The sequence below is a fragment of the Apostichopus japonicus genome, chromosome 22 (genome assembly GCF_037975245.1).
Source record: "Apostichopus japonicus isolate 1M-3 chromosome 22, ASM3797524v1, whole genome shotgun sequence".
Taxonomy (NCBI): domain Eukaryota; kingdom Metazoa; phylum Echinodermata; class Holothuroidea; order Aspidochirotida; family Stichopodidae; genus Apostichopus; species Apostichopus japonicus.
In genome coordinates, this window is record NC_092582.1 from 12,415,998 (window position 1) to 12,560,176 (window position 144,179).

At 37.7% G+C, this 144,179-nt stretch overlaps 7 protein-coding genes across 10 annotated transcripts; 4 read left to right on the top strand and 3 right to left on the bottom strand.

Moving 5' to 3' along the window:
- Positions 1–1,234: 1,234 nt before the first annotated feature.
- LOC139963519 (N(G),N(G)-dimethylarginine dimethylaminohydrolase 1-like) lies at positions 1,235–90,406 on the top strand. 2 transcript variants are annotated; one of them, XM_071964356.1, is made up of 5 exons: positions 1,235–1,850; positions 69,679–69,781; positions 75,096–75,289; positions 81,425–81,553; positions 85,088–90,406. In XM_071964356.1, the coding sequence occupies exons 1-5, from the start codon at positions 1,548–1,550 to the stop codon at positions 85,205–85,207; spliced, it is 849 nt and encodes a 282-aa protein (XP_071820457.1). In that variant the 5' UTR covers positions 1,235–1,547; the 3' UTR covers positions 85,208–90,406. The 2 variants fall into 2 exon arrangements, with proteins under 2 accessions (XP_071820457.1, XP_071820456.1); XM_071964355.1 differs by lacking the exon at positions 1,235–1,850 and adding an exon at positions 20,929–21,858.
- On the top strand, positions 39,808–42,815 carry LOC139963518 (uncharacterized). Its single transcript, XM_071964354.1, has 2 exons — positions 39,808–40,085; positions 40,538–42,815. Exon 2 carries the CDS (start codon positions 40,539–40,541, stop codon positions 42,663–42,665), a length of 2,127 nt encoding a protein of 708 aa, XP_071820455.1. The 5' UTR covers positions 39,808–40,085; position 40,538; the 3' UTR covers positions 42,666–42,815.
- A 2,063-nt stretch (positions 90,407–92,469) lies between the features above and the next one.
- Positions 92,470–111,258, bottom strand: LOC139963567 (suppressor of SWI4 1 homolog). The gene is made up of 13 exons (XM_071964432.1): positions 111,082–111,258; positions 106,531–106,698; positions 106,119–106,220; positions 104,746–104,796; positions 104,029–104,199; positions 103,372–103,448; positions 102,749–102,856; positions 102,092–102,215; positions 101,358–101,436; positions 100,452–100,506; positions 99,818–99,892; positions 98,557–98,690; positions 92,470–93,704 (listed from the first exon to the last, which is right to left on the bottom strand). Exons 1-13 carry the CDS (start codon positions 111,094–111,096, stop codon positions 93,304–93,306), a joined length of 1,560 nt encoding a protein of 519 aa, XP_071820533.1. The 5' UTR covers positions 111,097–111,258; the 3' UTR covers positions 92,470–93,303.
- Positions 111,259–111,391: 133 nt separating this feature from the next.
- Positions 111,392–116,330, top strand: LOC139963569 (proteasome subunit beta type-1-B-like). The gene is made up of 6 exons (XM_071964435.1): positions 111,392–111,591; positions 112,603–112,710; positions 113,267–113,348; positions 113,839–113,968; positions 114,634–114,740; positions 115,411–116,330. The coding sequence occupies exons 1-6, from the start codon at positions 111,491–111,493 to the stop codon at positions 115,594–115,596; spliced, it is 714 nt and encodes a 237-aa protein (XP_071820536.1). The 5' UTR covers positions 111,392–111,490; the 3' UTR covers positions 115,597–116,330.
- Positions 116,331–116,929: 599 nt separating this feature from the next.
- Positions 116,930–123,275, bottom strand: LOC139963568 (ubiquinone biosynthesis protein COQ4 homolog, mitochondrial-like). The gene is made up of 6 exons (XM_071964433.1): positions 122,963–123,275; positions 121,580–121,735; positions 120,487–120,583; positions 119,735–119,837; positions 118,798–119,021; positions 116,930–118,108 (listed from the first exon to the last, which is right to left on the bottom strand). The coding sequence occupies exons 1-6, from the start codon at positions 123,111–123,113 to the stop codon at positions 117,940–117,942; spliced, it is 900 nt and encodes a 299-aa protein (XP_071820534.1). The 5' UTR covers positions 123,114–123,275; the 3' UTR covers positions 116,930–117,939.
- Positions 123,276–123,328: 53 nt separating this feature from the next.
- On the top strand, positions 123,329–128,627 carry LOC139963570 (tRNA-splicing endonuclease subunit Sen15-like). Of its 3 annotated transcripts, XM_071964437.1 has the most exons (5): positions 123,416–123,535; positions 124,105–124,196; positions 125,317–125,398; positions 126,461–126,596; positions 127,272–128,627. In XM_071964437.1, exons 3-5 carry the CDS (start codon positions 125,326–125,328, stop codon positions 127,537–127,539), a joined length of 477 nt encoding a protein of 158 aa, XP_071820538.1. In that variant the 5' UTR covers positions 123,416–123,535; positions 124,105–124,196; positions 125,317–125,325; the 3' UTR covers positions 127,540–128,627. The 3 variants fall into 3 exon arrangements, with proteins under 3 accessions (XP_071820537.1, XP_071820539.1, XP_071820538.1); XM_071964436.1 differs by lacking the exon at positions 124,105–124,196 and having other exon boundaries at positions 123,329–123,535; positions 127,272–128,622; XM_071964438.1 differs by lacking the exon at positions 124,105–124,196 and having other exon boundaries at positions 123,394–123,516.
- Positions 128,628–130,560: 1,933 nt separating this feature from the next.
- On the bottom strand, positions 130,561–142,481 carry LOC139963871 (maltase A3-like). Its single transcript, XM_071965075.1, has 10 exons — positions 142,208–142,481; positions 139,925–140,104; positions 139,518–139,693; positions 138,283–138,408; positions 137,822–137,956; positions 136,664–136,785; positions 135,888–136,089; positions 134,053–134,235; positions 132,880–133,020; positions 130,561–131,211 (listed from the first exon to the last, which is right to left on the bottom strand). Exons 1-10 carry the CDS (start codon positions 142,362–142,364, stop codon positions 130,720–130,722), a joined length of 1,914 nt encoding a protein of 637 aa, XP_071821176.1. The 5' UTR covers positions 142,365–142,481; the 3' UTR covers positions 130,561–130,719.
- Positions 142,482–144,179: the final 1,698 nt, after the last annotated feature.

Here is a 144,179-nt window from a genome sequence, read left to right on the forward strand (position 1 = left end):
GCTTCTACTGTACTAACGACGGAATGTTGATCAGGATGAGAACATAAAGGTTGTATCATCGGCGTAGCAGAGTACGTAACTTAGTGCTAGCATAACTGAGGTCATTAATATAATTATAAATAATAGTGGTGGCACGGATGGAACCTTGTGGGCCGACACAAGATATGGGAGAAAGTTCAGAGTTTGTATTTATTGAGTAAGACAAATTGAGTACGTTCAGATAAATAACTTGTGAACCATTTCAATGGAATACCACGCATGTCGTAATGAAATAATTTGAGAATTAGAATGCTATGATCCAAGGTATCAAATGCCTTAGACAGGAGTAAAAACGGTGAAACATTTTTAACCATTCAAAAGTCAACTGATAAACTGTCTACCATTGAAATAACTACACAAGCCTTTTGAGGAATAGTCGCATCGGCTTATACATTAACCTTGGACCGAGAATGTCAATATGGTGACGCGCTAAAAAAAAGTAAGAAAAAACGTATCAACCATGGAAGGCCATGCGACATACTCCCTTGTAGCACTCAATTCTTATGGTACTCCTTGAATGTGTGTATTCTACAACAACTAATGTCCTGATATCCAAGCTATCACATTCCTTGTGAAGATACCCGAACAGTGGAATGTAGCTAATTAGTACATTTTCCCACAAATGTGTACCGCAACTTTCAATTGCAAAATTGGCATTTTGAGTATGTTTTTTAGACAATCGAACTGCTGTTGGAACACTGCTTATCATGACTCTACATGAGAAGCAGACGACAGGATTCGTTGTTCCTTAGCAACACAAGATTCCTTACCGTTTTTACATGTAAACAAGCACGTAACGCACGTAAGTGACCGCCGTAAGCAACCTATAAGTCTGACAGTAGATGTTCGAATAGTAGCCAGGGTCCATGCTGATCAAGTTTTGAATAACAAATCTTAACAACGTTATCATCCAAACCTAAGTAAGCCCTAAGCAATTATTCTCAAATTTAACGTAATTAGACGTGAAGATGGCGTTCTATAGTTTACGGAACGCTTATCTCTTCAAATTGACAAAGGGTTAAATAATATGTTAGTAGCACCTAAGAGCACGTCACATGACCTCCATGGTTGGTACGTTTCTTACTGTGGAGTGAGCCTTCCATGTTATTTTAAGTTCGATGTAAAACCTTGCGTTGTACGAAAAAGGACAAATACGTGAATGTGTGTGGTTGGTATATTAATCACAATTATCACACGCACACTGCAGGACTACACGTTTACTGCTACAGTCATCAAATAGGAACTAATTTTAACTTTAACAGTATCAGTGGGTTCAAGGGTTTCATAAACATACGGCTCTTAACAATTTCACAATCAACGAAATTTCACTCATACATCAAGATATCTTTATAGAAGATATTTCACGTCCGTTATATAACCGTAGTTCAAAGTACAAAGTTCTGTGTTGTGTGTGAACAATATATACCAACAGTGCAATCGGGCAGGTAAAACATCACTTTCCTTGTACACATACACTAGTTCGCTTAACCGGTCTCAACAGTAACATCATGGCTGATGCTACAGAAGTGGAAAGGTTGTTCACTTTCGATGCAGTTGTAATGCGTGGAATACCGGACAGTTTGAAAGCAGAAGCTCTTCGAACTGAGGATTTGGGAGAGGTCGATCTCGAGGAAGCCAGGAAACACCATGAAGCGTACCAGAGTGTTATGAGGGATCAACTGAAACTTCACGTAGAAGTACTAGAAGCAGACGAAAGCTTGCCAGATTGTTGCTTCGTGGAGGATTGTGCCGTGGTGGTGGATGGGGTAGCTTTGATCACTTGTCCGGGCAGCCCTTCTCGTCGTCCTGAAGTAAGATTAAGATTATGTACCTTCATCATCAGTTAGGCCTATCGTTCAAATATTGGAAGATTGATAGGATGGGGTGGGAACCCGGGGAGGGGCTGGCAAGGGCGGCGGAAGCACTTTTAATCTGGAGGGGCACCAACGTCGAAGGGCACTTTGCAGAAATTCGATTGGACTGATGCAGCCTGATATGTAGTACCCTTTATAACTCTTATTGTATTATCTTATTTGCGTATACACATCACTCCATCAACGCCCCTCCCCCCTCAAGTAAACAATGCATACTAGCACTGCAATATCTAATGTGCAATTGGGAAATTGGAAAATCATTATAAAGTCCAAGTCCCTGCACACGCGATCGATACATGCATGAAAGCAAATGAAATATGTCAAAATACTGAAAGAAAAACAATTTTCTATGTGTTTTTCAATGGTTAAACTGATATTATTATGATCATTATTATTGTAACGACTTTGCCAATAATTATAACCAATTTGGGAGGGTTATAACACGGCAAATGATTGTATGTTATTGGCATGCGATGTAATAACCAACGCATGCCTATATGATATGCACATTAACATGTTGAACGCGCGCGCGCGCAGCGCGCGAAAAATTTTGGTAATGTTTTTCGGGCAAGTCGTTACAGCCCCCCCCCCCCCCAAAATCAAATTGGGCTCCTACGCCTGTGGTATAGTAAACATTTAAAACTTCCCGAAATATTTCATTCGACGTGGGTTTCGCTTTGTAAACTCTTTATTTATTTAGAAATTTTTATGTAGAAAAAGGGCACATTTTTAACCTCAGGAAAAGTGGGGGGGCACGTGCCCCCCGGTTCCGCCGCCCTTGGGGGCTGGGTTGGTGCCGACCATCTACCCACCCATGTGGGTCGCCTGACCAAAAGAAATGGACGTGAAATGGCTCAAGATTGCGCATTTATATACTCTAAAATTTGAGGGGGTTGAAGAAGGGTAAAACACGGAGCCGGGTCCGCAGGGAGTTGTTCCATAACAACTCCCTGGTATCAGTCATTAAAAGGATAGTCAAGAGGAAACATTATTTTGATCTGATGAAAGAGAAAGACATTCTGAGAATGATGGTGAAATTTGCGTCCAGTTTTCTGCATGGCCGCTTCTCGAGATATAAATTGTTACAGTTTTTTACCATAAGTGAACTTGAATCAAACACGTTTCATTTCATAGTTGCCCACTGATAAGAAAATGTTTTATTTTAGTTCATGTTTCACTTTATTGTTTTTACCTTTGATATGATAGGTTTCCAACTTTAACTAAGGGATGTAAAGTTAACCACGCTATAATGGCGGTTATATTTCGATGCACCCCAGTTTGAAGTAGAAATTGTAATTCAGCTTTGAAGAAAAAATCATTGTTACAAATTTGTTCTGCTGCACAACGTGCCAACTTCAATGTGTCGAATACACTACATAGAAATGGAATGCAAATTCCACAATGATGCATAATACGTTTCTTTTCAAATGTAAACTTCTGGACTATCCTCGAAGGCGATTGTTTGATACAATTCCTCGCACTTCGGCGGTACCGATCGCGTAATTTTTTTTCCTAGGAGGGTTAGGGGTAATTATCATATATAGGCGTATCCAAACCCTAGCGCATGCGTGTTACCCATAGACACTCGTTACTCATCGCTCGCTGCAATACACATGTGTGGGCCGGGTGTACGTGGGCAGTATGTACGCTGTACAACGCAATAGATCTCCGCTGTACAGTTTTACAATGCAGTTTGCCTTTTTGGCCAAGGATTACCAAGTGAGAATTGAAGAAAATAAGTGAAAGAAATACAAATTAAAGCGCGATCAAATCGTCACCCTCAATATCATCACATAATTATTTTTCATTTGTACAATTAAACAATGATGCAAAGCAGATAAAGTACCGAATGACTGATAGTTCATAAAAGCAGGCTTAAGTTTGTATGTAGGCCTACTATATTAGTACCATGTACATGTTACACTTTACCGTAACATTAAAGTTTACCGTGAAGCTAGAAATACATGTAATGTAGGCTAGCAGATTAATATTAACCAAATCATTAAATTAATGTCAGTCGCGCACAATGATGACGACAGATGAAATCCGTACATTGTGTCTAAAATCTGGGTGAGAGAATTACTTTAGTAAATGCAATTGTATCGAGTAACTTTACATCTAGGGCGAGATTCCAGCTGAAGATTGGCGCAAGGATTGTCAGTCGAACAGGTCTCCATTGTTGCACGAACGCATATACGTATATATGTGTGCAAAACGTGAATCGCGTCGTACTCACTGTATGTACGACTACTACTACTAGCTATAAACTTTATACGAGTAACACGCATGCGCTAGGGTTTGGATACGCCTATATATGATAATTACCCCTAACCCTCCTAGGAAAAAAAATTACGCGTACCGATCGAGCTATGTATATTTTTTATCGCGCGCCATTTGAGTAAATATGTTATGTCTCCAACTTGGTATCAGTTTGTCCCCTGTATAGAGTAGTGTGACTTTCAATAGTATGGATCATTATTTGTGGCCCAATGCATCGTTGATCACCCCCAGTATCCAAATAAGGACAGTGTTTCTCACTTTCGACGGAGGAGGGGTGGTCTTTTATGGTGTGTGTGGTAAGTCTGACCCTGAATATATTGTAGATGTCCTAAGAATTGCTAGAATTATGCAAAATTTTATTTGAGAGAACAGTGAAAAATAATGGGATAGTCGGGCAGTCTACGTGTGTTTTAAACTAAGATTGATCAAGATTTTACCAGTTTAAAGTCGGGTCGGCTTCTGTCGCGAAAAAATTGTTTTTTCGTGCATGACTAGAATTGCACAGTTTTAACAAATGTAACCAATAACGGGGTAAGAATTAAGTTTGCATGTGACCTGAACGAGCTCCGGTCGATAACAGCACACAGTCGCTGTGTGCGCTGATCAGTCGGCCAGTGTGCGGCGGGCTTCAAATATTTTGCCAAACTGCTGATCATTCGTACTCGTAAAGTATACGTGCACTACCCGACTATCCACGATTATCCACGAAACGACCGTCGAGTTGAGTGGTCATATTCAGTCGGTTAGTGTGCGGCGGGCTTTAAGAACACACTGTCCTACCACCCACTCAAAACTTGATTAATCTACTACTAGTTGCAGTACCTGTATTGTCACCAGAGAATATTCAACGCAGGTTAAAAACTAGTAAAGGCCATGTGGGTTTTAAAAGAAACATATAACTATATATGTATAAGCCTACTCATACGCTGTTCAACATTTTCATTGTAAATCTACAGATTTTGTAAACCCATTTTTCTACGATCATGTTATTGTTGTCATTAACATGTAAGGCTTGTTATCAGCTAATTTTATTTTACTTTTTTTTTCTAGGGGCGGGGGGAATGCGACGAATATAAATATAATATAATAATAAATATAATATAAATATATTACAGAATATGGCAAGTGTATAACCAGGAGGCTGCCATATCAATACTGCCTCCTGGTATAACTTGAATGATTGTTACACGGCCAGAAAGTGGCAAGGTTTGCCAAGGTGGGCAAAGTACCGCCCGCGAGCACCTTTTCAACGACCCGCGAAAAATGTTCAAAACCGTGAAAAGGGGAAAAGATGAAAGACGTATAACTTAAGACTTTGTATGCCCTACAGTTATAAATACTGTATATAGGGCGTACTTGTGTTAATATGTTCATTATCAGGCGCGTATCCAGGATTTTCTAACCCGGGGGGGGGGGCGCGAATTACTATCTAAGCGGAGCGCCACCATCGGTTGGCGCGCAGCGTACAAGAAAATTTCTGGTTGATACCCCCCAGATCACCGGAAATAGCACATCTCGGGCTTGAAAATGACCAACCAGATGTACACTTTTGCCTGAGAACCAAGTATTTCCCAAAAGTTTTTTCCATCCATAATCTTTTTGAAGATCGTCACACATCATGTTCGACCTCATTGCATGTCCTATGGATCATTGCTTTTGTAGGTGATTCTACGTCACGGCCCACAATATCCGAAAGCCCCACTTTTCAAGGTTTTAAGCCCAATATTTGTTGAGAATTTGAAAATTCACATTTCTCGTGAATAAAATCACTTCAAAACATACCCATAATGTGGCACAAAATTCAATCTATGGACAAGCAATATAGAAAAACCTCCTTGAACCCCTAACAGACAGGTCAAAGTTGCACGAGTAGAGGAAAGTATGATGAAGAATGTTGGTCAGGAAATTTTCGAAAATTCAGACACAGTTAATTTATTGGTGTAGAAATATTGCAACCTCTTATAATGGCTATTATAAAACTTCGTTGAAGGAAATGAAAAATAGCAGATATTTCCGATATCAGGTATATCGAAACCGAACACTACACACATAGGCGTAGGTCCCGTAGGAGGCGGTGGCTGCAGCCGCCCCCCCCCCCCCCGCAACCAAATTTTTCCCCATCTTTTTCGGGCACCTACTGAAAGAAAAATAAATAGCAATGAATAGCTTAAAAATTATCTCCTTGGTAATTAAAATAAAGTTCTAAGCTTGGCCGACATTACTACTGTAAAAGAGAGTTTTGACATAAATGGATCTGTATGATTTTTCTCCATCTACATAAGACATTTCGTTGTTTACATAGCATCCAGCGGTATACTGTGCAACTTTCACGGACCGTAAGGTACACGATGCCATGCACTGTAATGACCGATGCTTGCTTATATGATATTGGCATTGATATGCTGAACATGCGCGAAGCGCGCGAAAAAATTTGGCTTTTTTTTTCGGGCAAGTCATTACAGCCCCCAAATCCAATTGGGCTCCTACGCCTTTAACTACACACATAGACAGTTTTTTGAGGTTGTTCATCGTGGAACATGCATTTCAATGCTCACTGATATGATGTTATATCTGCTCTTTGCTTTACAAATTCGAACAGGCGTGTAGCGAGTAATTGCCAAGGGAGGGCGAAGCCTGTAGGCAAACTATCTAAGCGAAGCGCCACCATGGGTTGGCGCGAAGCGTACAAGAAAAGTTTTGGCCGAAAATGCCTCCCAGATCGCTGGAAATGACACTTCCCAGGCCTTGTAAGTTGCATCTAAGCATTGTCTATTTTGAAATAACTAGCGATGTCATAAAGAAAATTTGCTCGGGGGGGGGGGCGGTCGCCTCCTTCCCGAAATGCGTCATGTACCCCGACGACTCGGTCGAGTTCAAGACCAGCCACAGTTGGTTCCATATAGCACAATTGTACAATTGTTTAAGGCGTCCATACACACACACGCGTTATGATAGACCATATATAGTATTTATATAGATACATTAGTGAGAGAGGAAAAATAGAAACGTCAAAAATGGAGTTGTCGGTGTAAGGGTAGGGTGAGGCGCACACCCCCTCCGTAATCCTTGATCTGTCACTGGCTACCCTGTGTATGTTATAGGGATCAGCGCTTTAACTATGACTGTTCCTCTTTCTTTTCCCGAGGTCTTGGCTATCTTCTACTCCCTCCTTTTTTCCTTTTTCTCTCTTTTTTCTTTTTCTTTTCCCTTCCTTCCTCTCCTCCTTTTCTTTTTTTCCCCCTCCTTTTCCCTTTTCTTCTCTTTTTTTTCTCTCCTCTTCTCCTTACCCTGGGGGCGCGCGCCCCCAACGCCCCCTGGATACGCACCTGATTATTCAACGTAACAGATGGAGAATGCGCATGTAGAACTATTTGATCTGTTTTGATTTCCTATGTAATATAAAGTATCCAATTTTCTAGCGGGAGTAGGTATGTTGTGTTACTGCACGTGGATTAGGTACAGCTTTTCACAATGGCCCCTTTATCATGCTACTTGCACATTCCAAGATACCTTTACACTTCTTTTGTCTGTAAAATTGTCGACAATATGTCCGGAGAAGGAGAAAATACATCTGCATCTCCCTGACCTGACAGTAAAGGCTACCAGTAAAATTCATTTTGTATTTCGTTAATCTGAACTAGCGCCACTAAATACTATATGGAACCCGGCTGAGCTGCGAACAAAACGTACCCCATCATTTTTGGTTTTCAGAATATTATCATATAAGGGATCTTGCATGATGCGGTCTTTCAGTGAGCGAATTGTTTTGGTCTACTTTTGTTTTGTCGTACGGGTCAAGGAAGAATGGAGGACCGCGACTTTGAGAAGTATGGCGTGGTCCACAAATGTTTAGCGCCTATTGAAGATTAGCAAAAAATATATATATAATGTTCATATTGATCGGTTGTTTATGAATGCAGTAATAACTAGGTCGAAAACCAGCAAACAACTATAGCTATTTGGCTCCTTGTCTCACTATGTATTCCAAAAGAAGTGTATATATATATATATATATATATATATATATATATATATATATATATATATATATATATATATATATATATATATATATGTGTGTGTGTGTGTGTGTGACATAATGATGATATGCACTTAAAAAGAAACATTAAAACAAATCTTACGATCACAGTAAACTGGTAAACAAATTCCATTCAACGCAACAATGAAAACTTCCCTTCCTCCCCTGCCCCCTCCAAAAAAGAGACGTTTGTGGAGAACAACTTTACGTCGCTCTATATTTGACCTCATCCAGACTTTTCTGGTATCCGTGGAAATTGTCCTTTTTTTAAGTGCATGTATTAGAGAATATTGTGACCTTTGTGTATAAAGTTTGCTGTCATTACCAACTCGAAACTTTCGGAAAAGACTTACGGTTTGGGAACGACGACTTGTAATACTAAATCTGAATGTGGGGCAAACTTCCATGTGCGAACCGGCTTACATAGATTCTCCACGAGAGATTTGCCACTAGCGGAATTCGTAATTGTTTGGAGTATTGGGAGATATAGTATAATGGATAAGTTCCGGTGTGAGAAGAAACCCGTGATTGAGTTCGATTCCAATCTCGACGATTATTGGGAGCCATATATATGCCGTGAATATGTAGCGTACCGTGCCGTACAACAATGTTGTACCGTACAACATTTCGCATAATTTGAATGACTTTGACGGACGACAGTTTCTTGATCACTGATTGGACGAGAGAAATTGGAAGTAAAGAGAGTGAGCTATGTGCGCATTCTTAAAGGTCTGCGTGACTTCAAGTTCATTTTGTCGATATTGTTGAATACTAAAATTGCAATGCAAAGCAACATATCAGCACCAGACCCATTTCAAGTAATAAATAAGAAGAAAAAACACCCGAAAGTTTTGAACAGGTGTTTTCTAGCTTGTATGATCAATACTAATATCAGACCATGGAAAGTATCTGGGTGATTGAGACGACGACGATGGTGGTTGTGAGGATGATGATGATGGTGGTGGTGGTGGTGAGGATGGTGGTGCTGATAATGATGGTGTTGGTGATGTTGATGAAAACGCTGCTTCGAAGTGAAATATGTTACAGCTTCAATGAACGAAGTACTTTCTTAAGCAGTAGTAGTATATACACGCGTTACGTAATCTCGTTACCTGATTTCGCTGTGATCTGTTTAACAAGTGACGTCAGCTTTCCAATTGATGAAATGTACCTTTTCTGGTTTACACCTGACGACACATGTCGATGGGAAAGTGTAATTGGAAAACTTCGATATTAGTATTTTGGACGGTTGTCATGGTAACTGAGATTTTAAATTTGTATGTCGTCGGTATATCTGTTCAGTTTAAGCCTCTTTATTAAAAAAAATAAAAGAAGGAAAATATAGAAAGAAAAAAAAAGAGAAGAAGCCGGTCTCAAGACTTAGTTTTAGGATTATTAATTTTATTTTCTGGCAAAACATACAAAACTGTGTACATTTATACTTAGAATATAACAGGATAAGACTTATGCCAGCCAAGCTGGTTGATTCCAACGAAATATGGTCTTACACGACTTTTTATGATTCTGTTTTTCCTTTCAATTTCATAGTTTGGAAGGAATTTTGCAGGGTGCAATAACTTTAACCACAATAAATAATTGTTTCAGAAAATTAATAACGGAAAACCGAGTGGATGAGTATGATACACAGTATATAAATAATTTATAAGAAGAAAAAGGTTAAACAACAACCAAGTATCGTAACAAGCTGCATCGGCAATGGAAGACTTTCAGAGAAATAATTCACACGTTAAAAAGAGCAAGACAAATTTCTTCAGTCCTTATATTGTCCACTTTTTTCGCAATTAACGCACTCATTGGCCACGCTTATAAAGTTATATCATTTTCCTTTTTTCTTTGCCCAGCAGAATGGCGCCATCAGTATGTAATTAGCCCCATCAACGTTTATGAATATAAAAATGCTGGGTATATAATATGTCAATTAGGCAAAAATTATGAGTATCTCAAACTGTCATCATGGTGTCGCGTACAGAAGGCTACAAGAACTGAATTTTGTTTTTCTGAAGTAGTAAACATGACAAGCGTGCGGCTGAATTCAACGTAGGCTATACTATGAAGCGATATTGCAATGGTAGATAAAGTATTTCGGAGAGGGAGGGGGTGGGGGCGGGGGGAGGGTGGAAATCCAAATCCCCATCTGGGTTTGTTTGGTGCATGAACCGTTATGGATAACAAATCCCACTACTGAAGCCTGATGTGCGGGCTATTGTTTTGTTGAATGCGACTCCCATGTAGGGAATGGAGGTCGGGGGCATGACACCCCCCCCCCCCAAAAAAAAAAATTGGGCACTTCATTGTATACCAGTCAGCCTTGCTTGACTTGAAAAACGTAGTTGCCAATTTCTTGGAGAGCACAGTTTTGATTTTTCCTCGAATAAAAACAATCGTACTGTGCAGGGCATCACACTTTATCTCAGCGAGTCGCAAGGAATTAAAAAAAGAAAAAAAAAAGGAGAGAAAAAGAGAAAAGAAAGTAGGCCAGTCGACTTGCCGCCGGGCTCGACTGCCAAAATTAAATTACTCGCCAAAATCCTGTTCCGTCAGAGTGAGTGAGAAGTGCGCGACGAAATTTGGCCGTTTTGACATACTTGTGAGTTTACAATGCGATAAGTGAATTAGTTTCCTTAGCGTAACGGGATCACGCGTGTTAATCTCCAACGGCGTAGATTGTTCACACATGTTCACGTATGATGGAGTTAGGGCGAGACGAAACAGACTGTTATTCGTCTAAAGATAAGCTGATTAAGTATCTATATATCTGTCTATATATATATCTATATATTTGGAAATCCAGAACAGTAACAAAAACTTCCAGCTTCCACCGGGATTCGAAATCGGCCTCAAGCTTTATCTGCGGACATCATAACCCGAACTTGGCCATGGATACTGATTGATATATGTCCAGAGGTTCGAAAATAGTAAAGAATTTCGTCATTCCACATCTGTAGACTTTTGCCACCTGAAACGAACAATGCTAGGTCTGTTTTGGTGACATATTTTGCCCTATGAACTCTATAGATCAATCATGATGCTAACCAAATCCCCACCCCCCCCCCTCCTCACACCCCACCTCTCCCCAGTCCTACTACTATTCTTTGTAAAATTTTGAACTGATGGCAGAAGAAAGTCAATATAAGAGATTGAGTCCACGATTTCACCGCTTTTTGAGCATACTTTCACAGGAAACAAGGTCACTGTAAATGTAATTTTCTTGTATTGTTATACTTCGTTTTATTCATTCGGAGAAAAGTCCAGTCCATGAGATCCGTGTAAGAGTTGGACAAATCCGGTTCAGGCCCTAATGCATTCATGAGGGATAACTGGTGTCAGCCTTGAAGTCAAACCATCAAGTTCTAGGTCGGGCCTGGGGACAAAAACATTATCGGGTCATCATATTAACCCCGAGCCCTGGGGATGTATCCCCTGGCCCCTCTGGCAATGTCTGATTAAAGTGCCAAATTTGTAAACGCAATCAGACGTGGATCATATAGTTCGTCCATTTCGCATGGCCAGACAATTTATATTCACAGTTAGCTGTGTTTCTGTCATTGTAGGTCTTTCACCCTTCTCAACATATATGTTCGTGGTTCATATGTAATTATATGGAATGAAAAGTGTCATCTTATGAAACAACTGTTTGATCAAACGGCGTGAAATGATGTGACCCGGACCTATATCTCGGTCTCACGGGTAGACCGAAGGGAATGAGCAATATGCATAATGCTCAATTACATAATATGTGAACCGTAACCTTACAACCCACATTGAGTGTTTAAGCCTGAGATCCTATATATATGTAAATATTTAGTGTTATGATACAGAAGGGTATCATGAACGGGGTGGGGTGAGGTGGGGGAGAGGGGTTGGAGGGGGGTGGTGGTGCTGGTAATAAACCCATTATACCGATTGAATATATATATATATATATATATATATATATATATATATATATATATATATATATATATATATATATATATATATATATATATATATGGTGATGCAAATTGTTGAAGGTCCTTTTTGTTAAGCTGTACGGATGGAACTTCCGCTCAAGTCTATTGTAAACAAACCAACTAAATTGTAAGCAGGGAATGAATCGATTGCTGACTTTCTTATTATTATATCGCAAGCCATGCAATAATGTGAATATCTCTTCGAATTAAGCATGTTTTGAAGGTCCTTCTCATTCGTTCAGTTTAATAGGCAGCATAAAATGTAGCAGATCGTTATATAGAATGATGTGATATCATAGTGATATTGACAAATGTGTGTCGGATATACCGTATAGTGCATATAAAGATATATAAGATCACGTTTGATATATAATTTTGAATTATCTTTCATGTTATGATATGATAGGACCTGTATTTGGAAATGCAGTTGGTAGAATTTAATATCGTCACGCCCTGAAGGCCATATTATGTAGATGATTCAAAAGTTTTAGTCGTTGCTATTTTGTAACAACCTTAATTTGAAACTTATCCGTTCAATCGCTTCAGCTGTAAGTTGTGGGTTGGCAGTTTTCGAACAGAGCACTATTTCCAAATGGTGCGAGCGCCCTCGATTCGTACATCACCATACGACACTGTTTGAAGACTTGCACAAGATTTAATCAGGGAGTTGCCATAACAACTCCCTGATGTAAACAACGAATACAGCGCATGTACACGAGGACCGCTAAAGAGGAGATTGTCAGCAAACCTGCGGATCTAACCTTCAGTTTATTGATTACATACGTGGTCAGAGCCAAGTAATAACTTGAAACTAGATGCCATTTGTGCTTTAGATTTGACGAGATGTAGTATCACATGATGCATTGCCCACACGAAATTAAAACATGAAAGCAATGATAATGTTACACTAACAATGGCACGAATGCAATTTTGTTTTGCTCGGCGCCTTTTCAACTATTGAACCCTCTTTACATCAACACCGTCAAAGGTGAAGATTGTTATATATGTCGTGTCGGGTGTTACCAGGGAAGACCAGTTTCAAAAGGTTCCCAAGTGCCAGGGAATGTACTTTCAACAGAGTAAGTGCCACTTGTACAGCGAACCCCATTGACGTCAAATACACAGGCTTCTTTTATGCTCAGCTGAAAGTTGGAAATTTGACTATATTTAATGTCATCTCAGAAATATACAAATGTTCCATGGTATCTTGATAAACTATAGTATTAAACACTTAAACACGCCTGCATTATATTCGATGTGATGGGTAGTGGAGTTTATGCCGGGTATGGAGAAGGGGTTGGGGGTCTTCTTGCATGCCGAGCTGTAAATTAACAAAAGGAAGGATGCACGAGCCTTTATTGTCTCATTCCCGTTTGCAAGGCCATTGGTAGGTTGCATATTGGGACCATGCTCCCTATACCAGCGAAAAGTGACAAAGCAACGGAGGCAGTCATAAGAGAGAGTATAGGGGGCACATCTACATTATTTCTTAATTTTGCTCATAACGCAACTCATAACAGAAAGTTCGGAGAGAGATAATATAGCTTATATGCCATATGAATTAGACGTACTACATATATGAAAACGCGAACATTACTTTAGATGTAATATTAATCCCTATAACTGTCACCATATAGTCTTTGTCACTTATACTTTTCACATTTAATGTAACAACTCTTCAATTTTTTATTCGACTTTTTTTTTCATTTCGATTATGCGATCGGAATCTAAACATATTGCTTCACTGGTATTCTTAGTAAAATCGGCTCGTTACTTTTCAATTTAGTCCGCCGTTTTGTCAAGCTCCCTAAATGACTGATTTTCGTGTTGATTGTTTCTGTCAGTATCATTTCCTGGACTGGTAGAGTAATATTCATGGATTCGCGACAAAGGTGACCAAAAACAAACAGAAAAAGCAATGAAACAAATTAGAAGAAGAAGAAGAAGAAAAGAAAAAAAAAACCCGAAGAAAACGAAGACATACACATCGCATAGATGATCGAAATGCAAATCAAAATTGACCTGTAGACTTTTGTTCGTACATTTTTTAGCATTGCAACTAAAAATTAAATAAATAAATATTGATTTTATGTAGTATTTTTTGTTAATTTTACATGGGAATTGTCTTGTGTCTATATATTTCTTATAGGCATATATGTATCATTCAATCGTTCAATTTGATCGGTAGCTCGGCAATGACGTCAGCATGACGTAAGACACAGTGATTTGGGCTATCGATTCTATTCCCAAATGAGCAATATATTATTTCCGTCAAGGGGGAATGGAGGCGTTGTTTTATATATCTATATATATATATATATATATATATATATATATATATATATATATATATCTATATATATGTCTATATTTATACATTTACGGGATTTGCAATATAATTTTTTGCGTTATACGCATTCCAGTTCAATAAAATGACAAATATAGTTTTAGCAATCATTTTGGGACGGAACTCTAAAATAGCTCAAGTTCTTTCTAGGGTGAAAATATTATCAGAAAAAAACGTACAAACCAAAATAAAAGAAGGAAAATAAGAAGAGGAAAATGTCAAGGACAATTTGAGTATTTTGCTCGAATTTTCAAATGCGCATGACTCGTTTGCATATATTATGTATACTAAAGTACTACACGGTATTCGATGTTCAAGGATGACTAGGGTTGATATGTCATATTATATATTATATATTACATATATTTATACATATATATCTATATTACGATCCCAATTATTTATATATATATATATATATATATATATATATATATATATATATATATATATATATAATTGGGATCGTATATATATATATATATATATATATATATATCATCAGACAACCACTACATATTTATATTAATAATAATAATAATAATAATGATAAAAACTCACTTTTTCGTGAATTTAAATTTCCATATAAATGTCCATTATAGTTACCGAAAAATGTGGACAATGTTTTGTGTTGTACCCAGAGTGTATATAATCACCTTGTAAATATATAGGCATAATTTAGTGTTCATATCTGTCGTTTAGTCCAATAAACGTTGCATGCTGATCGTGATTCTAATGTGCCTCGATTTGTTTTCGATAGATTTACCTTTCAATGGGCCAAAATGCGAGAATGCTCTTGAAATGGGCAAATTCGATAATGACCTCCACACAAACTTTGGCCCGCCGAATTTCAGGTATTCTCTGCTACTTGGGCTTTTATTTTAGTTTAATATTTCTCAGTCCTATATATTGTGTCTTAAACTCTTAATCAATATAAAGGACAACAATCATTCAAGGCTGAAGTCAGTCAGGCACAATTTTGCTCTTAATATTTTACAATGAGTGATTGTTCACACGTTATAATATTTTGCGGCCATGACAGTCTTTATTTCCCTGTATTGATTCTGTGTTTATTCAGGTGATCTAATTGCGTAATGATCTGTACATGATAGCTTATTGGCAATGTCAAGCCACATTGATTGATGAGGACTCCGTCCATTTAATAATAAATTATCAAAATCTAGACTGTAAGTACAGTTAATATCAACATATACTGTAACAAGCATAATATATATATATATACAAACATATATACGAACACGCATGCAACCATAGCAAATGATGAGGTCAAATTATGGTGAATCTTTAGATGTAATGACAAGATTTATCGAAGAATACCACTGATCACGTGACTATTTTGATCGTTCATGATTGGATCAGCTCCCATGCAGCAGGTGTGACGGAAGAGGCTTTCATTTTTGGGTGGGGGTGGGGAGGGGGTGTACGAACTTTGAGGGACGACGGGACCTGTGAATTTGATTTCAGGTGGCAACCACAAAATTACCTCAAATCTCTGAGTCTCTAAGACATCACAACCTCACCTATAGTACACCAAAGGCTGCATTCTTATTTGGTTTTGCAGGCGACACCCGAACATAGAAATATGGTATGTCTTGCATCGAATTGTTCCCGAAGATTTATTCTTCCTCGGGGGCCCTTCAACCTTGGGGCTCCTAGAAACTTATATGTAGGCATTTATTTCATACGCCGACGCTGCCTATACACGACTAAATTGTTAAATGACACTTTATGTTTTAACAAATAAAAAAAAGAAAATTTCATTTACGAGAAGGAACACTATATATTAAAAAATGTAGAAATGGTACTTTATATTAACAAAAAGGGAAATTTCTTATGGAAAAGGAGCACTTTTCGATATTACACTTCTCATCAAACAAGTCATGAGTTAAAAGCGATCTTAAGCGTTATCTCGCCTCAGTCTCTCACCTTGAGACTGCTTCCAACTAAATAGCTATTACAACACGTCCTGGTGCTAATTAAAATATTACACATGCCTCCCTAAATCAATTAATCAAGTATACACATATAGATAAGATAAAAGCCAACACATTTTATCGATCAAGGATCGAGATAACGAGACACAGACACATTATAATGTAAAACCTATTCGATATATGTATACACGAAAGGGTTAAGAGTTCCCACGAACACAGCGGATTACACTGGATCAGACGTACTTCTAAGTGAGATAACTTTTGCCACCTAATTCCGTACACTTCAGTAGTGATATACGAATGAACTTCTTCATCTCGGGTCATAATCGTGAGCAGTGCTATCTATCGACATCCATGCTCCAAATGTAGGTGGACGGGAATTGTGGTTGTGTGTTGGGGGGGGGAGCCCCCCTTGTAAGGAGAATGAGACCAATTTTGGCTGAGGAAATCCCATATTGGCAGATTGGATTTTGTTTTGGCATGGTATATATCATGAGAAAATTGTTATGATTTATTTTCTTCACATTGAGGAAGGCAGTGGCTGAGAAGGTTACAGATGGTGTTTATGTGGGCTGGTGTAGGCCGTTGCTTGGCAGTTCCCGCCCCCACCCCATCCCACCCTACCATACGATAATATGCTATATTGATGAATATTCACATTAACTAATCAAGCTGTGTAAGAACAAACATGCATTGTCTAAATGATAAACACTTATTGAGTGTAAGTGCTTATAATGCATTTACTAAATTTGGTACATTTTGCTCTGATTTATGCAAATTCTACTATGCAATCAACCCAAAAATTGCATCAATTAGTATAACATATATAGGGTTATCCTGGTTTTATTGCACTATAGTCTCAACATATTGAACCTCAAATGATAACTCTATAGATTTCCTTACGATTGGGAAGAGGGAAAGCATATAAAGTATGCCTATACACATTATTAATATTTTTTTTTTAAATTGATGTTTTATTTTGGTGTGTACACTTCAAGTTCTTGTCTCCCAGGACTCGAAAGAGTATGATATGTCACCTTATCCATAGTTACATGCAACTCTTCATTTGCTTAATTTGAACTGAACAGTGATGTTAGACACCTCACCTTCGTTATAACACTACAGGCGGAAAATGCGGATCTGTTTAAATTTTTAATTCTCTTGAATTAAAATGTCACGAATCACCCGTACAACCTGTCACCCTCGTAAAGAGTGTCCGCAGCATGCATAATGTCAATCCATGTGCATCATGTTGTAACGATTTTCAATTTCCTCTATCGTGACTCGTGGTAGTGGGAATGCTGCGCATGCGCTCGTTGTGTCCTCTTATCGGCTGCATGTATATAGGGCCTTCAAGTTGAGTCAGTCGTGACGTAGTATTAGAGTGGCATTTTGATGTATATTTGTATAGCCATTCTATTCTTGAGGGCTTGAACAAGTCTAATCTAATAAACCAAGGATCTATTAAATATATTATTTTGTTCACTGAAGATCTTGTCCAAGAATGGTGAATACTCTTTACAGCTTGGTCGTTCTGACCTCTAACCTCAAAAGTATATCACCAAGTGACTGATCAGGAATCAATTCCTGCAATCAATTCAGGAGCAATCCTGGCTCGGCCCTTTTTATATAGAACAGGTGGAAAAAAAATTGTATGGTATATCTTGAGAATTAAAACAATTATCACAGCAGACATACATGGACAACGACCGAACACTTTTCTTTTACTAGTTTTGACAACAAGTAGTTCAAGACTGTAAAATATTTTTTGTATAACTTTTGTTTGGTTCTGTTGACTGCATCATACATGCTGTCATTTACATTTCTTTGCTCTCGCGAATTTGTTTACAAATTCGCATCAGCCAGTCTTTTCTGCATGTTGTTGCATTGCCTGATATATATTTTTTTCTATAGTTTGTCGTATATCAAACACTTGTTGTTGTCGAGGTTCCTCGGGAATCTCTAATGACAGACTTTGGTTCGAGTCCGAAGGTCTTAGGTGTATGGAGTCCCTTTGAGCTCTTCTATTAATGTGATGTTACTCCACTTAAGAGGAAAATAAGAACTCGAACCGAATTGTTTATTACTGGATAATATAGGTAATAAGCCCGATGAACCGAAAATCGTTCGTAAGGTGACTTGCTAAAATTGCCGTGAATACTTTGGAAATTGCAACAACAATAATACAGCGTTGTTTTTCGAGGGTCTGGCATTATTCCTTTCATGGTATTGATAGTTTTCTTAGATGTTGGTTTATTCACACGAACTGAGCAAAACAGTGTTTTCACTGATTTTTGTGTCATCTAGTGGCGTATATATAACCAGGGAGTTGTTTCCATAACAACTCCCTGATATAACCAGGGAGTTGTTTCCATAAAAACTCTCTGATATACCCAGGGAGTTGTTTCCATAACAAATCTCTGATATAACTAGGCCGGTACTGCAGTGCGACACTCCCGGGGCACAGGCTCCAGACAGGCCCGGTGTCAATGACCGACAAATATAGCCTCTAGTCGGCTGAAGACAAGTTTCATAATGTGAAAATTTGAGTAATTTCCTTACGTCTTTACATACGATTCAGTGCAGTCCTTTCAGTTCTCTTACGATACCTTCCATCATGGCAATTCAAACGAAAACTGTCTTCAACAGAGAAAGCACGAGAGTGCCATACCTGGGTGTTTAGAGGTGCCAAATAAAAAACTAATATCTTACACAAGCCCAAACCACGTATAGTTGGGTTTGGGTGAATGTAAAGTCTCCTTGGGGTACCCATTTCCGTTGATGTACCTGGCCACATCGTTCCTTGCTACGCCACTGGTGTCATCAGACTTTACTTATATATAGGTCGACTTGAATGGCTTCACTTCAGTCTCTGTAAACCCTTTCAACCATGATTCAACATCTGTTCCGCACTGATACACCGTACACATGCATACTGTTTATTGTGTGCATTAGATGTTAAATGATGCAATTACAGCCTACATACAACAAACCGTGTATTTGAATAACACAATACTAGGTTATATATAAATGAATTCAACCTGAACGAAAGTGTACGCCATGGTTTATAAAACATGGTCACCATGCAAACTGATGCTATTTGCAATATTTTTAATCAAGGCCCCGTTGCACATGGAGGGAGACTTTCTTCACGGTACAATGATAAAGCGCCAAGTCACCCCAAAATTCCTGATGCTCGGGGCACAGTACGAGCATGGGAGGTACGTGTTAGAGCGGGAGGTATATACTGCTTCTGTGGAAGTTTTTTATCAGTTTTAGAGTAGCTAGACAAATCAGGCAGTATAGCGACTTTAGAATATCTGTTTTTCTTTCTGCAAATTCCCTTTCAACGATTCGTTAGAAAAAGAACTTTGGACAGAAATTTAGTCTCAGATTGCTCGGCCGAGGGTGTGCAAAATGGCACAATAACCCAACAGCATAAAAAGCTTCTGAGTACTATACCCAGATATTAAAGGGAATACGCAAATGTTAGCTCACTACATCTACGTTTGGCAAGTTTATCTGTTTCGATTGAAGTGAATCGCAATGGTGACAGAAGTGGGGTAAGCTGGTGAAATTCGCCAAAAGTTCAACGAAAAGTCAACAAGTAAAGTCAGACTTAAGGTTAGGTATACTTTACGTAAGTTAGGTACGAGTAAAGTATCGTTAGAGATTTGCGTTCACGTAGACGCGTAGAAAAACTTTATATCCAATATTATAACAGAGTTACATCGTCTCAGCTGAACGGAGAGCGCTTTCTTTCAAATAATACTTTATCTGACGTTTTACTTCGTCACTATAGACATGTCTTTCCCGGCATATAGGGGTACCACTGAATATGCAGAGATTTCTTACCTTACCGAGCAGTAAAACGCAACATTTCGTCACCTTCCTCTGCATTATGTGCCAAAACATTAATTCTACGTTGCTTGAAAACCTCTGTGCAAAGCGATTTAACGTTAAGTAACACTAGTTCCGCCATGCAGGAATCACGATTCAACTTGAGTCTGTATATGCACTTTCCATCCAGTCATGATGTTGACCGAATTAATATTTTCTAAGCTATAATATCTGAGTGCAAAAAGCACATAAAAGTTATTGACAAAGAGATTAAGAATAAATGTCACTCACCTTATTAAAAAAAGAGCATTTGCTCAGAATAAAAAGAAACATCAAAAGTGATATTTGTTTATACCCAAGTTCTGACAATTCAGCACGCGCCAATTTACACTCGTTTTACTTAAACACATTCATCGTTGGTAGATAGTAAACGTTTTCCGATGTATGCGTAAGCCTATAATAAAAAGAAATGTGCATTGATTAAGCAACACATAATCATGCGTTTCAGAGAGCAAACACCATACTGCCTGAGATGAGTAGAAAAGCAGATTTTTCTGTGTCTAAATGGCAAAATGATATTCTCCCGGGCTAGCTATTAGCAATATTACTCAGTGTTATTGTAATAGTATCTTATCAAGTTATCTACATCGAAACTGCCAGCAGTTCGAATGGACGAGTCCATTTTGGCCTTACACAGCAGACAATAATAACAAGGTTTTTATATACTAAGCGTTCTGCCGCACGTAAACAAATTGAGGATATCAGAGACGGGAAGATCTGGTCTCGCTTCAGTACGCAAGTGGAAGCCTGGCCTGTAAGAGTGTAATTTGCCTGCATTTTAAGTGGTAACCGGTGAGCACTTCGCGAGATTTTTTTTTATTGTCGAGGCGGTAATGAAACAGAAAAGAAGCTAAGCTGTGTAAACGTTTGTAATGAAAGTTCGCAAGTATTATTATCTTTCGTGCGCATCTACCGTGGTTTATGGGAAATGACAAATAATTGATTTTCGTTTGGATGTATCATTTTATTTTTAAGTTTTATATCTTTCACAAGAGGATATTTCACTGTTGAAGCGAGGATTATATTGCAACGAAAATTTGTGTCAGGAGTAACCCAAGAGGGAAGATAGAAAACTGCCGTCACTATGTTTGGAGGGTCAATAACATTAAATTCTAGCAAATCTAAAAACTCACTGGATGATTCAACATATATTCTACCGGGGAAATGTCCCGCCGCTTTTGAGTACACGGCGGGTCTGGTGTGCAGGATACCGGACAGTGCGAAGGAAGAAGTAGAAAAAAGAAATGGACTTAAATTTGATCTAGAACTAGCAAGAAAGCAACACGAACGATACATCATTACTCTTAGAAAACTGAAAGTAAATCTTTTTGAGTTAGAAGCAGACGAGACGAAGCCATTGCTTTTATTTTTGGATCGAAAGGCAGTCGTACGAGATGGCATTGCATTTATACCTAGGCCGCCCGTAGCAGACGATCAGTGGGAAGAGGAGGTAGGGAAGGACTATCATGCATGACTTCAACATGTATGGTTTTATTAACACTAGGTTGTTAGGCTCCTAGATGACCGAAGCGCACGTATAACATGTATAACTAAGCTCTACTTTTCTCTAACTAATTACTAATCAGTCTGTTGGAAAATGTTAAAAAGGGTAGCTTAGCCTGTCCACGTATTTAGCTCGAAAGTAGCATGATAATTCAAGCAAATGTCTAAAGATAAGCTTATTGCCAAGTGCTCATTTATTCCTACAATAATGTTGTTATCAAGATTAAGGTAGTTTTCGATAACATAAATGTCACTTAAAACGAATGTATGGTTTTACACGGATTGGTTACCGTACAGCTAAACTCTATTCTCAACTTTTCGCCAATTGAACTGAGTAAAACAGCTCTGTGAATAACATCCATGCAACTAAAATTATAGGCTCATCTAGTACAGTTGTATCTAGTGTCGACATCCCTGCCTGTTCTAGCTTTATGCAGAAAGTGTGCTTTTAGACACTTTTTAGAGGGTCCCCAGTCTCTTGCAATATGATGCCAAGGGCGGCGGAACCGGGGGGGCACAGGGGGCACGTGCCCCCCCACTTTTCCTCAGGTTAAAAATGTGCCCTTTTTCTACATAAAAATTGAGGTGTCTCAAGTTAGCAAGTGGCCAGGGAACCAGAATGAACACTCGGGAAGGGCCGTTTCCGGCCATCTGAGGGGTTTGTAAAACCAAAAATTTTCTTGTACGCTCCGCGCCAACCGATGGTGGCGCTCCGCTCAGATAGTCGTGCATACAACTTGCAATTCCTGGCTACGCCCCTGACTTTTAATGAATTTCTGTGGGTCAAACTCAAAGCTATTTCGAATGGAAAAAATGTGTTAAGATATTAACAAGAAATAAACTCTAATTCGGAAGATTCCTACATTAGCAACTAACATGATTTCATCTCATTTTGTCTCAAAAAGAAAACTTGTTCCTTGTTTCCCACTTTGCACATTGGATATTGCAGTGCCAGTATGCATATTTTCCTTGAGGGGGGGGGGCGTTGATGGAGTGATGTGTATACGCAAATAAGATAATACAATAAGAGTTATAAAGGGTACCGTACTAAATAAAAGGCTGCATCAGTCCAATCGAATTTCTGCAAAGTGCCCTTTGATGTCGGTGCCCCCCCAGATTAAAAGTGCTTCCGCCGCCCTTGTATGATGCACTACCATGTGCTTACTTGTAGCCACTAGTAAAGTCTATGGACTTTCCAACTACCAGTACCACATGTTAGCTTTGATTATAACATATTCTGAATGTGTTTCTCATGAGAGTAGGCCATGGGCCTCAAAATAATGAACAACTGATCCCTGATGCACCCCTTCCCTCCACCTTTTGGGTACACCACTGATTTCTATCATAATTTGGTCATCCAAATTACAACTATTCCCCATCCTCCCTCACTCTACCCTGTCAGCAACATGAAGAGAAAGTGAGCTGTAATTCAAAGGGCCATTCTCAATCCCACATTCTTATACTTGGCATGATGTAAAACAACCACCTAGATCGAACCTCTAATCATTTATGAAGTCCTGTGTCTTTGTAGCTGACTAAGTTTCATTTCTAAGTTACCATATTTAACCAGATTAATTACAATCACTATAGTGGAATGGATACAGATGCTATGAATATGCAGTTCTATTGAATATTGGCCCAAATTTGTTTCGGCTATCCCGACCAATTTCTCCGCAGACAGTGAGGGATGCTGTGTTCAATTCTGGACAAACTACATGTGATAGTGACAAAGAGCAAGATGCTTTGAGTTTCTGGTTGGTACTGAAAGCTGAAAGTGCCAATGTTTCAGATCTCTGTATTTTGGGTCAAAATATACTGATAACTGTGCCTTTTGAATGTACACTGCATTGTGCTGGAAAATGAACTGTTCAGTGTAAATTTTAACCAACAGATGAATAACATATCTAGAGTAGCTAAGATACCTATCTACTGTATCCATTCAGATTATACTAAACAATCTCTTCAATTAAAAACGTAAATGATTGTCTCGTTGTGGTTTGATTTAAAAATGTGTCATTCTTGACATTTATGTGAATATAATTTTGTGGGAAAAAAAATGTTTTCTTATCATAAACTAACATCATCTTTTATTAATAATACTTCATATAGTGTTTAATTTTTCAACCCATATACTTTTAATATTTGTTGAAGAAGCTCAACCATAAACAAAAATTTGTCCATGCAGACATTGAAAAACATTGAATTCTATCCTTGTGAAGACTGATCGATTTCCTTGTTCCTCGATCCCCTCCCCTCCCCAAAAAGTGTGTCCTTTGATAAACTTATACCAGTCTTACAGTTTAAATATGCATCGTCTTTGTAACATATTCTGAAATGTGTTACCTGACCATACTGTAGTTGGCAAGTTTCAGTAGTTAACATAATCAAAAATGTCTACATTCAAGTCATATCAGAACATGCATCCTGCACACTTTGCAGTCTTCGAAATATTGGATGAAATATATGCGAACACTCAAGCGGTAGCATTAAAATGTCCACGCAAATGTCATGAAATTTTCATCACAATTATGAAATATAATACCTACTCGGAGATTCAATGCAGCATAAAAAAAGCTGTAAAGTAACCCCGTCTGATTGCTTACCACCATAAATTTCGGGCAGACTTGGATTATATCTTGGCAGCGATATATATATATACTGCTGTGATAGATTTAGCGTTCTAATTGTGCCTTATTTGTCCCATGTTATGAATTCTCCTGTGTTTATGAGACTTCTACTACTGTGACCACTTAGTACATGGCGGTATGGGATATTTTGCCGTTTGCAGCTTGTGAAAACACTGAATCATGTGTATGAATGAGGTACAGTATATGTAGTATGTGCTCAATTGCTTAAATAGTTAAATGGTATGGAATTTCCTATGAAGTAGAAGGGGAAGTTTGGGTGGTGAAAGGGGGAGGGGGAGAAAGATAGCATAAAACACTTGTCACCTAACTTGAAACTTTACCCGATAATTGTTGTGTCTAGTGCAAGCAATTTGCCTCTTTCCCTCTAAAAAATTCTTGTTCATTGTCTCCCTCTTCAATCTCCCCTGTCCCCTCCCCCCCACCTATCCCATAACCCTTCCCTTCAAAGATGCTACCTATTGGAGTAATATATATGCATACTAGTTTTTTTTTATCTGAAGTGTCTCAATCATTTACAAGAACTTGTGTATAGAATAATGTTACAAAAGTTTATCAAACTGTTTCTGTTCTTCTAGCTTCCTGATTAGGTCAGGAAGGTGTGTAAGGAAGCATTTATGCATAAATCTATATTAAATTAAAATAGATAACTACTGCTGTAAAGAAATGATAAATGGGAAGAGTAGGTGGGCAGGTAGGTGAACTTCACGTAAGTCAGAAGTTCATTTGATAAACGGTAAATCCACTTCACAATCTTTGGCTGCTTGAGGCATCTATTCTAGGAGAAACAAAAACTCCATGTGCCTAATTTATTTTAGCTACCTTAAAGCAGTGTTTTGTGTTGATATTGGTAACAAAAATTTATATGTTTTTTTAATAAGTAAATTAATTTTCTTACCTTATCATTTGAAACATTTATTTTCATCGCTCATAATTAGATGTTTTCTCTCTAGCTCATATATGCCTTTTGACTCTTTGCAGTCTTTGTGTTGTTTCTCTATTCAGATTGGCCTGTATAATGAAATCTCAGCTCGACATTTTTTAATATTGATGTAATCATGCATACATTCATATCATGATATATATGCCTAACTGTAAGTGCTCATATTACACTGCTTCCTCTCCAGAACAGAATCAAAAGTGTTGATTAAATTAAAACCGCATGGCTTATATAAATATATCCTATCCGTAACAGAAACGCTTTTACACAGCTTGCCCTCAGTTGGGTGTTATCGTCTAAAGTGAAAATGTAGAATTATTATTATTATTCTTTTCCGTGGCTGCGAAGGTTCCGCTCGTCAGAGGCTGTTGCAATACCAAGCGGGGAATATTGGTTTTTCTGTTTCAAGGTGGTCTTAGTATCAAACATCCACCAGTTTGTCAATAAAATCTATGTTTCTGGGCCCGCGCTGTCTGGCAACGCGTACTGTAAAATTATAACATTTTGCAAAAATATCACCCACTATACTGCCTGCAGTACTCAACTGAATAATTAAATGCCATCATTGCTGACAGTTCTTCAATCGTCATTTTTAATTCAATTTTTTCTCAGAAATCTTCCACCCCCATGTTATTTGCATAAATATTGATCAGTTTAGATTTAAAAGTAACAACTGTGAACGGAAGTATTCAGACCTGTGTTATGTTAAGCATAGAATGCAAAGTATATAAACCACTCTGCTGAGTATGGATCAAAAGCAAAATTGATTCATTTTATAAAATTATAATTATGATGTGTTCTGGTTGAGTTTAAAGAATCTAATGTCTCTTGAAATTCAAATCAACATCTGTGCAAACTTTTTTTAATATATGTTTACCATGTATGTATAAATCTGGTATGTTAAAATATCTACAGTATTACAGTTATAATGTTTGATCACAATGAAACATCAACACATCTTCTAGATCTGCAAAACTTTCAAATGAAGCAGAACAACTGATTAGCTGGGTCTAAATAAACAGATTGCAAGTGAGGTAAACCTTTATTTTTGTCAATGCCTATTATTTTTGTGAGGTGAAAAATAATACAGTTATGATAATGGTGGCCTACATTGCACAAGATACATGAGGGACTCTTTATTATTGTAGAGCTAGGAGTTAGAAAAGAATGCACGCAGCTACTGTACTTTAGAAAGGTGACTGGATTTTACAACCTTTAATTTGCCTACTTTATGATGCTCATCAAACCATAAATAAAACAGCATATTAATAACAATATCAGCATTTACTGTATAGTGTACCATTATCTGGAAAACATATGTTCCAATGCCCAAGATATACAAAGAAATTCAAAGGATAAAATGAAATTCAGCATGATAGTACAGATATCAACTTATTGTGAGACAAACTTTAAACAACTCAATGCAATCTTACAGTACATCTCTGATGATGGATTGAGTGACAATTTGTTCCAAAAATTTGGAGCCACGTGCAACAGCGAAAAAACGATTATCATAAAATTGAAGGAGGATCTTGGAACAACGATGTGAAATTAAGGTTTTTTTTGGACAACCTTATTGAGTTATGAGATGGATTATGCAGTTGAATATTAAAGTTCTAGTCAATATAGTCATGGTGCCATACTATTGAGTGCCTCGATCCTAAGTTAAGAGGATAAATTTTAGAACATATTCTCTCAGGAACTTGCAACCAGTGCATATTTCCAAGAATTGGGGGGTGATGATCAAACTTCCTAGCTAATACTGGTAAAAATAATTTCTATTAGAGTTACACCTAAATAGAGTTACAAAGGATCGCTTTAGTGGGAAGAACATGAAACAAAAATTGTTGGAGAGTTGTAGTAAAAGATATTTAAAATAATGTTTAAATATGTTATGATGGCCTTCACCATAGAGGCTAAATTAACTTAAGGCTATCCTGAGAATAAACAGTCCTTTTCTTCATGCAAATACTCCCTGAGCGGTGCAACTTTTGAGCGGTCAAAATATCTTGTAAAGCATACTTTAACGGCAACAGTTTACCATAAATTGCACCTGTTGGCAATGAGTTTACAAGATCTGGTAAAACATGTCACTTTTTGTACATTATTTTCTAAATTTTGTTGCATATGAGCCTTCCATAATTGTATCAATTGGAAACTAAAGTAATTCTTAATCACTCAGATTTGTGAGTTGACTTGAGATGTCGAATGTTGTGCCAATTAATGTACAAACTACATTCGGTCTAAAGAGAAATGTTAAATTTCCCCTTTCCTATAGTTTACTAGCTATATGATCTACACTGATGATATGTCTAGAGGAGTAAAGAGTAAGCATTTTGCTGATTGTAAAACCAGGCTACAGTAACAGTATAGTGCATACCATATGTTCTGTTCCGTCAAGGTTATTGTTTTAGTGAAATTAATTTGATAGAACAGGAATTAAAGTCTGCTACAGTACCTATTGACACAGTTTCAAAAGTAGGGTCAGTTTTACTATCTTGCAATGCATTGATTGTATTTAGTCTATATGTACATGTATATGTATGTATACATTTCGGTATATCACTGTATTTATATTCAAGAAAAAGTGAACAAAATGTTCAATTTTAATTTTACATGTAAAAATTAAGTTTCTTAATACAAGATTATAAAGTAGATTCATGGTGGTCTTTCTTTACATAGAAATGTTAGCTTTCCGTGAAAGGTTCTGGAGTAATTGACTTTATCATAATACACATGCAGACCTACTATGTTAATATAACTATAACTATAGTTACATACAATGTGCAGTGAACCTACTTTGCATGAAAGATTTCACCCTACAGTGTGAATGCAATTGCAAACCGAGCTGTGACTTGGTGATTCATCAAATAATATCTTGCACATTTAAGCAGGATACCAGACCTCAAGCAAGGGAGTCAGGCTGAGGTTTTCGACAATCTGCTGGTGTGATAAAATAAATACAAATTTTCTTATTCTCTCAATTTTATGCCTGATGCTTGAGCAGGAGGAAATAGATTAAAATGCGCTTTGGGCAGGAGATCAAATATTTGTTGGTCGTGAGTAGACTTCTCTACTTGGCGCTACATTTTGCGCTGGGTCGTAACTTTGTATCTTTCCGAGCAAGCCACGTGAAGTATTTACACATCGTTGGACAACCCTCAGTCAAACTGGGAGATAATGTGGTCACATTCGTTTGGCCGCCGCAAACTTCTATCTAGGGAGTTATTAAACGTTTCATCCAATAATGAGTCCGATTGGATTGTAATTCTTCGTTACTTCCGTGCTGTCAAACCGTTGATGTTGAACGTATCCCTTAAATTTCATTTTACCTTCATGCATTTCTGGTAGACAGAAGTAACAGATTACGTTTCCAAATACCAAACGATTGTTCCAGGGCTTAATTTGCAATTTATACTATACCATCTGATTGTAGCAAATTTAATGCAAAATGCAGCACACTAAACGAACACTTTTGGTGATTAGTTCATAGCTGGCTCAATGAAAAGTTTGGCATGGCTTATCTGAAGGAAATTTACGTCTCTATCTCTTGATTTAATTCAGACAAGTTTGTTGTTGTGAAAGTTGCTGATCAGGTTATTTTGATCCCAATCACCAGAGCCTTGTTTTGGGTAGTTAGCTTTAAACAGGTGCACACATACTGCTATGTGGGCCAGCTTTCACACACTAGATCAGGCAGGCTTTAAAGCAGGGAGTTGTTATGGAACTCCCTGGTTAAAGCCAGCCCTATGAGTTCCACACTGTTATCTGAGCTCCACATCATCTAAGTCTGTAGTGTAAACACAAACTATAGTTAATTAGGCAAACTAGTACAATCTCAGAGTTGAGAATTCCCTGGCAGATATGCCTGGAGCTTAATTAGGTTATACACCCCAATGAAGCTGAACCTGGATAAAACTAAACTGTTATTTTATGTATAAAAACCTACCAATATAAACAGTATGCTCTATACTGTATTAGTCATGTAATATGTTTGGTTCTAATGAACTTTTACCATCAGAACCTCTACTTATGGCCAGAACTAAGTTTGACAAGTCTGTGACAGATTTGCTTCAACACTGTGATACTTTGGGACTTTGATAAATATATAAATTCAGTGTTCTAAAACAGTTGCTTCAAAATTGAACTGTGTATGTCCATCGAAGAGGATCACAAATTTTGCTGATATAGTATGTGATTCTGTAATGTTACCATATATCTTTGCAACCATATTGGCTTCCAGATAAGGTGTTCTTTATATCGTTCAGTGAATAATTTAGTGTTCACATTCAGCCTAGCAGCTTTCAGGTTGATTTATTCATTTCTTGCATATAATACTGAAAATTGTATGCTTCAGTGTACAAAAGACTATACTGTATCATTACATCTGTGTAGCAAATAGCTCATGTTGCATGTTGCTATATGAATTAGTGACAGAAATGATACCGGATAAATAATTCCATGTCATTGTTACATTTAAGTGTTCATTATTTTAGTCTGTCCAAAACAGGGTTGGGGGGGGGGGTGGGATGAGGAGGTCTTGAAGAGGTGAACTCAAAATTGGTACTGAATAATGCACTAAAATCACTAAACACACATTCAATCAACTCACATATTTAATCAATGTCATGTTTTTTCTTCTGCAAAAGCACCAGCAAGCAGATTGCCATATTAATTAACCAAGTATATGAATCTCATTGTTCCATTTATTAAACAACAGTAGAAAGTATTTATGTTGTGTGCCCATATGAGACCTTCTATACCAGCACTTCTTTAGATGCTATGTCAACTCGTTAGCAAGTGTCGTCCAAAATTTTACTAGTTGATACCAGCCAGTAGCACGTTATCATACAATGCAGGTATTTGCGGTGTGGTTCTACCATCAGTTAACGAGTACAATAATTGAATTGAATTGAATTTATTGTCCATGATCGGAAATTTGGCTTACACAGGTCGTAAACGGGAAAAAAAAGCAATAGTATAAATATCAATAGACTGTGATACACATACAGTAATACAAACATATACAGCAAGTCCTACAAATAAGAACTTATCTTCTCACAATGCATCCGTGGTCACTAACTATTCTGAGAGGATGTGATGTCTTCAATTTATTTCATGTCTTATTTCAATTCCCTATGATACTGTGCAAATTTCTACTCAGAAAGGTAATTACTGTTGTGAAAACTTTGACACACCCTACAATGCTAATTTTCCCCCTTTTTTTTGAGAAAAGTAAATTAAATGATTAATGATTCCACAAAAAAAAATCTTCGTTACTTCAAATTTTTCAACAACTAAAAGAAATTCATTATGATTGATCTGGGTTTGTAAAATTTGGAAATCTGTCAAATTAATTTCTACCCTAAAGCTGCTATGACGAGACCTGAAAGATCATGCAAGGTATAAGCCAGTGGCCAAACAATATGTGACACATTATAAGATAAAGAACCATTCCAAGCTCTATTTACAACCCTCTATTACCACAATTTGTACCCAAGCACAATAAAGATAGTGCTGTATGTCCCAACTCTTAGGTTTTTAAAATACACACACAGCTTGCTACCGTCGGTAATTAGACACTAGTGTACAGTCAATACATACAGCTACGGTCAATACCCACAACACAGTGTACATAGCAGCGATGGACATCTCAGGTCTAGATAAAAGATAACTAGGTATCACGTTTCATTACTGTCTGCATTTTGTAGCGACAAGAAGAAAACTTCACTTGCAAGCAATGGAAAGTTAACTTTTACAGAGTGCGGCACGCGGTTTGGGGGGAGTCTTCAATGCCTTTAATGTGAGGCCATGTGACTTCAACGATGGATCGATCAGATTCCGATAGAGTAATGAGATAGATAATTGAAATAAAAAGGTCTTGAATCGATATGCACTAAGCAAGGCAAGGCGGAATTTCTGTAAATGAATGTGTTAAACTTTGCAATTACCTTCAATGGAGGACATACTGTATGCTGTCATGAAATTGATAGAAAAAACCAAACTGATGTTTCTTTGTTTCACTATAATCAATTTAAACCGTTTTAATTACTTAGTATGGAAAAAAGTTGCACTGATAAAAGGATGGTTACAATTTGATAAAGTTAAACCAGCATGAAACTGCACAGTGTTCATCAGTGCAACGTACATGTACTTGTACAATACAGCACACAATTATTGGAACATGCAAATTAAATTGGTAAACAAACAGTTATGTAATAGTCAGAGTATAGTCAATTACTTTCTAGTTGTGGTAATTAATGACTCTTTATCATTTTGCCTAGTAATCCTCCCTCCTACCTCTCCTCCCCCCCCCCCCCCCCTTCCAGGCCATCTTCCTCCTCTTGTGAATTGGCTAAATAAAGATATAATAATCTGTCTTCTATGGCACCAAGATCCATACAGCTACAGGTCTGTAGGAAAGTACAGCTTCAAAATATTGTTAGAAATGGAATTTTTACCCAAAAAAATTGGAGATTTGTTCAAGCTAAACCAACTATTTTAAACCATGGATGATGATTTCGATAATGTTGATCACAGTTCACTGGATATATAATTTTGGCCTATATCTCTAAAGTACCAGGTGCATGAGAAATCGCTGCTGCTATAGAGAGAGAGATTGCTTAATCGTTGAGCGGAATTATCTAGTGATATCCCTCCTCATCATCCTACTACATCCCATTCTCAGCTCCAACAGCCATTTGGTTGAGTGATCTCCCAGCAAAAAGCCTGTGTTATTGAATTTTGCAAGGCTTTGTGTTTGCGAGGGCTATGTGTATGTGGCAATTAATTAGCAGATATGGTATCCATGGTGAAATTGAAGGCTGATCATGCCATACTATATATGAGCCTGCATTTTGTCTTGCAGCGGTGAAAATGTCAAACTTCTTTAATTTTAAGGAAGATCCGTGGAAGGGAATTATAATCTCTGAGAATATTTTACTCTCTCAAGCAGTGTTTTGGGGCTGTTTGCATTCAGTTAGATCTGACAAGGTTAACATGGAACCACAAGGCCGATATTAAAGGAAAATGTCAATGCACTGTGCGTATTAAACGTTTTCGATCGCATGCTGTAACAGTGCATATGCCATGTGCTATTGATGAAAGGGGGTTAAGTGAAGCATGTACACTGAAACATAGCCGAAGATATATATTATGCATGATAGAACATGCAGTATTTTGTGGAAGTATTCAATTTGTAACGCAGACTGCAGATGGTTTGTTTACTTTACATTTTATTATTTGTTTATGTTTTGTTGAAAGATATAAAATACTTTTGGAGCAATTTAAATGATCATATTTGAGGGGAAAAAAAGGAAAGAAAGAAGAATAAATTGGGCGATATATAGTTATATGTATATATATACATTAACTCCTATCTGTATTAAATTATAAGTTTTACCTAAAATTGGAAAGAAAAAGTTTCAGAAGTGCAGCTTCAATTGCCTAGTAGCCTAACCTTTGTAGCATGTTGCTTTGAGCATATAACAACATTTGTTTTGTTGAAATTGAACAAAAATAGTTTCTGACACTATTTGTAAACTTGGACACACAAATGTGAAAAAATGGTTGCTTGAATTACTGTAAGTGCATGGTTCTTGTCAAACTTTAATCGCTAGTGTGTACTGCAGGCAAGTAATTCAAACAACATCATGTGACTTATTCTGTCATCATTTCTTGCATTTCAGTCATGGTCCAAAGCAACCCTTCATTTTTTCTTTCTACTAGAAAACCTCTTTCCCGTTACTATAACAAAGTTAAAATAAAATTTGGCTTTGAAATTAAAAATAAAATTCTTACTAAAACATTTGTTTCTATAATTTCTATTCTCTGCATGATCTGCTTTAAAATAGTTTAATAAAATAATTTTTATAATTATGCTTTCAGAAAGACCTCATTTAAAAAAAAAAATGCCAATGTTCCTACCCCAACCAACCAGCCACCCCTCCCCCCCCCCTGAAGTAGAAAAAACAAAGAAGAACCAGTTCTAGAAATGAGGACATCAAACAGTAGGTCATAGTGAGAAGCTATGTTCATGTGGTCTGTCATTCATCCTTAGTCTAACTGAGTGCCATTACATATTGTGCACACGCACTGGTTACTTGCCCTAGCTTTTTCTTGTATATATATGGCAAGAGATGTTTGTCTGACCATTCATCTCATGTCTCTATGGTAACAGAGTAATTCCTCCAAATGATATATCCACAATCTCGTCCAGCATCTTGTTTGTTTGATTTGTTACAGAGATACTTCATAATTGAGAGTGTGGACACATTGATTTAGTTATCTGGCATTAATAATGCAGTGGAGAGGATGACATGTCTAATGAAATAGACAGTAGATATACATTTTATAAAGTGCTTGTTGTTTAAGGCTACATTTCTTAATTTATTTCAAAATGTTCAAGTTATGCATGATATTAAGATCATTACCTTAAATTATAATTTAGCAACTTTTCAGTACTAATTGCCAATTGGAGGCATTTTGATGAAGTCACATTACTGACTACATTGAGTCAACTTCCAGATTTTTATAAACTTCACAGTTCAAACCTTGCAACCGATCAATGGTAAAGAGAACATTTCCATTCAACTGCGATAACAGCTGCAGCCCCTGGACAACGTTCATTCCCCCCCCCCCCCCCAAAAAAAATGAAGCAGTGATAATAACAAAATAAAAGTGACCTTCACATGTATTGAGATTTCATTCAAATTCACTTCAAAGTTGTGAAATCATTGATGCAAACAACGCTACACTCTACTATATATAGTCGTGGCCATACTGGCTGTAGCATATTCTAGATTCTGCACAGCGTGTGCGATATTAATTAATGTTCTAAACTATAGTCTGACGTTTCGGCTGGTCCCATCATCTCTCTCTGTCTCTCATTCTCCTTCGATGAAATTTCGCTTGTGATGAAAATGACAGCTACGTTACTTACGGATGGTTTCAAACAATGAGTAAATGGAATGTAAAAGATATTTGAGTTTGTAAGTAATTTTCAGTATACTTAGTATAAATGTAAGAAATAATTTGAAAGTCTGTGAATTCATTCCTATCAGCTCGAATATAAACTCGGGTATTCCTATAGTACTCGAGATCTTACTTGAAAGGGTGCGTGGTAGGCTTTTAATTTCAAATTCAAGAATATATCTGGACCTTATGGTTGCTAATGGATGATGAGTAGAGAATTGGATGGTAGATGGGGGTAGGGGGGGGGGGGTAGTGGGAGGGGGTAGTGGTGGGAGGAGAGGATGTGGTAAGAGATATGTAGAACTAGGTAAAAGTATCTTTAGATTCTCAAGCATGCAGGTTTACTAGTAAATCACATACTAACCTGCACTTACTTATCAAATCTATATCAAAAATATTATTGCATGAAAGTTGGTTTTCCATTGATAGAAATGTGGGTTATTAAAGATCTACTACATTATAAAGGGACCAACAGTTACCTAGCTGTTACACGTTTCCTGTGGAGGGCCATGGCATCGTAATATAAGCAGGACCGCAGTTTACTTAAATGACATCTGTGAATGATTGGGTTGCTGCTACATAGTGACTCAGGGACCCATAGTCACATGGGGCTATGTGTAGGGCCAGCAGCTGCTCCATCTGAATTTCATCTTCTACTGTAATATCTGTCATTTTGGTGGGAAGCTGAATTGTTGCTGGGATGGTCTTGCAGATATCCTGCCAAGCTTTCTTCATGCAGTGCTCTATTGCAACCTCTTCCATCGCTTTGAGAGCATTCCATTCAGAACTACACTTTTTGAGCTGTTATGTTGGAACATTGGAGCTCTTACATGTATGTGAGTGGTTTTACAATATATTGTCTGGCTGACTAACAGGTGATTGTTACAATCTTAGGATAAAGGAGCAGAGTTCTTTTCCAAAGTAGTTGTGCTATGGGGCATGCAAGAGGAAGGAATGGAGAGAGAAAGACGGGCATACCAGCGAAATTTTAGTCTTCAAGTGCGGCCATTTATTCCCTTTGAGAGTAATAGCTTGTGCTCTTTGTTATAAATCTTCCCTGTGCTCCCAGCACCATGAAAAGACCAGCCTAGCTAAATCTCAGTACCTCTGCTTAAATTTTGTTGGGAAAACCACTAAACGTTAGCTGCATTATAATCATCCGTTATATACCTCTGCCACACTGTCACACGTTCAAAGGCTCTTATAGCATTGAAGTGATCTGTTTAGTATGGAGATAACTTGCTTTTGCTTATTGAGAACAGTGTCAACTTCATAGCAATGGTGCCTGTAAGTCTGAGCATCAAACTTTCAATTTATAATGTATCATGCATTAGCAATTCGTGTACGCTTGTATTATTATTGCAATGCATGTACAGTAGCTGGCTGACACCAGCTCAGTTCAAATCAGTGTCAGTATTTACCAAACGTCAAAGTCTTACTCCGACAAGCAAGAAAAGATTGACACAGGTGCATGGTTACTTAGAGCTGCCATTGCAGTCGTAAATCTTCTTGTTTTGTTCCACAATTAAGATATATATTTTTCTTAGAGTTAGTTTTTCACAATGTCAAGTGGCATGGAACTATAGTTGCTTACTATATAGTCAACCTTAAATGAAAAAGCCTTTGTAGCCAGGTTTGTTTTTTCTGGGCAAACATATATATTGTAGCATGTGCAGGAACATTGTTGGCCGGAAGAAAGTATAAAGCTTCTGCGGTATTGAGTATGTTTTGGGCTGAATACTTAATTTAATAATTTGGCTAATTCTATTTTAGGTTTTACTTGTATTTAAGTTAATTTCATGAAGAGAGAGTTGACATCTATCTCTTAGTAATTAAAAAATTATAAAATATAGCTTTAAGAGAATTTGGCCTTTGAATAATATTTTTCACATTCTGATTAAATTCAACTTGATGAAAAAATAGGCACATAAGAATTTTTGTAGTTATTTAAACTCAATGAATATTGCTCCAAGTTAAGTTTGCTATAAAACATTTGTTTAAGATAACCTTCATTTAGTATTGCTCCAATATATTACCTGGGTGATTCTTGGTATTTCTGCAAAGTTTTGAATAACTAAAGTTGAACACATTTAGTCAAAAATTGGCGTTTATTGACTATAATTATTGCCCCAAGGAAACTCTTTTCTATCAGTCCAAGGAGCGTATCCCCAATTTGTTAATATTGTCTTTGTGGGTATTGAATATTGCTCGTTCGAGAAGGACAAAGCTATATGTTTTTGTTTTGTTTATAAGGTAAAAGCTGGTAGGTATATTTTTTACAATAGAATCCTGTAAGTTACATGAAATGTGAAATGCTATTACTGCGAGGGTGACATCATTTCAGTAAGCTCAATCTAATAATTATATATTTACCCTATAGAGACTTGTCCTGAACCTTATATTACAAGTTCATCATAACTCATGGGATATATATACCCTGGTCTCTGCCTCTCGTTGCAATGTTTGCCTCTGCATGTTCAAGATTCCCTTCATCAGCATGGTTGAAATGTAAGCCTTTCAACCTTCAGTAATCCCTAGTTTTGAGTCTCCTCGGGTTGAGGCACCCCACAATGTCATTTCATTCTTCCTGTTTATTCTACATCACCAATTTCTTTGGAGTCTCTTTCATTTTTTTTTTTTCCATTTCTACTCTAATGCCATGTCGGAAGAGCTTAATCGTTGTGTCTGAGAATAATATAATTGAAAGATCTGTATCCGGAAACTTCCATGTATATCTAGATCTAGCCCCCCCCCCCCCCCCCCACCAAAAAGGAGTCACAAACGGGCAATCTATCAGGCGAACATACACATACACTTGTCGAGTCTCAGATGTGTGTAGATCGACTGGATTAGAAACCTGACTAATTACTGTTTTTATAAACATTTAATATCCCACTGTGCTGGAAATGTGAATGAACCAGGAAACTGCTTCCGTATTAGATGTTGTCGCGTGGATCGGGGGGGGGGGAGTTTGGAGGGGGGCAGGGTTAATTGCCAAGGAAATAGCATCCAGAAAGTAGGTCGTTTAATTTTGAGAAGCCTCATTGCTTAACTACCATAAAAGTGGAAGCGATATATCTCTCGCAGCATTCCATGCAGGGGCCTCTATTGGTTGATCAATACTGCTGTTGCCTACTATTATAAGCTGTACCTCTTTACATGTTAAGTTAATGTAGACCCTGCAGAATATATGTGTAAATGTGTCTAATTTATGTAGATGAGAGTTACCCAAGTACAGCATCTGTATAAATTAGGAAACGTAATGTACCCTATTAAATTTAAAGAAAAACAATTACATCAACCTTTTTTCTGTAAAGAGAGCTAAAGAAAGGACCATAGAGTCACTTACCCTTTCCCTGGTATCAATATATCAATTTAGGCAACGATTGAGTTCTTTTAAATTGTTTTACCAAACGAACCACTTAATCATGGAAATCGTCCGAGGTAATGGTTCAATACACAATTAATAAACACATGTGAGGATTATGTATTTTGTTTTTGTATACCGTAACCTTACAAAGACCTTTTTCTTTTATTACACGAAAAGCTGGTAGGTTGGGGGGAGGTGGCTGTTGACAAAAGAGAGTTGGACAGGGGAATAGGATGGGATTTAGGAAAGTAGGAGAAGAGATATATAGGGGAAAAGGGAAAAGTTGGAGAGGGAAAGGATGGGGAGAAGATATTTTCAAGGGAGTGATTAGTACAGATGGATTCTTGTATGGTATAGGTATGAATCTGTTGTTTGAATCTCAGCTGTCCCTCATTAATTATTAGTCATTGTACAGAGTCCACAATGTAATAATTGCTAAAATGGGAACGAACCTTAAAAATGGCTTAGATATTATTCAGTATTTATTCTGGTCATGTAATTGGGTGCATGGCTGCAGTCTGATGGCACGTGCCTCTAGTGCTCAAAGCAAGTTCTATAGCAGCTATAAGAATCAAAAATTGGCCTGTTTGCCTCCAGACAGTAAAATTCAAACTTCCCAGCTATAATATCATTATGAGAATCCCTTTATGCAGCCACTGTTGAATCTGCTATGACAATCCCCTAAACATGGAATTAGATTTCACTGTTATTAATTAGTTTAATACCAGATAAAGACCATTGCTATAGTTTCACCCAAATTTACTTCGCTTACTACCTTACCTGTCTCCTCATAACCTCAGCACTGTTGCACTATACTGTGCCTAGAGTGAAATTGTATCATTTTATGACACAATGCACGCCCTCTAAGACCACCCACTTTCCAGTTGCTATTAACATCTTCATTCTACCACCAAAATTGTCTAGAAGTGAAATTTGTCGCAGATTGTCTTCATTATCTATCGGATGATCTGCATTTTTGGTAACCTTCCATCTGGACTATGTTTGGATTATCATCAACTGGTCTACTGTACAGAACAGATTGATAAATATCCTTTTCAATTTGTTTTTTTATTTTTTTTGTGGTGGGTTTTTAGTTCCCTGTTTTAACTGTGCCATGAGATTGAACCCGTGTTGTGAGGAGACCGACTTGCGTACACGTGTGTGTTGGCATGCGTAGGTGTGTATTACCGGGTTGGAGCTGCTGCACAGAGTGTAGCTCCTTCAGGAGACAAGTATGCTTGTCACTCGTATTATTATTATTATTATTATTCAGACCTTATAAGTCTTGAGATGACTGGCACACTACTATCAATGAACATAAGGCTCTCTTGTGAGTCAGACACAATTAACTGGGCAAGTAACCGGATGAAGTCGGATCTGTATCATGAAACAAAGTCACACACTGTGCCGATAGCCTTGAAATGTTTGCCAAAATGAAAGAAAAACAAAAGACGAGTGTCGTATGCATGACATAGCAGCTTGAATTTTTCATTTTTCAGTTACAAAATATGTTCGGAAAAGAGCAAAGAACTTTTTCTTGGCTAGAATGGATTCGAACCGGCAACCTCAGTATACAACTGATTTATCCAGCCCTTAGTTGGTGGCGATTCCTAAGTGCAGTATGCATGACATAGCAGCTTGAATATTACATCGTCAGTTACAAAATAGTTCGGGAGAGAGCAAAGAACCGGCAACCTCATGCAGTGTTACTAGTCCTTATACGCTCTAACAACTGATTTATCCAGCCCCTTAGTTGGTGGCATTTCTTAATTGTAGCCATTTATTTGCCTGGGGTGCCAGTCAGCTGAGCCACAGTACCTTGCTTTGCCATACAGGTAACCTGCATCCATGGATCTCTTCCATGTTTCATTGGATACTATTAACCGGAAAGCAGCTGCGAAGGGATTACAACACATATCTTTTATATGCAAATGAACAATGCAGCAATCACGAAAAAAATACATATATTTACTTCGCTCCTCGCTTACCTGTCTCCTCACAACCTTAGCACCTCATTCTACCGTGCCTATAAAGTCCTGGTAAATAAATAACACTGTGCGCCCTCTATGACCGGACCCCCCTTCCGGTCCCTCCTCCTTTTTTCATTCTACCATTCCAAGTGCCTACACGCATATTTTTCTTGTGGATAGTTTCCTTGGAAAATTGTCTTGGTTTTCTTCGACGATCGCCGGAAGTTTTTTAGCTTCGGATCTTTAGAAGTTTGACAGTCCTTTCCTGACCGATAAGTATCCTTTTTGTCAAAAAGGGAGGGTTTTGGGGACTGTTTTCGTAGTGCGTTTCCTCCTCGGGTTGGTTTGCGGCGGGGTTAGCAGTTCCGCGAAACTGCCTAGGTTCCCGCCCTATTCCTCCCCACGCTAAAGCGTGTTGTTGTTATTGTGTTTTCTTAGCTTGTTTACTAGCTTCTTCCCCCCAATTAGTTTCTCTCGTCCCCCTTTTGGGGATTCATATTGCTCACGTATATTCACTTCTTTTTGTATGTATTTCTCGCTCTCTCATTTTCGTTTCAGCTTCCATTTTCTCGTTAGGCCACCCCGTAGCGTTACCTTGTTTACCGTTGCTAGGTTACGCTACGCTCCACCTAAGCATAATTCCCTCCCTAGTTCTCCCTTCTTACGTTAAGCTTCTATTGTTGTTCATTTATCACTAAGAAGTAATCTTCCTTAATCCGGTTATTCAGCATGTCACGCAATCCATTGAAGTGCATCAACTGCTCTATGTTTCGCCCAGGCAGAGCCTGGGACGAGCACGACCTTTGTCCAAAATGCAGATCCTGCACTCGACGAGACCCCTGCCTGGTGTGTATTAAGTTTACACCAGCTCAGTGGCAGGACATCGACCTGTGGCTTGAGGGCTTACGTAGCAAGCTCCAGGGAAGGCTGGACTCGATCCCGAGCGCAATCGGGGCGCCGGAGGTTCCAGGAATAACGGGAGATAGAGAGGAGGAGGGAGTAGTAGAGAGAGAGGTGGAGGAGAGTGGCCATGAGAGGGCCGAAGGAGAGAAAGAGGTAGAGAGAGAGGAAAGAGAAAGAGAAAGAGAAAGAATTCCCCTAACGGCCCCGGCTACGTCCGGATCAGTTACGGCCAGAGGGAAGGGCAGGAGCAAAGGCAAGGCTCCTGCCAAGAAAAGACCTCCAAAGCAGAGGCACAGCTCGGCCGGGCTGGAGACTCCGTCTCAGTCCGGGCCGCAGCTACACAGACCCACAGAGCGCGGCCCTCCGGCCGTGGGAGGCTCGGGTCCAAAAGAGAGAGCAACCGAGGGGACGCGGAGACGGAGCCGGTCCCGTTCCAGGGAGCCGGACAGGGAGCCAGAGAGGCGGGTTCCGACGGAGATCCCGGCCCGAGAAAGTAGGGAGAGAGAGTCCTCCCGCCGACCCAGAAGGGAGAGATCGGGGTCGCATACAAGATCCCCAAGACGGAGAGAGAGGAAGAGATACTCTCCAATCTCCGACGAGTCCTCGGACTCTTCCGACGATGGATACAGAAGATCCAAGAGGAGGCGCCGGTCCCCGAGACGGCGTCAGGAAGAGGAACCAGCTTGGCTATCCAAACTCACCGGCCTGCTACGGCCCCTGCTGGAGCAAAGGACGTCCACGGTAGCCGACGTGGCACCGGGCCCTACCAGCCCTGTATCGACCATGGCCCCGCAACCGGCCCCGGACCCGGACGCTCTGGATTGCAGAGCGTCGGTGAATCTTTCCGGCTTGGAGGACGAAGGGGAGCCCATAGATCCAGATCCTCTCGACTACGATCCTATGGAGGACAGCTTTGGCCACAATTACGAACCGGAGGAAGCGCCCGCGACAGGAGGAGCCCTCCCACAGGAGCTAATAACACGGGCGGCAGACATATTCAGACGACACCTGGGGTTCGAGGAACCCGAGACGCAACCGCAGAAGGCGGGCCGGGTATCAAAATTGACGGCGACCGGCGAAGCGTCATATAAGCCCAAAACTACCATACCAGTAGACGCAACCTGTTATGACAGATTTGAGGCCATTGCCAACAAGACCAAGTGGACGGCCTTCCCGGCCAGGGCAGACAGAGCGGTCAGGGTACCTGACGAGGCCTGGAAGGATCTATTTAGATGCCCAACCATCCCCCAGGAGGCCAAGGAGAGATTAAAAGCCGAACAAGGGGCCTCATCCACACACGTGTTCAAGACCCCGGACCAGAGGAAGCTAGAAGAGCTTTTGGTAGAGATGGACATGGCAGCCCGTTCGGGCATGAAGTTCGCATCGGTACTAATGCTATCAGCTGAAGTCCTCATGCGACACCATCAACAGCTCCCTGAGGACAGCAGCCAAGTATCCAGGGACGAAGCGGGCCAGCTCCTCCTGCTGCTGGGCCCCCTCGTCAGGCTCGCGTACGATCAATTTGCAAGGGTCGCTACCAGGTCCGTAAAGGCCCGTAGACAAAACATCGTCTCCGCCATCCATTGGCCTTCGACGGAGGCGAAGGACAGAATGCTGGAACTACCAATCCTCGGGGAAGACCTTTTTGCGGGCTGCTTCCAAAAGAAACTGCAGGAGGAGGTGGCCCGAAGGGAGACTCTGGCCAAATCAGAATTCCGACCCCCACCGACCCAGAGAACCAGACCCTTCCGCCCGAGGGAGAGCAGAGCACCTAGGGGAACGAGAGCAGCACCCGCCAAATCTATGAGCAGAGGAGCTCTCAGAGGCAGAAGCCGGGGGGCAGCCTTCCGTCCGACCCGCCCCTGGGCCCCCAGAGGAGGCAGAGGCTCGTCGTCGACCAGACGGGACAGTGACCGCTCCTCCACTCGACCAGCGTTCGCCGCCCAGCCCTAGGGGTGCCCACCTCACCGCGGCCATTCCGCCGGTGGGGGGGAGACTAACAAACTTCTCCCAGCAATGGGAATTTATTGGCGGGGACAAGTGGGTGTTGGACACAGTCAGACACGGGTACAAAATAGAATTCTCCTCCAGCCCACCCTTCGGGGGCGGAGGAAGGCAGACACTCACACCCACGGACCCCGTCAAACGCTTAGCCCTAGAAGGGGAAATTCTGGCCCTGCTGGCCAAGCAGGCAATTACAAGAGTTCCGGAAGAGACGGGACCACTCTTCCGGTCCTCCTTTTTTCTGACCAAAAAACGGGACGGCACCTGGCGTCCCATTCTAAACCTAAAACCCCGGAACACAAAACACATCAGACCAAAACACTTCCGTATGGAGACCTTAAACTTAATATTACCCCTACTCAGAAAGGGCATGTGGGCGGCGACCGTAGACTTACGGGCCCCTACCTGCACATCTTGATACACAGAGAACACCGACGATTCCTAGCGTTCCGGTACGCAGAACAAGACTACCAGTTCCGGGCGCTCCCATTCGGCCTTGCCACGGCTCCCAGAACCTTCACGAGAGTCGCGGGAGCAGTAGTCGCCTACCTCAGAAAAAGAGGGGTCACCCTCTACGTATATCTAGACGACTGGTTGGTAGTAGGGAACAGCCTATCGGAAGCAACCAACAACGTCCACAAAACGCTCCAGACCCTTCAAGAACTGGGCTGGATCGTGAACCAGAAGAAATCACGGCTATCACCTTCCCAGACGATCCAGTTCCTCGGGGCCATACTGGACTTCACCACCGGGGTAGCCCGACCCTCAGAAGAAAGAGTCGCGGCAGTCAAGGCGACCACACAACAGATCTTGGCACACCGGGGGTCACCAACGGGGACATGGCTCCGGGCCCTGGGACTCATGGCCAGCCTCGTCGATATAGTGAGACTGTGCAGGCTACACATGCGACCTCTGCAACTGCACCTGCTGAGGTCCGCAGACCCTACAGACCCAGACAAAACAACGCTCATCTACAGGTCAGAGGAGGTCACCCAACACTTTCGATGGTGGCTCGACCCAAACAACTGGAGTTCAGGGGTACCCTTTGCGATACAGCTACCAATGACATCGATAACGACGGACGCGGCACTGTCCGGATGGGGAGCTCATTGGAGCAATCGCACAGCATGGGGGACGTGGTCCCAAACAGAAAGATCTCTCCACATCAACATCCTGGAGATGATGGTGGTCAAAAGAGCCCTGGAAGTTTTCAACGACCACGTACAGGGAACGATAACCACAATCTTCACCGACAACACGACAGTGGTGGCCTACATCAATCGGCAGGGGGGCACCCGCTCAGAGAGACTGTGCCGACTCGCGTGGGAGGTGATAACAGCGGCCGAGGACTCCGGCACGATCCTACGGGCTTCCCACATCGCAGGCAAGCCCAACGTGATGGCGGACGCCTTATCCAGGGGGCATATAGACCCCAACGAATGGTCTCTGGAACAGGAGACTTGCGACAGAATCTTTTCGATCTTCGGCAGGCCCACGATAGACCTGTTCGCAACACACAAGAACAACAAACTCCAGACCTTCTGTTCCAGACGATTCCACCCCCTGGCCTACCACACGGACGCAATGTCCCTCTCCTGGGACCACATGGATGCGTACATCTTCCCGCCGCTGTGTATGATCGGACAAGTCCTCAGGAAAATTCGGAACTCCAAGGGCAGGTTCACACTAATAGCCCCGTTCTGGCCTCGCAGACCCTGGTTCGCCGAGATCCCCCAACTCCTCATGGACGTCCCAGTGAGTCTACCGGACAAGCCTCACCTACTGTCCCAGAGACAGGGAACTCTCTCCCACCCAGACATCAAGGGGTTACAATTAGTTGCCTGGAGGCTGTCCGGTCTTCCCTACGACAGAGAGGCTTTTCAGAAGCAGCTGCCGCGATGGCAGCCGACGCTAGAAGGGGAACGACCGCAGCGACTTACGATTCCCGTCTGCGGAAGTTCGACCAATGGTGCCGACCAAGACAGATACTGCTGCCTGCTGCCTCTGTGACACAGATAGCCGAGTTCCTCCTCTCACTCTTTGGAGAGGGGAAACAAGTCTCCACCATCAGGAATTACAGGTCGGCCATCGCTGCCATCCACCAGGGCTTCCCAGATGGCTCCACACTGAGCAATAACCTAGACATTGCACAGCTCATCAAAGGCATGGCGAATCGTCGCCCACAGATCAGACGGCTAGCCCCCTCCTGGGGACTCTCAGCAGTGTTACAGGCCCTGGCAGGACCACCATACGAACCAATGGCTAACGCCTCCCTGGCTGCCCTCACAAAAAAGACACTCTTCCTCGTCGCAGTGGCGTCAGCAAGAAGGAGGAGTTGCCTCCACGCCCTATCCACCAAGCAGAATCACATCAGATTTGAGGGCCACGGGGTGAGGATGGTTCCAGACCCGTCATTTATTGCAAAGAACCAGACCTTGACCTTCCTGCCAGGAGACATTTTCATCCCGGAAATTAAGACCATGTCATCAGTAGCCGAGGACAAACGATGGTGTCCAGTCAGGGCACTGAAGTGGTACCTGAGCAAGACAGAGAAGTTAAGACAATCAACTTCTCTCTTCATCATACCACGACCACCCTACGCAGCGGCCTCCAAAGACACTCTATCCAGGTGGCTAGTAGAGATCATACGCCCGTTCACATCGGGGACCTCCCGACCAAGGGCTCACGACGTCAGAGGGGTCGCGGCCTCTACAGCCCTATTCGCCGGCATCCCGATAGAGGACATACTCAAAGCAGCAGCGTGGAAAACTCCAACTACGTTCGTCGCCTGCTACTTGACCGACACTTTACACGCCGAAGCGGCATTTGGTAGCGCGGTGATGCGAGGTCCGGTGGGTAACAGGTCCCACCCCTCGGGCCTCCCACCATCGGGCAGTGCCACTCGGTGCTAAGGTTGTGAGGAGACAGGTAAGCGAGGAGCGAAGTAAATATTCCAAAACTTACTGGTTTGGATATTTACGAGTGACGAGCTTACCTGTCTCCATTCCCGCCTCCCTCCCCCGAGAGGGTGGTGGGACACAGCCGGACGGAGGAGCGGTCGCTCGACTTGACTCACGACTCCGAGCTTCACACCAGATAGACAGAACCACCATCCACCAGAGAGCCATCAACTATGTCTATCGGTGAGTGTACCTATGTGTTTCCGTATGCGTTTGCGTACATAGTCTTCCACTTACGTTCTCACCTAAGTTGGTCTAAGGGTAACAAGTGGCGGACCGTAAATCTTTAGGCTCCTTGTTAGTGTAAGGGGTAGTTCCGCCTGCAGGGTTCAGGAGAGTGTCCCCCCCTTCCCGCTGCGCCGGGGAGGGTTACACTCCCCCCTGCTAGGAAGGCGTCAGTGAATTTTTTGTTAGGGGTTCACTTTGGGAAGTTAACTCGACGGGGGTCGTTGGGGGTGGCCAGTCCTTGCCACCCCCACTCCCGCGTCCGTGAGGCCACTCTTCAGGAATGGTCTCATGAGAAAGGAGGAGGGACCGGAAGGGGGGTCCGGTCATAGAGGGCGCACAGTGTTATTTATTTACCAGGACTTTATAGGCACGGTAGAATGAGGTGCTAAGGTTGTGAGGAGACAGGTAAGCTCGTCACTCGTAAATATCCAAACCAGTAAGTTTTGGAATTTCCACAAAATATTTTTTGTGTGATACGTGCAATTGTTATATAATCAAAGTACATTCAGAGGGGGAGGGAGGACATGGGAGGAGTGAATGTATTCCTAAGGTAATGAACAAATGTGTGTTCCATCCCAGATCCCACCTCCCAAAATAAAATAATATCCTTTCCCCCAAGCAAAAGTTTATGTTTATATTAAAATGTGTAATCTGTTATAAAGCTTATTTACCTGCATGTACTCGATCGTGGCAGTACAGATCTATATGACCTGTGTTTGAAAAGGTTCGTGGTCCTATATTTCAATTTTGAAGAGAATTTCTTGACAACTTGCCTTGGGCAAGTAGGACTTAAAATTCTTTGATGTGACTTTGGTCTACCAGCAGAGTTGGTTTCAACAAGATCAGTGTTTCATGGCAGTTCTATATGACACTATTATGGCTTCTATAGTACACGTCCTAGTTCTGTATGACAACCCAGGTCGGACAGTCTTAGTGGTCCAACCAAACAGACATTGACTCATGTCAGACCACCAGACAATCCATAAATATCAGCCCTGGGTTATTCAGAAATATTGCATCATGTCATAGTTATGTTACACTCAAGTTTTATACCTTTTAGAGACAGTTTTATCTAGTTCTGTAAAACCAGATATCTACTAAACCCACCATCTGAGTCGATTGTACGATATTATTGCTATAAGTTGACATTTTCTTCTCAATTGATGGTTGTAAATGTAGGAACATCTGTTATGTGTGTAGAGTCTGTAGAAATAACCTGAAAGTGTATACTTTTTTTTAGTGCATAGTTGTGTATAAATGTCTCCCATAAAATGTTGACAAATTTAGGCTTATAGATCACATAAATACTGTAATATGTATATATATGTTAATTCATTAGTAAGCCGATCTTATTCTCATTGTTACAATTACTACTACAGGAGATGTCTGTTCGTTCAACAAAGTAGTTCTTAAATCAAAGCTGCACGTTTAAAGGAGAATTGAAGTGTCAGAATGATGGGTCCTTCTGGATTACCAGCAACTGTCAGTTTAAAGCATCATGCAGCATGGGCGCAGATCAGTCTTGGATAATGGTGGGGACGCGTGTCTGTTCTCTGATACTATGTAAGCGGAGCGTGACCATGGATTTGCACGTAGCGTACAAGAAATGTTTTGGCAAATATACCTCCCAGATCGCCAGAAATAACACTTCCCAGACCCAATGATGCTCCCAAACCTCCTTAAATTTTAGATCGCATGGCTTAGAAATTTAGTTTGAGAAAATACATGGGCGTCTGCAGAAAAAAAATCAGGGGACAAATAATCCAAGTAGACTTTTGTACTATACGATGGGTCTGGGGTCCTCTCCCAGAAAGCAATTATAGACTGCCACAAATGAGATTTCCGTCCAATATTTAACAACTGTGGATAAATATAATAACAGTTGATAGTGACATTAAACATAATATAAAATTAATTTGAAATATTTATAATTTTGTCTAGATTTTCAAGACCCATAAATTTACAAGATGGCTGTGCATTTGTATAACTTGTTCTAATATTGTACCATTGCAGTAATAAGTACATTGAAATCAGTTTGTAGAAAAAAGGGGGGAAAAAAACCTATTTGTGTAAAGTCTTTAATTTAATTAATTAATTTACTTGGGTGGATGAAAAGAGGCTGTAGCCACTAGTTCAGGTGTATTTAAATTCTTTTCATGATATAATTTAGCTGGAATGCCAATTAATCGTGTATGCGTGTTGGTACATGTGTATGTGTCTTGTTCATGATCCAATCTTTCCTTATTTCAAGGAAATATATTTGACAGGTAGGAATTATGTTACATGCTTAATACAGGGTAATTAATGTACAGCATACGTAATTGTACAATTTGCAAATTTGAATGTTTCTGTTTCTTCTGTACAGTAAGCTTTAGTTTACATATCAATGGGCTAGATAGGTACACCTTGAAAAGTTTCAAGGTACCATTCGTTCACAATGTCTGTGCAGTGTTCATGGCATATATTAATCTACATGTTTACAATTCTGTGCATAAAACATGCTTGATTGAGCAGAGAAAACCATTGTTGACAACTATCAGAAGAAAAGTCTTCTGGGATATTAATGTACAACCTTTCGAAGGCAGATCAGTACACTGTCACTATTAAGAGCTCTACAAAGCTCACTGCTCATCCTTGGGATCCAGCCACGCCAGTCCTGAATATACTGGCGGTCACTGGTGTCGATTCAAAGATACTTCGCTAGATTGATGCAACGCCCGGAACGTAATCACTTTAAGGGTGTCATGCACCTCAGATAATCCAGTTAAGGGCAAAATAATTAAATCTCTGACCCCTCAAACGGTTGGCCCGTCTTGTGGGAAAGATGTCTTTTAAGTCGTTTCCTGTACGCGCGAAACTTGATATTGATCTTGTGAACTGATACTGTACTTCAAAAATTTTAATAGAATTAGACGTGGAAATGTATGTGATACGTAGGATGTCAGTCTGAGTTTATATGGAGAATAGTTTTGTTAGCTATTAAAAATAGCTACTATATATATTTTAAAGGAGTATAGGGCTTAAAGCAGTTGATTTGTCTTGGGGTACGATGTTATCAGTGTTGCAATAGATGTCTATGTCTACATATGGATTTATGTGTAGTACTTTTTCTGGTTGATGAAAAGAAATATTTAGTCTGGCAGTCCTTCTTAAGGTATTGCATCTACCTGTAGTAACACAACCTCTTTACTTCTGAATCTCTAAAATTTAAAGATATTTCAGGTTTTGTTTTTCCTTGTGTTTTTTAATAGGATTATCTTATTAGCTGATGAAAAATCATGAAAGTGCTATGTCAACGTTTAGAAACTTAGCTAGAATCATGAATTCATTATTTATTGTACTGTAAAGTAAATTTAAGTTATGAAGTGGGAAATTCTATTGGATTTGTAGTGACCATATCCTCAGCTGAGTTGAAAATGAATTTGTATCTAGGTTGTTTTTATTTTTTTATTTTTTAGTTGAAAATTTATGGATTTGAACCACTTCATTTGGGTGTTAATTTTGTCATGTGAGTGGACTTTTAAGTGACTTATGCTGTAATTAACTTGAATACGTACAGAAAAATTACCCATTGTGACAATGTACATATTCTCAGAGTTGAGGAATGGGATGGCAGTGGAGAGTAGATTAGGGGGTACATTATGGGAGGATGGATTATGAAGGAGGATGATGAACTCTTAATCCAGCCAGGTGTCCCTCAATATGGACATTTATAAGACACCAGACACATAATGCACTCGACTGTTTCAGAACAGACTGCATGTGCAGGGTGCCTCCTGTTACTTCCCTTGAGAAACATGCTTTACTTTGTGACATAGGGATTACTGTATAAAAGGGATATATGGAGTAATGTTCCCAGAAAACTACAGTTAATATTGAGAGAGCCATCAGGATAATATATATTGATGTAGGAAACAGATGTCTTATTCCGAAGCTTTGTAGGCCAACATCTGTTCAGTAACGGAAACAGGGGTTGGTAAACACTTTGGAAGAAGCTATCCTGATGAAGATGAATAGAGAAAATTGTTTACATGCCACTATAGCCCGTTATTATCAGTCATTATATCGCCATCCTATATCCCATATCTCATCCATTTCCCATCCCATCCCACCCCTCTCCCATGTCCCATCCAATCCTGTTTGTCTGCATTTAATAATTAAACTATATATGTTATAAATTTTACAGAACTTAATTTCAATCAGTGAAATTTGAAGTTTCTTCATTCTTTTTTCAACATAAGTTTGTAAAGTGTTAGTCAATTTTTGTTGTCCATTTTATGTCTTTCAATATTAAAATTAAGTGTAAATTTTTGTCAAATTGTACTGATCCTCTACCCTCTAGTTCTACCCATCCCATCAGAATTAATTTGTCTTCAATTTAAATTGTAAATGTTCAATTTGATAATAGCATATAAATTATGTCTAATATAATGCACTGCATTTTCAGTCTTAATACCGTTTGTCACTCTACAGTAGTAGCAGGACAGAAGCTATAGGGAATGGAGGTTATAGAATCAACCTTCTTGCAATTTCATACCATAGGTCATGTCCTATAAGGAATCAACTCATCCGAGTTTGATTATGTTTAATATAGTGTCGTCTGTTAGCTCTCATACGGCCACGCGTGACCTGGATGGGGCTTTTTCTGGAACGCAGAAAACCCGAATGTCAATCTGCGACGTTAATTGTGAGCGCTCTCATGTTACAAAGAGTCCAGATGACTGGGAAGTCATGAAGAAGAATTTGGCACAGCTAGGTCATAAAGTCATTTATTTTTGTTAAATACGATTGACCTTTTCGTTGGATATGGATGGTGAATGAGCTGACTCTCGTCCAAGTGTAATATGAAAGATCGAGTGTATGATGATGCTCTGTTGTACGTTATTTCACCGAAGGAACAATTAACGAAATATCGTCTAACGTTTACGTAACTTTGGTTTGATTTAAGAGATGACTTGGTACAGGTCTGTATTGTAGGGATTGTGTATAGATTTTGGTGGTAGAATATATAATTTCACCACTTTTGACATTCTTGATAATTAATACATTCACATCATAGTTACTTGTGCCTGACCCTGGTCACAATTATATCTAAATCATTAGAATCAAGTTTATTTTACCGATGCATGGACTCAACAATCTTATGTAGTGGTGGAATGAACTTCAAGTGTGAGCCAAGTGATTTCATAATCGATTTGCATTTGAATCGAACAAGCTGGGTTAAAGGTGTTTTTCTAATGACCAGTGACTTGATTCAGCTCAACTTGAATAGGGAACTGGTATTCTTATTACCTGTCGAGCGAAATGACTTTCACACACCATTTAGGAAGTTCAGTTCCGATGCAATGTACCCCTTAAACCACTGATATGAAATAAAGTTTCTTCAAGTGTTAGAATTAAATGAACCTTTCCTTTCATCTATAAATTAGCCAAGAATTTTGCAAGGGAACTTTTACGAACGTGTTGGGGAACTAGAATTCTCTTACCCTGTTAAGGGAAAGGACTTTCACGTGCCATTAGTAAGCTCAGTTCCATAGTGTACAAATAGTGTACTCAATCTTCAAATGTCTGTTTTGTAAGTAACATTTCCTCAAGCTTGAGAGATAAAACATTCCTTTTGTTCTTAAATTTTCTACAAATGTCACAAATGGAATTACTACTTTAAATTTCAATTAGATGCAATATTTAAAAGAATTATCTCTTGCACAACCACCAGGGGAAATAAGAATCCAAATTTTCAAGTCTCTAATTCTCCACATGCAATCTATATAGCCTATAATTTCACAAGAAAAAAAAAGGCCAGATTTAGGTTCATGACCTCAGTCTTTTAGAAAAGGTGCATTTCTAAATAGAGCTACATATCTTGGTCAATCACTCAGCTTGGAGACGACTTGGCTGTATGAATTAACGATAACCTCATTCTTAAAACTGTCGCCAATTAATAAGGATCGGAGATGGATGGGTAGCGAACCGTTTGGACTGGAAATCTACGATACAGACACTGACAAATTAACAAATATTAACTCAGCAAAATATCCTTCCCCCTGCTGTTGAGCTTTATATTACCGTATCAGTTTTTTCTCTTTTATTTTTTCTTCTTCATTCTCCGTGCAGAGCTGAACTGTACACAGAGAAAGGAGTCTCTTTGGCTAGGTTAATGAATGGTAATGTTGGTAATTAACCATCAGTTAAATAAGACACAATCAGATGAATGCACATTGTAGCAGCGAACCATTATGATCGGCTTATTAAAGCTATAAGAGGAAACTTTACGAGCGAGGGATGAAACAGATGCGGTGTCTGCTTCTACGTTTCTTAGGGCACTCGAACCTGCTGGTGAAGTGGATATTAAGAGACCTGATTACATACCGGATGATAACAGACAGTATAAAATTATTCATCAGGGAGACTTTATTTGATGTCTCTTACCATCAACTGAAACAGGAATTAGATTTCAACCATAAAAAATATGAGATTTATGTAAAGAAAAATATTTGTTAAAATTTTGTTGCCATTCAAGAGTAAATTTAAAATTGTCAACTTGACAAGGCCTGGTTAATCAAGTTGAATTTCCTGTGAATGAAACATCAGTGTCCCTAGAATCAAACATCACATAATGTACCTTCCAGCGGTCTTTGGAGTGGCTGATGGATATAATATTTATGTATTATAGTGTTTCCATATAAAATTTCCACTCACTGTGACGTGTGTTCATCATTAATAGATTTATAACATTTTATGAAGCTGAATATTTATTCATCTGATGAAGATGGTTGTATTTTTGTTGTTGTTGATATGCTACTAGTAAGTATGAATACTACAGTGCATTTTGGCATGCAATATGCTCGAATGTATATAAACAGGGATCTGTTGGAACATGATACATGGCTCTGAATCAAAACTACTGTAAAAGGCTCAATATTTTGGTTTGCACAGAACTCCAGTAAAAGGAAGGGTTATCAAAGGGATAGCAACAATCTGAAATTATGGTGTTTTGGGATTTTTTAATATATGTATTTTAGATCCTCCTGCAAGCAGGAACTCGTGAAGAAGCCTCATTGGCTTATCAAAGCCGCAAGCTGACCGAAGTCAGTCTCTTAGATTCATATTTAACGTCCATGATTATGAATTGTCAATTGTCAACAACTCTGTAACTGGACGACATACATTAATCTTGGAGTGACTCGAACCGGGAACCTTATGATTGGAAGGCACCAGCGTTAACCACTGAGCTAACACTCCTTAATGAAACATGCATAAAACCCTGGATCAAATAGTCATGACATGTGAAGTTACAATTAATTAAAGTATTGTCAATTTGTATTTACTGGGTAACACATAAATGTTAGCTCTTTTTTATTCCACATCAGATCCACATAGATATAGTGTAAAAGGGTAGCATTTAAAATGCAAAGGATGAAGGTAATACATGGATCTTTCTTGCCTAAATTTTGTCATATGGAATATCAAATTAGCCATATAAATAAGCATTTGAAAGAAGTTTGCTTGACTGGATCAGTATGTCTTTTATTTCTTGTTTGAAAGCTCTGTGCATCATTGACAAGAGACTTTTAAGATGAGAATACAAGATAACTATTTGAGTAATATTTAGTATTATGATGATAGTACTCTTCATTTACCGTCAAGTCCCATGGCACCCCCAGGAAGTGGTGGGGGGGATGGGCAAGAGGAGGACCACTTGCCTGCTCCTCTGGTAAATTCATGTAGCCCCCAAATAAACACAAAAGAAAACTGTGCTCTCTCTCTCTCTCTCTTTAAAAGTATCACACTGCTCAGAAACATTTTACTGATCAATTCTACAGATACCTAAACTACATGTCAAGCTGACTTTTCATAGATTAATGGATAAATCTGATTAATCATTTATTGATAACCCAGGGGGATCTTCGGATAACCATGTTTATCTATAAAGTATGGAGCATTGATTTGGCCTTCTACATCCATAGGACAACTATTTAATCAGATCAGTAAATAAAATCTACTATCAGGAATCACTGTTTGAATAGGACAGTTAACCAGTTTAACTTTTGTTATTGTAAACCGGATGAAACTGTTAATTCCTTGTACAGTTAAGCAGTCTTTGGAAAACAGGAAGCTTGCTTGCCCTCCTACTTTGGATGCTTTTCTATAAAGACACCCCCCCCACCCCCGTACTTAGTCTCCAGTTCATTTTAACCGCAGAAAATTTTATCCACCATCCCTCAGCCAGTCATAGGAATTGATTTCTGTTTTTGTATCTTTGTTCAAAAAGATTATCATGTTATTATCTTTAAGTGTTTTTTTATGGAGTAATAGGCTTCTTTTTTTTTTAAATTGTTTAATGTCATGCCTTCATAAAACGAGACTATGGATCATTCATCTCTCTGAATTTCAGTAGGGACCGCGACAATGGAACATGTTGCACCGTTAACTTACGATATGTTATCCATTATAAGAACATGATCAGTCTTCAATCACAGTCTGAAAGAATTGCACGAATGTTTAGACGGAATTATTCTCCTCTGTTCTTCGGGGAATATGTGCGTTAGAGCAACAAATGAATCATACAGTCGAAACGATTTTAACCTTTAGGTGTGAGTACGGCAGGAACAGGAGGTCGTCTACATGTTGTGTACATTGAACCATACCGACAACTGATATCATACATACACCCACCAACCCTTCTATAAACTACATCTATAGACAAGAAGCAGCACACGTTTAAGAATCTTATGCCTTGACCATCTGGTCGTGAATTTTACAAGCAATGTTAGTCTGTGGAAATTGTCTCTGGGGCTGGCCAGAGTTCTTAAATGTCTCTTTCTGTCATAACGGTGAAGGGTGCGTAGTTTAATTTACGCAATGTATGATCGGAGTGTGTTCATTTCAATTCAAGACGGGATTCCTCATCTATATGATATCAAGACATTTTTTTAAGGAAATATCTCTTAAGAAACCAGTATTTTATGTAATTAATTACTATTTAAAGTAAGAAGTTAAATTAGACTGGAACTAAAAACGTCAAATTTAGGGTATTTCTTTTTTCATATAGCTTTTAGGTGGTCCAATGAAAGATTAAGCAACAACAATATGAAGTGAAAATAGTGCTCATTCGTTTAAAGCGATCATCTTGCCTGTGGATCGATTGAGGGTTGTCATCCATGGGGGTGGGGGGGGGGGGGAAGAGGAGCTTGGAGTGTGAAGTTTGGACAGTACATACCCTTTCCCTATAGCCCCATGTATTTTGTTAATGTCTATAAACACTTAACGATCCTCTTGCAGACTTTAAGAAATGTTCATTTCTATAGATGCAGTAATTAAAAAAAAAAGGAATACAATGGGCACATCATCCGCTTTAGATCAAATTTTGATCGCTTTAATTGCATCATCCCATTTGTTCCTCCCTTCCTCCAGATCCTTTGCTTGTCATATGACAAAAGCAAAATATAGATATATATATCTCATTGAAAATTAGCAACCAGATGCAATGTACAGAAGAAATGACAGAGTTATGCTCTTTAAGTTTAGTCTAAAGAGATTAGGCTCCATATCACCTGCAGCTGATGAATGCAATTAACATGTTTCTCTCCGACTAACTGTCTGCTTGTCTCGGGCAATATTCCTTTTAAATTGTTTCAACTCATCGAATTGGAAGATGAAGAGAGCAAAGAAAAAAAATCGACAGTAGGAATGGACTCAAGCATAAATAATTGGAGCGTCAATTCTGGTGACACAGCAAACGGGTATTACTTTTGGTTTTAAGGATGCGGTGTATAATTCAGTTTAAAGAGACAACTCAAAAATTTGCCCAAAATGAAATATAATGATACGTTATTGAAACAAATTTTTGGGTTACTTTTATGAGTATTAAGGAACAATTTAAAGGGTTTTGTTCAAGTAGAGGAAAGAAGGTTATACACAGCTATATCTGTATTATATGTATAAGAGAGGCATGTTGAATGGAAGATGTGGTGGGGAGGGGGGAGGGAGGGGATTGAGGAAGGGGTGAGATGGGTATGCAAGGGCAGATTTAGCAATTAGAGGGAATATACATTTAAAGCGGCTAAAATAATGATAAATAATTGACTGAAATGTGCATTTACCAGAGATTCTAATGCACATTATTCCCATAAAATGTATTAACTATTTAGAGATGAAGCTATTTAAATATCAATGCGAAGTAAAGTGCTCGATCTGAGAGTGTCAAAGGTGCAAAATAAGACACAAAGGGGGGGGGAAGGGAAGGGAGGGGAGTGGAGGGGATGATGGCACATTCTGTAGGGATCCAAAGCAGTTAATTCTTCAGGACCATTAGCCAAACTTTCACTGTTCATGCAATTTAAGAAAGATTTGTGCATTGACTCTCCTCTTTGCTATTCCACTGAACATTCCAGTAATAATGCTTTTCACTAATAGGTATATAATTGACTGTATAATCACATTCTGGTTCAAGAGATGAGTAAAAGCCAAAGGTTATGAAATTTTGTATTCACCTTAAAATGTAAGTATATCGTTTAAATGTCTTTGTGACAAAACTTTTCACAAGTGAAATGGAATCTTGCTTAAGTCCTCGCTATACTTAGTATAAAACTTTTTGCAACTAGTTATTTACAAATTAACAGTGAATAGACTTTCCGATATAAGTTTGCAGCTGCAATATCCCTTATAGATGAAATCAAGTTTGAGCTTTATATGTCAATTGACAGAAATTAGGTGGGTTAAACTGGAAAGGCTGCTTTAAGATATTTTTTTTTAAGGATTTTAATGACAACAGCTATATAGGTTTGACTGACAGAATCAGATTAATAGAAGAAATTTTTTTAGTAATTTATTTTTGGTGTTTGATTCACTTGGGAATAAATTGATCCATTTCAACTTTTTATGTCCAGCAATTTATATCTTCAATTTTAAATCTGGCCCCCTTAAAAGCATAAAATGCACTTGCACTTTACAGACATCATAGACTAATGAAAAAAACAATTAAAAAAGAGAAAGCGAGACAACAGAACAAATACATTATTATTGTATCAAAGTACAGTCACTTAAAGTTATAAAGTGCAGTTACTCTTATGAGAAAGTATATAAATGTTACCTCTGATGTTCAATAACCCCTGAAAATATGGATCAGTAAATTTAATACTGGAGGAATTAAGATGATAGATTTGCACCAAAATTAGATTAATACCACATAGGATAAAATTATTTCTATAAAGCACATATGCATGCATGCATGTGTGACACAGAGTTGAGAAATTTTATTACAACCTGGCTGGTAGGTATATATAATGTTGGATTAAAAAGCTGAGATTAAGTTAGAGGCTTATATTTGCCATCCGAAAAATGTCCCTATTTGTAAAAAACAAAAGAAAAGAGATGAAGAAAAGAAAGAAATTGTGACATTACTAATTGCAAAAAGTGTGAAGACTTCTCGAAAAAATTCTAAAAAGTACCACTAAACTCTATAACTTAGGTTACAATATGTTTTGTTTTTATGAAAATTGCCAAAGAAAGAAGAAAGAAAAAATCCCTGTAACTTTATCAAGCAGCCTGATAAGGAATCATCTGTTCATCTGTCTGAAAAATCAATTTTCAATAAATTCAACTTGTGTGGAAAATTAAATGCTGGTAGTTTTTTTCTCGAAATTAGATCGACATGAGGATGTGTTTGTTTTAGCATCAAGATGATCAACCTTCTATGGTTCAATTAGCCTAACCTATTAAATTTGTTGTTGTTTTTGTCCTAAATAAGCATTCAAGTCTAATAAATGCTTTAGTTATTTGACTTCATTTAAAGTATTCTGTAGCGAATCTGTCTTATTTATGATGTTATTAAGAGATGCAAATTAAAGTACTTCTGAACATCAATTACTTTATCTTACCTGTCCTTAAGCAGTACAATTTGATTGACTGTGTACATTTGTCATTTTGTAGTTTGGGTCAAATCTGACCCACCAAGTTTAAGCAATAATTATTCTCACCCCATTTACTAAACGAGAGACCCCAATAAAACCTGTCATATTTGTGGCCTAAATGGCCCTTGAAAGTTATCAGTCAATGAAGGCAGGGAAGTCATAATTCAAAGAATTCGTCATCATCTCGGACTTGCTGTAACTTGGCCGAGCCACGACAGACGTCGTCGTCTGGCCTCCAATTTGGTGCTGATTTGTGTTTTGCATTTGCAAATGCATATCAAAGCAAATAAGCAGTCATAAGGATGATTTATGGATTAATTTATCAGCGACACATTTGACAAGAAATATATACGGTCAACTGAGTGGTGAGCTGGCTGTAGGTATAGGACAGATGCTTGCATATATACAAGCACATGGGGGAGCAACATTGACCTTGATCCTGTCACAGAACATGAAGTGGAATACTTTTGAAAGATTACCCAATCCCCAAATTGATAATTTTAATTAAGTCATATTTATATTAACTACAGTCAGGACTCTCTTACTCTCAATCTACCTCACCTATATACAACTGGTGACATGCTAGCACTGCACCCCCAATGACCCCCCAAATGACTCTCAATGGGACACTGCCCTCGTCCTTTGATAATTAATATTTTAAGGAATTATGCGTCAATTCCCCCCCCCCGGCAATAAACAAAAGATGGGTTGAAGAAATGTCCTGGTCAATGGCTCCAAAATAATAATGGTAATAATACTTTACTTTTTTATACCACAGTGGAGTAATGATGCATCATACAGTTATGATGTCCAGTTGTTAAGGTGCAAATGTACTGCCACTTTTACTATACTTGCAGGTCATTGCCAGCATTTTTTGAAGTTTACAGAGAGGGTGTTTTTTCTTTTATTTCTCTCTTTCCGTAAAGGTTTCATTAAAGGTGTAAATACGCTGACAGTTTAAACATGCTGTAGGTCATCAGCCAACATTTGTTGAGGTTTACATAGAGGTTCTTGCCCCTCTTTCTTTGGAGAAAAGATTTTGCGATTTTGAACTCCTTTCTATCCCCTCCCGCTCTGCTCCATGAACATAACTTGTTTTTGTATTCTATGCTTTTCATTTACCACTGCATCCCAAAGGGACATTTCCAGATTTTTAAGACCCCTTTCTATCCCCTCTCTGCTCCATGAACATACTTTTTTCTTAACCGTTGCTTTTCATTACCATGGCATCCCAAAGGGACATATTCAGATTTGAGGACTACAGTACTTTCTATCCCCTCTCTGCTCCATGGACAACCTTTTTTTTTTAAATCTTTGTTTGTCATTACCCCTGCATCCCAAAGGGTCATATCCAGATTTTGAGGACTACTTTCTATCCCCTCTCTGCTCCATGGACAACCTTTTTGTCTTAATCTATGCTTTTCATCCCAAAGGGACATTTCCCAGATTTTAGGACCCCTTTCTATGCCCTGTCTGCTCCATGAACATAACTTTTTTCTTTAATCGATGCTTTTCATTAATACCATGGCATCCCAAAGGGACGTTTCCAGATTTGAGGAGATTAAACTCCAGAAGGAGAGAAACTGGATCTTTTGGTGGATGTATACCAATGCAATCACCACATACTATGTATTATAAGCACCTATCAATCTTCTCCCTGCACAGCTAGGGCCGGCAGTCGCGAGTCACATTTTAAGCCGATCAAACCGGTATGCAGTACGTGGCGCATCTCTACAGCGTGCGTAAAAACCTCAGTGTGACATGCTCTCATTAGCTCTCCAAATTCTACCTGAAATTGGATTAATAAAAATATATATCTTCACTTAAAAAGAAAGTTAATTGTTTATGCTTCCTCGTACGTCTACCGGACCCAATCCCCAGTGAGCTTGATCTAGCTGTCACACCAGATGGTGGTCTGTGGCAAAACTTATCAACATCATCACCGTCGTAGTCATCATCATCATCATCATCGTTCTCCTCATATATATACATATCTACGATGATCAGCTTGCACATATAGACACCGCTAACGAAATTGAAAAAGGCAAAAAAAAAAAAAATTGAGTCCTCATAGCAATCGGCATTTAATGCACAGTGCCCCAACTTTAATAAGCACTATAGGTGGAAGTTGGTAAGTGGCGATGAAATCTGTATACGGTGTGCTCGAATCATGTGTAAGTGAAAGATAGACGAGATGGTAACTACTGATGTATGTAATGTAGAGCTCTGATCTCTGCACGCCGTCTGTATTATACACATGCTGTGCGGACAGACACGATTATCTAAGGTGTGAAGCTAATTAAAGTTGGTGTGTGATGGAATTGCGAGAAGAGCAAGGATCTCGCAATTTATCTGGGCGGCTCTTTCAGGAACACTATTTAGGGTTTTATTGGGAGATAATTCACTCTCTCCAAAATATTTTGTTAGGTACGCGTCAGATTAAACAAAAAAGTCCTCTTGAAGAAAGTCAGCGAGGATAACGTGCTCGCCCTGATAATTGTGGGGGTGGTTATATTTTCGTGGTGTAGCGTAAATATTTTTAGGTGACAGGAACTGGTTTTGGGGAGTTAAGGTGGAAATAATCTTGACTGTGGGAAAGATCAAAGTACAGTTTAGGTATTCAGTAACAGAATCTTGTCAGTCATGAAAAGATGAAAGTTTTGATGAAAGATGAAAGGTTTGGTTTTTATAATGAATTATCTATGAACAACTTACTTGAGGCTAGCCAGAGTGGGGGCCAATTGGTTTTGCTCCATATCTAGGCAGTACACATGATATGACCACAAAAGTGTGGTCATGTTATTGGGCCACCTTTTTTCCTTATTTGTTTTCATATTTGATGGATAAAAACAATGTCAAACTCCAATAAGTGGATTTGGAGTTATATAGTATTGGCCCCAAATTATAGCTTCCCTTAAAAAAAAGTCTTCAAAAGTATTGACCCTCGCATATATTCAAAACTCTAAACTATTATTAATAATACAATTAAAAGTAGACAGTAATGTAAAATGCTTTGAGGTTGGCAGCTAGGAAATTGTTTATTGAAGTTTCAGTATTAGTGGCCAATATTTGATTTTCTAGCATATTTGTAGGTGGCAATATTATAAATGACCTGTTTAGTTGATTAAAAGTATATGAGTATAGAATTAACAAGAACTGAAATGGCAAATTCAATGTGGATCCTCAAATAACAAGTTCGATCCATCGATATAAATTTTGTCATCCCTCCAAGATCATCATTCAGTTGTTAAGCTACGTACTATACATCCACGCTTCAATGTCAGCAGAATCTACCCCAAACTTGAAAGTACTGAAAGTTGTTCATTTAGTTTTCAAGAGCAACTTTCTTGAGCTTGATCAATTAGGCCCTGCTTTATTTTTTCCAGAGTTTAAAGGTGTATCTGGTAAGGGTGTGTAGTGTCTCCTGGAGGCGTGAAAGAATTTTCTAAAAGGGCGACCTAGCATATTTTCAGGGGTATACACTGATCTTGGTCTTGTAGCAAATTTTCGAAGCATTAATTTTCATTAGTTTTATATTTTGCTTTAATACATCTGTGGAAGCAATTGCAGATCTACTGTATTTGGCAGAGCATAATTATGAAATATGCTGTAACATATACATATACTCTACAGTACACAATAATTTCCAATCAAGTTTTACAACATAGCATGGAAAATAAGGTCACACTGCAGTGTCCTACTTTATCGTCCTTGAACTATTTTAAGAATTTAAAACATTAAATTCGCAAAAGGAAACCTTGGATGAAAATTGCATGAGATTAAAATGTTTGGATTGTTATTAATTAAAGTTTATTTTTTTATGACTACTGTATAAAATAGACTGTATAGTGGGTAAGCAGGAGAAATTCCTGATTGCTCGGGAAGTATATCCATGGCAACCCTATAATTCCAAGAACTGACCCAATGTTCTCTGTGTTAAGAGTTATGTAGTAGTCTAGTCAGTCTAATTGATGAACCTCAGATGTGTTCATTTTTAAAACATTGGAAGTGATATAGCAATTCATCCTGGATTGATGGCAGTGTATTTATTGTTCTACTACATATCAACTTATTATTATGCCTATGAAGTCATCCTACACTATGCAATACACAATAGGGCAGTACTGGAGCAATTTGCACATGTACCATCGGCTGCATGGTCTAATCATAATTTTTCTCATGGGTTTTTATTTCGTTCTTTTCAAATGTTGTCTTATTTCTTCAAAGTTTTCATGTGCATATTGCGCAATAGCTAATAGCTTGAACCATAGAGTCTTGTGGCCTTCATCATGCTTTAGAAATCCTGATTGTTTTTGGGGGGGCAATATTACTTGAGTTAGTAGAGCATTATGAAAAGAATATATATATACATAAAACAATAAAATATGGAAACAACCACCATATGTGGGTTAAGCATATTTGGCAAACTTCACTCCGATGTGCAGTGTGTGGGTATACTTTTTACGATACAGACAACGTGATAGCAGTCTATTACTGTAAATGCATGTGTGGCAAATACACTGGTCTCCATATCATGTTGCTAGGCATCATTGCAATTAACATCATGCACAAAATTTCCAAACAATATTCGCTTTTGTACTAAAATTTGGTAAGTTTTTAATCAATTGTTCAGTTGTTTTGGGGTTATATGTATGTAAATATAGGTTGTGTTAAAAAGTATAACGTCTACAAAATACAAAATTTAGAGGATGGTGTGTGGCACTTAGGATAATTGCAATTACAGTTAGTATTAGGCATGTAAGGATTTGTGGCATATATTTAGGAAGAAATGAGTGAACTTAAACCAAGGGAGTGGGAATCAATACAGTTGCCACTCTGCCCTCCACTGCCCTCCTTTACCTCCCTCAGTTGCCATCTGTCGGTATTTGCATGGTCTTGTCAGGAAAATATTTATGCAATTGTTCACCAATATGTGAAATCATGGTAAATTATAGCTACTGGTGCATGCATGGGGGTGAATGGAAGTTGGCCATGCCATATCTGATTTGAGTGTTTTGTTTCCATTTTCGACCCGATAAGAAGTTACCGCTCAATTTGAAATTGGATTACGGTGAGAACATCCGGTTCGGAGATGAGATCCACCAATCGAACATCAGTTTTAAGCCTACGATATACCGTCTAACATGAGGTCAAATTGAAAGCGTTAAAACAATTTCCTTCCACATGCGGAGATAATTACTACACGTAGTATTTATTACCGCTGAAGCAGGTGTCTTCCCCGACAATCTCTCTGCGCCGAGGAGAGATGTCACATTCGCTTCCTCGGGCAGACCCCTAAAACCAGATAATAAATCTCTATTTGTGCACACCATGCCAGGATATTGAACTAGCCAGTTTTGAATGCCTTGTTGTCTCTCTCTCCCTCTCTCTCTCTCTCTCTCGCTCGCTCTCGTCTCTTAATTTGAAATGCCAATTGCCTCCCAACCAATAAGGTCTAGCCGCTTCTCCGTACGCAAGGTCGGGATAAAGTTGGTTCGGGAACGTTTTTATGTTTCACTGGGCACATTTCCGGCAGAAGGGATGCTGATTTATGTGATGTGACATTACAGAGTCACAGAGCATCTTAATCCCTTAAATCTCAGGTTATTTTTTTTTATTTATTTATTTTTATCTTTAACCCGTTCCTTCTTTATCGTCAAGTTACCGCATTTGAAGTACAAACAGCCAGAAGCTACCCCTTTTGTGAGTTAGTGTCTGATTATTAAAGAGCATAGATGGTTTTTTATCTGCCACTGTGCCTGTCTCGATATTATAAGAATAAAACCTAAGAAGTAAGACAATTTTATTGATCCTGACTCTAATGGTTTGTGGTATTTGAGGTTATTTTTGGTATTTTGGGGATTAAGACCTCTGTACCTTGGCTATAAGAGATGTTATTAAAAGTCACACTCTCAGCGTCACGTGACGACACTGTGAAAATGTCGCGAACGTTGATAGGGAAAGCTTCATACCTGCGAGAGGATCGAGAAATCAATTTCAAATGAAAATTCTCCCGGGGACAAAATGTATAGAAAGGGGTAAATAGATTTTCATATAGCATCCACAACTACTTGGAATATTACAAGAATTTTTATTTTGTATGAATTTTGCAATTTTTTATTTATATTTTATCTGATTTTTAATCATTTTCTCCAAGCTGAATTAAGATCGGAGGAAAATTATTAATTACAATTTAAGGCCCAGAAAAATTATTGGGGAGCATTGTAAAAATTGAATGAAATTATAGGCACATAAGTATGTACATACAGTACATGCATAAGGAAACATTATTTAAATGCATCAGTGTATAGTTTATCTGAAGGTTTAATGTCCTATTTAGGCGGTATACTCTCATTAAAATTAACTAACCAATTAACTAGATGTTCACTTTTATGAAAAGTTATTTTCTCTTCAAATGTTGATTTACGTTTGCACGTGACATGATTGCTTAATTGCATGTATACAAAAACAACAGGGTCTGCTTGACAATTGAAATAAATTCTACCAGTATGAAGCTATAGTCATAAAGTAGCAGTTGAGTTGACTTGGTTTAATTTTCTCATAGATTGCTTTTCAATTGATCTTAAACTCACATGGAATGTAGATCATTAGACCTACATGTATGGTCAAGTTCACTTCAAATGATGAAATTAAAATTAGAAAAATTAGAAAAGTTTCTCAATGTGCATGATATCTGTGTTTTAAAATGGTAGCTATGTGAAAAGTGTCTGGGTGCTGAAGCATTGACAACCAAATGAAAAGATGCCTATTTAACCTTCTTTTGGTGGAAAATATTTGGAAAGATGTCAAACTAAGTTTTAATGCATGATTTACATTTTATTTTCTAGTAGTACGTGGTTAATAAAAGTTGGTAATTTTAATTTACAACCAAACACAATGGGCTGCTTTATCGTGTATGAGCTACTCACACATTTATGTTGTTACATTAATTTAAATATTTAATGGCTTCCTGCTAAGATGACTCGTTCATCTCATCTTTCAAACAGTTTGCAAATAAATCAGACGATCTCTTTTGATGATCACCTTGCTTTTAGCAGTTAATTTTAATCTTAAACAGAGACATATTTTATTGGTTTTTAAAATAAATATTGAAGAACAATCACTAATGGAGGTTTCGTTTGAATCTTAACATCTTATATGAAACCACAATGGACAAAGAAATAAATCTATAAACATTTTGTAAAAAGTCGAATCCATTGTCATGTCAGTGGAAATACAATGGTATGTAAACACGGTGAGAATAAAATGAGGTGATGGCAAATTTATAGACTGTAAAAAAAAAAAAATTGAAAAAAAGATGAAAAAAGGCAGAGTAATATTTCATAGATGCATGCATATATAGCAAATCATCCGTGTTGCTCACACTGTGATGATGCATTCAAAATTATGCCTTGAAAGATGCAAAATGATTGGCTGTTATGTCAATAGTACTATTCTTTTGTTTGTGTTGGGCTGTCAAGCGTACGACTGTATACAGAGATAGCTCTATGATTAAGTTAACAGACTGTTATTGTGTGCTTGTGTCATAATTGCTTGATGTGCGGTACATGTGGTTCTGCAGCTCCGTCATTAAAGGAATATATATCGTACGGTACAAATCAAATCCACCGAGACATATTATTATTGCAGTTACACAGTGTGTAGTCGCTGTACTGTACATACATATTATGCAGTGCATTTTGTATTCAGCGATTTCCCTTCCAAGGTTACGTTAATTGTACATTAAATTCTGGCATTTAAAATACAAATTGAACCTTATATATAGTTGCTACCACAGTTCAATCAATATGTCACTTTGTGAATCAATCAGCTAAACCAAGGGTGCATGGATATATTTACTAGCCTGATGTCACTGAGAATCAGTTCCTGGCAGGGCTATGAAAATGTATCCAGTATATATGCATTCATTGTTGGGTGCCCCCCCCCCCCCCCATGCAAAAAAGGAGTGCGTTGCCTAATTAAGTGCTATGTTATATTTAAGCTGAGCACAAAATAATGCTGGCCAGTCTCATTTCAAAAGATTTTATTTTTTTTTGTCTTCTTTCCCTTTTCCTTTTCTCCATCCCCCTTAATTCCACTCCATCCCCTCCATCCCCCACCCCATCCATCTGGAAGATCATTTCTTAGATTTTGAAGGAGTGTTGAGCTGTAATTGTATGCATCCCAGGGGAACATGCCCAAAGCTGCACTGTTTATTATTGTTACAAAATTTGTAGAGAATATTTATTTATTGATTTATATTATTTTTTTTCTGCTGTAAGATACGACAGAAAATTAAAACGTATTGTATAATTTTCAAAATATATTTACAATTGGTGGTGAAGTTTGAACTCTGTCATACACCAATAGTGATGTCTTAAAATTATAGTTCAGATGTGTTTAAATTGTAAAGAAATCTGGAATAATCAGGAATTGAAACCATTTTGTACAGTTTATCAGACATCTTGACGCATATAGCATGTTTGTACCTCAATTTAGATTTCTCAGCGACCGTTTTTTTTATGGCACTTCAACTTTTAAGTATACCTGTTACGACTATTACTATCCCATCCTTTAATGGTATCTCAGGGAATTATTTATCCGGTATTGCATCGTAAAATGCTATGCTGTAATGTTCCAGTTGCTATACAAGTGCAAAAGCTATACTTTGCTGTACATACAAGTGCAACAATATGTAGCAGTTTTGGAAAAAAAGAGTGGTGTTCTGTAAGAGACGACATTAAGAGACTTCAAAAACTTTGAATAATTAAAATATTCAAATATCATTCCCTGCATTTATATCTTTCATTTCATTCGATCCTACAATGCTGGGTTTATTTGGATCCAAATAAATTTTTAAAAAATCCACTGAAATGTACAGTAAGATACTACACAATATGATCTATTTTAAATATTTAATGTTGATGTATATGGTTATGGTTTTGTTCTTCATTCAAGAATTACTTTCATTCATGCATGCCTGGCTATATATAGATAACACTTGTAGATAGATGTACATTGCAAGCATGCATCATAAAATGTAACCAAGTAAAAGAATTAAAATTTATAAGCAAAAGCTCTTGACTCCAAACAGGGCTTTGTACTCTAGTGGTACTGTGTGTATTGAAGTCCCCTCGAGGCAGTCTTAAACTTTTACATTGTATGTATTCATATTAAAATAGGTGAACAAAAGACCTAGTTTGCCCTAATTTCTGTGGTGGTTATAAGGTGGAACATGCTTGTAGCAATATATACACTATTTGGACTGTGTGTGTGAAATTTTCAAAATTTACATTGGAAATTGCATGTTCTCTCTGTAACACTTAGGTATTCGTCAATTTATCACTTTCGGCCTACAAGGGTACATATTGCACTATATTGTGCTATAATTTCTTTCTGTAAAATCAGTCTTGCTATTAGTTTCTCATATATATATATATATATATATATATGTATTTATATCTCTCTTTGGACATTAATCAGGCATAGGCATATTTAAATTGACAGCACTTGGTTTATCGTAGATTCTAGTAGTGACAATTTATTGCTAACATTTATCAGATATTTTAATATTTTTAAATTGTAAAAATCTCAGAGGTTTACGAATGCATCATTCATAACTTAATTGGGAAATCTGACTTATAACTGCCACCGGGGATTCTGTATCTAATCTGATACTTTGTGGAAGGAAAGAGATCATGAATAAAACGTGTCCATTTTCTACGAAATGTCATAATTATAAAAATTTCATTGGTTCAATGTGCCAAAGTATCGTGCACATATAGACAGTTTATCAATTCTGAATAAAAATTTATAATTTTTTAAATTTATATCATTTTTATGGATTACCAATGGATTATATAGTAACAATTTATTACAGGACATACCGTAATGTTATTTTTCTATCATTTTGAACACTTTTATTATATCTTTAAAACCTCTCTGAAAATCCCAAAATCTATGTTATAAATTTTTTTTTTTAAAAAACCTCAATGGAATATGCAATATTTTCCAAGAAGCAGTTATGCACAGCAGAATTTTTGCATTAATTGTAATAGAAACACAAATTACACATCTATTGACCAAACGTCCATAACACTACCCGTAGCTTTTATGATATTTTTGAAACAGTCGGAAAATCTCTGAATGCAGGACTCTAATTTTACAAACGTGATTTTCATCCAACCTTCACAATTAAAATGCAAAACTACCCTTCCTGTGTCCTTCATTAACTGAAAGTGGTTTCCTCTAAAAGAATTGATTTTTTTTTTCCCGCAAGCTCTATACTATTCTTTATCCAAGATGGTTTGATTTTTTTTTTTTTTTTTTGGCCCTTAATAACAAACATGTGAATTTCAGAAACAACACTATCACACATGGGTGTTTTTTGCTCTTACAGGCATCCTTGCCTGATTAGATATACACAGCACTTTCAATTTTTGCTTGCACGATACAAAATTTAATTTTCATGCGTTGGCATTCATAAGTCCCTAGGGTAACAAACAATTTTTACTGCATCTTATAATCGAGTCACAAAGACTATATTGAAAGTCTTCGGATAGAATATGATAGATGGACGTAGTTCGTCGTCGCTTCGTTTGCCACGACGTACAGATTTTTGTATTTCTTGTTTTCTATCTTTACTCGATCGGTTTGATGTCAATTAATATTGAAAGAATGCACTTCGATATAGATAACATCAAGATTGAAAAAAATTGATTTTCAATGGGCCATATTTTGTGCTTTGGTTTTTACTCTATATATTTTTCTGAGAAATTTGTCACTTCAATTTACATCTGATGTGGCTGCTCTTTTATGTTTGTATTCGCGGCAAAAATCTGTGACACTGATTTTGTTATCGTTTACTCTTTATTAATAAAATTTGGGACGGACAGATATGAAAAGTTGAGAGCTTTTGTAGGTCACAATGTACTGGATCAAACATACAGCATGTGTGTGTAATTGTTTTTGATCTATTGCTATTTTGTTTTATATGAACTTGACCTTTATATTGTTTTAAGGGAAGGCTTTTTCCTATGATTTATTTACAACAAACTTTTTTTGATGGCATTGCTAATAGGTACTGCGTAAATGTACGGTAAAACAAATAATAAATTCTTATTAATATATAGGTCAAAATAAAACAAAATTGTTAGCAAACTGCTTATCCACTAGAGAGCCTGTGTAAGAGAATGTGTAAAAGTAAGTTGGCCTGTTGTTTCGATCCTAGCAGGATCTTATTCAAAGGCTAAAAAGGTCACCACTATTTCTTGTCTATACCTCTTCTCCATCCTCCCTCCCCTACCCGATCCCTTAATGTATCTTCTCTAAATCAAACCATGAAAAGAGGCAGAACTGTTAACCATAACTTACAAGTTTTTTATGCATGTGATGCACAAACCGCAAAATGGCTTGCCAAGTGAAAAACTGAATTCATTAACAAATAAATCTTGTTTATAAGTGAGCAAAGAACTCAAGATCCTGTTTTTGAACAATTAATACCTAAATGTCAAAGATGTTCTGAAGCTTGTAACAGGAATGTAATTACTGCATCTTGCCATACATCACCAGCTAGGTTTCTTTCATTATATAATCTAACCAGTAATTTTACATTTGCCATCATCTGCAGAGACTTCAAATTTAATTTGGTATGCCAAATTTTAACAGAAATGTTGATAAAAATGATATTAATGAAAGAAATTTCAAGTCAGATGGATATAGTATATTAGATCGATCATATAGTTTTGTAAGTTTGCTGGTAGTTTCTGCCTCTTAGTACTTAATCTAAGGACATTACTATGTATCGTAGTTGTGATTTGCAGCCAATATTGATAGCTTATCTCATCTCTCCCTCTTCCTCAGGTAACGCTCATCAAGAGGATTCTTGGAGGAGGCCTCGGTCAGGAAATCGTCGAGATGACAGAAAAAGGAGCGACGTTAGACGGTGGCGATGTCTTATTTACAGGTAAAGTGACAGGATTTATCGAGCTTTTCACATCTTAGCTGCCTAGACACCTTCTTTTGTCAGGCTCAAACATATCTTTGGGGCTGCCTGGAGGGCTGGAAATCTCTAAACATCTATGACTTTCCCTTCGTTGCCTCTTTCCGTGTCTGAGGTTTTCGGATAGACTCGGCTCGTCTGTGGTACAACTCTCGTCTGTTGTAAGAACACATCGGACGACATGATTTAAGCCTTGCTCCGAACAAAAACAAAATCAAGGTGGATGAAAAGTAGGCCCTATAGAAACCAAATCACAGGTGCTGACATATAATAATAAATCTACTCGTCTGCGAATTGGCAAACATCGAAATCAAGAGGTGGGATATTCCATGCTCAAAGAGAAAGGCATGGCGAATGCATGTATATAGAGGGACCTAGAAACCAAATCACAGGTGCTTACTTTATAAGAAAACTACTTAATCATCTCCAAATAGCTATAATGATGTAACTTTGATCTCTGAAGACTTTTGGTATTCCTCGCTCAAAGATGAATATAAAGGTGTATGCATGTGCAGTAGGCCCTAGATAGGAACCAAATCACAGGTGCGGGCGTATAATCATCAATCTACTCCTCTGCAAATGACAATTAAAAGTCGATATCAAGACTTTGGTATTTCGTAAGTGATAAAATGAACACTCAGGGCGAATGTATATATAGTAAGCCCAATATAAACCAAAATCACAGGTGCGGAGATTATCGTCATAAATTTACTCGTCTCCTTATGGATGATGGGCCCCGTTCTAAAAGTGTTTTGGTACTTTATGATCAAACATTATATCAGGGTGGATGTGTTTAGTAGGTCCTAACTAGAAACCAAATCACAGGTGACAAAGTCCTTAAAAATTTACTCGTCTCCCAAATGGCAGACATCGATCTCAAAAACTTTAGTGGTCCGTTCTCAAAAAGTGAAGTTCCTCCTGCAAGTCGAAAAGATCATCGCTAGCGGTGGTAGCACTAAGCATTTTTTCTTTCAATGACTATGAGATAGCTTTTAAGAACAGTCCCTTTCTGTTTAATTAATTTGCTCCTCCTATTTCATTCAATTATGTTCATTACATGAAGATACAGATTATATGTATTGTGTTGAAGTAAGCGAAAAAGACTACTATGTTTTGTCACATATGTTTGTATTATTATGCAACATTGACAGAAGCAAAAAAAAAGAAAAAAGGGAAATATTATGTTCATTATGTCACGTTAAGAGATATGCAAATATTGTTGTGTAAAATGAACAAAGGGATAATAAACGAGCTGAGAAATACAAAAAGAATGAAAAAAAAAGTCAAGTTGAAAATGTCATGTTGTAGCCCTTATAAACTGAATCACAGCTGATGCTGACATAAAATTTAATTGTGTAAAACTAACTTACTTTTACACATTCTCCTACACAGGCTCTCTAGTGGATAAGCAGTTTGCTAACAGTTTTATTTTATTTTGATAAAATTTAATTGTCTGCAAAATGGAAAACCAATTCAATCTCAAAACTTCTGTATACCGTCCTTTGATGTTTCTCCTATAATAATTTAAACCTACTGTACCTCATAGAACAGTTGAATGGTGGGATTTAAATGCTTCCTGTTAAAAAACAAAAACATAATTATCAGTTTAAAAAGTGTAAGAAGTTTTTTTTCTGGCATGTTCCTTTTTAGGCTTTTTCCCCTCTACATGTTGCAGACATCAAATAAATTACAGCCAACATTTATATACTACTGTATTCTGCAAGTAAATCCACCAGTTAAAGGGAAATGTTGCTTCTTTCATGTCAGTCAAGTTTAAAATTGCATTTGATAAATCCAGAACCATGAATTATACCCACAACTTTATAAGTTTCATTAATGTCATTTAATTTGCCAAGGATATCCGCTCATTCTATGAATATTTTATTGTTTTTTGAGTTTGGTCTGTATATCATATGCATAAAGTTGTCATTACAGTGGCAGTATAACCAAGTATGACTCATTATTAGGACAATTTTCTTGACACATTTGCCAAGTATGGCTGGCAATATGAAACAACGATCATAGAATTTCGGTGCAATGTGTCTTTGATTGGAACATGTATATACTTTCTATTCTTCCTATTAAGGTTGCCAACTTTCTGGCATTTGTAATTTCAAGTATATAAGTGTAAACAGTAAAGATATGAGGATGTGAAGATATGCTAGATGGGTTATTTTTCTAGGACTTCATAAATAAGCAAAAAATGAAAATTAATGCAATATGAAAGGCCTTAGCAGTGTAAATCGGTGACATTTGACGACAAAGTAGCAGGCTATGCCGTACGGTATTGACCGTATTCAGGTGACCTTGTGAGGAATATAGTTAGGTATAACCTTTCCCACCCCTTCCCCCATCCAAATCTCCATCGCCATCCCCCTACCCCACCCATACCAATGTCTTAGTATCTTAGTGTCTGAAAGTATAGAAGGATGTCAGATGTTGAGTCTATATAGAATAATGTTAATACCCTTGGCACAATCAGACAGACATGTGCCTGGAGTTGAGTGGGGGGGGGTGGGAGGGAGGGGGCTAAAAATGAACTTTGAGCAGTTATAGTACATGGCAACTGCAGTAATGCAATATTGTGGAATATTTAAAAAAAAAAAAATTTAAATCACAAGCCACACAATCACCGGTATGATGAGCGAGCAACTATTTTTGGGGTGATTTAATTTCCAGTAGTGGTATTCTATATATACAGGTATATATAGGTTCAGGAGCCTATCTGGCGTTCTATGATACTTCTATTATCGTGATAGCATTCCTTCCTACATATCGAGCTATTGATTAAACTCTTATCATTAGTTTTGCAAGTTTAATACAGCTCATTGCTCTGTTGTCAGAAACAATCATTGTCCTTTCTCATTCGATTTATAGCAAAATCTCTTTCCTTGCCAGTACGCTCTTTGGCGTTCTTCATCGGACACATGTGTACTGGATTTTTTTTTTTTTTTGGCTATGAAAAATTAAAGAGCTTTGTCACATATATCCCTTGCAGTCTATGTTTGTGTAGTCTATGTTTTTAGTCAGAATTCCTATTTATAATTAAATACAAAAGGAAGTGCCAAAGTTGTTTTGACCAGCTGTCAATTATTAAAGACCTAATTTAGATGAAAAGCGAGAGATCTTATTTGCGAGTTTTCTTGTTAATTAGGTCTTCAGGCAGCTTATATATTAGCTCGTTCATTATTTTGGAAGTTTGAGCCGTATTAGATGGCAGACCATTCGTCTGAGATTTGTTCCCACTTTGTGAACAACTTTCAAACTCTAATAGATCTAACTTTGGGTTAATTGTCATTTATAGGTGGCAGACAAATTGTTGGTTTTGTAAATGTTTGTGTGCCTTTCTGTGAATGTCGACGGTATGTATGGTAACAGGAGTGTCACCAAGGGGGAAAGCCCAAGGCTCACCTGTGTCATGGTGCCCCTTCCCCCTCCCCTAGCCCTGAAAACATTATGCCCCCATGGTGTCATAAATGGCATCGTTGTTGCCAATTTGTGTTATATACAAAGTGTTTGATGCTGAGTGTAGCATATTTGTACAAAACCATTGTGCAGCTTTACCATCATGCACTGATTTCCTCCCTTGTTGGATATAGGGTGGTTATCAGTAATAACTGCAGAAATATGAATGTCGGGAAGGACTTGAAAATTTATGTTTCTCTGTCATGTATACCTGAACCCAGTTTCTCTTGTTAGTAATGATGCACAGTTCAGAAAATGTCTTGTTTTTGCACCATTGACTTCATTTTAAAAGATATATATAGTATTTTGGATAAATGTTTCCAAACATCTCCATCAGATTAGCTTAATATGTTTCAAACCATATTCAAGTGATGCAACATATCTGTATTTCTCCAGAGAAAATACCAAACATTTTCAATTCTTCATAAAAATTCATTTTAATTTTGAAGGCATTCAAGTGTGTACATAAATAGGCTCCCACCCTCCCCCATCTGTAACCCCAGGGACTCTAATGTGGGCCCTACACCCCATGCCAGGAGGACTTTGCTGTCCACTCTGGCAGCACTTGGCACTATTGCAGTATTAAATATATTTCATCCTGCTTCTCTTTTAACTCTAAAACACACGAGAAGCAAATTTCCAAATTTTGAAACCCTTCCTCATTATTTTCAAATGAAACTGCATTTATAGTGAAATTAGAGATTTAATCTACATTGGAACAGGATTTTGCCAGTATCAAATTATGCCCAAATCAATACCGAAACTATTAAGTATAGCTGCTTAAATTTTTTTGGCCGTATATCGGCTGACCGTGCATCAGTCGAATGTAAAAGATTTTTGAGTTGGTCTGGAGAAAGCTCGCTCCAACGTCGAAATTGGATTTTTATCTGGATCCACGCGTATCTTGGGCAAGTATGTAATGAATGCAGCCTGCAATCTTGTAACTGTGTAAATTACTATACTTAGCAATCTACCCTTCAATATTGTGTACACTAGTATGTGAAGTACCTCTCTCTGGGAGCGTCGTTATCACTACAATATGTTTTAGATTTTGTACGATTCAGCTCAGCTCAGATATTGACATGGGTTTTAGATTTTTAGTGACCACCACCGTTTGAAGTGAAATCAATATTGACTCAAAAAGCACTGTCCTGTGTGCAATTAGAAAATACAGGTATCGCTAAAAGCGTCTTGGGCATTTTCATTTGATGTCATTATTAATAGTTGCCTACCAGGGCAATTTTTTTTGGATCGTTGGAAGCACTCGATCGAAGCCACATATTTTTGATGGAAATTGGAATGGAGGTCATGCCCAATAAGTAGGTCGTAAAATGGACATTTTGATGGAGAGGATACAAAGAAATATATGGTACTTTAATAAAAGTCATATCTGATGAAAGATAAAACTTTTCATTTGTGTCAGAGGAACAAAATTAATTGATGATTCTAATCATTCCTCTCTGTCCTGCCAGACTGGCATCTTTCTCCCACCTTTAAGGTCTCACTCACCGTTCCTTCTCCAATTTATGCAAATTAACTCCCAAAATAACTTTATAACAATATTTTCTACGTTCCCAATTAATATCTTGGCTTCACAACATTTTCCTTTCATCCTGTTTGCTCCTGGTGGTTGTTAACTTAAACTATGCCATTATATGATCTCTTATCTCTAGGAACTCTTTTTGGCTTTGAACAGTAAATTTCACATCCACTAATTAAGCCATGCCTATACCTTACCTCTCACTTGATCTTGCACCCGCGAAAGAATTATAGCTATCGTTTCATACATTTAACTTTTTGTTTCGTATTTCAGGTAAAGAATTTTTTGTAGGATTGAGCTCCAGAACGAATCAGAAAGGTGCAAATAGTCTGGCAAATGCGTTCCCCAATTATCCCGTCTCGGGTATCAAGGTCAACGGACACCTTCACCTGAAGAGTATGATGAGCATGGCAGGACCTGGAATCATCGCTGTTGGGAGCAGTGACCATTCTCAGAAAGCAATAAGAGTAAGTATCTAGTCAACCTATTATGTATGTACTTGAGATTCTCCTGCAAGCAGGAACTCGCAAAGAAGCCATCATCCGGGCTTATCAAAGCCGCAAGCTGACCGAAGTCAGTCTCTTACATTCATATTTAACGTCCATGATTATGAATTGTCAATTGTCAACAACTCTGTAACTGGACGACATGTACATTAATCTTGGAGTGACTCGAACCGGGGACCTCATGATTGGAAGGCACCGGCATTAACCGCTGAGCTAACACTCCCTAATAGTGTGCCTAATGTTACAGACTACAATAATAGTTCAGTGTTCAGTGTCTAAATTACCTTCTGTTCCCCTACGGTCTACATTCTACCATTGAACCTCTTACCCCTACCAGACATCCTTACTGGTACTATAAATCCCGACCTCTTACCCATTCCCCATTTTCCCACATAAATGCACTCACTTTTCTGCCTCTTTCTTAGAAGTAAGATGTTTGTATTTTGAATACATGAATGGTAAATAGTTTTCCTCCACCGTATATACAGGTCTTGTTTTGAGCAATGCATATTGCTAATTTTTATTCCAAAAAAGATCTCAGAAAAGAGGAGGGTGGCCAATGATTCCTCCCTGGATCTATCCCTCTGCCCCGACTTTGGAAAGTTTGTTATTTAGCTAGACAAATCCCAGGTATTTTGCATAAATGGTTAGAATTGACCAAACTAAGATGTTTACCCAGATCTCGCTATAGCTGATCATTCCACGATATATATATCAATGCCATTATTGATTGAAAATGCACAATTTATCATATATGCAGCTTGGCTGTAGGAAGCTGCAGCCCCCTCAGCATCCTACTTTTGACACAGTGCTGCCTAAACTGTACATCTTGAATGATGAAACATTAATTGCAACTAGTAAGCCATAAAGCCTGATCATAGTAATAATTAACAGTTCTTATATAGCGCAACTTACAATAAAGTCTCGCCGCGCTGTACTTAACCCTGGTCATTGGTAACTCGTCACACCTACACACCAAAGTGTGCACAATTCGAACAATCTCTCCTGGGGCACCACAGTGCAGCACAGCCACGTGTCCCTGGGGGACTTCCCATAGGGTGCAGCCACAAACCGGCGCACACAACTATATTTACAAGTCACCTCGCAAGTCCCCATTTATACACCTGGGTGAAGAGAGGCAATGGAGATAAAATGCCTTGCCCAAGGACACAATGCAATGATCTGGCCCGGGCTTACACCTGTAATCCTTAGATCACAAGTCCACTGCCTTAACCACTTGACCACAACGTGTAAGAGACTATAAGGAAGTATAGTCCCACCCATGGCCTGTGCGGTAATACTTGTTGTCCTTGTCATCCTGTGAGGCTGATGTAGCTGGTCGATTATCCACTTACTTTACATGTCAGATTGATACAACCTTGAGAGAAAGTTACTGGTCATTTTAACCGGCTTAATTAGAACGGCTTGTGATAATATTTTTTCTTTGAGCACTGGACGTTTGATAACAGACTGAATTTTCTAATCAACATGTTAATCTGTAGAGCTGTACATGTCGTCCGTAAAGCAATAGCCGTGTTTATATTTTTCTGAATTGTTCCTCTTTTTAAATTTAAGATCTACAGTATGCTGCCATTGAAAGAGAGTAAGAAAAAACTAAGGTGCAGTGTATTGCTTGTGATCATTGTGCACGTTTGATCATCATAACAGAACATTTCAAATATTGACAGATATTTGTAGATAAATCCTCTAAATAGTGAAAAGTAAGAGGAATTATACATTCACCGTGCACACGAAATCAAGTGCTTGTAACTATGTGCATAACATTTCCTCACTTAAATGTGCACATGCAAAGATTTAAAAATTGTGGGTTTTACTTTAACAACAACAATTTGGTCATTTCATTCATTTTGCCAATTTATGAAAAAAAAAATGGCTTTAAATTTTGTAAATGTTTGCATACAATTTTTAAAGAACTCTTTCATCGTTTCATTATCTTTAGCTTTCAATCGACAAAACAAATTGTACTGGTATGTGATACGAAAAATTCAAAACTTTGCTCAATTAATTGGCAAATCTTTCATGCTGAGAAATCTATGAAACCAAAAGCTAGGTTATATTGAATCTGAAGTGTGAGGAATAAAGTTATGGTTCTCTATGTAAATTTGTTTCCAGCCACTTTGATGAATGAGCCTTGGGCGTTAAATTTTATTTCTTGAAAAAAAAAATGAAAAAAAAATAAATACAATGTTGTATAAATGAAAGCAGTACTGTAAGCTGACAAATGCTCCTTCAATGATCTGTCTGTCTTTAAAGTGATTTTTCTTTGGCAAAATTAACTCATCCTTGTAAAAGTACTAACACTTTCTCCTTCTTCTTTTCACCTCGACCAATTGATAATTATTTTTAGCAAACTGTTCATGCCTGTAGCATCAATTGGTAATATATATCTGTGGACAGAGAATTTTCGTCTTCGAGGCACGCAGCAGAACCAAACGGCCGGCATATGATTGACGATCTCCGTGCAGCTTTCGTGCAGCCTGCGTGCATGTCGGTCCTGTCGTTATTAAATCATAAGAACAGAGAAAGAAAACAGAGGCTCGATCCTCCATGTGACTGAAAATACATCGCATTCGGTCGCGGTCTGTTTGGGGCATGAATGATAGCTCAGGTGTAAACCGTTGTCCGAATCTCAAATAATGTTGGAAGATGTGACATCTGTTTTCCATGATAACTCGTGGTCCCGGCTGCTGTCACTGTCCTTTAAGAGACGTGATGGCCAGCCGGTGTGTTATACACATATACAGCAGTTTTAATGAAATTTTCCCTCCTTCTGTTTATATAGTAATAATACGTGTAAAGCTGCATGGTATTTTCTTCAGTGGTCTGATCAATGCACTGAGTTATCAATTTAATATCATGTTGGTGTCTATACATGGTGGTTTGTGTATAGCTATATATGATATTATTTCCGTCTTGTTTTTTGTTATCATGGCAATCAAGATGGTGTGTATGTGCATGTGCACAGTGGCGTAGGAAGGTACTTTTGAGTGGGGGGGCTGAAGACTGATGGCCAGCCTGGGGGAGGAGTCTAAGGGGAGGGGGTGTCCCCCTTCCCTTTGGAATTTTTTGCATTTCCAGGTGGCCTCAGATGCAATTTGGTGCAATATAGCACACTTCAACACCCACTCCATTTTGTAAACTTAATTTTGTATTTTCACCTGGCCTTAGATGCAATTTGGTGCTCCAAATGAGATTTTTTTTCTCATTTGGAAATGAAAAAGGGGTTTTCTGACTTGCGAACCGGGGGGGCGGAATGATACTTCCGCCCCTCCACATTTTTCACTGGGGGGCTGGTGCCCCCCAGCCCCCCCCCCGGTTCCTACGCCCTTGCATGTGCATGTATGTAAAAGTGTGTGTTGGTATGCGCAATGTAATTGAAAAACAGTATCTCAGGAATGAGCCTGAAGATCTCAAACGTTGCATGTGGACGGACCGTATTGAGCAGACGCAGCTCATTTTAATTGTGCCTATTGTTTTTGGTAAGGTGAAAGGTCAGTAGAACTCAAATTGTGAAAACCTTGTAAACGCAATATTTTCAAGGAAACTTGGATGAATCTCATTCTTACGATACGTACAGTATATATGTCCTGTATTGAGATGCTGCTGCCCAATATTTCTTGTTCGATCTACTTGTGAAGCGCAAAAAATAAGGATTTAAGAAGCAAAAGCTGTACATAGCAGCAGCAAAATAATTAATGTCTTAATAAGGAATAATTAATAACATATACTGAGAAATTACTTCTCTTTATAGCGTTTTTCTAAATGTTACTTTAGATGGTTTAGATTTTATAGCAGCAGTTAGAGAATTCTACAGTATGTCCTCATAGCACGATTCTTTAAACTTAAAGTACCAAATGTTGTATTACATAAGTTGTGGTGTGCTTGACCGGCACTTCTAGGGCTTTGACCATTTATGGCACAGTCAATAGTAAAGAAGTCATGAAAGGCTGCAGGAAGTAAGCCATTCCAAGCATTTATGTGTCCAGCAGAAAAGATTATGTCAGATGCAGCCTGGCTGCAGCCCCCTTAATGACCTGACACTGACCTTGGTGACTCAAGAGTTTTAGTTCACTTGCTTTAACATTGTTTCTTCCTTACATTTGCAAGTTATCTACAGTGAGAGAAGAAAAGAAAAACAAAATCTGAAGGGTTGTTTGAGCTTGCACAGTATATCAGTGCGGTGACATAAAGATGGTTTAGAAGAAACACTGGAGATCTGATTGATATCCAAAAGGCAGAAGGTTAACCATTTGAGAAGGTTTCTGTAAACAGAAATGTGTGGATGCTAATAAATTATACTGTAAATACTACATCTCACACAACCACAAATGGTACCGCATTCTGGTCATCAGATTACATTAGTGATCTTGAGCGATGCGATAATTAACCGCTAAATGTAACTGAGCTACCAATATTAGAGCCTCAATATATATATATGTACATATAGTACACACTTGAGAAACTACGATCACCTATTTTCCCAGAATTTTGAACGAGAGATTAGGGATGTGTGACATGATTCATGGAGAGAGAAGCAACAAGAATTTTAGCTCATCCAGCCAGATCATAATTTTATCATTACTATATATAGTACATGTAGCTGTAATGTTCAAACTGCATGCATGGTACCATATATTAATTGCACTTAGCAAAATGACGATGTAGTTTATATCGGACAGTCGATTAGCTACTTTGGCAATTTGGTTGTGCTAATTTTCAGAAATTTCAGCAAAACCTTGAGTATTTAAAATTGCAATTGATTGAACTAAAAAACCCTGGTTTTTTCTCACAAATGAATATTCATTAGTAGATGTATATGCAATATTTTTTCTGTTTGTGACAGAGAGCTCCTTACGAGTATACCCTCCTTTTTTTATCAGAACATTATATAGATTTCATGCAAAAAGTGAAATATTAAATATAAAAAAAAAATCAGTTTTTTCTTCATAAGATTTAAGTTATTGTAAAGCTTGACTAGCAAAGAAATGAAATCCATTTTTTGGGGGGGGGGGGGTAAATGTTTTTTTTTCTTTTTTTGTATATGTTTTTATCTTGTATGATACACACAGTCAGCATAACTGTATTAATGTATAACCTAGCTATATATATAACATGCAGTCCTTTTTTATAGTAACAGGGATGTATACTGTAGGATATACTCTACCTAGCCTAGATCTTTAACTATTCCGCTCCCAGATATTTAATCTTATATCAACGATATACCACTTAACAAAAAGAGATAAAAACGATTATGATAGGTGAATAAAAAAAAAAGAATTCATTTTGATGGAAAATTGAGACTCAATCCAAAAGTGTGAATCAAGCCTCTATATATGATTACTCTTCCTAACAATACCTTAGGCTGCAAATCTGCAAGCTTTAGAAGATTTCCTATCCCAGAAAGCCTCAGTGTCTCTGTGACATATTAAGGGGGGGGGGGGGATGAGATGAGAGAAATAACCAAAGATTTAATCATTCTTTCTTTTCTCATTTTATATTTCTTTTTCTGATGAATACAGAGAATGCTAATTTAGCTGTTGGCATTGTTTGATGAATAATATCCTCCAAAGATTCCAGAGATATTACAGTTCGTGCAGGGTTCAATGTCGTTCACTCACATCTCCCTTTTTCTGTTATTGTTGATCAGTTGCATTCATTTTAAGTCGGGGAATATGGAGAAGGATCGAGAAGTGGTCCTTATTTCTTACTTCTCTGTTTCACACATTTGATTGCTAGAGCTACAGATTGATGTATTCTCTGATGACCTTTGAAAATAATTGGAAAGTTTGTTGCAAAACTTAATTCGCACCTCATACCGAATATATAGACATATGTCTATATATATTCCGTATGAGGTGCGAATTAAGTTTTGCAACAAACTTTCCAAATTATTTTATATTTGGGTGGATATTGATATACATCTGAATAATATGTAACAGTGTTTATTAGCTAGGATTAAACCTGTTTGATTAATTCTTATTGTAAATTTTTCGTTCAACTTTTCACCTCTTCATTTGGATAGATTCCAATAATTACCCACAATGCATTTTATTCATCTCTGTTCACTTCTTTCAGCAAATTAAGAAAGTGAGTAACTTCGATTACACCACTGTGACGCTTCCCGATGACGCAGCGGCCAACTGTGTGTACATAAATAAGACGCTTCTTCATTGCTCGCAGGATGAGTTTCCCGAAAGCTACAAGGTGAGATGATCATGAGGATGATGAATAAAGAAAGGAGAGGTGGGTGAGGAGGAACTGGGAGGAGAGACTAGGAATAGTATGTATGTGTGTGTGTATATATTTTAGATCCTCCTGCAAGCAGGAACTCGCGAAGAAGCCTCATTGGCTCATCAAAGCCGCAAGCTGACCGAAGTCAGTCTCTTAGATTCATATTTAACGTCCATGATTATGAATTGTCAATTGTCAACAACTTCTTTTTTTTTTAATTGAATTGAATTTATTTTCTACATTCCATGATTTTACATTTTGAACAGTTAAGGATAAATATAGATGGTATCAAATACAGTAAACAGTAAATATAGAGTATTGAAATAATATGTATGTGAGATGGAAGTAGAGGAACCAGAAATAAGTGGATACTTTTCTGGTCTGGTCCCTTTGAGCTAACACTCCTTTAACTCTGTAACTGGACGACATACATTAATCTTGGAGTGACTCGAACCGGGAACCTTATGATTGGAAGGCACCGGCATTAACCATTGAGCTAACACTCCTTTAACGTCCATGGTTATGAATTGTCAATTGTCAACAACTCTGTAACTGGACGACATACATTAATCTCGGAGTGACTGGAACCGGGGACCTTATGATTGGAAGGCACCGGCGTAATAACCACTGAGCTAACACTCCACAGTCAGTCATTAAACTTAAAAAACGTGATAAAGTTTTGTTTTGTAGGAAATTATTATATCTTCTCTGTAAAGTAGGAAGGCACCCAGCCCTCTTCCACACCACCACCAATTTATGTTTCCTGTCTCTTCTGTGAAAACTTATTGAAATTGTGCAAAGTGTGCATGATATTCCTAAATCATAGGTCAGGAATCAGAATGCAGAAGGAAGCGATTTTCGCAATTTTATCCAGCAATATGGGATCTATATATTAAGACCTGATAGTCGTCAACTATCAAACTATGAACTGAAAGAGCTGGCTTCTGCTTCCTTTTAAATATTGAAATAAAAAATGCAAAATATGGTGTCAATTGTTCATTAAATCTATAAAGAAACCTCAAGTGGTGACACAGAGAAAACTTTAAAACTTGGGTGGATTGCCATGCTTGACACTCTCAGTCATATATTGCACAGTAAATAACCAACAATCAAATAATATTATGTGATTTATTACACATGGCCTCTTATTTACCTTATTGTTTCAAAGTATGTGATAATTTTATGAGTGACTTGTATTCCATATTGAAGGGCAAATGTTTTTCTCCTTAAAATTGAGCAAAATTTCCATCAAATTATTGAAATTCACCTCTGAATAGAGATAAGAAAAACATTGCTTGAAGCAAAATTTCTAGTGGTCATTTTTGTGAGAGCTCTTTTGGTCTTTCATTTCCGTGATTGTTATTACTGCCTTCATCGATCTATAGAATGAATTGTTTGAGGTTCAGTTGTGGGAGGTACTGCACTGTACTTCTTGAAAGCAGTTCCCAATGTCTTGAACGTATCATGCTAGGACCACAACAACTTTAGGGAGTATTTTGTTTGATAAATTTGGTTCATGAAAGTAATGCTTCTATGCTTTGGTTTATTTCTGATGGCCTACAGTAGCTATCATCAGGTATGCATGGTTCATTGTAAAGCTGGATATAACGTTCATGAAAGTACAATCTTAAATACGATTAAATACGGATCGTACCGTGTGACAATCGTATAAGGAAGGAATGTAACAGAGCAGAACACACACGCACATGCACACGCCAAAAATATATATATAAACATTAATTATGATTACAGGATCTTAAGTGATAATTAACTGATTTGTAGGGAGAACAAAACTAACCTTAATAAACCTTTAAAAACATAATGTCATAAGCTCGAAAAACAAATTGAAATAAGCAATGCAATACCACCCAGCCAGTTTGGGGCTATACCCGGAAACATCTGGATTGGAGTCGTCGGGAGACCAAGGACATTTGTATATAATCCAGTTAAAATACAATGTATTGTGCATGTATAGGTGTAGTCAGCTATTACCAAGGACAGTGCGTAGTGAAATTGTTTCATAGTGTGAAAGAACTAGTGTGATTGTGCCATGCATTTGGTACTGTAATTTAATTGTCATATTGTTGAAAAAAAATATTCAAAAGGAAGTGACAGCTAGGACATTGTGGAGTAATTTATGCAGGCGCGTAGCCAGGAATTTGCCAAGGGAGGGGCGAATCTGTAGGCAAACCATCAGAGCCGTAGATTCTGCATTGAAAACTATCTAAGCGTAGCGCCACCATGAGTTGGCGCTACGCGTACAAGAAAATTTTGGCTGAAAATGCCTCCCAGATCGCTGGAAATGACACTTCCCAGGCCTTGTAAGTTGCATCTAAGCTTGAAAAATTACTAGCGATATCATAAAAACATACAAAAATAATATGCTCAAGGGGGGCGGTCGCCCCCTTCGCCCCCCCCCCTGAATTTATGCAATGGTATGAATGTTTGGTTATCAGGTTGGGATGTGGATGATAGAGGTTGATACTGCAGTCCACTGCTTCCAGGTCTCATTGTAATAAATATATTACAATCTTAGGTATTATAAGAGATATTTAGCTGTAGATCATAATTAATTCTAAGTTCCACCAGGGATTTGTAAGAGATGGAGAAACAACTCTCTCTCTCTCTCCAGATCTATAAACCCCCTTTCAATATGTTCTTAAGAGTTGATTATACATTATGAGTGAAACCTGGTTGGCCCTCGCTTGGTTTACACCCAGAGAAAACAGCGATATTCTGAGTATCACGTGATCTATGAAGTTACCAAAGCTATCTTCCTCATCCCAGCTAATGAAGCAGAATAAACTTTCACAAAAGAGCTCCTCTGAGTAAGATAAGGAAGGCAGCTTACCCGGCAGCGATACCCAGGAAACTTTTCTGGGTATAAACCGAGCGAGGGCTAACCAGGTTGAATCTCTATAAATGTAGTTGTTTATTTTCAAGTCGTGTCATTGACAGGCCTATGCCATTGCACCTTGAGAGTATTAAGTATATCATAACACTTTCCAATGGATGCTGAAGCCATCACAGTTGTATAAAATCCTCAGACTATGACGGGATGGTTGTTAACAGTAATTTGAAGTGATGTGTTTATTCCACAACAGTCATGACTACATGTACGTTTAGATTAATATGACGGAAGAGTCCGATCGAACAGTGCTTATCATACGTCAGGAAAGTTATGAGCCTTGGGGGTTGATCTTTAGCAGTTAATAAGTCATTATATGGTTGCTACCTAGCTTTGAACAATTAACCGTAAGTTCCCTGCAAGCTGTGAAAAGAGTTATTCTGAAAGGGAAAAAAATGTTTTTATCAAAAGTCCATCTGCGATAGTTGCCAGGCACTGCGGCATCATCTTCCAAAATTTATTGAAAGGTTTTGACAAATGGAAATACTATATGGTTATATGGTAGCAGTAAGAGAACTTACAATGTACCGTATTACCATAAAGCAGCTGACCCTGATGGAAGAGTCTTAATTCGCTCATCTCTGTTTGCTTGTTTACAGGTCTTCGCAGAAAAGTTTCCCAAGACGCCTCGGGTGGCGATACCCAACAACGAACTCTTCAAGGTGGATGGTGCGCTGACATGCAAGTCACTTTTAATATGCAAGAAGCCCAAAGTCTGACAAAAGATTTAGGAGTGATGACCAGCAGAGCAGTCTAAAAGATGACACTCGAAAAAAGAAAAAAAAGTATACAAAGAAATGTGAATCAGAAAAAAAGAAATGTTAGGGGCTAAGAATGATCGACACTAATTATCGAAATCTCTTCATTATAATCCTTTTCTAGTGTATCTGCCCTCCCCCTCCCCCCTCCCCCCCAATACCTTCCTTCCAGCCAGTTGATAATGTTATCCATTTGATAGGCGTGCAAGGAATTGATTATTCCCTTTCTTCTTCTAGCTTAAATAATCTCTTTCGGGAGTGATCCCATCGATGACGGCCAGTGTGTGGCAATCTGTACTTTCCTTGTAGCAGCTTCAAATTGTACCTGAAAACTAGATTAATAAAAATGTACTACTATGTTCAGGTAAAAAGAAGTTAATTATTTATGCATCCACTTTCCTACTGGACTAAACCTCCAGTGTTTGTGGTTTATTATCATACACACCCCTACCACAAATAAGCTAAAATTGCTATATTCAAAGATGACTTCTTACACCAAGAATGAACAAATTAATAGCATATATACAGAGGGGGCAAAAAGTGTAATAAAGGCTACATTTGTTTGTTTCCCAAAATGCAAGCTCTTGTTATATGGTTTCTTGGTTGAAACTGCAAAAAGGCAGTTTCTAAAATGAAGGTTTCATGGTGGTTTCACAATTGGTAATATAGCACCTTAAATTTTGAAAATATGTCAGTCTTGGAAGAGATCAATTACTGTATTTTTACTGAATAATAATGTCATATCCTCTGCATGTTTAATGGAATGCAAAACCCTAATACATAAAACTGTTCTTATTGTGTTAGTCAAAGAAACTTTCTCTTACATCCAGGTGATTTTTAGCCATTTCTACACCTGTTTAAAATCAGATAATAAATTTGAGGCAATCATAAAACTAAAACAATGGCAGTTTTTAAAATTAATTTCAAAAACAGGACTTTTTACTAATGATGATCTTCAATGACCTTGCTGAAAAATAATGCACAAATTTTTCTTACAAACTCATTAATTAATGCGATTTTTATATCAAACTATTTTGAATACTCAGTCAGAGGCTTACATGCTATGTATTCTCTACAGGATGGTGTTGTCCATAGAGGATTTTGTCCCTACAGGATGGTGCTGTCTTAAGAGGACAGTTTCTCTATAGGATGGTGTTGTCCTTACATGATATTATTATGACAGGGTGGTGTTGTCTGTAGCGGAGTTGTCCCTACAGGATAGTGTTGTCATAAAAGTACATTGTCCATATAGGATGCTGAGGATGGGTTTGTCCTTGAAGTATATGTCTCTATAAGATGGTGTTGTCTTTATAGGATTCAGTTACTTTATGGTTTCAGAAGGAGAGTGCTCATGTGAGATTGGTGTTGTCCCTAGAGGAAGCTGAAGTATCCATTCGGGATGGTGTTGTCCTTAGACTACATTGCATTTTCTCTACAGGATGGTGTTTTCCTAAGGCAAGGCTGTATTGTCCCTACAGGATGGCCTTGTTCGAAAGACATGCAGTTGTTTGTGAAGGATGGTGTTCTCTGTGTAAACGCTTAGAGCTGTTGTAGGGTTGTCCTTGCAGGATGTCATATCCCCTTCAGGTTGGTGTTGTCCTTATATATACATATCATGCGCTTGTCCTCAAGCAGAGGATTGTGCCATCTGTATAGAACAGAATCCTACTGGGATGGTTTTGACCCTATATGATGCTGGTATTTATCATAATGGTGGTATAATCTTCATGAGGTGTTGTTCATCCATGGGTAGCGTCCATGCTGGGTATGTAGTGCAGTCTATGGTGCATGATATACCGTCCATATGGTACATAGTTCCCTACCATTCCAGGAGGATTGTGATCTAAACATTCTTGCGTGACGAAAGAACTGTTAACTCACCACTTAAGGGATCATTGGGGGAAGGGTGGGGGTGGCATGCTTGTTACCAATGACTGTGAGGTGAATTTAGTGGTAAACATATTTCATGATTCAATATTTTTGTAATTTTTCAGTTTCTAGTTATGAAGAGGGGACAGATGATTCTAGTTATGGAGGGTGGAGGGGGGGGGATGCAGGGAGGTGGATGAGGGTTAAGTGGATGTGAGCGATGACTGTGACCAGCCCCCAATTTCTCTGCTGTTCTCCGTCCTCCTACAAAATGGATCAAATGTTGGACTCAAGAGCAATAATTTATGAACAGTGACATTTTTAATATTTGACCAAAAGTTGCTTTGCTTTGTTTGTTTCTGGTTTTCTTGTTGTTGCTAGTCTACTTTTTATATGCGAGTGTAGGCTTCACACGTTTGCTTTCATATGTGATCCTTCAAGGCATCCATATGAATTTTGCTTAAACTTCTCTCCAAATAAAAATTTAGAAGAGAGAGTATAAGTAAGTGATGATTAAAATGCCCTTAACAATTCCAAATTCTCTGCAGGTTTTAAGTTTTAGAGTAATATTCAGTTGTATTCTGATGCATACAGTAGGTGCATCCCTTCACTTGGCAAAAAACTAACGAGATAAGTTCATGCCTTCTAGGACAAATTGATGAATGTATAACCATTGACCATTTTAAAAATGTTTACAGCATTAGGCTCTTCACCAACCATTTTCTTGTATTTTTTACCTGGGGCAACCCAACGAGTTTAAATTCTAAAACTTTGCCAATTAATTTTGTCAAAAGAATGTTTTCCCCAGTGCTTGTTTAGATCTGTTGTCTCAACAGGAAATATTGTTCTTAATGTTCTATAACGGTTCTGATTTCATCTTCAGTGGACAATATTAATCACCCCTGAAATTTCTGAATTTGTTAATAATCTACGAGAAACAGAACTACTAATCAAACATGGGAAAAAACGATCATCGCTAAAAGTATATCACGTCTGAGGTATTAATACTTTGTTGTGTTGTAAATTAAGAGGCAACTGCATTGCGACAATCTTCTGAAATGCGATTTAATTGACTCTTAAACTAGACTATTTTCTGCGTTTTCAGGATGTGGATACAAACAAAAAGTAGTTAAGCAGTTTAATAGCATTGTTATCTTCATTTTTGGGGCACAGTTTGTGATTTTAGTACTTTTGGCTTTCATTATGCGTTCACTTGCAGTGTAGAACTTTTAGGAATGGCAGGGTACACTAACTGTTTATTTTTTAATTTTATGAATTAACTCAAATGTCTACTTGCATTAGAACTTTGCAGTTTTAGTTTTTAATAATTTCTGTTATTTTAAATAGATACTATAGTTTGTTTTTTTATGTTCAAATGCAGTTTTATAGGGCAAACTCTCAGCAGGGCTGAGCAAGGGAAGATCTTTTGATTAAAAATGTAGTCATTTAGCAGGTTTAGAAATTCAGTAATACTGAAAAAGAGATTTGAAAAGTCACAGAAAACATTTCAAAATCCTGGCTAGTAAAGCTGTCAGCAATTTCATACACATGCATTTTAAAGATTATGTATTCTTTCTGTAAAGTTTGAAAACTAAACTTAAAACTGTTGTCCGATCAAACTCTTTAAGAATTTAAGTAAATATATTACTCTTGATTTTGGTATCAGGGGCGAAGCAACCAGAATTTTCTAATAATAAATTTAATAATTTAATATAACTGATTAACAGAGCCGTGACAGGCTAATATTTAATTTAGACCTTTAATGCTGCAAAGGTCATCGTGGCGTTTAATGTGAAGCCGAATGTGATAACCTATCGTTCGGTGGAAAACGGCGAAAAATAGAAAAAACACAAAACGTGTCCCATTTTTGGCAGTGTCAATCTAGCAGGTTGTCTGCTCATTAGTGTTATTTCTAGTGCAGGTGGGAAACACGATTTGCACCAACTGATTTCCCAATTCCATATTAATGCAAGATTATGAGTTCACATGGGTAAAAGGCACCTGGAATTTTTTCAAAGTTCAACAAATTTAAAGTTGTTAAGTGAGTTTGTCATGTAATTTCAATTATTTTTACAATATTTTCTGAGCTTATAGTTAACAGTTAAATGAACTTAGACACTTTAACATCCACCAGGTGTTCTTTTTTGTCACCCCGCCTAAAATTGAAATTTAACTAATATAACTGTTTTATGAGAGGTCACAATCCTTCCTGACAAATATATCCACCTTCACACACACCTTCACACACACACAAACCAATGTATAACACCCATATGTTTTGCCTTCCTTTAAACTTCTCTGTGGTAGTATATTAAAGCTGAACTGAATTTTCAAAACATTCTTTGAGACTGAATTTGCTTTGCATCGAGAGCAGAAAATACAGTCAAAAGGAAACCACACAATTTGTCTTCCCTTTGATGTCCTTCCATAAGGCAAACGACATGCAAGTCCTGTTCATTTATTCTTTGAAAGTTTCCATTTACATTCAAAAAATCTTGTTTTTGTAAGGTATTTTTTCCTGTTACGTATTCATGTTAAATATCTGTCAATAAACAGCAACATCCTGACTACAACGCAAAATTAAACTGTTGCTTATTGGCAGAAGTGTTATGAAAGTTATAATTATATAAACTGCTTTAAACAATGCAGTCTACAAAATTCACTCGTCTGTATTCGTATTTACCTTTTCTTACAACTTTCTTAAACTCTCACAAATCATAATTGCTTATTATAGAACAAATGCATGCAAACAGATATTTATTTGCTGCATTTTAAGTTTGAAGTTATAGGTTTAGTGAGAGTTACTAAAAAAAAAAAATTAAACCTCAGAGGAAACTCATCTTGAAATGTGATAAATATTCATGATTTCATGTTGAATATTCATAGCTTCGAACCTACAATATCTCAGTTCATATTTTAAATCAACTATCTAGAGTCCCCACATCTATAGAAAAGATACATTTGGTAGCATTTTGTCAAAAACTGGTTTTGGAGACAAAATTTTTAATGAAAAATATGATTTGTGGTCTTCTCGAATTGCCTGCAGTATTACTAATCTTGTATCCCTTTGTGACACCGATCAATTTGTGTCATAAGGTGTCATCATCATTCATGAATATTTTATGTCGTAGTTCATAAATTAACATGATTTACATCTTTCCAATGGTTTTACTTTTTATTTGTTTCAAATACTTAATAACCCCAAGTATTAATTTCCTAAAGTTATTTAGCTTACTATGACACAAAAAAAGTTGGAGAATAGAAGAACTTTGACGTAATGTCAACCCATTTTTTCTCTGTGTGCTTATTATTATTATTATTACTGTTCTTTTGTGTTCAAAGTTTAAGGAATTCTGAGCATCTGTTCATAAAGATTCATACAGAATACACAAAGATACTAACTGTACAATGGTACATATTACACCCTGAAATACAACAAAATGTAAGACTTATTACTTTAAGGAGATGCAACACAACCATCATCTGTGAGATTGGTATTGGCATGTGAGAGAGACAACTGTCATGAACAACCAACCAACCCTCCCTTCCTACTCACCACACCCTCCACAGCCAGGAGACATAAACCCTACTACCATCATCATTGGTCTATGTGATAGAGATAACTGTCAAGAACAACCAACCAACCCTCCTTACCTTGCCCTATTCACCCCCCCCCCTTACAGCCAGGAGACATAAACCCTACTACCATCATCATTGGTCTATGTGATAGAGATAACTGTCATGATCAAACAACCCCCCTCCTTACCTCAGCCTAATCACCCCCCCCCCTCCACAGCCAGGAGACATAAACCCTACTACCATCATCATTGGTCTATGTGATAGAGATAACTGCCATGAACAACCAACCAACCCTCCTTACCTTGCCCTATTCACCCCCCCCCCCCTTACAGCCAGGAGACATAAACCCTACTACCATCATCATTGGTCTATGTGATAGAGATAACTGTCAAGAACAACCAACCAACCCTCCTTACCTTGCCCTATTCACCCCCCCCCCCCTTACAGCCAGGAGACATAAACCCTACTACCATCATCATTGGTCTATGTGATAGAGATAACTGTCATGATCAAACAACCCCCCTCCTTACCTCAGCCTAATCACCCCCCCCCCTCCACAGCCAGGAGACATAAACCCTACTACCATCATCATTGGTCTATGTGATAGAGATAACTGCCATGAACAACCAACCAACCCTCCTTACCTTGCCCTATTCACCCCCCCCCCTTACAGCCAGGAGACATAAACCCTACTACCATCATCATTGGTCTATGTGATAGAGATAACTGTCATGATCAAACAACCCCCCTCCTTACCTCAGCCTAATCACCCCCCCCCCTTACAGCCAGGAGACATAAACCCTACTACCATCATCATTGGTCTATGTGATAGAGATAACTGCCATGAACAACCAACCAACCCTCCTTACCTTGCCCTATTCACCCCCCCCCCCCTTACAGCCAGGAGACATAAACCCTACTACCATCATCATTGGTCTATGTGATAGAGATAACTGCCATGAACAACCAACCAACCCTCCTTACCTTGCCCTATTCACCCCCCCCCCCCTTACAGCCAGGAGACATAAACCCTACTACCATCATCATTGGTCTATGTGATAGAGATAACTGCCATGAACAAAATAACCCCCCTCCTTACCTCAGCCTAATCACCCCCCCCCCTTACAGCCAGGAGACATAAACCCTACTACCATCATCATTGGTCTATGTCATAGAGATAACTGTCAAGAACAAACAAACCCTCCCTCCCTCCTTACCTCACCCTAATCCCCCCCCTACAGCCAGGAGACATAAACCCCAATTGACTTGATCAAGTCTAAATATGTGGCTTCAATTTTTTAGGTTTTCCTTTATTTCAATGCAATGTTTACTTTCTGTTATGGACAAGAGTTTTCTATATGCAGGATGTAAAATATTGGTGCTGGTTTCATGACCTAAAGATGAACTTGCTTTTAGGGTCAAACTAATTAACATTCCACCCTGAAATTATGAAAAGCAAAACGAGGAGAATGGTTTCATATCCTAGTGCCACTACTGTAAGCCATCAAAAATTTACAAAATGACAGCTCCCTGACATAATTTGAACTAGGCTGTCTCCCAAACAGAGCAAGATGTTTTCCTTAGCTGTTTTGGGAAGTTGTTCTTCACAAAGATCACTGTCCTATAAGCTAAAGGAGCCGAGAGTTGCGAGGGAGCCGAGAAATGCGAGGGAGCCGAGAGTTGCGAGGGAGCCGATATGGTTGTAATTGTGTCTCCTTTAAGACAACAACAAATCTCAAAAATGCAAATCAAAATGGCAGAAATGACATCCATCACAAAGTTCTTGCAAAATATGTATTTATGTTCACATGAAGATTGTCATTTGAAGATGATATTGTTTCTTCTGACATTGACGAACAGTGCAGACCCTACATCTAGTAATATTGTCCCCTTCACAATTTTGCAAGGTTGGTAAAAGTAACTCCATATTTTTACATTTCGGCAAACCAAAATTTAAATTGTGTGATTGATAATAAATCTAACCGACTAGTAGAAACCATATGGCAACTTAAAGGAGCTTACCAGACAACTCACAATTTCAAATAAAATGTATCTTGAAACCAACATATTAGATATAGAAACCAGACACACTCCAGATAGTTCTTTATCACACATCAACATTAAACATTCCGCCTACAATAGGTAAGGCACTCCTAATATCTTCCCTAAGCTGAAGCTTGTTATAAGGGAGCATGAGAACCATACCCAATACAATTCAGAATCATATGTAAGATATCAAATACTAAATATTCATATATTCAAACAACATGAAATGGTTGAAATTTTCAGTAGCAATGGACAATACACTGTTCCACCGGGACTCTCATGTTCCTCTCGCCAAGGAAATTTGAAAAATGTCCAACTGACATGACCTGATCTATCTTGCCATAGTCCAGTTCTATTTGGAGATATTGGAAGTAGTTTTGTAACCACTGACAGATTACAACACAGTTGTAAAAGAATTGACTGCATCTGGTACAAAATTGACGACCTCACCACAAGAATACCCACCAATCAAACATTTCCTTAGCTAGCAGTCCCTCATGGTCCTTATCACTCCAAATACAGCAGCTCTCTGATTATACAACATACAATGATGATGTCATCTTTCATCGCTTTCTAAATGAACTTTTATGTTTCGTACTCCCTTTGAAACCTTTACCGGCCGTTTGTCTTCCAGCTGGAAACTTCCGATCCCGATTGACGACAGAACTGGATTTTCGAAACACTTTTCCCTTCGCCTGCTGACCTTTCGAGAAGGTCATGTCAAATTTTCCCTCGCTCCCCTTTGAGCCAAATCTTCCCTCACTCCTCCCCTTTGAGGCAAATTTTCCCTCGCTCCTCCCCTTTGAGCCAAATCTTCCCTCGCTCCCCTTTGAGCCAAAATTTCCCTCGCTCCCCTTTGTGCCAGTCTTGTACCTCTTGTTTTGCATTCCCCCTCTCATGGGGTGGCTGGCTCTCCTCTTGAGTGGTCCCCCAGTCGCTGCTCTGTTCTTCTTGGGGAATAGATCTAAAAGTAGGTTTAAAAGCGAGAAAAACAAAGTGCATCTTTTGGTATTGAATAAAAAAGCTTTACAGAAAACATACAAAGTTCATTCATCATCTCAGTGGTCAAAGGTGTGATAATTTTGGAGTTTTAGGTTGTCAAACATTTTAATTTCCTAACAAAAAGAGAATGTAAGACTCTTCAAGAGTTCATTTTTGACACAATCCTATTTGAATGAGATAGGAGGGTGAGGTAGGTAGAAGGGGGAAGGTGGGGGGGGGCAATGAATTAGTATATGCAAGGGTATGGCCAGCAGACAATTTGGTATCATTCCTATTTATGTCAAAGGGGTGGCAAATGGGTGGGGAAAGGGTTCCATAGCTATAATGGTAAGAGTTGTTCTCAGCAGACACAGTACAATTGCAATATTATTACCATTTTGCCGATTGTTTCATATTAACAGAAATGGAGTCAAGAAAAGTTCTGGACAACAAAATTTGCATAACTGATTCATTGCTACAGTAGCTCCCTACTTAATAAAATGAGAAAAATCCTTGCATATGTCTTATGTTTGATCAACAGCAATTAATATTTTGAGTAAAAACCTTGATACTTCTGGAGAATGTGTCTGGAGAGTTGTGACACACCTGATAAATTACTACTTTAAGATATTCTTTATAGATACAGAGAGCCTACAACTATGGAAGGAGAGATCCACAGGCATATATTTCACACCTATTTGTAATCTATATGTATTCTCTACGTAACCCATATGTATTCTATATGTAACCTCTATCTCTGTTCTAATAACATATTCAATGTCTTCTAATATTGAAAAAACAAGTAATTTTGAGCCAAAGTTCTGTATTCGCTGCCAACTCAAAATCTTTACATACAGTTTTAATAACTTTCACCAAATCTACCAAGCAGTTCACAAAGGTTTCACTCGCTGCCAGACCGGCTCCCCATGATTCTAAAGTGCATTCACTTATTACCGTTTACAGATCAGTAAATTAAGTATTGATTTTTTGAGCCATCTAAACGATGCACATGGACAGATAATGTGTACATTTAGTGACAAACTGTTGGAGAATATCTACATTGATTTAACATTAAAACTTTCATTTCTGCATGACAAAAACGTGCACATCACCATGGCAACAAAATGTCTGCTATCACCTAACAAGTTTTGCTCATTGAAGTACGTCCTCTGTGTTGCAGCAAACCTTGTGCGGCGTTTACAACTGGATGAGTCATCATATTATTTTGCAGGAAAACAACAATTAGATTAGGAAAGCACATCTTTTGAGCTGACAGAAACAATTTTCCATGAGAAAAGTAGACAACAGAAACAAACGACAGGGGTTTATTCAGCTGATATTAAATCAAGTTTCTAAGAATAAAAAATAAATAAAGACTACAATGAACTGCCAGCCTCACCCCTCACTATCCCCCCCCCCCCAAACAAATAGATTAATATGCAACATTGGGCGACCTTATTTATCGGAGAGACTCCATTTTGAAAGCTTGAGGAAACCTTTCAATGTTAGATCCCTGAAGTCAAAATGCATTTAGAACTTCCTTCTTTAACTGCTCTACAAGAGTGCCTTATATAACCATACTTGCTCTTGTGCAGAAGAAGAAAATGTGTCTCACTCATTGGCTGGGTAAATCACCAAACGACAGACTATAAAGTCAGTCGGAATATTGTCAAGGCACTTCATTGCACATTCTGAAAATTATCCCCTTCCTTGGCAAAGATTCTTCCTTTGGGATTCAGAGTACAGCACTATCCCACTCGATCTTGTCAACTGATTCCTCATTATATCGATTCATAAATTAGATAAAAATCCTTAAGTTTTTGCAATCTTTCATTATTGCTACAAGTAACTAGAAAACTTTAATACTGATATGTGATAACCACTGAGCACAATTTCTATCAGTGCAGGCTATAATTTAATACCATGTTTACTTTCAGAGAATTTACCCCCTGTGTCATTTTACATCATTACCTCATCAGTCATTTACTCATCAGGAATTAATATTAACAAGGCCATGAGTTAAAAAATGCTTCAATGACAAATTCATTCCGTCAAACTTCTTGATTACTTAAATATATAAATTATGTCAACTCTGACAGAAAACAATTTATTGACACACTGCCAAAATTTTGCCACCCAAAATAAATGAGACTTGGCATCAGCTGACTTTATTTAAAAATGTATTTTTGTTAATTGGTCGTCACGTTATCGCCCAAGAGATCATTTCTAGACTTTAAAGGCTCTGCGTTACCTCTTCTCACTTTGGTGTGATTTGGGTGCTGCCATAATTGAAGATAAAAGTTCCTCTACAAATAACTTGCAACTGTAAATAAACATACCACCTTAAATGTACCAGAAATCAGAAATGATGTCAAAAACTTCAACATTTGCATGTGAAACCAGTGAGGCCAGGATCCAGGGAGAGGAGGCAGTGTGTACACCCTTTTCTTCAATGCCACAGCTAAACAAAACAAGTAGTTAATAGCACAACCTTCCATGTAGACCTAACTACAGGTCTAATTTATTGCCTAAATATGCATCATAATTAACCATTTCATATCTTAAAATTGTACTATTTTTTTCTGGGAGAGGACCCCCAGCCCTGCATCCACAGTCAAAAGACACACCATCATAACTTTCACCTGAAAATGTTTTTATATCTCTTAATAAAACTAAACTCACTTATTCACAGAGGAGAAATATTATGTTGCATTTTGACTAAATTCTAAATACAGAGAATATTGACAGATAATCAAACATGCCAACAATATCCCATTTCAAGGATAAATCACCATAAAGATAAACCATAGAAAATGATATTGAAGAGCATTTTGTGTGAAGCCATCACAGACCATCCGTCACGACCAACGCCAAGGGAGAATCAAGGATTTATCCAAAATATTTTTATACAAAATATAGAGATGGGGTGTTCACCCAACAGTGTAGATATTTTCTCTTTTAGCTTTGTGTTACATTGTCTTTAATATGCCTTTAAAGATGCAAATATCATACTAATAGCCCAAATTCAAATATTAAAAGCCACATTCCATCTAATCAAATGATAAGTTAGCTTAAATATCGATTTTCCCAGTTACGGCTGAAAGGCTTTCTATCACCCACCTACACAACCAACCGACTCTTCGCATGGGATCTGTTGGCAATGGACTGGGCGAATCTTACATTTGAGTTGTTAAAACGACTGGGAATATTTAACACATAGGGGAGAGACACCCGTTTGCTAATCGTTTCGATCTGTCGATGTATATCCCCGGAGCGAGACGCAGGAGACCAAATCATCAATCAACTATGCTGCTAAATATACCAGAAGTTGCCCGAGAGGAAACCCACAGAAACCTCTGCAGACATCTATCATGAGGACCGACCTGTGAGAGACTCAATGTCTCAACAGCATTAATGTGGGGGTGACATTTGAAGTCGTTTCTAGAGCAGAATGATGGATCACTGTTTCGGTCACGACTACGGTTTTCTCACATCTGCAAGGTCATTAACTTTGTTAGAATTACCCCCCGAGGTCTGATAAGATGCTACTGACAGAAGACTTGTGACAAGTCTGAGTAATTAAGAGATATCATTCATTGTCAAATACCTGTCTGAATTGGAAGACCGAGGAGATCTATTCATCAATATAAATTTGAACAATGTTTCTAGGTAGAATTATTTGTTTGGCAATTTTTTTGTTTGAAAAAGCAAAGGCAAACAGTCAAAAAGATGATATAACTCCTTCAACAAAGCTAGAAAAAAAGAATTGACCTAATGTCAATGTTACAAGTTTTCTTATGAGAGGTGGGAGGTGGGGAGTAACAATAAACTAAGAACAATAAACTAAGAACAATAAAATAAAATGAGAGTAACTCCTTCAAATGTGTTCTGTGAAAAAGGACACAAAACATTTACACAATATCGGTGACTAATGTTGGAAGATAACTGCAAACCGTTATAAACGCAGTCAGGAGAGGTTTTTTTCTGAGAGATCACTGTGTGAAATTGTAGTACCATACAACTCTTGGGAGAGACACTAAGAGGGATATTACCCTCTACATAAAATTGAAATTGCTTATCAACTTTCATCCTTCAGTAACTATCTAGTGCTATGAGATTTCTCATACTGTAGGGGTCATTTTGTGCCAACTCACACTGATTTCTGACAGGTTCAAAAATTAAAGCTGTTTACAGTTTGGTTTAAATGTGATAATCAAGACCTATTGCGAATCGGCACTTCATGATCTTATAATGAAGTGAAGACATGGTCAGAATTATGGGGAGTACATTTTTTTAAAGACTATTTCAAAGAGAAATTGGCAAAATCCTTTGGCATAGGTAGCTTTATGTTGGGGTTAGGCTGTGGAATGACAGACATACATCATTAAGCCTAAGCTTACTATCTGATAGGGAATTGGCATTGCAAAGTAGTATGATGACACATCACACTGATGAGTATACAAAGAGATGAAATAAATTTCAGTGTCAGAATAAATCAGTCATAATTTTCCAATCCTCACTGTGTTGCTGAGCGCATTGTGAAATAGACAAAGAAATCCCACGACTAAATGATAAAATATGCATGTGGAAGGCATGAATAGTCTAACAGTTTCTTTATTACCAGTTGCTGTAATCTAAAATGGTCGATCGCAGAGCTAAGATCAAAGTGAGCTTTATCCTTCTGAGATTTTTTAGCAGTCTGCAGTCTAAAGTTTGCTATATCCATCTGAGATTTCTTAGCAGTCTAGACCTAATAATAGAGCATGGGTTTGAAATTTGAAGAGAGGAGTAAGGAAAGGAGAGAAGAAAGGAAATGTTTTTTTTAAATAAAATACCTGGGTCTGGCTCCTCTCCGACCTCTTGTCTGTAGTACTCCATGTCATCATCAACATCTTTTTCCTCAGCTGCTCCTTCTCCTCCTTCTCCTTCTTCTTCCTGCTTCTTTACATTTCCTGCCAGAGACTTCTGCCTGATTTGTAGAAAGTAAGCAAAACAAAATATGTATTTGTAATTGTTTACATCATTTTTAATTAACCAAAGTTTTCTTGAAATCCCTTCTCTGCCACTTTCTGTGTTGTATCAACTGTCAGTAGCACGGAAGGCAAAGTAACAGGGTTTCTGACATGCAACCCCCACCCCTTCCCCCTCCCTCATCACCCTTCCAAGAACATTACAGTTAGTAGGGTATAGCAGACAAGCATTGACATGTTACATCAATACTGTCTGGGAGCACAGGCAGCACATGGGAGTAAAGATGCAGGGTTTACCCTGGAACCAAAACTCAAAGGTTGTTGTCGTTGCAACAGTAACTTTGACCAGTGCATACACACTTTACTTACTAATGGTGCTAAATTATCAGATCTTAACTTGAAATCTAGTCAATAAACTATAATAGTTCCTAGGGCATAGCAGAGTAGCATAGACATGTCTACAGGGGGGTAGGAGATGGGGGGAACTGGGGGTAAGTGTCCCCCCACTTTTTTCCAAAATAGCAAATGTGCCCTACTGGCAAATCAAATGTGCTCCTTTGATGAAGAACTGTCTTTTGGATATCTGAAGCCTTTGTTAATTTTAATATTTTATTTTAATTATTTATTTTTAGTCTGTACATGCTATTTTTAAAATGGCATCCCATATCTTTTGTAGCATGGTTAACAATAAACAATCTCAATAAATAAAAACTCAATGTTGCAGCGTTAAGTGATATGGCCGGTGTGTATCGGTTTATAGCATAACGAGTGGTGGTTGTGGAATGAGAAAGTGCCCATCTGATGTTTCCCCTCCCCCTCCACTTTTGGACGCTTCCTACCCCCTGCATGTCTATGTTACTTCTGTCTCAGACAATTGGGTAAGGACACAAGGTCAACAGTGAGCAACCTGTACGGTTCCAGGGCTTGGCCTAGAACCACAAAGCATGTGATGTTTTGACCGCATCAGTCACTTTGATCTCTATGTCGCCATTTCAGTCACCTGTGATGCTAATACGCTCTCACAAGTTCTTCACACAATCTGCTTTCTCACACCTTCAAATGGAACTCAATATTCATTAAATGAATATTAAAGATGTCCCTATGAATATTCAAGACTACTACTCACTTATGCTCCTCCTTCTGTTGTTGCTTCTTCTTGACATTTTGCTCCTGCGTTCTCTTCCTCTGTGCCTTTTTATTCCTGTAAACAAAACAAAATTAAAGAGATTGGAAATGTTAATCACATAAAAGTGTGGAGAGGAAAATACCAGAAACCAAAACCTGGAAATGAAAACAATGGACTTCTTTCTTTCTTTCATGGCGGCAAGATGATTCCTGTGTGACATTTTATGTCCTCACAAAATTACACAAAACAAATCAAATAACCTTCCATATCATTAAATATGATTATATGAAGATTAATGCTGTATTTTTGGAAATGACCATTTTTAAAATTCCAATCCAGCTTCAAATAACATACCTTCCAGAGCCTCTCTACTCATTTTTGATATTATTAAGTATGGCTAACTCACTCACTAAGCTGTGTGTTTATCAAGAGCTTAATTTCATCTGAAATCCATTTTCTGCCACTGTCTGGCTAACAGGTTTTTTCTCTTCATTATTCCTCACTGCTTGCACATTGACGAAGAAATCTGAGTTTTTGCAGATCATATCGCGACTTCTATTAATCATTAGCATGTAAACGTGAGGATAATGGATGGTTTTAAAGTTACAGGACTAAAGATCGTCTACACACTTACCTCTTAGTAGTCCTTCTATCTCTCAGTTGTGCAATTTCTTGTTTACTCTTTGTAACTGTAAATAGAAAACAAATAAAATATGCAAGCCAAAAAAGAAGATAGAAATTAGGGTTCACCAAAAACAGACAAGGAACAGACACGTATGGATAAAATGTGGAGGAGACTAAATCGCATAGTTTCTATCAAAAATATTTTGATGGAAGAGTACTTTACCTTGCTAGCCAGTTATGAGCATGAAAAGTGGGCAATGTTTTCGAAAGTAAAAAGTCCACTGTTTGGACCCTCCAAATTACTTCAGAGAATTCAGGGAGGGTTAATTAATTAACAGTATCAATTGTTTATACTGAGGAAGGATAACGTATGCTAGCTTACACATCTGTCAAAACTGTACAGGTGACCGCTGTTGATTAATTATAGTATATTTCAGGAAAAAAGGCTGTTTGCAAGAAATGTCCCCAAATCACGACTGCATATTGATGTCATTCAGTTCTGTCTATCAAAAGATGATCGATATTTGGTAAATTTTCATTCCTTATCAAATATCATAAAAATTTGGTTCATTTTCTTGCCTAGTGTAGGTTCATTTGAATTAAACGAGATTGACTTCTAATCTGCTTTCAATACGATATGAACCCCAACCTGGACACATGTCTGGGGTGATCAAAACTCTCAGGATCAAATTCATTACTTACCTAGTATGGAAAAGTTCATTTAATTAATTAATTTTTCTTACTAATTTGAATTTAAATTGATTAAATTTACTAAAATGTTATTTGATTAATTTTTATGACATGAGACATTTTATTCGAATTGGTTTGGGTAAAAATTGCAGACTGTTGGCAGCCAAATCGTTAAAAAAATTATTAAAAAAAAAGAGTTAAGTTCAACGGAAGGACAAGAACCTACCATAACTGTGATATAAGACTTCTCCTTCTGACAGACCCTCCTCAATCTTGATCAGTTCTAGCGTCATTCTCGGACCAATCTGTGAAAACAGCAAAATAGTTAATTAAGAGATAGATTAATTAAGAGAAGACTGAGCCATAGTTTGGAAGATTGGAAACAATTTCCATGAGATGGACATGGATGAACACAGGGTTATATCTCGTTTTCTTTGGGGTGTTTTTCAAGTAGAAGACAAGTTAGGATGATGGCCTTATTCAGTTTAGGTCACATGCCATCTAGTACGACCACCATTTATATTCCCATCTGACAAACAATAGGGTACAAACTGCCCCCCCCCCCCTCCTCCCAACACCACCACCATTCTTAGTATCTGATGACTTCCTAGAAACACTGAAGAGGGTCAGGACACCTGTTTAACAGAGGAAAACAGTTGATCCATCATATGTTAGGACAGAAGAAACTGTATTTTCAAAGTTACAAAGCCCACAATGCATATGTTAACTGTACTCATTCCCAATGCACAGCTTCAACTTTGCCCGTATAAGGAAACTCTACATTTAGGTCAGTTTCAACCAAATCTACAACCACCTCAAAATAATAAGAAGCAGATACTCTTGTGTTATCTCTCTCTCTTAGGAGGCTATAATAGTTCTGTTACCTTGATCTTCCTTTTCTCACAATAAACATAACAGGATAGAATCTGCGGCCTACGGCTACATAATATGTCTTTATACCTCGACTAATCTCACGGCGCTCTTCTCTTTGGCGATGTTTCCTCTACTTGTCATCTTCTGCGGGAGCGTGACTTCGTTGTGTTCTCCGTCTAATTCTGCTTCGCTCTCTGAGAGATTCCCCGTACTTTATAAGAGATGAGATAAGAGATGAAATAAGAGATAAGATTAGATAAGATAATAGATGAGACAAATGGTTGCGTCTATAAGCTAATGTATTAACATCATATAAACATAAACTTTATATATGAAATGGGTAAATAGAACTTTATGTTTGAAGTTCCTCAATTTATAGTTTATGGATTAAATGATAGGTTAAACGGCTAATAACAGGAATCATCTGATATCTAATTAATGCAAGTTGGTGAAAAGGTTCTACAAGCACTGTGCCATATTTACTTAATTTTTTTTCCAACTGACTTAAAATTTAACCTCAGACATGCACTCATCGTATCGGGTGTAATATATTGAGATTTTCATGATACAGAATATTTTTGTCTTCCATTTGTCAGATGCCAGCAGATTCCTCGACATTACAATCACATACTAATACTATGTATTGTACTGCCACATACTTCTACTTTGCATTGTATACTTCTACCCTAGACATATGTAAAGTGAGTGCAAAGGTCGCAACTACTTTGCATAAAGAGGGCTCACTTCAGGAAATAATCTGATACATCCTGGTAATGCTGCAGACTTGGAATCTTGGGCTGGATTAGTTTCTTTACACAGCGACTCATGCCAACTGGAAGTGCCTTGATAGAACTGTCAAAGAAATGTGGGGAGAAAATGGGAGAAAAATTATTAAAGAAAAAGAAGAAGATGTAAATGTAAATGTAATTAATGGAAAAGATACAACATGTAGACATGTACATCTGCCACTGGGACTGACAAAATGATTGATGAGATTACTATCCAAAGTTTTTTTTTCTCTCGTGAAATCGTACTTAAATTACATTATTTGGAATGTAAAGTATCACCTTCAAGGTGTCAAATTTCACACAAACGTTCACGTCATGAAGACATAACATGTGTTATAAATAAATAATTCTGTGCAGCCAGTCAGTCACCAGTGCAACTCCTATATGATTGATGAAATTCTACTTTTTTCAGAGAAAAGACAATTTCAGAACGACTTTATATCCTTCCAACTACAAAATACAAAGGATAAAGAAAGAGGTACAAAGAGGATTAACATTTACAAGAAATATTTGGAAAACTTAACCAAATATTCTTCAGGGTTGTGATTATCATAAGATTCCTTTTAATCAGAAACTTACTAATGTCTAAAGTCGATGAGTTTTGTCTCTTCATTGTAGTTTACCATGACGCAACGTCTGATGCTGTTGATTTTGACCTGAGAAAGAAACGAGAATAGAACCGTCTTAGCAAATGATGAATGATAATATTCCTCTGCACATTAAGACCTTTCAGGTTTAAACAGGGAGGTGAAAAACAATGTATTATATGAACAAGTAATGGCATAAATTTTTATAAAAGGGACCCACGGGGAGTCAGAAATTGGATTAAACCAGATTGGTTTATCAAAACCCAGTCTTGATTTAGTACTCTTTCTACTGAATACTGTGACTGTAGGCATATGGTATACTTTACAGAATTCAAAATCTTAAATTTATATAGCATTATACATTGACCTAAATTTGCTGAACATCTAGCGTGACAAAATAGTCAGCAATAATTAGGAGAATATTTTTTACAGATCCATTCATTTCTGTAAAAAAGGAGCTTTCTTTCTATTTTTGAACATTGAGCTGAAAGAACGACACGACCGCAAAAAGTCATTTGCACCATCAGTCTTGTCCAGCCTTGATAATGCCACGAGTATGACGGGATGCAGCAGAAAAGCTGACAAAAAAACATTCCAGTTTTTCTTCAACTGTATATTATTCTTTTTTACGCAAAAAATATGTCCTCACCTCGTTAACGTCGATCGGTGGAAACATATTCTGGAACATGGTAGCCATCAGCTTGAGATGCAGACTGGTTCCTCCGAAATTATTGAGAACGAGAAGCGGAGGATGCAGGAATTGACCGGCGTACATGCTCTGTTTCTTTATGGAGGATGCGATGTCCTTTGCCAGTGAGAACTTGATATCAAAAACAAACCACAGAGATGAGTTCTTAGCTTCATATATTGGATATTTTCACAATCCATATTAATATTGAGAGTCACAATAACTGATCACTTTTATAAATTAAAGATTTCAGTGAAATACTCATTTTCACTGCTAGGTTAATGTCACATGGTCCATAGCAACTGGATTTGGCAAGATGAGAGATGAAGATGGAATCAATCATGCATTATATCAATATTATCAGAATCCATAAATATTATTGATCACATATAATTCACAGACTACATTGATATCTAAGGGATAGTCTGGTAGCAGGATATCTGTTTTAATTAATACGTAACTGCCACATCCAGACACCATTTTAAAAGTCTGTTAAGAAAGTGTATAACTTTTTAAACATTTCGTCTATTAATGTTGTGAATGCTTCTGGCAACAGAAGAGTGAGTGACATCAACAGAATGACAAATGTTTGGTTTTCACTATAGCCAGCTACCATTTTCAGATTTGACTAATGCACCTTGGAGTTTTTATCCTGCCTAGGAACAGAGAATAACTAACCTCTGTGATTCTGAAAGTCATGGTTGGTCCCCTTGACAACCGCATCACTCTCTGAAAGAATAAAAACAAAGGTATATTGAACATTCTGACCATGTGTATTGGCAATACAGTATCGATGTCTGCCATATACCGGAATAGACACAGACCTTGCCCATTGCACATTTTCTCTAGATGATAAGATCCATTGTTGAGGGGAGTAACACTACAGTATCTACCGACATACCATGTAAGCCAATGTGTCAAGTCACCGAACTAATGACAGTTTCTCTTGACCAACTGAGACAAACTCCCTCGAAAAACATCAGGGTGGCATCCATGATATTGAATGCAAGCTGGATCAGAGCTCAGACGATCTGTTGCTTTCCTGGTTATTTGCTTTAAATTTTTCTTTTCGGTCTCTTTCTTTTGAGGACACATGACTCTGTCATCGATAAGTTTGGACCTGGTCATGACAGAAAGAAAGGTTCTCCAACAATTGGAAAACTGGTTAGACCCAGATCTGATATAATCTTTTCAACTCAGCTCCAGAGAATTGATTTAGTTCTTAATGGTCTATAACCCTGTAAACTATTAGAGGACAAGGTTTTCCATGCAGAAACTGTGCATCACACCAGCCTTAGCTCTGCAATCTTTCCCACCAGATCAGCCTACTGGAAACAGACCACCGCCCTCTTTAAGTAACTACGATCATTAGCAACAGGAAGTTAAGAAACTTGATACTATCAAGGACTGAAAATGTTTTCAATTGTAGAAAGTTGTTTTAGTTTTCATGATCAATATTTATGAAATACAGTAGATTCACCCACTGAGCCTGACTAAAGTGATAGCAGAAGTGCTTTGTTTGATAGATTTTGAAATGTTATCAGGCTAAACATTTTGTGTCAAGGAAAATAAAAATGGACCAAAAACCAAGGAAAGAACTGAACAATAACAATTGATAAGAATCAACAGATTAACATAATCATGTTCACAACCTTCTGTGCTTTGGAAATTAAACGCAACAAATTATCACTCTGCATGAAAAATGCGATAATTTTCAGAAATGTTGATGAGTAAAGCCACTTCTGATTAGCAATTGACAATAACACAAAAGGCAAGAAAGTTCACACCAATTCCTGTACAGTGTGCTTCGGTATTTACATCAGTCATTCAATATAGTGGTTCAGTTTGAGGCAGTTTTGATCATTATTGCTAAAAACTACAGTAAAAACTTAAAACTACAATTTACAGATAGTTCATCATCTCTGTCAAACACTTGAGGTGGAAAATGGGAAATAACAGATAACAAATATTGAAATTTACAGAAGACATGCTTTTTGAAAGAAAAACCCAAACAATATCATTTTCCTATTGTTACAGGTATATTAACTTACAAGATTGTTTCCCAAGTCCGTCTTTGAGAAAACAGAAAAGTAGTTGACTCCAAGAGGGCCTGCCACAGTCAAGAAATCCTTCAGTGAGTTGCTACCTTTTGCCTGCAAATGAACAAGCGAAAAGGGTTTTCGAACGATCATATCCCTGATTATGTCAAATGAAACCCTTGTAAAAGGATAACTAGATAACCAGATGCTTTCATTCAATATCATAGGCTGTTAAAACTATGTACTGAAATTAGCTGCAATCTAAAGCAGCTTTAGGGTCATGATCAAGATTTGGCTTGTTCTAAGTAATGAGAGATGCATTGTGGTAGACTTTCTGTCATAGCATAATTCTTTGTTACTATTAATTTAGAAGCTCCTTTCTATATAACCTATGTGCATACTAATGCAAAACGTTTCCACTTACTTCTAAATCTCTAGCTGTGAATGGCTCAAAGACTCTTCTGAAATCCTTCATTAGTTGAAAAGACACTTTCCCAATCACACCTCTTGTGAAAACAAATGTATGGGGCACTTTAGCATAGTCTTCTTCTGGCTTTGCCTGGTTCCTTTTTGATAATTTGGAGGTCTTTCCCTGTAGATCAAAACAAAAAAGAAAAATGAGATACAGGCCTTGTGCTAACCAAGATGAAGATACAATCATTTCTATAAATTCTTAACATCCAGTACTTATCAGTATTAGTAAATCATTCTGGACTATATAGATCAGCCTGGGCAGATGACAGTGATCTGGACCTGCAAGCTATATTGGTCAGGGCAGCTCCTCCACCAGTGACAAAGCTAGCAACATCAAGTCCTCCATCCCCTCCAAAGACAAACCAATGAGATTTAACATCTGAACAGTGAACATAACCGATTCTGCTTGGATAACTGTATCCTTTACTAGTCACTCTCTTAAAATAACACCCAGCTAGTTATGTACACACAAAAATTGTATGCAAACACACTAAATATTGGATTTGATTAGCAGGTATTAGGTAATGGAGGTTAGAGGACCCCTTCGGACTCCCCGAATTCCCAACGCGTCAATATGCTCACGATACAGTAGTGCTGATAGTCATAATCGATTAATCGCCAGTAGTCGCGATTACAATTTGGAAGTTCAATTAATTGCGCTCAAAACCTAAGTTACGATTACTCGACTACAAGCTAGCACTACACATAATCTGCTTTTGAAAAATAGCCTAAGCTATCAAAAACAACACTAAAGCAGTTTGTCAGCAAATATCGCAATAAGTATACATGTTCTCACAATTCTACACTAGCACTGTGCTGTGTTAAAAATTGGCGAGCATCTGCTTCAGTTAGATTCGTGCATTTGCTTGTCAGTAATTAGTTGTTCTAAAGTGCAACATTCAGTCCTAGCAATGTTTAATCATTGCACATAATCGCAAGTTCGTAACTTATTAATCTTTTACGATTACCAAAGTATTTGTCATTTCTTCAGACATGTTTACAATTACTTCATTACTGGCCTGGTTCACATTTGTCGGATGTCTGATAGAGTGTGTCGATTGTAGTGTAGTTTCATTTCAATGTGCAAAATATGTACCTGCTATTGTGCTAGGCCAAAGCCTAGCCTAGAATGTTAAACGTCCTTCTACAGAAAACTTTTGCATACTGATCATCACACTGCTACAAGGTGTTACAACCATTGTTTGCATGTTTGCTTTTATTAGTGATTACAGCTGTAGTAGCCTTGTAGATTCATTCAAAAGTTTTTGATTTACTATGGATGATTTTAAGAAACGTAGATTGAAACTTGTTCATTTTTGTTTGGTAGATTTTTTAACATGATTTAGACACCACGCGTTAAGACACTTAAGAACATATAAAGACAGTGCACCATGGAGAAAGATTTGTTTTGGCTATTCCTGCAATGTAAACATGACAGTGATGAGGTCATATCTGTAACAGAGTAATCACAGTAATCACGAGAAGAGCTATGCGATTCATCGACTACAAAAGACAGAGTCGACTATCAGCACTAGTTTGTGTCTTGAAAATGATTATATCATGCTTCCTTTATAGTATATGATCACATATGATATATGATTTAGGACTAACATTAGTGATGAGTACATTTTTAGTTCATATATTGTAAATACCAACTGTTTTTAAAGGGTGTGAAGACTCGCGCACAAAGAAACATCTCATGCCGGCAATCTGACCTAGTTTCGAATGAGGTGTAACAGAAGTGTTAGACACCACCATCGATCCCAGAAAATACACACACAGCTTGCTACCGTCGGGACTTAGACACTAAGTGTACAGTCAATACATACAGCTACGGTCAATACCCACAACACAGTGTACATAGCAGCGTGGACATCTCAGGTCTAGATAAAAGATAGCAAGGTATCACGTTTCATTACAGCCTGCATTTTGTAGCAACAAGATAACGTCATTTGCAAGCAACAGAAAGTTCACTTTTTCTGAGTGCGGCACGCTGTTTCAGGGGTCGAAATTTACGCTATTCCGCTATCCCGAGATAGTGAAATCATGAACGGAATACCAAGTTGCTTGGGTTCACTATTCCGTATGGATAGTGCTAAAATTGATAGCTAACAACAAACTTTGACAAATCCATCTAAATTTACTTGCCTGTCACTAGTCAGGCAACAATTTTAATTTTATTTGTTTCCCGGGCGTTAAAACTTGCCCAGAAATACAAAAGAAACTCTCTTTACACGTGAGTTGCAGTTATGTACAGTACATACATGTTCCGTAGCCAACTGCACTTGCACAGTATAGCAAGCCTTACATTTTCCTCCGATTTATTGCACTTTACACGTTCCGTATACCATCGCGTATGCACGGAAATTTATCACCTCGTGGGTAACAGGTACAGTAGTACAGTGTTGAAAATCCTTGTTCAATTTTCCGCGAACATACTAAAAACAACTGCCGATCTCCCGATTTTGGTTATATTTTTCGGGCAAGTCGTTTCAGCCCCCAAATCAAACAAGGCTCCTACGCCTATGCTTGTGGGTGTCCAGGGGCGAAGGCCCCCGGAAAATATTGGTAATGTTGCTTGTCTGGCGATAAAAAATTAGCAGTTGAAGATGCAAAATAATAACAAATTTTGGAATTTAAATTGTCACGAAACTGATGAAAATTTTAAAATGACAAGTTGGAGAGTGTAGCAATATTATGTTATGAAAAGAGATTTAAATTGTCTTACAATCTTTAGAAAGTTTAACTTACAAAACTTCCGATATTATGAAACAAACAACGTTCGGCAAAGCCCCGTTTCTAGACTGCCATATAATAACCATGAACATAAGTAAATCAGTTTACAAATGCAGTGTTTACCCCTACTTAAATACTACGTTAGGCTACACATATGCTGCGAATTTTCCGAAGTACCTTGCCAAACAACTGTGAGCTCATCCCCTGTCTAACACCTGTTTGTTAACATTTTTTGGCACGTTTCCAAGAAACGTTACATGGGGTTCAACTGTTTTGGCTCCATTCTAGAATTAATAAGGTCAGTCAGTAAAGGATCGGTAAATTAATGCGAAATATTATCTTAGGCGTTCAAGAAAAGTAGGTAAAATATCCCCGTAACATTTAGATAAGTAAAACACACCTCAAGCCAACTGACTCCTCCGCATGAACAAAACAACATATTTCCCATGATACACGAGGCACAGTCCATACTATACAAGCATAGCACGATATCAAGGCCCCTATAGTTACCATCCTTATGAAAGTAACCCTTGTAATGACATGTTTTAGGCCACTTGGCATGATTCACTAAATGCTTAATATTGTTTCCATGTTCTTGTAGAAAATTTCAACTTCGCAAAATACAATAAGTTGTGTTTTGTATTTACGTGTGATCCGTAACCGACAATGTGGTTAGGCTATTTGCTATACACTTTACTATGGTAGGATATTATTTTTGGGTATTTTTGGAAATTCTAGAAAATACTTTTTCTCCCGCTTAACACCAGATGTGGTCTTACGGTTTATTCATAAATGGGTGTAATAGCACGATATGCCAGATTCGCGTGAATTTTTCGAAAGTGTTTTGCTCGATCTTTTCGTAAAATTTGAAAGGTGTACCAACTTACTTTTTGTACACAATTGGTATTTTTTCTACTGATTTTCGTTTTTTCCCTCTATACAGTACAGTGAAGTGAATTTGTTGTGCATTGAGTATAAACTTAACGCGAATGCAAGAAAACGATGCGGGGACTTCCAGCAGACAAATGTTTTCTTTGCGGGATTACTGAGTCAGTTGAAGGGAATCCCGCACATTAGAGGGAATGCTGAACTGAAGTCAAATGCATACGAAAGAAAACAATTACTAACTAACATACAATATAAATTTAAAAAAATGTGGAATGGCAATATTGTTCAAACCATTTCCCGCGAGGCTGATTTATTATAGCAACCTTCCCGCGCTGGGCCGTAGATGTCCGTGTGACCCATATACCCTGAAGTGTGTGAAACTAGCCATTGGCATTGCCCTTGTGAGTGGGTTTTACAACCTGCGTCCTGGGTAACATGCTCTCTCGCCTCAGTACTCAAAACAATTATGATTATCAACCAACCAACAAAAGACACAACATATAATTTTGTAATGTTTTTTTTTCTTTTTATTGTTTCAAAGGAATAGTGGAAAATGAGACGGAATAGTGAATTTTCAAATCCACTATTCCGCTGGAATAGTGGTAAATATTCTAAATTTCGACCCCTGTGTTTGGGGTGAGTCTTCAATGCCTTTAATTTTGTTGTTGTTGTGGGGCAATCCTGATTAATCTGAACATATGGTTACCCAATGTACGGTATCTTAGGCCTACCTTACCCTGTAACATGGCTAGCACAACGAGGCATGCATACACCCCATATGTCTAACCTAGGCTACACTATACAAATTGTACCCTAGCCTACAGTACATGTATTTCTACAAGTATAAAGAAACAGATACTGAGATATGTAACGTCACCTTCTTCCTTGCCATTTTGAGTACTATAGGATAAGGAATCGATCGTTGAAGCTAGTCCGTTAAAGCTGATGATGAGCGTCGAAAATAGACTGGTTTTACTTAGGTTGTGCCGAATTTGCTGTTGATACAAAATGGTGCTATTTCAATCACGGGTCCCTTGAAATATCATTTTCCTTACACGAGTAAACTCTATGATCCAGTTTCACGAAACCACGTTGGGATTTTTTTTTGAACTGAGGACGCTATTGCAATTTAAATTGTCTCTGCTGGACTATTTGCAATGACCATGCGAAAACAACCGTTCACTAACTAGGCACTGTAATTGTCTAGTCTTCACACACAAAAGCAAACTTCATGTTAGGCTAGACGACGATTTACGTAAATAAATATAACTTACGAGAACGTTACAATGGAACTGAATTTTGAAATACCACAACCTGTTAATTACCATAGTACACCAGCAGATTTGGGCAGACAACATGGATTTAGTCCATATGCATTTAATGGAGGGTAGGTTAAACCCACTTTCCTGGAGCGACCCCTTAATGTAACATAGCCTTGGCTAAGCCTAGGCCCTAGAGTACTTAGGCCTAGCCTAATGCTAATTAGACTAGTTAAAACCTAGCCTAAGGCTATTTTAGTGGGGCCGTGTTTTAGGCACCTAGACTAGTAGTATTAGTTTGAAGGAGTAGGCCACATTAAATTAGAGGTAGGAATTGCAGAATTCCCTGCAACTCACACACAGAGCTTTTTGAGTAGGACAATAGCCTACATTTTACGAAGTGGCTATTTTTACGACCAGGAGTAACAATAATTGCCGGTTACGCATGCGCAGTTGCTTTAACGTGGCTATTTTTACAACCAGGAGCAACAATAATTTCGGGTTACGCATGCGCAGTTGCTTTGTGTACTTTACTGCGCATGCATAACCGGAAATTCGCTGATGTTGTAAGATTAGTTTATAAATAATTGTTACTCCAGGTCGTAAGAATAGCCACGGCCTACATTTTATACTACTACTGTACTAGGCTAGGCCTATAGCCAGCCTAGGGACTTGCAAGTTCTGGTCATAATTTGTGAGATTCAAGAGTTGCAGGGTATTCTGCAATTTTGCAGGTTAGACTTGGAACTATAAATTCCACATGACCTTCATTTGAAGATTGGTCACTTTCAGTCAAAATCTTGACAAATTAACCAGTTTTACTGGTTAGTGTCAAGGCTAGCATGATGACACAGTAGGTGTATACAGTTCCAGTGCCATTCCGCCATAGGTACATACCGCCATAATACAAATGTGATGTTTCTTCTTTTGCAGCAGCATCAAGAATATATGCATACCGCCATCATTTCTTTGTCAATAAAAAATCCATCACCATTTACGAAAGGTCTACTTAAGTACAGCTAAGTTTAGTGGTTTAATGATATGACTGCAAGTTCATTGTGATTTTCATGAATTTTCTTTGTCCAAATTTCTTCAAACTGCCCTTATAAAAATGTTTTTTTTGTCCTCTTTTTTTTCAGAACTGTTCTTGCATTGGCAGGAGAAGACTATGCTCTGATTGCATCAGACACAAGACTCAGTGAAGGGTTTTCTATTCATAGCAGAGATCTTCCCAAGTTGAAGAAACTGTAAGTGTCATGAACTACATACAGGGGATAATTTAGTGTTCAAAGGTTCTAAGAATACAATGGTTACTGTACATTAACAGAAACTGCTATATCTTTGCACTTGTATAGCACTTTGACAATTTGCAGAGCATTTTGCTATGTAGTACCAGATAAATTATTCCTTGTCATATCCACCTTTTACAAAGTGAACATGACTTCTTTCCAGAAAATACTGAACATATATTTAGGTGAAAGTGCAATGAACTGAGTGTCTGATAGATTGTTTGATTGTATGAAACCATATATATTAAACATTGCCTAATCTCAATGATGTGTGAAGTAAGGAACAGAACAAACCCCATACCTTGTACAGGAAGCTTCATGTTGTCATTAACAGTTTTTCATATAACATTTGTGAGATTATGTTACCCCTGTGTCTTAATAACAATACAATGTTACTACACACATTACAGTAATGCTAAAGTATATTGTATACTGTGTGCGAATAAAGAGCAAGGTCTTGGCATATTACGTTGTTTACCAAAACTTTGATATTCTCACATTGAAATCTCAACAGAACAAATACGACAGTTGTTGGTTGCTGTGGTTTCCACGGAGATGTCCTTACCCTCTCCAAACTCCTTGAAGCGAGATTAAAGGTACAAACTTTTATCTTCTGTATACTATTCTCATTCAAAACAAAGTCGTGAATTTTACATGACATACATTTCAGAGCTATGGTAAGTGGGATTGTAATTTAAGTATAATAATGCGATGGCAGGTGATCCTTGATGTCAAGAATTTCATTTTTGGAAGATGAAAAGCAAACATCCTGGTTATGAATAATACACATTTCAAATGATCTCAAGTTCACATGCTCTAAACAGTGAACAGCTGGCAATAACTAGACAGCTTATCTATATACCTTTACTTTCATCAGGCTAACTAAATCTTGTGCTATTAATAGATAGATTGTAGATAGAAGGAAACAGTTGCAAATCCCTAAAATCCATGCACCCATGGGATATTCTTCATACAGTTTGACAACAGTTTAGGTCGTTTTGGTTGGTGAATTCTGTTCTGGGATGGTACTGTTGGAAAAAAAATTCAACTTGATACAATTACTTTTTTTCACGTCTCTCTCTTTAGATGTATGGTCATGATCACAACAAAGAGATGACATGTAACGCTGTGGCTGCAATGTTATCTAAAATCCTCTACTATCGCCGTTTTTTCCCGTACTATACATATAACATCATCGCAGGGTTAGACGAAGAGGGTAAGTTTACACGTGTAAGATTTAAAGTGATTTTCAATCAAGTTTTGAATATTTAGAATGGTCAATTATTAGGCCATGAAATTTGGTTTCAATACCACCGGAAGAGTACATATGATCAATGCTAAACTTGATCAAATAACTCTGGCCAACATGCTGAAATGGTTATTTTAAAATTAAGTGGCATTTCACATCTGTAACTTAAACTATGCCTTTTTTGGCACCAGAGTTACATAACTAATTATTGCCATATTCTGTATAAAGGCTGTAAAGTGCTTCACGTTACCCAAGAGAAAGGAGAGGAAAGGAAACTCTTAGGAGAGGAAATGATCTTGAAGCCTTATTTAATAGTACTACACTAAGAAGATACCTGTGAGAAAGTTTAGTTTAGCAATAGAGTGCTGAACATATTTATCACCATAAATTGTTGTTCTTTTGTTCCTTGCAGTTTGAAATTCAAATTCACTGAAATTGGTGCTCTGCATCTTAGAACTATGTTCTGATGTGAGTTTTGTTCAATGTTTGTCACAGTTTGACAAATGCACACTGTGTTGAAGAAGACTCTTTGAATATTTTGGAAGCAGTTCATCAATTTTTTCAGTTAAAATTCTTCTGAATTTTTGTTATCAGTTTCATATGCTGTAACATTGCAGAATGTTTCGTTTCAGGTAAGGGATGTGTGTACAGTTTTGATCCTGTGGGTTCCTACGAGCGGGAAGTGTACAGGGCTGGTGGATCAGCTAGTTCACTTCTACAACCGTTACTAGACAACCAGGTAAGCAGTGAGTGGGAAAATCTAGATGCCCTCGAATAGTGAAACTCGATCCAATAAAGGAAAACCTTTCGTTTCATGCAAGCTTGAAAGGGAACTGTTAACATGCTGTACAATCTGTCAGTGGAATTTTTATTGATCTCCACATATACCAGTGAATTTTTCATTAAAGGAATTTTCTAGTGAAAAATGGGATCCAGTCCTTCTGGTCATATCATTATTTGTAATTTTATCGCCCTAAGCCTTGCCCTGTGATGAATTTTAGTTTCTGTGATAGAGTGCTTGAAATGTTGGCCTGTCCTGCCAGAAAATTTGAATCGAACACTTACTTGCGTCGAAAAACATCAGTGCAGCACATTGGTCAGACTCGATCAGATCTCACGATAGACTGCCACTAATATATTCCTTTAACACCGCTGGAGCTGTAGCATTGCTTAATGGGGTGTGACAAGTGCCCTGTTTTGCCTTCATTTCATGAATCAGTATGTGCTTCCAGACACTAGAAATGCAGTCAAAGTGTAAAGGAGGTTGGATCACTTGCAGTCGTGTTGTGAATAAAGTAACAAAATATCAGTTAGTGTGGTCAAGGTTGAAAAAATACTGACTAACCTAGCAAGCTGTCCTTAGTCTTTAGGAAGTAACCCCCTGTGTTTTTCCTTTTAATGTTGGACAGGTTGGTGGCAAGAACCAGGAGGGCTACGATGCCTCACCCATTAGCCTGGAGAAAGGAGTGGCCCTGGTGAAGGACGTCTTCATATCAGCAGCAGAGCGTGATATATACACAGGAGATGGAATTGCGATCCATATAATTACAAAGGACGGCATCAAAGAGGAGAGATTTCCCCTCAGAAGAGACTGAAGCCACAAAAAATTCCTCTTTTGTCCGTTGAATTTTCAATTTTTTTGTTTCTATTGTCATATGGTCTGCTTGTTATTCCCATTCAGCCATCTACATCCAGGAGATGCCCCAATTTAGGGATTTTGTCTCTTTTGAAGGGAACTTATAAATCTTTCACCCTACCAATTGTCAAAGATGTATATCCATATGGCATGTTCATAGCTTTTCTGGTTCACTGGTTCCTGTAGAGAGAATTTAACAGGTAGAAAACACATGGTGTTTGTCAGTTCTTTGTATGATGCCAGAATAATTCCACAGAAAACTGTGTAAGTGTGTAAGGCTATTCATTTCAATGATATTTGGATATCTGCAGAGTTCAATAGTATCTGTTTATTTAACAAATTCAGTAACTAAAGTTACTTTTGTTATGCAAACATTTTGAAAGCATGCCTGTGATAAGTTGTATGGTAAGTTACATTTTAACATCGATGTCACATCTTAAAAATGCACACAATGTAAGAGTAAGGTAGTATGATGGTGAAACTGTCCTAGACCAAGACCCAAAATGTGATTGACATAAAGAGAAATATTTCCTAAATTCCTTGTCATTTTCTAAGCCGTTGTGCCACTTCATTTTGTAAGGTAAAGAGTTGTTAATCTTTGTAGAACAACATACCCTTCATTGCATTATGTGGTAATACGGACAGAAAAATGTTGAATTATGGCCCAACTTTTACTGTTGAAGTAAAAATGATCAGTGTAGCAACCGTATTGTAAAAGTCTTGTTTGGGGTTTTTCAGAAATCTAAAATGTGTTTGTGATAAAGCACAACAAGCATCTCTGTGCTGCGTTATATATGGAATGCTCAAAATGTTAGATCAGTGTGTATTTCTACACATCTTTATTCAAATTGTCATAGTAAAGAGAGAGTTAAGAACATCTTTTCTTTAGTGTTACTATGAGACAGACAGTTTGGAAGTTTGTCACCCATGAATTGTCAAACTCCTTGAAAGTAAATATCACGATCAAATGTATTAACATTAAATATAAATATAGCAAGTGACATATTACGCAGGAGTCACTGTTGTGTAGTAGTAATAAAAAAGGTTGGATCTTTGAATTTATTCAAGTGAAAATTACCCTGATTTTTGGGGTCCTGTATATTTATTCAAACCACTATGAAGTACAAGTCTCTTGTAAACCACAAAGCTTTTCCTTGGCTTTGATCTTAGAAGAATGAAACTTGCATCCTTTTATTTCTATTTGTACAGTTGTACCATTCATCTCAAAGACATGTGTGGTGTACATCGATATAAATAAACAAGGAAACAGAAAAATACGAATAACTGCTGTCTTCTTTTGTAAATAAATAATTACGTTTTATTGTCGTCCTCTCGTATATGTTTATTGCAAATGAGCACAAATGTATTCAATGATGAGAGTGAAAACTGAACTCTACCTATCTGCTATCACAGCTTCAAAGTAATGATATCTTCAGACAAATGCTGAAAGTATTAATACATGGACGAACAATCATTGAGATATTCTTTGGCAAATATACTAAATTATCTACATCGGTGTTTATCTTTGAAAGTCTGATAAGAATATGCGGTAAAAGAGTTATATAATTTATGACCTTACTTGACTTCTATCCTCATTCAGCTTACATACTCAAAAGCGTTTGCCAGGCATGGCAGATTAAAACACATATGTGGAGTAAAAATAGTTTTACAAGGCAACACCCATACAGTTCCTGGAAGCTATATATTTCAAAACATCCAGTTTCCATTAACTGGCTCAGTTGCTACAATTCCCCCAAGAAGAGAGAAAAAGCCCTCAATGGACTTGCTATTATAGTAATGTCAACATTCCTATGAAACATTGCATTTTCCTGTGCCATCACTGCTCCAGGGGTAGGGGTGGGGTGTATATACCCCTATTCGACTCATACAAGACTTTAAAGCAGTTCTCAACACAACCCTGCATGTAGACCTCATTTAAAATCCCAATCTGCTTCAGAATGCTCTATTCAAATCTGAAATTTGATTTGTTTCTGGGTGAGGACCACCACAAATCCCCAAATGGGGGTGGCCCATGCCCCTTCCTTATTAAAATCCTGTTTCCTGCTGTTTTATCACATTTTTTTGAAAAACATCGTTTGGAATATTTGCATGTGATATTCTTATACTGCAAACCCCAATGCAGTCAGAAGAATCTCGAGTTGTATTTCTGCTGTGATGCTATTACTACCTTTGCTGTTGCCTGATTCATTCACATAATAACTAGACCAAATTATGGAAAGTTATTCATGCAAAAAAAACTATGGATTTAAGAGACATTTTACATTGTGACTAAAAATTAGTGTCATCTATTTTGTGTTGGTTTGGCTATGACATCCAAGCGTAAGTCTTTCCGGACTTCTTCTATAGGCTCTTCCCATCTCTTCTCAAAATAACAGTTTAGGACCAATTCACTCTTTGATGCCGTTCTGAAGACCGCCGGAATGTAGTGCTCTCTCAGTATCCGCCGCCTCCTACCAAGGTACATGAAAGAAAACGTTAGACTTAATATTAAACACTGTCATAATTGTGGGTTGCATTTTTACATACAAACACCATGATGTGAAAGTACCATTTAGAAATAGCAAAGTTGGAAATTCATACAATTTTCCTATAAGACAAAGAGACCAAAGTAACTTTCCTTTCAACATAACTGTCAATGAATTTGGGCAGAGGGGAACTGCACATCACACTTCTGAGATGTTGCTCTCAATTACCCCCTCCCTTTTCCTATCCGAAAAATAAGAAGGTTTTATGATTAATTCTGAACCAGATTCACTATGTAGTGCACTGTATTCAGCAAAATCTCAAAAAGAAAGAAAAGTTCAAGCAAACAGCAGTTCTTTAACAATGAAACAAAAGGTAAAGAATAATTGATCCTTGCAACAATCTACCTGCCCTACCATCACCTCACGGGACACCATCATTTCACTTGTAAATTAAAGTTATACTGTACCTGCAGCATATGAAGAGCAAAGCAATCACCTATGTTCACCAAATTTCTATGATAGAGTCAGTATGCCCTGCCCCCCTCCCTGCCCAGATGCTTCTGAATTTATACAAATGATATCAATTTTCATTCATTATTAAGGATGCAATCTCATGTTACCCTCTATGTATTGTCAAGGTGAGGTAGAAACCATGTTTGAAATGAAGCTCTTACCTAGGTGTAAGACGTATAGGTCCAACAAAGGCCCCCAAGGCACACATGGGAAATCTAGTATTGACCATCTCGAACCACTTCACCACGACTTCTCCGAGCATCGTCGTCGGCATTCCCAGGAGACAATGGTAAAAATCGTGAACTTCTCGATACCTCTGCATGACATACGCCAACTCGCCATCATCCACATATTGCACAGCTGCCCTGGAATCTGAGGTGATATTCTGGGAAGGAGACAAGTGATGGCAACAAATGTTTTTATAAGACAGTATATTATATAGCAATTGGAAAAGGGCACTGACCCAAAGTCAAGTATGTATGCTGAAAGTAACTCATGTTACACAGTTAATGAAATATTCCAATGATTTGAATAAATATGGGAAGAAATCATCTTTAAGTCACTTGACTATATCCTTGCCAGAATATTTTATTTAAACATTCCATTTGTACTATCGGTACAAGATATCTTTGACATCATCTCAGTTCATGGAATGTTTCGTTAACTTCAAACCCCATGGAGAGCTTAACTGTGAATTCATCGAATGCAAAAGATTCTTTCACAGACAAAATTCCTCAGATTAAGTTAGTAACATTTCTTTACCCATGAGGTAGAGTTGTGGATGGCAGTAAATAACTCAAAAAATGATGAAAATCACAAACAATGTACTGACTTATTTCTCCAATGTATTTGTTTAGAAAAATGAGACTGCCTTTGACATTTTGACATTTGACCAAGCATTCCAGACCAAAAAACCTGTATCTATTTCCCTGGAGTAGGCTTGGCTATCTACTAAAAACACTGTAATAGGGTTTCAATATATTTAGTACTACATAAATATTTTTTTCAGAAACCATCCCCCCCCCCCCCAAAAAAAATGTATTTATTTTCTGCTTCAAGGAACAAGTGCAACTAAAGTGCAATGAAATGAATACATACGTTTTTTGTCATAAACCTCTGATATTCTCTCCCAAGGGTTCCTTCCGGTAACTGTGCCAGGAGGTCCATATCCACAGTGTGAGTATTGATTCTTGGTCTCTCTCTGACAGTTTGAGATACAAAAAAGGGAAAGATATGTTAGGCTGTTAAGAGAAAGCAGATCTTCAGCAATAAAAAAAACATATTATAGAAAGGAAGTAACATTAAGAACATAGATCAAAGTTCCATCTTTTTTTTTATTATTGATCGAAGTTCCATCTTCATAGCTTGTTTTACTTTGCTCAATTTGCAATGATTTATACAGATGCTTAACACACAAAACTGTCTTTAACTTGGACTTTTTCTCCTTTTTCTTTGCTAGTGCCATTGAAATCACTGTATAATTTTGATGTACTTATTTGATCAATAAAAAGTAACGTCCCATTCACACCACTGAATATTTTGCAAGGTTACATAATCATTTCAATTTAAGGAAACAAAAATCATTGCTTTACTGTTCTCAGTTTTTCACTGTTCTGATACACCAGGATGGGGACTGGTGGAAATAGAAACAAAATAGGGACTGCAAAACTATCAATGATAAAAAATAATATAAAAAAATTCATATAACAAGCAGGACATACATATCATGTAATGTTGAAATTGCATCAAGACAGTTAATGAGTTTAGTGCTAGACAATGCCTAATATTCTGGCTGCATCACAATACAATCAAATTTAATCAATTCATCTAAATGTTCTGTTTGTTTTTACCTCAATATCTGCTGACCTTCTGGGTGATTAATCATTTGTGAATGAATCCGTTTAAGTGCCAAATGACCTGTTGTTTCACCTAGCACTGCAACCATATCTAGAAAACAGAAGGAACATTTACAATACAACAATAAGAGGTTCTTATTATGTTCAATTTTGACCAGTTCTTTCAACAATATGATCAGTTATGCCACTTCCTGACTATATGCTCGTTGAGTTCTACAGCATAGTTCAGTCTTTGAAGTTTCACCAAAGAATATAATACTGTATGATACATAATCAAATAATAAATTGCAGTACGAGGTACATATTTAAGCTGCGTTATGCTGGCATAAAATTCATTAATACTCACTCCAAAGTTTGAGCATGCTAAACTTTTTTAAGGTTAAAATATTACCTCTTTAGGTTCGGTATTACCTAAAGCATTCCTAAACATTCCTGACGACAAAAAAAAAATCCATGTATTCACTCAGCAGCTGAATGAATGAGGCATAGATGAATGATGATCTCAAATAAGGGAATCCACCAAATTGATTTCCCTGGCAGAAGAATAGGGACTAATGTTTGCACTTTTCATCCAGCAGTTATAGAAAACATGAATGTGTCATGTTAGTCAATGGGCAGCCAGACAAATAGGGATTAGTGCCCTTGTTTATTTTCTGGCTGCTGGACAAATAAAACAACACATTTCCTTAATCACCCAGCAGCTTGAAAATGTAAATAAGTGTCAACAGTTACCATTTTTTTACCCATCCCATGTGTGTTGTGCTGGATAGATAATATAGGGGATTACTCTGAAGGGCTATCTGAATTCCCTTTAGCTTTTAATGCTCGTATTCTAACCAAAGGCAAAATGAACAGCAATTGCATTTTTAAAAAAAAGTGTTTTGTGCTTTATCATCAATATGTAAAACTATAAAATCTGATTGAACAGTATATGTTGGACAAACAGGGGGGTAATACATTACTACTTACCAAGCTACTGTGAAGTTGGCATGATGAAAGAAAATATACATGATGTACTGTACCTTCTGATTATAGTATTAATAGTAAAATTTATTTTAATTGATAAGTGACACTTCTCAATACTCACCATGTCTGTATGGGTCATAAATAGACATAAATGCAGAACCTACTGTCAGAATGGCCTTTTGAAGATAAGTGGTTGGTCGATGGGTTTTGTAAAGTTTGCTATCTTCACTCTGAAACCATGCATCATGATTGATAACACCAGGTGCTGAACATTGAACTGAAATGTACAGATATTATCTATCAATAATCATCTGTTCAGACCTATAATTTTTTTTTTCAATTCTACTGTGATAAAGTGCAGTACAGTAATACACAAACAAAATTTGTGGTTTGAATCAAATGAAACTGGCGAGTGATCTCTAGTAACATACAGTAGAATGATGTGGCTTCTCACTAGCTTCAATGTCTTTGAAAAGATTTTAATAAATGGTGATAATAATTTGTGACCCAGAATACAAAATTTATAATTTTCCCCTTCATTGTATCAAATCTTGCATATTTTGTTGAGGCAGTTTGGATTAGAATTGCCAACAACTGGTTACAATTTGACTTTCAACAGAACAAATCTGTGCCACTAACATACAGTATGTTTACCACAGTAGGCAAAATTAGTTAACATGCCAAGTAACACTAGGCTGGTTTCATTGCCTATAATGCCACTCCTGCTATCTACTTGACCATGGCACTGACTGCTATTATTAGCCCACTGTAGGCTGTGTAAACAGATTTGGGGCTATCAATGATAGGCCTTAATTAAAACCTAGGCTTAACAATGTTGGCTAAATGTGTGAAATAACTAACAAAAACGTCTCAAAATACAAAATTAATGTTCCCTCATTCACTCTGGCTATTTTTTAAGCTTTTAACACCCTCCCCCTAGTTTTGCACTTTTTGGGGGGGATTTGGAAATCTTACTCACTAAAAATAACCAATATTACTTAGCATGATACCACTACTATATGGGACCTGACAAGTTTGATCTTAGGGGCTCAGAGCATAGCAAACAGCATTCAGAGTCAATTGATGTATACCTACACAAAAGTTACAGTTAGCTTATCGAGGACAAGTGTCAATTTAGGGGTATGAAAGAACTTGACACGGCAGACATTTTGTGGTCAAATACTGCTCAATTGTACCTTGTATATGCACAGAACAATAAATATTTTGAGATCATTACATTTCTGAGAAACCACACATATAAAAAACACATACATTTGTGTGATTTAGGTTTTTCTTGATCTACATTGTTGATCAAATCCTTAACTTAAAGGCGTCAATTATGAGCCCACCATGCTATTATTACTACTATTGCTTTAGGCTACGCTAACGCTAGCATAATTTCTAGGTCTAATGTCGTCGCAAACGGCATGATATGAAAATATAAGAATGATAACTTGGCAAAAAAATCCAGTATCCTATACACATCGTATGATTGAAATCTTACCGTGAGCTTTAGTTCTATGAAATGAACGGCGCAACTCATGTACGGTATTCGAGACAGGTACTCGTAACACACATTTTATTACTGGCCTAACGTTACTGATTAACCGATTTTGCGAACTGTAGCCTTGACCACAACTGCGACAAAACATCATTTTTGACTATATGATTTTATTTGCGATACTTTAAGTAATCCACGGGAATATTGATGGCCTGCGATGAAATGAAAACCCTCATCAAAACCACCAATATTATGACAAGCTGTAGCTCTATGCGTAACAGTTACTGTGTGACAATAACACCAAATTCTTCCTTCAACAACCGCTGTTTCTTATACTTTCGTGAAACTGGTACATGAAATGAAGTTTTGTGTCACTCAAATAATACAAGAACCACTAAGAGTAAGCTGCAAATAGTAATAGGGCAGAAATCCATTTCTGTGCAAGGCGTATTATTTATTGTTGTGCATCCAGCAATCAAAATAAAAGTAAAAAATCGCAACAAAAAGAAGCAAGGATCAATGATGACAACTCCTGGAGGTGGTAAACGTTTAAATTGGTACACAGACCATCCTGTGGTTCGTATGAATTGATTTATGTAGTTTAGTGCCAAATTGTATGAAAGTTGGCAAATCTGTCATATGTACTTATAAACTTTCAGCTATGTTAACTAGCTTTGAATTTGTTAGGGTACTGGTTGTACGAAATTTAGTCACATTGTGGCTATTCGTCAATATATGTTTATTCACATCTTACTTGCATAATGCACAACTTTGCCGTTCACACTGAGTAATACCTGCAGTCTACACTGAGGCACACCCTACGCCAGACTTGCTTCCATTTTCCTTTCCTTTAGTTTTGACAATATCACTGGCTCATGCCTTAATGTAGTTATTACTTAAAGCGCTCTACTTGCTACAAGTCTGCATTGAACATTACTGAGTGCAGATCGAGTACACCTTTTGCCAAGTCCACTATTGGTATTGCAACAACAAACACAGTTTTATCATGATCATTGTTTCTAGGTGACATGATAATTTTTAAAGAAAAACTGAGTAGCTGCCAACATGAGCTAGTCCTTCAAAAATTGCACTTTGTACAAAAAAAATTATCCAACACAAACATTTGCATGTGGTGGCATTTGCAGATAAGATCAACAATGCACAACAACGTTGCTATAAGGAACAACTTGTAATTAGAAAGCTCGTAGGAAGTGGAAGATTGTTGCAGAAGGAAGAGGTGAGGGTATAGTTTAGTAAAGTCTATAGATACTTGCTATTCATAGGAAGCCATAACTATATACTGGTCAGTACTAACGTTACTACCTCCAGGCTACAAATTTGTATCTGTATGTAGACTTCTGTAAAACTTGCTCTATTTAGATTACATAATATGACAGTATGACTTTCAACTTGTTATGACATCTCTTTCCCTGCCAGGCAAAAGAGAAATTCATGTTGTTTGCCTGGTTGCTGATATATAGCAATGGCACAACTCTTCTGTTGGGTAAATAGGCAAACTAATCTCCAATGATGAAGCTACACCTTCTTGACTATTTCCTTACCAGGGTAGGCTTGGGCATGTAACCCGGAAATACTAGTTGGAGCAGGGCGGCGCTTACAGTCACAATACTGTACTCCTGTCCTGTAACTTGTGAAGCTTTGGTACACAATGTGGCACAGATTGTGAGGGGGAGGGGAGGGGCACAATAGCCTGCATGGGGGTGGGTACAGCTCCCCCCCCCCTGTGTCCTGGCATGGCTATGGGCCTGGGTGGGCTGTAGGGAATCGAGAACTGTCCCTATCAGAAGTTCCTAGAAAAATGTTCACACAGAAGAGTTACAGCTTCTCTGATTAAGTCAATGAGCATGTCAACCCAAATGCTCGTCACGCTTAAATTATTTTCATACAGAACTGGCAAGTAGGGTTTCTTAGTAAAGTTCCCTCCCTTTTTTATTTTCATAACATACTAAACATCCACCACTTAAACCCATGGCCACTTAATTAATGATGATATTAATTAATACTTCATTAGTAATTAATGACATAATAACTGTGTTATGAAACAGCACCTCTGCTGTACCTGATCATAAGTTTGTCAGTAACTTGCAGTGAGCTGTGAGCTTTTAAATTGTAATATACCCTCGGCTTCTGGTCGTACAAATTGTGAGAGAAAACTGACTTGTGCACAAACTGTGGAGAATAGGTAAGAAGCTAAGTGATAACTGATATACTCAAATAAAGAAGTCTATTCTTACAGGGTTTTTTTTTTTCATTCACATTAAGTGAAGTCATTTTTATGAATGTGAGTATAATATATCGTCAAATCACAATAAACAGTGAGATCAATTCTTTTCCAGCTGGAAGAGATGAAGGAATGGGGCTTTGACGGAAGAGTCAGTGTTCATGCAGCATTTACAGTCTACTTGGATCTGTGTGAAGGTGATGACTTTTTCAAATAGATTGTATCCTGCATGTGAGACAGTTTTTTATATAGTAGAAGTAAATCCTAACATGCTTTCTATGTTGTGTGATAGTGAAGTATGTTAATCAATCTTCTACAAACAGTGTCTATTACAAGGATAAATTCACATTCATATACTTATATATATGGAGTAAAACAAAATCTTATTGACGCATTTAGGCAAAAATATAAGTCACTCTGTTAATATTCTGTTAATATTAACAAAGAAATTGCATCAGCAAGTATATTCACCAAAATATTAGGGAAATTAATGATATGAAATTGACTGGGAAATTTTGAGCAATCTTTATAAAACCAAAAATTGTCAGGGGAGTAAATTCTGTGTTTTGGAATTGCATCTACAGTAGTTACTGTAGAGGGCTACACAAAACCTGCAACAACCAATGTTTGTAGGAATTAAAGGCATTGAAGACTCGACCCAAACCGCGTGCCACCCTCTGAAAAAGTTAACTTTCCGTTGCTTCCGAGTTGCTTCTTGTCGCTACAAAATGCAGACAGTGATGAAACATGAGACCTTGTTATCTTTTAGCTAGACCTGAGATGTCCATCGCTGCTATGTACACTGTGTTGTGGGTATTGACCGTAGCTGTATGTATTGACTGTACACTAGTGTCTCATTACCGACGGTAGCAAGCTGTGTGTGTATTTTCTGGGATCGATGGTGGTGTCTAACACTTCTGTTACACCTCATTCGAAACTAGGTCAGATTACCAGCATGAGACGTTTCTTTGTGCGCGAGTCTTCACACCCTTGATAATATCCTATGCATTGTACAAAATGGCGTTTACAAAGTTTCCAAACAATTATGCAAGGTATCTTTAGTATTTCTGTAGATGCAGATTGAGACTATTGTTTTCTAATAATTCTTGCCAACACTTTAATACTAGTTTCCTGTGAAATTCCTTTTATTTAATTGGAATCTTTTGTATCTTGAGTATTAAAGTATAAAGCTTTTGAATTTCTACGTAAAATTTTTCTTCTCTTGACATTTTTCCTACGTGATTCGTTTTTCTTTACAGCTAAAACTTGGTGGAATGTCAGTGTTCATCCTTGCCAAGAATTACAAATGGTTTACATTACTGGGAAACCAGTGAAGAAGGCTCACATGAAAACAGTCTTACCTGTCCTGGCTCAAGAGGAGATCAGTGTGGAAAGGTAAAGTGCTCATAATCGGTACCTCATCATTAAAGAATGGAATAATTTAGTGACGAGATCGTTTGAAGCAATTTTGAGATTTACGAAGTTTGTATATTATCATAAAAATAGCAAACAATGTTCGGGCTACTTTTTCATAAATCATATCTTTTCAGTTAAGTATTAAACAATTTGGTACTATTTCTGTAGCATTTATCTATTCTCTAGCTTGATAAATGATCCCTGGAAAGATATAGAAACTTGGTAAAAAAATGTATTAATAGACTAATTATAATGATAATAATAATATGTCAGTATCATTAAGTAAACATCCTGGGAGGCAGCTATTTTACAATTTACTAAGCAGCAACATATGGATGAGGGTAGATGAAATGGCTTGTAGCTTTTTCTCCTTGAGGAGGATGGCTAGATGCAAGTAACAATTTTGGATGAAAATTTACAGCTTTGATGAAGCTCCCTGATTACTTTGCTTGGCCTAAGCTCCCACATGATGTGTTCATTGCATCTAATGCCATTGCTATATATACAGCTGTAGGAAGTTTAATTTAATAAATTTACTATCAGAAATATACTTGGATGACAAAGTCGATCCCGAAGCAATACCCGCATATGTACCGTGGCATCTTAAATAGATACGGTGTCAAACTAAGACAGAATGTTCGGTTTGCTTTTCAGGATGGACACTTTTTTAAAGTTCATCAAACCTCTATCTACGAATGAGAAATGTGAAGGTGATGGAGATAAGAGCCAAGAAGAAAAGGCACATGTGATTACTCTAGCTGTGGTAGACACTGATTCAACGATTGTTTACTATAATATCAGCAACCACCTTCAGCAACCAAAGAACCTGGATGAGCTTGAAGAGGATGGGTCAACCACACAGAAACAGAAGAAGAGAAAAGGTGGACAAAGATGGCATTCTAAAAAGAAAGGGAAACCTTGACGACAAGTGGCTCTGAATTGATATTTCAGTGTTCTATGCGGACATTGCTTTATTACTCACCTGGAGGCTTGAGCAAGAATCTCTACAAATGAGAAGAAGAGATGAGATGTGACTATAAACTGCCGAGAGAATGATCTCCACGAGGGCAAGAAAGTGAGATCGCTAAGAAGATGAAGATGGCAAGAACTTTGGGGAAGATGCACCACCTGTGATATTTATATATTGAACCTTGAGAGTTTACTAGGGCTTATTCGCAGATTCAGAATCAGCAAATACACAATGGGAGAAAGATGTCAATGGCTTATTAAATCATTAACTTTCAAGGCATGGCAAGGGGGGGGGAGGGAGGGGAGGGGGAGAGTTGTGGGAAGTTCTCAATGGTTCTTCATCACAGGTTTAGTCAGATGCGTAATGTAAGATGAGTATGTTTGGTATTGGTATTCTCATAGAATGATGTGGTTTCGTTGACTATCACACGGCATTTATCACAAAAAGAGGCTTTTGTTGTTAATTCTCATTGTGCAGCCACAAAGGGTGACTCCTGCACAGAGCATCTATTGTTGTGGCAACGTATGTGCAATCTAACTTATAGTCAAGCCAAAACTATGGTAAATATTTGAGGAGAGTCACATAATATAGTCTATATGTATAAGAACAGAGAGAGAGGTTTTGACAACTCCCTATTGTTAACCTTAGGGAATATTTGTCAAGTCACGTTCCAAATAACAATAAAAATTTATTGTGTTTGTTGTGGTAAAAATACACACTGCATTTGTTTGCCAAGATGGGGCGTGAAGAGTAGTAAAAATCACTTTGTATTGATGAGAAGATATCAAGTAACTAATGTATCCATTCTGAGTGAAATTGAGTTCCACGATAAAGGGCAAGTTTATACTAACGATAAACGTGGATAGAAATATGTGTAAGTGAAATTGTTCTTTTTTTCTTCTTACTTTAAAGTGCAAAGTCGGAATTTTGTGTCCCCAAATTAAGAGAAAACAAGCCATTCATTTTCTGATTCATTTACTGCTGATTATGTGTTTTGTGCAATAAAACTTGTCCTTTTGAATTTACACTGACATTCTTTTATATTTTAATGTCAGTTGTCTGTTTTGTCTCTACCCCTTCCCCTTCCCTAAGTAAATGCTATCTAAATTGTTGCTGCACTTCCTTCCCCTCCTACTACCTCACTGCTCTTCCTTCCCCCTACTACCCCCATCACCCCCCCCCCCCCACACCACCGCCACCCTCCATTACTAAAAGCTATTATCTTTACTATATTAGAGTACTGAATTAGAGTCCATATGTTAGGGATCCCATATTGTGACATCAAACGCCATCAGTATTGTCCCAAATATGCTAGAAAGTTGAATAATGGTCACCCATGTTTGACCAACAATAATTGATTGCCACCGTCAGAGCATCTGTTCATCTCTTAGTAGACATGTATGTCTAAGTGAGCCCTCCTTCACGTCTGGAGATGAATTGGAACCTCTCAGAAGGTACTTTTCAGAACGTTTTAGCATGCTAAATTTAGGGATAATACTGACGAATTGAATAAATGGGTAAATATCATTTTGGTTTGGATGATGTGAACACTGTTTAAATTGTAGGGGGGGGGGGGGGTAGTATTAATCACAGCTTTTATCCATGCACCCTCCATCCAAATAAGAAGATTTCAGGGCTTGACAGTTTTGCTGTCTGGGGAATAACAAAACAACCATACAGAGAAAACAGTAAAAAATGGATCCATTTTCGCAATAATGAATAGACTCATTTTATTACCATGTCAGCATCAATTATATTTGATATTCAGAGAAAGACATGTAAGCAAAACATAAACAACAAAAATTCTAATACGTTTTGAAAAGTACTTTCCCGAGGATTTTTGTTACCATTTGAACCAGAAATTGAGTAGGCTTTGGTTTAATCAATTTTATCCAAACAATTTGCACAACTAAGACCCATTATTGTTAATGTTTGAGTGCTAAGATTTCAATTCATAACCGGTAGGCTAATCAGTTGGAAACATAATGGGGTATCTTTTCGGATGATGCTGACAATTTGTAGTCGTACACTAATCCAAGAACGGCAGTAAAAAGTCAAGCTGTACAAATACCTATTCTTTGTTCAAAGCTTTCATCATAGCGAGGAAATCGTTTTTTCGGTGCTGGTCTGGCAATCATTCTCGTCTAAAAGGCAATATCGATGACAATATAACATGTAAATGCTATCATTTGGTCTTCCAGCAAACACAATCTTTGTATAACACAATGCGACATTTTAAGAAACTTTAAAGATAACAGAAGTTAAACCAGATGGAAACTGTCATCATTATATTTTTTCTAAATCAATATTTTATTATTATTATATAATAATAATAAAACGGAAGATAGACGTTTCCTTTGGGGCGCCCCCACTTATTGTGATATGATTGTGACGTAACACCAACGGTAATGAGCTAGAAATTCACGTAATCATTGCAATGTAAATGCAGCTGTGTGATATATCTTTAACTTCCGTACACAACGATTGCGAAACCAAGTTCTGAGTATTTCTCTTAAAATAGATCAAAGTGTAAACTCTCCCCGAGGATATACACTAAATGGTTAGTCATGTATAGCATTAAGTCTAGTTCATTCGTTTTTCAGAAATTCGTCCCCTCGGTTTCTTTCTTTTTTGATTTATATGCGCAAAGAAGAAGCAAATAACGATGTCCCTTTAGTGTTCGATTATTACCAGAATTAAGGTAAATGCAGGCAATACCCACATAAATGTTTCTGTTAGTCCTCAAATGTTCAACACGTCCAGTGCTGGGTAGAAACTCTATGGAGGGGGGCATTTGAGGAACATCGAGAAACACTATGTATCGTCCGTGTAACATGGTGATGCATTTGATGTGCGTTTACACCAGAGCCTTTTCTAAGAATGTTTTAGTGGGTGGGGCATTGTCTCAAAAGGGACCATCATATTGTGGTTGCACACTTCTGACTAATTTTACATCAGAAGAAATGCTATGAACATTTCGTTAAAACTAACTGAAATAGCGGATACTGTCAAGGCGTCCACATTATCGTAGGACTACTTTCATTCAGGATGTACAGAATCTCAGGGGGGAGCTTCACACTCCCCGAACCCCCCCCCCCCCCACCCCAGCAGGCTACGGTATTGGCGTCAATCTTAAAATAGGCGTACAGAGAAAAACAATACTAAACTCGTCACTAGAAGCAGAGCGCTCAAGCCTAACTGACTTGCTCCATCTGGAGTCGGAGTCGGAGTCAGGGTGGCGGTCGTTTCTACAAGTTTGCTAGCTTCAACTTCAATCACTAGGGCTTCACCTGAAGCAAGGGTCAAGTCGGTTAAGTCGGCACTTTGGTCATTCTTGTCCATTCCGGTGCTAATTCGTATATCACCGGTCTCCGGCAGATCGACTCCATTATTCTCAGCCGCTGTGACAAAGTTACGGGTAACCGGACCGTCACCAAAGTTAATCGCCACTAGGTAAACGGCATCGTTAGCATCCTCTTCGTCAGGGAAGCGGAAGAAGGCGAAAATATCCTCGTCTACCATAGCGTAGGTCAAGTGATTCGTTTGAAAGGCCGATGTGGTCGTCCGCGTTGAGGCAAGAGTTGCGTAATGGTTCAGAGTTGAGGAAGAATTGGACTTCTGAACCTATTGCACGAATAATCGAAAAAACGAAAGAAAAGATAATGGTTCTGGTTATCCTATTTGAGGAAACCAATTTTTCTTAAACTTAACTAAAATTACCTTAGCTAACTGGTTCGACCAGAGGTCTAACAAAACCTTTCTCTGCTCTTAACGAATTAACTGTCTTCATAATGTATTTTTCAGATCCCACTGAAGGGGAGGGGTGGCTATACCGTAAATCTTTATTCATCTCTGTTCTTATTCATCCTCACGTGTCATTTATCATGGCATCAAAATTAACCAGCGTTCTTCCCCTATAGAAGGTAAACTGCTATCGAACAAATAACTTGGGTGGCAATGGTCGTTAAAAATAACCGTTAGTCGGTTTATTTGTTATTCTAAACCGGTTAATAGGTTAATTCTTTGGACGGTTAACAGGTAAACGAAGACGAAAAAGTGAGGTTTTACCACCTCACTCCATTCCACCCACTGGCGGATCCAAGGGGGGGCCAAGGGGGGCCATGGCCCCCCCAAAGGTGAGCCAAAAAGTGTTTCCGAACATCCGCTAAATCATATGATTGGAAATTTAAAAAATCGAGAGGAATAGCAGTGGTAGACTAGTCTAAACCTTTTCGTTTTCTGGTTTAAAATTAAATGCAGAGCTCCCAACTGACCCGCAATTCGCGGGAATTAGACCCGCATTCTAACACCCAAACCCGCTGACCCGCACAAGCGTCCGAAAAAACCGCATTGTAATTGTCAAGTATACATAAAAAATTTGCATCAAATTTTGACTTAGCAACCATCATTTCTTTAGCATTTAGCATAATAGAGTATAAAACCTCCTTTACAGCATCATTTGAACCTCAAATTAGCCTATATTTCTTTTCATTGGGGTGAGCAGTGAACATTTTCATGCCACGGGAAAGAATGAATTATCACCTACTATTCAAGTTATTGATGTTACACACAACAAAATGCATATTTCTCAGAAAATTTTGGGTGACAAAAGCCTTTCTAAGTGCCACCATTTTACATGTTGGCATCACCAGGATTCCAAAAAAAAAATCAAAAGGGGAGGGGGACACCCCCTCCCCTTATACCCCTCCCCCCAGGACGGCGATTCGTGGCATGGACCAGCATTTGCCTTCTCAAGAGTTGGGAGCTATGTAAATGTATGAGCATGAGGATTTACAGTTAACACCATTTTGCAGTTACAGGCTGGTTGTAAGAAATTATAACCTATGAGAAATAAAATTTCTTGAGAAAGATGATCCCAACTTTGTTTCATAAATATTTTAGAAAATTACACCTGGGAAACATTTTTTTAGAAGTAAAGTAACATCACCATTGTACACTTTTGTCGCACCAAATTGCATCTGAGGGCATTCAGCAATAGAAAATTTTCCAAAGGGGAGGGGGGCACCCCCTCCCCTTAGACCCCTCCCCCATATCACTCTAATGACACTTTGGCCGCTCCCAAACAAAGGCCCTGGTTCCGCCAGTTATTCCACCCCATCCACCATCATGACGTCGATGCGTCCGGATGTCCATGCTCAAGCGTTTCATTTGTACACATTTCAGGGGGAGAGTGGGGGGAGTAGGGGGGAGGGGGTTGCAGGACATTTTGCTCCGCTTAGATCCTTCCCTTGCCCCTACGGTACCCGATATCTCATAATGAACTAATCTTACTGCAACATTGATTCCGTCTTGGTAATTCTCATTTACTGGCAACCACGTTTCGTCTGCGTTACTGAAACCAGCGTTCTTCTCCTGACCATCCCACTGCATCGGTGATCTCTCTGGATCACGTGTGTACTCCTCCCAGCAACACTGTTAAATAACCAGGAATGAAGTCTGTAGTTAACTGTCAAGTCTTTAAGAAATAACATCTGTCGCAGATTTTACGAGTCCTCTTGTAAATTAAATGGGTTAAGGGCAAAGATGGATTTTATGGCTTCAATTTGGTATTTCAATAGTAGGCCTAAGCTAAATTGCATTAAATATTTGCAACTTTCCGGCGGGCCTGCTATCCTAGTTTTAAGCTACAGACAACATGGAGACTACTCAACGTAGAAAATTCACTAAGGAACACACTATACATAGTTAAAACTAGGGGAAGGAGGCATTGTGCAATGATACCACATTTTCTAAAAGTGTTGTCTTGCTTAGTGTATGTCATCACGTACGGATGTGGAGACCATGCACGGTTATAACTATTCTAAAATACATTTCAAATGGGTTTTCCAAAACTGCTACAAGCCTTCGCGGCGGGTTAAGGCAGATGCGTCGGGCCCCGGTGTTGCCCAGGGGCCCAGTGATAAGTATCTGAAAGAAAACCTACTCGCCAGCTGAAACCGACCGCCGGCGTTCGTAGGCCGGTGAAGTAGCTATTATTGATATAGTGTGCATTAGACTAAACGGACCCAGCAGTGTATCATATTTATAGGGTCCATTATATATACTTATATTCATCTTCTAGATATCCGATGGACGCCTTCTTCCATTTCCGGGCCATCTGAAAGCATGATAGTGCCATATCCGGGCGTCTGGAGATACCATATCGAAAATTTATCAACCAAATCCGAAATATATTTTAAGTTTCCTGATGTATAATTCCGTTCAACTTTTATTTTGAATATCTTTGTTCAATTCATTCGGTTTATGGAAAACGTCTATTTGAAGAAAAAATATGTTGATGTATTGTTGAAACTTATCTTATTTCTTCCATTAGTGTAGACTCCATCAGTAAATGGTATTACGGTATATGGGCCTATGTTGTTTGTCTAAATTATAATGAATCACGAAGGGAAAGTATCACGTTACACATTAAATAACTGAAGAATTTATTAAAAAGAAACTTACCGGATTATTTTTAGCGAATGGATCCTGGGTATCTTCGTAAGATACATAAATATTTTCCATTCCTAACTCTTCCCCGTAATAAGTCGTTGCAGTTCCCGGTAGAAGTAAATTCAATGTGTTGATCGCACGAACGTATTTGGCGCCAAGTCTGTCTGATATTCTAAAGTTGTCATGGTTACCCACCTAGATGAGAGCGTAAAAAGTTTAATCACACATGATATATACTGGTATATAAAGTGAATTGAGCTTGCTCTGACAACTCATGTATGTATCGTGTCCCTCCAAAGTGCAGTTACGTATCTGCAGAGCCCCCTAACCGTCACATTTACACAGATTTTAATGACGAGGTGTGTCTCTATTCTCTAACTAACGAAGTAAATGATATACTGGAACTCATATCACGAACTATGAATCAGACAAATTTTGTCAATTCAACGACAACAACAACAGCAACAAAATACCGCGAAGGTTTTTCTTTAACGTCTGATTTTTGTTAAAGCCTCTGTTTAATAATGTCGGAGACTGGATCGGAAAAGAAGATGGATAATCTCTCCTCCCCCTTCCGGTACCTCCCCCCCCCCCCCACCCCTTCGACCAAATGTTTGCTTTTCTTTGGCACAATGAAGATGTACAAAATAAGACAACTAACATGTCCACTTGTATAGGAAAAGTGCTTTTAACGGTGTATACTTATCGGGAAAAATCACCACCCCTCTCTCTCTCCTTCTCGGCTATTTAAATTAACCGTATGTACATTATGATTCTGCTTGGTTCCTTCCGCCATTATAGGTGATCAACTTCAAGTCATCCCTATTAATTTTTTTATCCTGCTATTTGTAAAATACGAACACATACATATATAGTTCCTTTTTTCATAACTGAAATTTACATTACTTATTTATGAGTAACCTTTGGATTTCAAAGAATACGGTTTATACTGAGTTTATAGTTCATTAGGCACTTACTTATAAAGCGATACATCCTAGACGTGTAATTTACCCTCTAATACAATAAATAAAGATGTGTAAACAAATTAATCAATTGCCACCTGCACCTGTGTTCTCTTGATGAGTTCGAAGTTTGTTTTCATTTCCAGTTAATCTCTCATGAAGATCCTGCTAGTATATTCAAACCGTCAGGTTCTCTAAGTTTACACAACATCATCGATATAACAAAGAAGTGACAGATCTGTTAGACTTTGGCATTTTATAACAGTCACATTTTGTTCAAACGAAGCTATATCTTGCATGCGTCACCAGGCCGTGATATCGCTTGTTTATCATAACGTGTTAATCATTAAAATGATAACTTACTATAACCTATACTTACATTACATTACTCATCATTATAAAGTACATCTTGCAATATGCGCAGAGAACGGGGAAAGTTGTGATTCTTCATGCAGCTGAAGTAAACCGTAGACTGTTAATGGAAGTTTGCAACATATAGATTTTCTACAACCCCCCCCCCCCCTCCCCCACTACACGAGTGTTGGCTTCAACGACCCTAGCGTCACATTACATCCTTTATAAAGTCCTGGATCGCCCCTACTATATTCATACTTCGTAATCTGAATTATAAGCGTGGTCTCTACTTAAATACGTGATTTCATGTTTAGCTCCATGCACTACTTTACCGTCGAGAACCATGTCGGGCCTCCGGGGGAAGTTATGTCACCGTGCCCCCTTATGAAGTCTTCGTTTTCCATAAACTATATTATGAAAGTGAGAATGCATTCATCTTTTTCACGCATTTTTTCCGGGCCCTCTAATGGACTCCGGGTCCCAAGACCTAATGGTCCCATTCATCCCCTCCCGTCAGTCGCGGATACTTACTACCCAGTTTGGCCAACGTCCTTCCGGAAGGTGTACAAACACTGGATTTACTAGATCGTATACAGTCTGCCCGGATAAACTTTCTTCCGTTAAAAACGAAATCAGTTGAAAGTTGAAAGGGAAGTCCGCTTCCGCCTCTTCATCTGTGCCGTAATATTCTACCAGATCTTCAGGTGGGTCGTAAGCCTCTGTAACCATAAACCTTTATTGTTACAGAAATAAATAGTACGGCTATAAAGGTGATGCTGTACAAACTCAAACTTTATGAACTATAATTGATAACATTACATGAACTAGTTAATCTCGACAAATAAACGATATCGTTGTTGTTGTTGTAGTGTTATTGTTGTGATTGTTGTAAGTATACTCCGTCATACATGTTTGAGCTTGCACTTATGGCCCGACAAAAACGCGACTTGAAGTTTTCACATCTTACACCGAGGGCATTTTTAGTACACACATGTATAGCGTTACACACGGTGCTACATTAATACACACTGGGACCCTTTGGCACCATACGATTGCCTCCCATCTCCCACTGTTAAGTGGGGGTGTTCAGTTAGACCCTGAACGTCCGGGCCCTGGGGAGTGGGGGTAAGGGGCCGGGGCCATGCGCTTGCCGCCCTGCTATTGCGCTTGCCGCCCTGCTATTGCGCTTGCCGCCCCTGCTATTGCGCTTGCCGCCCCTGCTATTGGAAAACCTTACATGCACACGTTTCATATTTCAATTAAACTACACATATCTGGTTTTGCTAGTTCACACCGTTTGCACTTACATATATCGGTCCTGACTTTCAACCGAAAATGGTTCGAATATTGTTTTTCTCCAGTCTCTCAACATGGTGTGAACTTCTGGAAGTCGCGTAGTCTTGGTGTGAATTAAACTATCATATTGCTCCTACGTAGAAGAAAAGAAAGGGACACTCAGAAATAAACAAATGACACCAAATAATACAGAATAATGCAAACTATAGAACCAGTACAAAAATTATACCAAATAATTGAAGCAGAGACAATACACGATACAGAATATCTTACGGTTCTGCAGCTGTCGGTGTACTATTCAAATATAGCGGGAAAAATGCAGGTAACTTATGTGTAATGTTTCGTGTTGTACATATAACTTTCTTAGGGTGATCGACGGACAGGCCTAATGGTTTCTAGAGAAACCAAGGGCGTAGGAACCGGGGGGGCTGGGGGCGCCAGCCCCCCAGTGAAAAATGTGGAGGGGCGGAAGTATCATTCCGCCCCCCCGGTTCGCAAGTCAGAAAACCCCTTTTTCATTTCCAAATGAGGAAAAAAATCTCATTTAGAGCACCAAATTGCATCTAAGGCCAGGTGAAAATACAAAATTAAATTTACAAAATGGAGTGGGTGTTGAAGTGTGCTATATTGCACCAAATTGCATCTGAGGCCACCTGGAAATGCAAAAAATTCCAAAGGGGAGGGGGACACCCCCTCCCCTTAGACCCCTCCCCCAGGCCGGCCATCAGTCTTCAGCCCCCCCACTCAAAAGTATCTTCCTACGCCACTGAGAGAAACGTCAAGATACATACAGGTTACGCCCCTGCAAGAATAATTTCACTGAATCCCTTTTTGCAATCTTCATTTTTCAACTTACTAAAGTATACAATGAAAACTGACAATACGATATCCCTTATCGCATACCCCCCCCCCTCCCCTCAAGAGCTTCCTGCGCCCCTCAATTGACACCAATCTTTAAAACTCCTGCTTCCCTCTCCGGCTCTCTGAGGACATAGATACAGTTGAGGTGTTGTTCTTATAGCATATAGTGCAAGTCTTTGTATTATGTTTATGACCTCTGCGCAGGCATTTTACTTTGAGGGTAATTTTTTTTCTCTCGCTTTACTTTAGCCTATAAAATCTTATATTCCAACATCCCATGCGCCACCGTTTGCGTCAGATCTGTATACCTGGGTTTGATTAATCGGTTTAACGTAGTCAGGATTCTCCGGCTCATCCTCCAAACTTGGTACCTCAAACGAATGATAAACGGCATCAAGGCGGTATCCATCTATACCCTTCTCCATCCAAAATGCTACGGCATCCTTAGAGAGAAAAAAAAATAATAATAAATAAATAAAACACCGACGGAAATGCAATGGCCGTGAACATGGTGATGTGCTGACATGATTAATTATAGAGAAACTGAATGTTCAAACAAATATTTTCCCCCCTTTAATTATATTATGAAAATGATCATACATAATATCATATAATTCCCCTGCAGGTCCGGGGCTTTAGTCCCCTGAACCTCATCCCCTTTCGTCAGGCCCGAATCTACCATCCTTTCACATATTACTGTCAACAGCATTTATCAGGCATATATTCATAAATGCCACCATAACAATGTTGTCTATATATATATGTTTACCTTCATGTTTTGTTGCACAATCGGATTTCGGAGGTTCAGGTCCGGTTGTTCTTTCAAGAATTGGTGAAGATAAAATTGTTGACGGTTTTCGTTCCATTCCCACATGGGTCCACCAAAAACGCTTACCTTTATATCGAAGGGAACGAGAAACAGAACAAACGGATACGGTATATAAACACATATGTCACCATGTCTCTTTAAATATTAAATATTATACATTAGTAATATAGCCTATATACGCTTAACACTGTTACCCTTATTATTGAAGTTGATAAATATTCATATATGGATATATGGTGTGTTGTAAATAATCACTGCATGTGAGTTGACATTACCTATACTAATGTTTTCAGTGATAAAAGCTGTATTCTTTCGCTCTGAAAATACAAAACTACATGTGACAAAAGTGAAATTAAAATTTAAAAAAAAATGAAAAACAAAACAAAACACAACAACAACAACAACAGCCCAGCGGGCACTATATGGTTCCTTGCTTAGTGGTATATTAAAGGGGTTGTATATGTCATCACCCAATATCATAGTTGCATTAAGTACAAATAAAAATAGGCCTAACATATTTACGCCCATAGGTACCGGCTATCAACCAACAACTGTATCTCAAGTTTGGATATTATCCGAATTAAGGTTGTGGAGTTATTGCAATTTGAAAATTTTTCCCCCTTCCCCCAAAAAATTGGGCCCGAAAATTTTGAGCCTTAAATGGTCCCAAAAGTATTGGGCTATACAAATTTGGGCCTATGAGATGGTCCCAAAACATTTTATACCTATATGTACCAGCCATTAACAAACAACCGTATGCCAAGTTTGGCTACAATCTGACTAAATGTTGCGGAGTTATTGCAATGTATAGATTTTTCTTTACGTTTGACCCAATACCTTCATCATCATTCATATAGTCCACGCCAAAAACAATAGGGCACACTTTCTCACTATAATACATCTACACAGCAAGTATAACAAATATCCATCACTCCGTCGTTGATTAATCTCGGACCCAAGCAAGTGTCACAGACGCACACACACTCACACACACCAACCTGACTGTATAGGTTCCTCTGCTTCCAACAAGGAACCAAAAACCCGATGGGCTAGCAACAGATATCACCTCCTCTATACGATTTAACGAACAGGTAAATATAAACAAATATAACCAAACAAACCAAGAACAAACAAACAGGCACTAATACAAACAGAAAAACGTGGCTGTAACGTACCCAGTTGTTAGGGTAGCACTCCTCTGGATTTTCTAGCTGGCATCCAGCCCTAGGATCTTGCCACATGTAGTAATCTCGATATGCGTTTGCATAATTTCTTGATTCTGCGCTCTCATTAAACCACATATGTTTATCGCTCGAATGATTTGGCACGAAGTCCAAGATCACTCTAATACCTTTGGTAAAATTAGAAAATTAGATCATAGAGTAAAAATAATCAAAAACGTCCGCAAACTTGGGAGAAAAGAAAAGGCCATGAATATATTAAATCTATATATAAATGAAACAGATGTGTCATGCAGACCCCGAAAGATATATTGCCGATACCATCAGTTAGTTGTCGATATCATTTAAATATTTGCAGATAAACACGAATATAAAAAGGTAAATTTTACGACTGAACTCACCAAGACTCTTTGCAGTCGCCAAGAGCTCTTCGAAATCCTCCATTGTCCCAAACAGGGGATCAATGGCAGTAAAATCGGAGACATCATAACCAAAATCAGCAAACGGTGACTGGAAGATAGGACTGATCCATATACAACCTACATTGATATCCTGGAAGTGAGACAAACGACTCCTGATTCCTAAAACAAAATGTACAAGAAACTGCGCGACATCTGATTTCTGTACAGTCTTGTAAATGGTGTGCGTTAAATTTGATGACGCTACTATATATCAAGTTTTATAAAATATTTTTTTATATTGTCGTTCTATCATAAAGTGCTTTTTTCCCCCCTACAGCAGTTTTGATTAAAGACAAACTTAGTGAGTTTAAGATATCGCTTAGAGTACATATACTGAGTTCTTAATAGCTGCTTGGCTTATAACGTTGATTTTCAAAATTTTCTTGTAAATATGGACAATTCACAAAATTAAAAAAAATTACACCTGTCATCATGTCAAACAAAGTATATTAAGAAATCAAGAACTAAATTAAAAAATGAATAATCTTTAAACTTTATTTGAAGAAGAATCATCTATGGGTGACGACAATATTACTTGGGTAATACCAAGTAGGATTGGTAAATTCGTTAGACAACGATATTGAATAATGCTGTAGAAAGATATTCTTTCTATTCTTTCTTGAAAGGGGCAAAACGTGTGAGGAAGTAAAATATAGGCCTAATATATTTTGATCTCTTTCTATATTCCTGACATGAGAATAAACCATCTGACCAATGGAAACAATTAGGGAATTGTATCTAAAACTGAATATATATATATATATATATATATATATATATATATATATATATATATATATATATACTGGTAATATATATATATATATATATATATATATATATATATATATATATATATATATATAAATTTAGGTAAGTGATTGGAGGTAAAACAGCTGGCTGTTTTACCTCCAATGACTTACTAATTTAATGAGTGTATCTCACTCGAGGTCCAGCCTTTCTCTAAATGCAGTCAGTTGTGTAACAGTATTCCGTTATTCCTATATATATATACTGGTATATATATACAGTATACATTCATACATATACATATATATATATATATACTGGTATATATACACGTGGGTAAAGAAACAAATATATGACAGAACTCAAGACTTAAAGCAGGTATTTTATTGTACTGTATTGTACAAGAGCAAGTGAACAATTGATACAGAAATCAACTTAATGTAAGAACAAAGAAACATTTGTATGTAGGACTCTTAAGAGGAAACTTTTCTAAGAACAGTAGAACAGAACCACATACTTGACTCAAGCTCAAACAAGGCTTAAAAGTCATACTGTTCAATTAAACATAAAGAAAGGATTCAAAGGAAAAAACGAGAAATGCAACTATGGAAGTCATTGTCTCTTGGCAAAGATGTTGTGAACCTTTCTTTAAGTTGTCACGGTTCAAACTGAAAAATTGTTTGGAAGCTAAATGTATTGAATGTCACGAGTATAGTGTGTATACAGATGATACACTCAACAAAGAGCTAAGTCGTTATTTTACTTGTATAACTACTTCATAAATACCACTAAACTAGGAATTGTCTTTGCAGTGCAGTATAGAGTTTAAAAATGTCTTCTTTTTGTTTTTATCTTTCGTTCCTTTTTACTTCTCATTTGTCTGATTCTTAACATCTGCTTTATTTGATTACTCAGAAGCTGAAGAACGGGCCGACGGATAAAAAAGAGTTTATTCCGTCAGCAATGCAAGTGAGGCTTCATTTGTAGACAACAAAATATAGGTTTGGAAATTATTTGTACAAAGACTATGTGTTTAATAACATCCTTCTGGTTCTGAAATTTTGTGTTTAATAAAGTAAGGTTAAAAATGAGAAACCTACCTTTAGCTATGGTAAAATTGATTTAAAGAATTTTTATCTAAAAGAAAAGTTTATGTATCAAACTAATTGTAAGCAAAATGCTTTTGATAATCAGATGGCATAACTGGAAATCTTTATTTGAAGTTTAATGATTTACTGGTTGTTGTTGATAATATTGACTAATGGTCATAAAGTAGATGATATTATGTATTGTACATTGTTGGACTCTTGATGGAATGATAATAAAAAACAAAATACAAAAACCCCAAAAAATATAGTAGGTTGTCTAATTTCGATGAATTATCATCGTACCTTTTGGAAAATGTCACAGATTTATTAACTATATCAAATTTGATGAAACTGGGATGTGTGTGTGTGTGGTTTTCAGTCTTACCTTGTAAATCACCTACGCCATCGTCATCTGAATCTTGAAAAGATCGCGGATAGATTTGATAAATAATTGTATTTTTCCACCATTCGTTCCATGCGAAATCTTTAGCTGATGTACAACCTAACAGAAAAAGTACGATTAATACAGTCGCTAACTTCATATTATTGTTCCTATGGCGTTCCTAGTACTAATCACAGCTGATGGTAGCAGCTTCCACACTGGAGTACTGTAAGAATCGTAATGACGGCTTAACGCTAGTGTCTATAGGCAGTGAGGATAAGAATCGCGCTGAACTTGCTGCTGTGCTGTAACAGTAATTAATAGCCCGCTTAATGAACATTGGACTCTATAAATAAATGGTAACAGATTAAAGCATCATATTGAGTTTCAAGTTCAGTGCCGTATTTAGGATGCGGCCATCAGGACCTCGGCTACCTATCGTGACATTAAAGACTTTGCCACCTTAAAGGGTGTGAAGATTCGCGCACACAGAAACGTCTCATGCCGGTAATCTGACCTAGTTTCGAATGAGGTGTAACAGAAATTGTTAGACACTACCATCGATCCCAGAAAATACACACAGCTTGCTACCGTTGGCAATTAGACACTAGTGTACAGTCAATACATACAGCTACGGTCAATACCCACAACACAGTGTACATAGCAGCGATGGACATCTCAGATCAAGATAAAAGATAACAAGGTATCACGTTTCATTACTGTCTGCATTTTGTAGCGACAAGAAGAAAACTTCCCTTGCAAGCAACGGAAAGTTAACTTTTTCAGAGCGCGGCACGCGGTTTGGGGCGTCTTCAATGCCTTTAATAACGATGGGAAGTACGAAATAAATCGTATACACGTAACTGTACAGATATAGTACTGCAGCTATGGGTGTTACCCAATATATATATATATATATATATATATATATATATATATATATATATATATAGATATATATATATATATATATATATATATATATATATATATTCGAATTCATGATATGTACGTCATACTTTTTGATATCATAAATTTAAATACAGATATCTGAAATTGAATTTGTGATATCTTGAATTGAAATATTGATATATATAATAGTTCATCTATTTTCAGATATCACATATTCAATTCTTGATATCAGAAATTTTAATTATGATATCATCAAATAAAATAATGATATCAATAATTTCCTTGCACCAATTAATGATATCATCAAATATGACGTACATATCATTAAACAATTTCAGATATCATGAAATAATTCATGATATCATTAAATAATTTGATATCATTAATTAATTGTTGATATCAATAAATACTGAATAAAACATAAAATGGCTTGCCATACGTGCGTACATATCACATATCACGAATTCGGCCATATTTAATGATATCATTAATTCGAATTTTTGAAATCATAAATTCCAATTATTGATATCATCAAATATGACGTACATATCACGAATTCGGCCATATTTAATGATATCATTAATTCGAATTTTTGATATCATAAATTCCAATTAATGATATCATCAAATATGACGTACATATCACGAATTCGGCCATATTTATGGCCGAATTCTTGATATGTACGTCATATTTGTTGATATCATTAAATCGAATTAGTGATATGTACATATCATTAATTCGAATTTGTGATATCAGTAAATATGACATCATATTTGATGATATCATTAATTCGAATTAATGATATGTACATATCACTAATTCGAATTAATTCGAATTAATGATATGTACATATCACTAATTCGAATTAGTGATATCAGTAAATATGACGTCATATTTGATGATATCACTAATTCGAATTAGTGATATGTATATACATATCAATTATTCGAATTAATGATATGTACATATCACTAATTCGAATTAATTCGAATTAGTGATATGTTCATATCACTTATTCGAATTAGTGATATCAGTAAATATGACGTCATATTTGATGATATCA

Coding starts and splice junctions, on each gene's coding strand:
- LOC139963519 (XM_071964355.1), top strand. CDS start 21,493: ATGTTTGGAGGGTCAATAACATTAAATTCTAGCAAATCTAAAAACTCA. Junction 75,290..81,424: donor ATTCTCAGAAAGCAATAAGA/GTAAGTATCTAG, acceptor CACTTCTTTCAG/CAAATTAAGAAAGTGAGTAA. Junction 81,554..85,087: donor AGTTTCCCGAAAGCTACAAG/GTGAGATGATCA, acceptor GCTTGTTTACAG/GTCTTCGCAGAAAAGTTTCC.
- LOC139963518 (XM_071964354.1), top strand. CDS start 40,539: ATGTCACGCAATCCATTGAAGTGCATCAACTGCTCTATGTTTCGCCCA.
- LOC139963567 (XM_071964432.1), bottom strand. Junction 106,221..106,530: donor TCACAGCTAGAGATTTAGAA/GTAAGTGGAAAC, acceptor GTTCATTTGCAG/GCAAAAGGTAGCAACTCACT. Junction 93,705..98,556: donor CGGAGAGGAGCCAGACCCAG/GTATTTTATTTA, acceptor ACCTACTTTTAG/ATCTATTCCCCAAGAAGAAC.
- LOC139963569 (XM_071964435.1), top strand. CDS start 111,491: ATGGAACTGAATTTTGAAATACCACAACCTGTTAATTACCATAGTACA. Junction 112,711..113,266: donor CTTCCCAAGTTGAAGAAACT/GTAAGTGTCATG, acceptor AAATCTCAACAG/AACAAATACGACAGTTGTTG. Junction 114,741..115,410: donor AACCGTTACTAGACAACCAG/GTAAGCAGTGAG, acceptor AATGTTGGACAG/GTTGGTGGCAAGAACCAGGA.
- LOC139963568 (XM_071964433.1), bottom strand. CDS start 123,113: ATGATGTTTTGTCGCAGTTGTGGTCAAGGCTACAGTTCGCAAAATCGG. Junction 119,838..120,486: donor GAAGGTCAGCAGATATTGAG/GTAAAAACAAAC, acceptor TCAAACTGTCAG/AGAGAGACCAAGAATCAATA. Junction 118,109..118,797: donor CCTATACGTCTTACACCTAG/GTAAGAGCTTCA, acceptor GTACCTTGGTAG/GAGGCGGCGGATACTGAGAG.
- LOC139963570 (XM_071964436.1), top strand. CDS start 123,479: ATGATGACAACTCCTGGAGGTGGTAAACGTTTAAATTGGTACACAGAC. Junction 125,399..126,460: donor CTACTTGGATCTGTGTGAAG/GTGATGACTTTT, acceptor TTTTCTTTACAG/CTAAAACTTGGTGGAATGTC. Junction 126,597..127,271: donor GAGGAGATCAGTGTGGAAAG/GTAAAGTGCTCA, acceptor TTTGCTTTTCAG/GATGGACACTTTTTTAAAGT.
- LOC139963871 (XM_071965075.1), bottom strand. CDS start 142,364: ATGAAGTTAGCGACTGTATTAATCGTACTTTTTCTGTTAGGTTGTACA. Junction 139,694..139,924: donor GGCGACTGCAAAGAGTCTTG/GTGAGTTCAGTC, acceptor ATTTTACCAAAG/GTATTAGAGTGATCTTGGAC. Junction 131,212..132,879: donor AAGACGGAATCAATGTTGCA/GTAAGATTAGTT, acceptor TTCGTGCAATAG/GTTCAGAAGTCCAATTCTTC.